Raw genomic sequence first — 136,244 nt, 5'->3', positions numbered from 1 at the left:
GACCTATTTCAAAAACAGTCTCGTTCTTGAAAGTTGTAACAGTTAACCAACACCTTGATACAACCGTCAAAATATTCATTTCTCTAAGTCAACTACTTTCCAGTTGAACAATATGATGCCAAATGAATGAAATTGACAAGTTATTTTTGAAAAGTCTCAAAACAAACAGTATGATACGCCACCTCAAGCTATATTTAATTGAAGCTCTGTTCTTTTGCTTTTTGTGTTATTTGCTATGCATGTACTGACTTTGTTTGATGGATGGATATCCCATATCGCTACTTTTCTACAGAGTTTTCTGTCATGTATATATAGTTTACCGCCTTCAGTGTGTAAGGGATTGTGTTTGATTTTGATATGATGGAGACATAATCTTTCAATCAGTTTAATTGAGGCCTTGAGCCGGCATTTAAGTTATTTATGTATCATTGTCATTTTGCTTAGTTTCTCTGTTACCCATTCTGACATCGGACTCGTACACTTCTTTTAAGCTAAAATTTATTTTGCGTATTGCTGTGTGTTTGTTTATTCTATCATTGGCTAGAGGTATAGGGGAAGGGTTGAGATTTCACCAAACATGTTTAACCCTGCCGCATTTTTGCGTCTGTCATCAGTCAGAAGCCTTTGTTAGTCTTGTATGTTTTATAATTCTAGTAGATTTATATGTTTTGCAGTTGAGTGTGACGTCCATTTTCACTGAACTTTCTCAAAAGTTGCTAAGACAGGGCTATGAATCAATCAAATGAAGGTCATCACTCAAGAAATTTTACGGTCGCCATTATGATTGGCCATTATGACAAAAGTGTGTCAGAAATCATATCTGATATTCTTCCTCAGTCAAATAAGCTTCCATCTTTACCGAACTGAACAAAGAAATAACACAACGGGTGCCGTATACGGTGTAGGAAATGCTTACCCTTCCGGAGCACCTGATTGCACTCCCGGTTTTTAATGGAGTTCATGTTGTTTCTTATTTATTATTTGTAACTGTTGATGTAAATGTTTTTTGGTTTTATGAGTCTTTGTTTACTCCTTGGTTTTGCTTGTTATTGTCTAGTATATATTGTTGTATAGGCGCTAGCTGAAGCCCGCCTACGTGTGCAAGATTTTCTCGCTTTGTTGAAGACACATTGATGGCATGGGCTGAGGTATTTTTTCTTTGGTCGGGTTGTTGTCTTTTTGACACATTCTCTATTTCAATTCCGCTTCAAACTGAATGTCAAGAACATTTCAAATCGATTGATATGTGTTGCAAATCATAAACAGACACAACGACCCGGGTTTGTTTGTTTTTTTCTTCTGTTTTCTAAAAAATAACCTTAAATTTCAACTTGATCATAAATTATTAAAAGGGCCACAGTTTGATTCTAAATATGATCAATTTCAGCTGTTTTAATGCTATGTGAAACTTATCGGATCATACGAGTACATTAAATGATCACATAACATATTTTGGAGATTTTGGCTAAAATTATAGGGATAATGGACCAATCTGATGTTACAATAATGAATACTTTAGAGGTAAAACTTCTGTATTTATTATGTGATGGACCACAGAGAAGATATTTGTATGTTGTAGAAATAGTAATAGCACCACTATGGTTAAAAGTTGCTCGGTCTTTATAGTTTTCTATATATTGTTTTGTGTGCTGTTTACATCTGTTTGAATTTATCTTTTTAGCCATGGCATTTTCAGATTATCTTCGACTTACGAGTTTGAATGTCCTTCTGGTATCTTTCGCCTCCTTTTTGTAATATTTTGGACTGATTAACAAAACATTAAAATCTTCGGATGGATGTTTCGAGAAACTACTGCTTTTACGAATAAGACACGGACTATTATGTTATTGAATGAATAGCCCAGATGTTATGCTTAGCTAGAAAATTTTGTTCCAATTAAGAAAGCAATTATTTTTTAAGATGCATTTGTTCATTTTATTTTTCGGTATAACATTATAAAATAAGTGCATTAAAAGAATAATGTGTAGACATATTTTCTCTACCTGGAGCAGAACAAACAACATTATCGCTCAATCTGATTTTCAGATATTATTTTTTTTAAATATTGTATTCCAGGTCACTCTACTCTTATGCAGTGATTAAATCATTATTAGCGTATCAAAATTTCATAAATGTTTTCTCATTTTTTAAATTTGATTTGGTTATTTTTTAAAGTATAAATAATTATAAGGAAAATCCCTGTTCCCTGTAAATCAAATTTTCCTGACATGTTTGGTAAACTACGCATTGAAAATTTACTGTTTATCTACATGTACATAGCCGTCACAAAAACAATACACTAGTGATAACAATTTTGATTTGTTAGACCCATAAATAAACTGTTGAAGGACGGTCAATGAAAGAAAAATTCTTTTATAAGCCAAATAGAATATTACTACAAAGGGAGATGGTATATGCATTACAACCGACACAAGGCACCATGTTTCCTTCATTATGGCAGATTATTGTCTCATATGCAATAATTTCACATTTCCTTATATTCATCATTCTTATTTGAAATAATTGATGTCATTGCCAAGACAAATTTGTTTGGCCCTTGGTACCCTTAATTCGAAATACATCTTCTTCTTCTGTATATGCAGATAGAATACAAATGTGGAATAAATGAAATTACAAAATGGGGTTTGGGCATATTGCATTTGAACAAGAACAAAATCGCTATGTTTCCTCAAAAGTTTTTAACTGTTTAATAAATACCAGTTTGTCACTCAAATGTTCTTAAATGTTACCATTCTATAACAGCATTGTCAAACCTGACCAAAGTGATGCAATCAGTTTTGTTTTACTGAATGCTATATATTTATTCAATCATGTCTTGAGTATACATACGCTTTTCCATCTTTCGATAGAAATTTTCATATAAATAGATTGCTTTGTATGCTGATCAATATATAATTGGAAAGTTCGTGTATAGAAATATAGCAAATATTATCTTTTTGAAATATCTCCAATAAGTACGCCTTGGTCATGCAAGACTATCCAAAATATTTTACTTATTTTGAAATAAGGTGAGACTATTCATTTTGCATGTATACATATTCATAAATAAAACTAAATGATAAAAATCTTGTCTTAAGTTAAATATACATAAAGTGATAACTAATACATTGTGTCTTTTCCACATTGGACCTTGGAATTCCACAATGATTTGTTATCGGTGACATACATGTAGATACGAGTATATCAAATCTCACCGTCACCGATCCATTCGTTAGATATTTTATTTCATTGATTGAAATTTAATAATGTTAAATGACATTGTCGACAATTCTTGTTTAAACGAGGAAGTATAACGTAGACTATTTCCCGGTAAGTGAGTTCATTTCTTAAGTGGGAAGAATATATCTTATGTATGCCAACAGCAATGCGGAAGTGTAAGGGGAGGTTACTCTTTATAAGTTGTATGCGATCTTCCTACACAACTTATACGCAATAGCCCGATATATGTCTTGAGAATTTTCAGGAGCGAAATAATGCTTATTGGGAAATGTACATAATGAGTAACACATAGTTAGTTTTTTTTTAATAATGTATTAAAGGAAATTGCAAAGGAACTTCAATTTTAAATATTATACAAATTTCACATGGATTTGACATTCAAATAATGAAATATAATCCATTTTTAATAACCTTCTGAACACTTATAAGATTGACAGGTTCTAGTTTATAATACACTATTCTTTTAATTTATTTGATATAATGCAACATTTTCTTTATGCACCTCCTCTAAAAATAAAAGAAATTAAATGTTGTATTCTTCTTACATGTATATATTCATATCATATTACACGTACAATTAAATGTATCTACTTTTATAAGTTTAGATTAATACTTGTACTGACTATTTATTCATTTATGCAAAAATGACCACCTGTTCGTCGGTTAAACAAAAAAAGGTGATATTTACCACTGAACATGTTGTAACATGGAGTGACAGTATTATTGGGTGGGGGGGGGGGGGGGGGGTATGTTTTTTTTCTGCGAGAGACAAAAACGAGTTCCTATATATCAAAAATCGTTTTGATGTGAATTCTTGGGGATTGTTGTAGTACAGTGTACAGGCAAGGTTACGTACTCCTGTTTATGAGTAGACCGCATCTAGAAGGCCTATTTACTTCCAACCTCATCCTTATCTGACTCTTATCTCAAATATGTATGTTATATGTTGGAAACCAGTATTCACTATTTGTTCAGCATTGCACATGCTTATTGCTCACTTGAAAACTGAAGCCATTTATACAAGTCAATATTTTTACTGATGTGCACAGAGTATGGTTGCGAACTTTTTCAAGCATATACATGTACACAAATCGATACTCTTGGAAAAGACTTTCTTTTACTGTTCTTTTGATAAATAGCAAGAATATGCAAAGTATGCGAAGAACAAGGAAACACGAAATGGGCAAATAGCAAGGATATACAAAGAATCCGATAGAAAGGGAGCCTAGAAATATACACCTTTTAACATGTCAAAACTTTAGTTATTGTCATAGTAACTCGAGAAAAGGCAAATTTCTAAACTTCAATCGTATATATATATAATATTTAAATTCGATCCCGATTTAATCTGTCAAATTGGAAAACTTGTTATCACCGTTTGTTATTGAATTAAGCTACCGTAACAATCTAATAGAACAGGTATGGTTAATTGAATTTGAAATAAAATTCTTGTCTGCAAATGTATATTTATGGTCCATTAAATAACTTAAAGAATAGCTTCAGGGATTTATGTCATTTTACACTCAAAGTAAATTGTATACTGTTTCTACTTTCCAAAATAATAACAATTCATTTTACCCTTTTAACATTGTGTCCTTAAAATTCCAGACATTTAACAAACAGTCGGCGTATTCAAGATTTTATTATTACTACAATGTTCACTTTTTAGATGATCAGAACGACAGGAAAATAAAAAAAAAGAATGCTTGACTTTTTTACATATAATAGCTGTTCATATCTCATGTCTCTTTCTGATATTGTAGATAACCAACATGAGAAACCGAAAATTGGATAGTAAAACAACACAAAAGAACCCGCAAACAAAGAATTCACCCTTAAAAAATGGAAAGATACAAAAAGACTTCAGACAAGATTCAACACCAGTATTTACTATAATTATAATTGTTCTATTTTTATCCGTTTTATTTGGTGCTTTGTATGTATTTCAATCAATGTCAGCGTCAGAAGAAAGTGGCGAAACGAACTTTGTGACGGATCCATCAAAAATGCAGAAAAGATCTGATAAACAGTCAGATACGTTGGCAAATAAAACACCAAAAAGTGAGAAACTAACTCAAACAATATCTGATAATACTCAACACATGGATAAAAGTTTTCCAACTGACAATGTTCCAAAGCATGACAATTCAAAAAGTGTTTCGCCACCTGAAAAGGTGAAACCTCAGCCTAGACAAGGAATTGATCCAAAAATTGAAGAAGAAATGAATAAGTTTAAAAGTACTTTGCAGACAGGAATGTCACCCAAAAAGATATTTGCAGACGGCAGAAGATTGCCGCCAGTAGAATTACTGCCTCAGAAGCCTAATAACAGTTCTGTAAAGTAAGTTTTCTCTCTTCATTTTCATTATGAATGTTCTTATTTATAGAAGATGCGGTATGAGTGCCAATGAAACAACTCTTCAGTCAAGTCAATTTGTAAAAGTAAACCATTATATGTCAAAGTACGGTCTTCAACAAGGAGCATAGGCTCACACCGAACAGCAAGCTATAAAGGGCCTCAAATGTTTTTTTATTTGTACGACATATATCAAAAGCACCACAGATTAACCATGAGTACACAATATACTTTAATAATTGAACATGCATGCACACCTAGTATAATGCCTTGGAATATGGAAACAATTTTTTAAAAACAAAACATTTTGGGTTTTAGTATCTCATATTTTAAACAGTTCCGTCTTTTAAGCTGGGGTCACACATTTACGATTTTTACTGCCGTCGTTGTTATGAGCTTCCCGGTAATAGTTTGTTAAAAATCTGTTCATGATCTTGTAAATTGTAGTTGGAAATTCAAACTTTATTAAAATTTTGGAAACATTAATTTAATCAAAGCAACAATCAGATATTGTTCAGGTAGCGTCCGAACTCAATATCCCGTTCTCAGTCCGATTCTAAACCGATTTGCATCTTTCCACGGTTAAAAACGACCGAATATATCCCGAAAGCGTCCCGACTCTGCCGAATGCGATCTGACAGACATCAGACAGTGAACTGACGCAGACGGAAGATATCCGTTAGAAAACTGTCGCCATATTTGGGATGATCAGGTACTGTCGGATCGCAATCCTGTCTCAATCTACTTGATTGCATTACAAACGGCTTTTTCTGGACTCAGTCGTATCGTGTTCTGTAAATGTCGGGACTCAGACGAGGGTATTATTGCCGAATTACGTATTAATAACGGGACTGTTCCGGGACGGTTTCGTCAAAGACGGTTCGCATTCGGGATGCAATCTGGACTCAATCGGCAAAAAACAGCAATGACAAATCTCTCCAGATCATGCCCATTCCTCAGAACACCATCCAGAAAACACAGAACATTGTTATGAGATTTTGATCCGATACAGCAGAATCTGTTACGACATAATCACGATTGTAATCCGACTAGACAAAATCGGATGAGTTTTCCCGAATGTTACGGGACGCACCTAACTGTCGGCGTGCTTTTCCGACCTCTCCTATCCGTAGGACTATGTTACGAACGTATACTACAGCGTTCAGGCAATAATAAAAATAGGACATTCCAGATCATTGAAGATATAGTAATCCGACTTTTTTTACTTTTCGTGTCTTAAGGCTGTCTGATCTCAAACGGGAGCAATAATCGGCACTGTGTGAACGATGCATTATGAAACTGTGTGGTAACTTTAGTTATTTTTTTTTTTATTGTCAATCTTCGAACGTATCCGATATAAAAATAAGGAGATGTGGTATGATTGCCATTGAGACAAATATATATACCAAAGTTCAAATGAAGGGGATGTTAGAAATTATATGCAACCGCATGGTCTTCAACAAGGAGAAACACATATACTGTAAAGTCGGCCATTAAAGGCATTAAACTAACCGCTTGATTTATAACAAAAAGCAATTTAGCAGACATTAACCAACGTCAACCACTGAACTGCCTACTCGCACACTATTCTGTAATTCTTGTAATTAGGAAGGAAAAAAGACTCTATCAGTTTAAGTCTAAATTAAATTTTGAAAACTTATAAAAAGAAGATGTGGTATAATTGCCAGTGAGACAACTCTCCACAAAAGACCAAATGACACAGAAATTAACAACTATAGCTATAGGTCACCGTACGGCCTTCAACAATGAACCAACCCCATACCGCATTGTCAGCTATAAAAGGCCCCGACGGCCTTCAACAATGAACCAACCCCATACCGCATTGTCAGCTATAAAAGGCCCCGAACTATAAATGTATAAAATGTTTATTTTAGAGTATACCTGTATGATGAGTTTTTGTCAGAGGCGGAATGTGACGGGTTGATGAAAGCACACAACAGACACGTGACAGAAATATCGAAAAAAGATCCAATCGTATGTTTTGACACTGTCAACACATTACGTCAACATTTAAAAGCAGCTGGAGTCAACCGCAAAGTATCTCCTAACGACTTTATGCCAGGTAACTAAGCATTTTGTTTGCATAAGTTTACGACAAACAAGCGAAGCATCTCCGGTTGTACTCTTGTTTGTTATCTAGCAATCTTAAGATTTGTGTGTACTATAATTTTTTTAGTATTATCACTATACTATACCGGTATTTGTTTTGTAGTTTATTTTTACGTTTAACTACTTTTTCCATGATGTTACTTGTTCTTTGACGAAGGAGCCTTGACTGAGAAATGTTCCTGTTTCTTGATATCAGTTTAGGAACCTCGGTGACTAAGATGTCTGGGTATTCCAACTACTGTATCACTAAGGTTGTGAGTTCGAATCCCGCACGTTGCAGGTGCATTCGACTCCAATCTTAAATGACTATATAATTGTCAGTTTCCCAACTGAAGAACAGTTGTTCTCTTCGGGCAATCCGGCTTTCTCTTCCAAAGAAAAAAGGACAGCCACGAAAAATCCATGAATGCTAAAAGTGGTGTTAAACATCAACCAATCAATAGTATCTGGGTTTTTTATAATTGCGTTTTTTATTAACTATATACAATTTTTACTAAATTTTGTACACACACAAATGGACCAGAAGCGTATCTGTAATATTTATAGTCGTATACACATATGTTTACATACATTAAACACGTTTTAAAGCAATATTACTTAAACGTAGTACAGACATGTCAATTTTGATTTTGTTTATTTGTGTTTATTTCCTTTTGCAGGTACAACATGCTTGGATAAAACATTTTCTTCCGAATTTAAAGACCATATACATTCTAACTGGAGTTATAGTACAGCATTTTACCGTGGAGAAAGTAGGTTCTCTAACGTGTTCGAGTATCGAGTAAAAGAAGCTACAGCATTAAAACCGGAAAATGGCGGAAAATTTCAAATCACATCATATCCTTTAAATGTTGGTAAGAACACTAGTGTATGTTTCTTCGTGTTTTATACAGGTTTAAGTGATGAATTAACTACAAAAGTCTAATATTGGTTGTAGCTAATTAACCATCAAAGAGACCAACCATACAAAAAAAAAAACACAGACGCACACACACAACTATGGTGGCCGGATGCGGCCATTTCGCCTTTTCGCGTTTTCGCGTTTTCGCGTTTTCTCCTTTCACTTTCACGCGAAATCGAGAAATCGAGAAATCGGGAAATCGAGAAATCGAGAAAGCGAAATCGAGAAATCGGGAAATCGGGAAATCGGGAAATCGAGAAATTGAGAAAGCGAAAACGCGAAATCGAGAAATCAAGAAACCAAAACGCGAAAACGCAAAAGCGAAAACGGGAAATGAAATAGATTTCTCGATTTCGCGTTTTCGCTTTCCCGATTTCCCGATTTCTCGATTTCCCGATTTACCGATTTCTCGATTTCTCGATTTCGCGTGAAAGTGAAAGGAGAAAACGCGAAAAGGCGAAATGGCCGCATCCGGCCACCATACACAACAGCATTTTCACATCAGACTTTATAAATAAGACTGTGTGGTATTTGACCATATATTCATCAGCTGCCAGCTTGAGTCTAGATATTCATCATTGAGTTGCATCATTTTTATAGAGATAATAGCATTATACATGATGTATGATATGGACAATATTTGGAAAATAGTAAAATACAATGAAATTGGGTTTATTTACGAATAAATTAATTATACAACTGTGAATATATGTAGGGCATTTATGCCATTTGTAATTTTTGTCTTTTTTACAAAGTGTTTTGTAGTTCCGTTGTGAAGTCTTAAAAATCGTGTCTTATGACAGGATATTCCAAAAAATATCAGTTTACTTATTATAGTTTAAGTGTTACAAAGACCTTAGATGGAATTTACTATGTTTTAGGTCCTTTTTGGTATAATTGCTTTTCAACTGTTTCAATTTTTTTTTACATCCTAGGGTTTTAATAATTGGGCTTTGATCGTTGCTTATGATGGGAAACCAAGAATAACGCTTTGGACGCATAAAAGTGAAAAAGAGTTGTTTTCAATTTTGTTCACCTTTTTTTTAGCATATGAGATCCCTTATGTGTAAACTGCTATATAGACAACTAAGTGAGTGTGAAATTGTAGCAAGAAAGCAAACATACAACAAAAACATTGATTTGAGTAAAATATCTATTTAGCTAAGCTGTTGTTCATATTTAATTTTGAATCGAATGTGCGCTTATAAAAACACATAAGGGCATTAAAGGTGAATTATGTATATTCAAGGTCAAATGTTCTGCGTTTTAAAAGGGTCATTATCTATACGTTAACTGTTCTGAAATCGATTTTTTTTCCCTTCATTCCAAATAATGAATATATCATTTCAGGTTATAAGTTACATACCGACTGTATAGAAGACAACGAAGATAAAAGGGACAGAGTAGCTACAATTTTAGTTTATCTACAAGACGTTGAAGAAGGAGGTGAAACACAATTCCCAGGTACTTCATACAAATACAAAATTTGATGGAAAGCAACTACAGCCAAATTAAAGATTTTTTAAAAGGGTTACGTATTTGTCTTTTGTTTATATTTGTACATAAGTTAGGCCGTAAGTTTTCTCGTATGAAATGTTTTACATTGTCATTTCGGGGCCTTTTGTAGCTGACTATGCGGTATGGGCATTGCTCATTGTTGAAGGTCGTACGGTGACCTATAGTTGTTAATTTCTGTGTCATTTTGTCTCTTGTGGAGATTTGTTACATTGGCAATCAATTCACACCACATTTTCTTTTTTATATAAACATGATATTTGAAAACAAATGATAAAAAGGTAGAAAAAAGTAGAATATGTTTTGCTGTTTGCTTACGATAAGCTTCAATCAATAAACATTTAACAGAAGGATATTAATGATATTTAACAGAACTTGGAATATGGGTGAAGCCGAGAAAGGGGAGAGCTTTAGTATGGAACAATATGAACGAGAAAGGAAAATGTGAACATCTGTCAATACACCAAGCTGCCAAGGTCACTAAAGGTCATAAGTTTATACTACAAAGATGGTAAGTGTAGTAAGGAATTACTTGTATAAATGTAAAATACATAAAAAGGACAGATTGTTTTAAAGCATAACGTATAACAAAAAATGGTATATTATGAGGTAGAAGTTAACTATATGTAAGGAAGCCATAGCAATAAAAGTTAGGATGATAGATGTTTTATAGTACCGCCTAATGATATTTGTTACGAGAAACATTATATTAAAAGATGCTGGTTATGACTGAAAAGTATGGGGTATTTTTGTGTTAATGCAAGTCTGATACCTACAACATTGAAAAGCTGGAAAATGCGCAAACAAGCCAGATTGTACAACAAGAGGGACAACCAAAAAAGAATCTCTTTTGTCACGTATTTAATTTCAATTTTTCAGCTTGTACCAAAATTATGTCCAAGACTTAACAAACAGAAAAGCAATTTAAATAATTCAGTTTTGAACTGATTGAAAAAAACTGTATTGGGAAATTATTTTTTTTAGAACATTTAAGTTGAACACATTCATGTACCATACTAATGCACACAAGATAAAATCAAAATCGGATAATTTTGAATAGTTGGAGAATTTAAGATATTAATTGTAAGTGACACAAAATATTTTTTTTATTGATACAGGTATTATTATACAAGTTTTTATTCCCTTGGAAAAAGACCCCCAGAACCACACATACCCGTAATGGAGTCGGGTACACCTAGAGTGTCATGTGATGAGTATGCGCATGGCAGCTGTCGGTGGTACGACGAATGGAACTATGACCATATTATTGAATATCAGAAACAAAAAATTACACTTATTTAAATTTAAATAAATAATGTAGATCAATATAGTGTTGCTAGTGTTATTTACTTATTATGGCGACAAAGAGTTGGCGCCTACAAACTAGTTCGACTCCGCCACATTCTGTATTCATATGCACACAGTTCCTTGTGAGGTGCTGATCAAGTGTTGTTACTTAATTATCCAAGTGAGGGGTCTGTTAATTAGTTGCCTGGTTGTCGTTTGTTGCTGTATCATATATTTCCCGTTCATATTTTGTATTTTCTAGTTTGAATTGTTTAAAATTTGTAATTTCGGGGCCTTTGCGGCACGAGTTCTGCTCTTTGTTGGCGGCCTACAGTGATCTATTATAGTTGTTAAATTTGGTCTTTGGTGATTAGTTGTCCAATTGTAAATCATACCGCAACATTTTGTTTTGTTATATTTAGTAATGACAGTTAATGAGCACACACACAACAAACGGATTTTAAGACCTAAAAACCTTTCAACTTCCGACTGCATTTGGCATTGTAACTTTTTTCCATATTCGAGTGTTGAGTTTTTGTGTAGACAAAACGAGTGTTTCGAGTACACAATTCGAATCCTGGTATTTAAACTGTTTTTATTAGGAAACATGTAAAAAAAAAAACAAAAAAAAAAAACAGAAAACAAATGAAGTTCAGAGCCAAGAGTTCCAAGTGGCTAAAAGGCCAAGTGATCTATTCTTATCACTTGGCATCCGTCGTCGTCGTTGTCAACTTTTTACATTTTAAACTTCTTTTAGAGAACCACTGTATGGAATGAAACCAAACATGGCTTACATTTTCCTTGTGAGGTGCTTACCGTGTGTTAATACTTTGTAGCTGATCCATTATCCAAAATGGCAACCTGCAGGGGACTTCATTTGAAAGAGAACCCTATGGTCATTACATACAAATGTCTTCTTTTAGAGAACCACTGAATGGAATTATACGAAACATGGCATAAAAGTTCCTTGTGAGGTGCTGATCAAGTGGTGTTACTATGATGCCGATCAATCTCTCAAGATGGCCGCCAGAGAGGGACTTATAGTTTAATTTATAGATCGGCCTGTTTGAAAAAACATAAAATGTCTTCTTTTAGAGAACCACTGAATGAAACCAAACAGAACATGAATGTTCCTAATGAGGTACTAACTAAGTGTTGTCACTTTGTAGCAACTCCATCAATTAAGATGGCTGCCAATTGGGGGGGGGGGGGGGCTTAGTTTTAACAAAGGAACCTATGTTGGAATATGTACAAATGTCTTCTTCTAGAAAACCACTGAATGGAATGAAACCAAACATGGTATGAATGTTTCTTTTGGGTTACTGACCAAGTGTTGTTACTTTGTAGCTGATTTGTCATTATCCTTGTAAAGTCATTTTCTACAATTTCTGTTAACTTTACAATGGTCTTCTGCTTTTGATTAAATTACGGGGCCAATAATATTAAACCATTTTTTTTTTACCTTAATCATAATAAGAGAAGCTGCTATGATTTTAGTCTATTGTTACATCATTTCCAAAACCCAAGTAGAATCAGGTAGGCGAACACAGGCTCTTGAGGACCTCTAGTTTTTATTTTAATACAAACTTTTAATCATGAGTTATTTTTAGTGATTGTGCAATATGCTATCTATGAACAAGTGCCAAAACCGCAAAACAAGATCTAAATCTCACACGTCAAGCTTAATGAAAGAATTGAAAAGAGACAAAGGAAGATGAAATCAATTCTAGTCCAAATCGGCACAAGTGTGAAAAAGAAGAATCTCATGTGATATCCGGTAACATTATTCGGTTTTTACTATTTTCTAAATCATTACAAGTGTCTTTCAACACAAAATTTTGTAAAAAGAAAAGCTACCTAGCTTGCTTTTTTGGTGGTTCTTTATCCATGCCAATCTTGAAAATATTCTATAACATAATTACTAACTACCATGGGCACATATATCGATTCCCTGGACTCCCTTTGAAAATCCTTAGTCATAGTGGAACCCTTGTTTTTATGATGGTATCGTCATTTCCGTATTTTTTAAATTTGCTATGCCATATTTTATCTATGATTTCCTATTGTTTGTCCATTATTCTGAAATATGCTAACCCAACCCGAAACTCTTATACTAATGAAATATCCTTTGTGAATAGCTAAATGTAGTTCTTGAAGGTTTAAAATATTTTAGACTGACTATGCGTATAGATTGAATATATTTTACATGTACGTCCATATGAAGCCGAATATTCCCTCATTATTCATTTTCGAATGATTTCATGATACCAGTAGGTTAGATATATTAAAGTGAGTTACAATTTAGTCAGTGTAGTCGGAAACCAAAAACTTGTAGGTGCTTCACAGTCTATCTTCATGCAGCTATCACGATTAGGAGAGGTCTTGAGAGAATTATCTCCCGCTAAATTTTCAATGACTTATATATCGAAAACAAGCACACAAAACCCTTATATATTAGTTTAAACAATATTTATTCAGATCAATTCATCATGAAACGATATTAAGAAGAAGAAGAAGAAATAAAAATAAAAATAAACATAAACATGAACACGAACCCTTCCTTAAGAGTGTATGAATCCAATTCAAAAGTTTAGAAAGATGACAAAAAGGAGTTTAAAAAGGCTAAGATCAGCACCTGGCTAAAAATGAAACGAGGAAAAAATTAAATGAACTTTAACGAATCATATTGGCATTCTTCTGTGGTTAAATATTTCACTCGATTAAAATTTGATTTTCAATGAGGTTGTAGTGGATCCATATGGTTTGCAATGGTAAAAGGGACATAACTCTAAAATATTGAAGGTCTTAAAATAAATATCCATATAGCATATATAGTATGCCTTGGAAAATGTTAAAGGAAAAATGCCGAAGAGAAATAAAAAAAAATAAACAATATAACCGATGGTTTGCCAATGTTAAGGTACCAGTTTGAACGACTGGGTTCGATTGCCTTTTCAAAAAAGGTTGTATGTTGAAGGTTGTAGTATTGTAATTGACTATTTTACAGGCTTACATACTTCAAAAGAAATAAATATAGAAGAATACTTTCATGTATATATCACGTATGGAATCAATGTGATAGTGGGACTTTATGGAGGCTGGCGAAGGGGAAAAGTTGTGTAACGCCAACCTGAACGCCAACCTCAGGGATTTACCAAAAAATTAAACACTGGACTAAAGTTGGTAGTAATATTGTGTTGATGTTTTGTGGTGTTTTGGTGTCCCAACAATTGTAAAGCTCTATGGCACAATCTAGGGGGAGGCTCACGGTAGGAGGCCGGAATCAGCAACGAGAAAGAAAACCAAACTAGAATATCAAGAAACTCGCTATTAATTTAATAAAGAAAACATTAAGATAAATACAATATAATTTCAAAGTATACATTTTGAAGTCAAAGTAAGTTAAAACAATGATAAAATAGTACAACAATTCAGATTTCCTATTAAATAATAACAATAAAGATTACTGTTTAAATAAACCTCTGAATTAAAATATTAGTTACTTAGAAACTTTATTTATTTTTTCCAAAATAAAATTAAAAGAAAAATAGTTTTAAATTTAAATTATTTTCAAAATCAAGAGACTCACCTAGAATATCAAGAAACTCGCTATTGATTTCATAGCGGCTTGACACGTTTATATACTAAGTTTTGAATGTCCTAGCAAGTAACAAACAAAAGAATGTATGATTTATGAGTTATCGACAACATGTATAATACGCAAATAAAGTTGCAGACGTCGCTTGACCGTTGTCCGAACTTTTAAGATGCTCTTTATAACTTTACTAGACATTCATATAATTTGGTAACTGCTGCAGTCTCATTGTCCAGACAAATTGAATAGTTTATAAAAATGCTTGTTTGACATATTTGAAATATTCAACGCTTGAAAAATGTATAGAACATTTAAACAATAATTCTATGTAAAATAGTTTACAAAGTAGAACCCGCATACATTAACTAATAAACCATATGAAATAAAATAAACTACATTTTTCTATTACAATAATCGCTCTCCCTTTGAAAAAGAGATTGTTCCACCAATCAAAATATATAAACACAAAGAAAAACACTCAATAAAAACACCTTTTTTTTTCTTTTTTTTTTCAAGAATCATAAAATACACAATGAATAATAAAACATATATATAGTACAATTTAAATATTGGTATATATAAAAATGAATATCATATATCTAATGATCTAAAGGCCTTTAATTATTTACAGATGTACATAAAGATACTGATTCTAATGATTATTCTGAGATTATACACGTCGTAATGTAAATATCATTAAAATGCAGTAAACTTTTATTTACGTTAACGATTTTCCCACGGTACTTAATCTTCCTCAATGAACAGAAGTAGTGGGTCCTTTTTCATTAAAATTCTTTTATATTTTATAAATACATTACAATTAACCTTTGGCTATGAGCTAATACAAGTTTTTCGCGTTTATACGCGCACTTGAATCTAAGTTAGGCGATTTGGGGATTATCTGATAATATAAGAAGGAAGTCTAACTTGAATGGGTCATCTTTGGCAAAATTGTGGAAATTAAAATTTTATTAAATGATAAATAAATGGTAAATGTAAATTTTCTATTTAACGAAAATAGTTTCTGACTTGTCTCTGATAGGATTTTTGCAATCTTTCAAAATAATCGATATATAAACTAATAAAAGGGGGTAAATCATTATGTGGAATTTCTATTTCTGGATTGTTAAGAAGAGTATTTAAACAGGATGACTGTAGAGTTGAATAAGAAAAGGGATCAAACCCGTAGGAAAGTAAATAATTAATCGCATCTAAATAATCTATGTCATCATGATTATTTATTAATTTGTTCCATACTTGAGGTGGCGAAAGTTTAAATAGATCCATATCTGGTAACTCTGAGGAATAGAAAAGAACATATTAGTATAAAGTAGAAGGGTATACAATAGTCTTGCGTTTGTTTGTTTGTTCTGAGGTATCACTATTTGTCGCTAGCATGTTAACATTGTTAATTGGACATTTAATATTTTGATGAAGTAATATAATATAGGCAGAAAATGGTTGTTTAAGTATTGATCGTAGTGTGCATGCCTGAAAAATGTTTAGATCGATGATTTTAGGTACAGAAATGAATTGGGAAGTATTTTTGTTTCTAACTGTAAAATTTGGATACGAAATGTGTAATTTAGGCCGGAAGTAATTTACAACTGTTAAATTGTCAATAATGTTTGGATATTGAACATCCCAATATGTTGGGCATAAAGGCATTGAAAAAATTGGAATGCAAACACAATTGAACCCCGTTGTTATTTCTAAGCATAGTTTAGTATTCATATTTGTTCTTTTGAAGGATTTAATTACCAAAAAGATCGTCATTAAAAAGGAAATGAAAGCTAATGTAAAAACAGCATGATCCCAAGTTATATTGGAATTCAATACGTTAATCCAAGTAGAAGGTGCTTGAGTTGTTGCAGGCTGAAATTTAAAATTTGGGAGCGTAGTGGCAGACGATTGAACAGGTTGATATATAGCTATTGCGGCAGCAATGACTTTGAATTTATAGAATAACCAGATAAGAACAACTGTGTTCAGTGAAGTAATAATAATTGCTATTAATGATAGTATATCATTTGTAGTAGGCCAACTTTCGAAGTTTAGATCAATTTGTCCATCAACCATAGAATCGGCTAAAGTGGAATATATAGTATTCTGTTTCTTGACTCTGGTGACCAATTTTTTTAAATTGAGGTGATATTTTTCATCTTTTGCAAAAATATGACTCATTTTATTTTTGTATATCGTGAAATTCGGTAAAGAGATAGAAACTGGATTAGGCCTTGAAAAGTTGTATTAGCAAGGATGTTTGCAATTTTTGTATCATCAAAGAAGTGTTGTAAAATTGCTAAATTGACTGGATGAAGTTTAGTAAAATCATTTGTTCCATTTACACACAGTGATAATTTCGTTGCAAAGTGTGAAAGTTTAGAAAATAAAATACAGTGACAAGGGATTTTGAAAATACAAAAGGAACAACCTGCTACTGTTATGTTTTTATCATTACACATTAAGTTTAAATTATCATATTTATAAATTAGAACTGAATCATCTGATATTTGAACAATTTGAGGAGAAATGGCATTAGGCAAAAATTTAAAATCGCAAAAGGTTTTAATTTTCTGTTTGTCATTACTGAAAATATGAAAAGCACATTCTGTAGTATTGGAAGATTCAAATACAGGATTGAAATTACAATGTTTTGGAGTTATACCTTGGCACATATTCATTTGTTCAAAAGTAAGAGTTGTGAAAAATTTCCGATCATGTGTAATTAACATATATCTCGGTAAATCAAAAAGTTGAGTTGCATGAGAATTATGAGTAGTAACTGCAACCGGAAAAGATTTTATTTTATATACTTCAAATAGTTTTCCATGTGTTGTTAAAGGGAATTGAACAACTAAATACAATTTCGTATTATTTTGTAGAACAATATATTTAGCATAATTATAATAATAATGTGGATTTGAAGTTAAAATTTTGAATCCTGTGTAGTTAGCATTTAAAATAATTTGAATATCCGATACAGTTTGTTGGATTACATCCGGTTTTAGAAGAATAGGAGATAATTTTCCTTCTATTAAATTTATTATAGCTGTTTTCAAATCAATTATATAATTCTGTAGAGTAATAGAGTCTTGACTTTGATCAGTTAAAATTTGAAAATAGTCTGTATAATGGTCTTCTAAGTTTTTAAAATCTCTTTGAATAAGGGCATTTAAAAATATTAAACCCTGATAATTATTTTCAATACCTTGCATAGCATTATCAAGTCTTTTCTCTGTTTGCGAAACAAAAGACGCTAAACTACCGCCATATTGTTTTAACGCATTCGAGATCTTATTGTTTTCAGATGTTAAGGAATTAATATGGGTTACAATTTTTTTCATAGAATCCTCCGTTATAAGACCAAACAAACCCCCCATAATCGATCCTACAAAGGGAATCAGTGCTCTTTTAGATTTGCCAATTACGGTCCTATTTAGTTTCGGTACCAATTTGTCTATTAATGATTTTGTGTCTTGAATTTGCGCATTCATATATTCTTTCATGTAATTTACTTGTGCAACAATTTTGTCATACGATTGACATACACGACCTGCTCTCTGTGGACATTTAGTGACCAATTTATGTTGTAAGTTCAAATACATTGGTATTTCATAAATATGTGTCCAATAATCTGTAGCGAAGTCAATATTAGGCTGATTTTGGAATATAACTCCATAATTTATTCTCTGTTCATCTGCTTTTGACGTTGACAAAAGTAAGGCAAAAAGCAAAAACGGCAAAATCACAAATCCAAATCTTGTCATGCCTACAATATATAAAAAAAAAAAGGAATTAATTTGATTTCTGATGATCCAAAAGATTGGGATAATTTTTTTTTTTCAGAGGTCTAAATGAAGGACAATTTAGATATAGGTAATCAAGTAGAAGAATGTGATTGTCGTTTGCTTGCCACTCTTGTAAAATAGTTAAGTATTTATTAACGTCTTTTTTTTAATCTTTTGTGCGCTTTTTCTGAATGAAATGCTACCTTTAAAGCTTGACTAACATTTTCTTGCGGTTCCCATGTTGGGTTTGAGTTATCTTTCCATTGAACTAAATAATGTTTCTTTCCGGATATCCATTTTAATTTTAATAACTTAATAGCCTCGTACCATTGGTCATTTTTGTTTTGACCGTTATTTGATGTTGATTCATCAACATCACTTTGAGAGTTGTCTTCTTTATTTTCTGCTTGATTTAAATCTTCATTTAAATTATCAGGATTTGGTTGATTTATATTAGCAGGCTCATTAGGTAAAGCTTCCTTATCTGTTAAAAGATTCGGAGGTGGTCTAAAATCACTTGGATCTTTAAAAGCTTTAAGTCTGTTTGCATGAATGAATGATTTAACTGGCCTAAGGGTTTTTAAATTAAGAAGTTTATAAATTAAATCATGTCGATTTTCAAGTATAGAAAATGGTCCTGTCCATTTAGGTTCTAATTTCTTTTTCTTTCCTATTTGGACTTTTTCTTGTTTAAGTAAAACATGATCACCTACCTTAAAATTTGGTATTTTAGTAGATTTATCATAATATGTTTTGCTTTTAAGTTGAGCATCTTCCAAATTTGTTTTAGCTAGATCATGAATAATTTTAACTTTATTTATTAATTGATCTATATATTTTTCTGGAGATTGAGTAATTAATTCTTCAGGAATTAAGGCTATATCTATTGGTAAAGGCATTTCCCTTCCAAATATCATATAATAAGGTGAAAAACCCGTAGATTGCGTACACGGACTCATTCTAAAAGCCATCATAATACTCGGTAACACTTGCGGCCAATTTGTTTGTTGTTCAGAGCAATACGCTCTTAAAGATTGAGCTAGAGTAGAATTTGTTCTTTCACAAGCTACATTACTTTGCGGATGATATGAACTGGTGAAATGTTGGGTAACATTGAACATTTTGCATAAAAGATTGACAAGCTTGCCTAGATTACTTGCATGTCTATCAGATACCAAATATCGACAAGCTCCATATCTAGTAAAAATTTCAGAATATAAAATGTTTGCAATTTCTTCAGCTTCTTGCGTTTTCATTGGAAAACATTCACACCAGTGTGAGAATGAATCAGTTACTAACAAAATATATTTGTATTTTTCTTTTGAAGTCGGTAAACCCCCTAAAACATCCATGTGAAGCCGAACAAAAGGTCCTTGGACTGGTAGTGATTTTAAAGGTGCTTTTTTAGCAGTACTGTCTTTTTTCACAGTTTGACAAATTTGACAACTGGTGACATAATCATAAACATTTTGATACATTTTTGGCCAAAAATATCTTTGTTTTATAGCTTCATAAGTTCTTTGAACACCTAAATGTGAACCACCGGCTTTTTGATCATGGAATGATAATAAAATATCATTGCGCAATGGTTCTGGAATTGCTACTTGTTTGATCAATTGATTTTTTGATGTCCTAGTTTTCGTTCTTGGTTGAAAGAAGTGATACAGAGTATCATTCAGAAGTTCATATTGACCAGTTTCATACGGTATAGCTTGTGCTCTTTTCTTATCATCTGGTAAAATACCATTTTCCAAGAAGGTAATTATTGGTCCAAAATATGGGCATTGTTTTTGTAAAGATGAAATGTCTTCTAAAGAAAAAATTGGAATATCTTTTTCAGAGTTGCTAATTTTTTCTAAAGTTTCTCCTGGATAAATGAATGTAACTTCAGTTAATACCTTGGGTTGATCCGTTTGTTTTTCATAATTGCGTCTGGAAAGTGCATCACAGTGTTGATTTCGCGAACCCAAACGATGTATAACGTCAAAATTGTATTCTTGTAGTTTTAACGCCCACCTTATTAGTCTGGAATTGGTATGTTTAATAGTTTGTAACCATGTTAAAGCTTTGTGGTCTGTATAAATAGTAAATTTGTTTGTAGCAAGATACACGTGAAAATATGCTACCGCTGAGACAAGTGCTAACATTTCTTGTTCTGTAACCGTGTAATTTTTTTCTGTCGGCGTTAAAGCTCTGCCACCATAACCAATTACATGTTCTTTTTCATCATCACCAATTTGTGATAAAATATAACCTATTGCGGAACCCGAAGCATCACAAGATACTATAAACGGTTTATTAAAATTTGGAAAATTTAAAACTGGAGTGGATGTTAACGCTTCTTTTAATGTTTCAAAAGCATTTTGACAATCTGTTGTCCATTTAAAAGGAGTATCTTTAGTAAGAAGTCTATTTAGAGGTGATGCAATTTTGGCATAACTCTTAACAAATTTTCTATAATAATTACATAAACCTAAAAAACTTCGAACATCATGTTGATTGTTTGGAATTGGAAAAGTTTCAACAGCTTTTGTTTTGGAGGTGTCGACTTTAATACCTTCTTTAGATATGATGTGTCCTAAATAAAGAATTTCTGATTTAGCAAAATCACATTTGTTAGGTCTTAATTTCAAATTTGCCTGCTTTAACCTTTGAAAAATCAAATCTAAATGTTGTAAATGAGAATCAAAATCTTCAGACCAAATAATAACATCGTCAACGTACACCAAACAATGTTTCCAAGTTAAACCTCTCAAAACTTGTGTCATTAAAGACTGAAAACTTTGACAAGCATTATTCAAACCATATGGCATTCTCTTAAATTGATATAAATTATCATGCGTAATAAAGGCTGTTTTATGCTTTGAGTGTTCGTCCATTGGCATTTGATAATAAGCCATTGTCAAATCAAGTCGTGAATAAATTTTGGCATTTGATTGTCCTATAGCGTCAAAAACATCATCTAAACGAGGCAGTGGATGTTGTTGAAGAATTGATTGTTTGTTAAGTGAACGAAAGTCAATGCATAACCGCCAGGTATTATCTTTCTTTTTAACAAGGACGATTGGTGAACTATATTCGCTTTTGGATGGCTCTATTATATCATATTTAAGAAGTTCTTCAACTTGTTTTTGAATTTCTTGTTTAGCTGCTGGCGATGTCCTATATGGACGAGATTTTACGGGCGGGGCATTTCCAGTATTAATTTTATGTTTATAAACATCAGTTTTCCCTAACTCTTTTAAATTAGTTGCAAAGACATTCCTATTTTGGTTTAAAAATAGATTTAATTTTTGTTTCTGTTGATCTGTTAAATCAGCTTTTGATAAATCAAATTGAATATCTTTTTGATCTGAATTAGTTTGTTCCAAATTCATAGATTTAACTGTTTTGTCATTATCTAAAGTAAATATATTACCTGTATCCACATCATTCATAGTAGCTAAAATCAAACCTGACCTTAAAGTAATGACCTCATTTGTGGGATTTAAAATTTGAAGGTAACATTTGTTATTACAATTTCTGATTAAACATTTAGCTGTTAGAAAATTGTACTTTAAATTTTTGAGTGGTTCTAATAAGTAATTTCGCTGCGGCAGCGCGTGAGACAATCTAACACCAACATTCATCATTGTATTTGGAGGAATTAATGATTTCCTATAAACCCTAGCAAAACCTGGTGTTACTCTTATTACATTGATTGTAACAGAATTTTTTATTAAAGATAATTTATTAGTGTTCCAGTTTAAACATACACTTTTTTCTTTGCAAAAATCTGTTCCTAATATCATAGAATGTCGTAAAGCTGGTATAATATAAAATTTTTGAGAAAGGACTACGCCGTTTATTTCAAAATTTAAGTTAATTTGACCTTTTACTGGGTAAGTAGCTCCTCCTGCTCCAACTATTTGTTTAATATCTGAACGTAATAAACGATTATTTGCAAATTTTGTTTTGAAGAATGTTTTTTCATTGATCGCAGATATTGTTGAACCAGTGTCCAGAAGTGCTTTAATTTTAATACCACCAAAATATACTGGGATAAGACATTGATGCATATCTGTAACAAATTGTTTTGATTTTTGATTGGAATTTCCACGACCTGAACATTTGTTTGTAAGACTGTGTAACTTTGTATGCCTGCCCAAAGTAGAAATTCGAACAGGCCTGGATTGCTATTGTGTTTGCATTCTTCTTGAGGATAGACAAGCTTTAGAAAGGTGTCCCATTTTATGACAAAGATGGCAAATTACACCGTTTGCGGGACATTGGGCCCTATTATGAGAAAACCCATTGCAGTACAAACATCTACGAGATGACATTTGTAATTGGTTTTGATAACGAGACGGTTGTCGAAAATTTTGATAGTTTGAGTGGCGAGGATACATCCTATTGAAATTTGGACGTGGCGGTTGATTTTGTGGTGCCCTGTACCTATTTGAGGAATACATATCATGGTTTGGTGCTCTTGGGGTATAATAAACTGGCTGCTGTACATAAATAGGTTGTTCAGAAGGTTGATAAGACTGCTCTTGGTTAGTAACTGGAGTTGTACTATTCACATTAATAGATTGGATATGTTCCCTTAATGAATGAATTTCATCTAAAACAGTTTGATTCATGGAATTTACAGAATTTACATTCGAATCAATAGCTTTTTCTGCCAAATTTGCGGCATGCCTAAATTCTTCAATATTTTTAGGTTCTTTTGTCATAACAATAGTTTTTAAATCAGCCTTTAAACCATTCATTGCTACTGCTAGTAATATATCATCCGATATATTTCTGTTAGTAGCTAATTTTAACAACCTAGATAAGAAATCAAGTACAGACTCATTTCTCCCCTGATGTGTTTGTAAGATGGTAATGTCCAAAAGATGCTGTTTATCTTTAAAACGATCTTTGAAAGCAGCAATCAAAAAATCAAAATGCTGTTTCTTTGAATCTGAAACAGTGTCATACCAAATTTTGGCATGACCTTCCAAATGAAAGGGAAATGACTCTGCACTTTTTTTCTTGGACAAATCATAAAAACTACAATATTGATTAAAGTTAGTTAACCAAGTTTCAGCATTTTGAGTATTATCACCTTTAAATTTTTCAATTTTCAAAATTGAAGACATATTAAAAATGTTTGTAGGAGGTTGGACTGTCCTACCTGAAAAATTTGTTGATGGTAATATTGTTTGTCCTTTTGTTGCTCCTGGTCCTGCTCCTGTTCCTGACGTTGTTGTTGTTGTAACTGATTGTGTGGTTGTTGAGACACTCGACGCAGCAGTAGCGATAGCTGTTGTGGCAGTTGCGGTTGTAGTTAAACTTGGATATAACGCAGCAAAATGTTGTGGCGTCTGTAACCGGGAATTTCCTGCAACAGATATCCGTGTTTTAGAAAGCGTGGAAGGAATTATTGGCCGGTGTATGATAGATGGTCGTACTGGCGTGATACTTGATGGAAGAGTTGGCGGTCCTGTCCACGATGAAACAAAAGGATTAGATTTGATAGGCGAAGACTGCGAAAAAGGCTGGTCGTCTCCGTAAGGCATTGTGGTATCGTTGTCACACTCGGCAACTTGGTGTTTAATTGGATAGCTCTTCTTGAAACTAATAATATCGTCCTGCTGGTCTGCAAATATATCAAGGCCTTCAAATGCAGAGTCTAGTTTGTAATGAACCTGCTGTTTATAGTTATCAGGGGTCTTTCCAGGTTTCGCGGTTTTCTTTTCGTTGCTAAACATCCTCTACCATGCCCGGGTCCTCCACCATTATATTGTGTTGATGTTTTGTGGTGTTTTGGTGTCCCAACAATTGTAAAGCTCTATGGCACAATCTAGGGGGAGGCTCACGGTAGGAGGCCGGAATCAGCAACGAGAAAGAAAACCAAACTAGAATATCAAGAAACTCGCTATTAATTTAATAAAGAAAACATTAAGATAAATACAATATGATTTCAAAGTATACATTTTGAAGTCAAAGTAAGTTAAAACAATGATAAAATAGTACAACAATTCAGATTTCCTATTAAATAATAACAATAAAGATTACTGTTTAAATAAACCTCTGAATTAAAATATTAGTTACTTAGAAACTTTATTTATTTTTTCCAAAATAAAATTAAAAGAAAAATAGTTTTAAATTTAAATTATTTTCAAAATCAAGAGACTCACCTAGAATATCAAGAAACTCGCTATTGATTTCATAGCGGCTTGACACGTTTATATACTAAGTTTTGAATGTCCTAGCAAGTAACAAACAAAAGAATGTATGATTTATGAGTTATCGACAACATGTATAATACGCAAATAAAGTTGCAGACGTCGCTTGACCGTTGTCCGAACTTTTAAGATGCTCTTTATAACTTTACTAGACATTCATATAATTTGGTAACTGCTGCAGTCTCATTGTCCAGACAAATTGAATAGTTTATAAAAATGCTTGTTTGACATATTTGAAATATTCAACGCTTGAAAAATGTATAGAACATTTAAACAATAATTCTATGTAAAATAGTTTACAAAGTAGAACCCGCATACATTAACTAATAAACCATATGAAATAAAATAAACTACATTTTTCTATTACAATAGTAAACTCCGATTTTTTGTCTATTGAAATTGATTCCACTAGTCCACACACAAGATATCATTTCACGATTGTGACCTACCGAATTAAGACTTTTTACCGGATTTTTGATAACATAAACAACACGACGGGTGTCACATGTGGAGCATAATCTGCTTACCCTTCCGGAGCAACTGAGATCACACCCAGTTTTTGGTGGGGTTCGTGTTGCTTAGTCTTAACTTTTCTGTGTTGTGTCTTCGGTATTATTATTTGTCTGTTTGTCTTTTTCTTTCAGCCATGCATGGTGTTGTCAGTTTATTTACCATCTATTAGTTTGACTTTCCCTCTGGTATCTTTCGTCCCTGATGTATTGCTCCGAAAAAGATGTATTACATTCAGATAAATGTTTCCATATAACATTTGTTTAATCAAATAGAAATACAAATTCCGAAACCATTATTTTATTTCACTGCATAAGTTTGATGCACCGGAAACTTAAGTTGTACTAGTCTATAAGACTGGCACTTGAATAGGGTTAGAAAGATTGACCTGCAACAATATATCTACAGGCCTCTCAAAAAAGTTTTTGCAAATGGGTTTCTTGTTACCTAAAAAAATCCTTACACTCTCATTAAACGATGCATCGACTTAAGAGTCTCAATTCCTATACCAGGAGTGGTTACGTATTTACGCATCTTACATCTACTGAACCAATTAAAACACATGCTGTATACGTGTAGATGATATTTCTGTCCTCAATCATGTACTAGATTTTTAATGTGCGTACACTGTATCCATGCGCAAGTAAACAGCCGATTTATAATTGCATTGTATTTCCGACTTTTTTTTGGGAAAATCGGTCAACCAAAATCAACGAAAACATTAAATCGATTCAAGTCTTTTCAAAAGGGACGACTACACCAATATGAGTCAATAACGTAAATCCTGGGGGAAATACATGAACAGTGAACGTCAAGTGGTTGCATACTTTCAATAATTTTCACGTCATCTTTGGGTCATATAAGTTGGAAATAGGGATGAATCAACTTTTTAATTATTTGAGGACATAATAGTATTCAATAAGTCGAAACATGATGATAAAGTTTTATTTATGCTCTATCTTCACTTGTTTCATACAAAAAAAATCATTCTGAACCATAATTTCTCTTCTCTCCTTTATCCTTTACGTTTAAGGGTGAGTTTGTAAGTGATATCAGGATACGGTTCTGGACAACATTCGTAGAATATCTCATTCCGTGTTGAATCAACTTTCAGTACGTCAACAGCCGAATTCACCTCGTAGTTTGAAACGTCAGGGGGTCTAGAATTTGTTAGATTCACCTTCAAACCATTGTTAGTCCACGACCCGAATTTCCATTGGCAGGTTACGTCCCCTTGGTCATTCGGAGTACTGCTGTCGCAGTAGCTAACTATTCGAGACGGAATCACCAAGTAGACCATACCATGGTAATATACTGTTGCTCTGACTTTGCTTATTTGACCTTGTTCACTACCTCCACTGAAATAAAACCGAATTTAAGCCGTTTATCACTATGCTGAGTGTATCATTTTAGGTCATTAAATATCTGTTTAAAGAGTTGAATGCCTGCATGGTAAACTTTATTTTGCAATAAATCAAAACAGCGATCTGATCAAGTTTATACTAATATTTTGACTTGACATATACATACAGAACTATATTTATTTTAAACCTTGAATTATCTGGAATTAGTAACGATAAAACAAAAAAAATTTAAATATGAAAAAAACTTTTTTGTTTTTTATTTTAGTACAGATCAATGGGATTACGTTTTCAGCACATTTTACTTGAAATGAATGTTCTAAATTTTAAATATCAATTTCGGAGAAAACTACGTATACAGTTCAAATTTGATAATTTTTCATTGGTATCCAGCTTGAAAAAAGTAACCCTACCTTTTCATTGCTGGCCAGGGTTTTTTTTGGCATTTTCTGTGTGTAGTTGAGATTTTTTTCTAATCATTTAATACGTTTCTTCCGTGATAAAAATTTAACTGTATGTCAAGTTTAAGGATGAACTTAGGTGATCTAAGGTAAAATTAAATAAGAATTCAAAATTGATACGTTAAGCTGGAAGAGTATTAGTTAAGGTTCAAAATAAGCTAAAAAATGTTGATAGGTCTTGGAGCTCCTTTTCGAGATATTTGATTTATAAAATATGGCGGGAAAAGGCTGACTCGGACTTTTACCTTATATTTGCATTGGTGTTTTTTTGGTCTCAAATCAAAAGAAAGAAAATCAAGAATCTGCTTAAATTTTGTCAAATAACCATTTATGAGCTATTAAGTCATATGTTAAAAGATAAATAGGTGTTATGGGGCAAAATATTTGACCTTGTATCGTATGGAAAAACGCTGAGGAGTCCGAACATTTGACACTTATTCCAAAACCTCACCTAAGTACATCTTTAATTTAAAATCGGACTGGTTAACTTCATTTTGTAAGGTCGAGACAAACTATTCTGGTAAATGTGGGGACTGCAAATTAAGCATGTGTCTGCCTTGGCTTTTGTCGTATTCAGGAGACATCCGCACTCTAAGAAGTTCAATGATTGGTGGGAATATTACTCTTAAGATTTCAAACTGACATAAGCTAGAAAGAATGAATTAGAATGGAGAGCTCTTTGCCAACCACTGTGCAAATCACAATCTGGTCATCGTTGGAACAGTTTTCCCACACAAAAAATGTCATCTAGCAAAATGGGTATCTCCAGACATGAACACTGAACACCAAATAGATCATGTCTGCATCTCCAAGAAGTTTAGGAGAAGTTTACAAGATGTCCGAGTTAAAAGAGGACGCTGCCACTGATCACCACCTAGCTTATTGTAGCTAAATTCAAATTGAAGCTGAAGAAACACCAAAATATTGAATCAACAGGAAAACGATTTAACATATCAAGGTTGGAAAACAAAACAAAGAAATCATAATTCCAGATAGAGCTAAAAAATCGATTCGCAATATTTCAGAATGCAGCAGAGGAAATAATTTCAATAGAATACTGGCAAGAGATTAAAATTGCTTTCACAACAGCATGCGAAACATCAGTTGGTTTAAAAAATAGGAAGCACCAGGAATGTATAACGCCAGAAACACTTGTAAAAGTAGAAAAAAGGAAAAATATAATTTAAGCATTTGTGACAACTATAGAGGAATAATGCTACTATCAGTTCCAAGGAAAGTTTTAAATAGAGTTATGTTAAATCGACTCAAAAATGCAATAGATGAAATGCTTCGTGACAACCAATTTGGATTTAGACAAAACCGATCATGTGCAGACCAAATAACAACCTTACGTATCATCCTCGAACAATCACAAGAGTTCAATTCATCACTCTATTCCGTTTTTGTCGACTTTGCCAAAGCCTTTGACAGCTTAGATAGAGATGTGTTGTGGCAGTTGATGAGACAATATGGCATTCCTGAAAAATTTATTACCATCATCAGAAACACCTATACAGGAATGCAGAGTAAGGTTATACATGAAGGTCAACTAACAGAGGCCTTTGATATAACAACTTGGGTAAGACAAGGCTGTCTCCTTTCACCTATGCTTTTCCTCCTGGCAGTTGATTGGATCATGAAGCAAGCCACAGATGGCAGATGAAATGGCATCCAATGGACCATGTTGTTTACTCAGCTGGATGACCTAGACTTTTCCGATGACATCGATTGCTATCCAACAACCACCAACAAAAGCAGGACAAACTAGAGCAGAATGAAAAGAGAGCAGCAGAAACGGGGCTTTCCATCAATCATAACAAGACCAAAGTGTTAAAGTCCAACACAAAGTCCCAAGCAAGTCTGATGGTTAACACCCAAGCATTAGAAGAAGTGGAATCCTTTACATACCTTGGAAGCGTAGTGTATAATCTTGGCGGCTCAGATAAAGATGTAAAGATCAGAATTGGCAAAGCCAGAACTGCATTTAACATGATGGGGTCAATCTGGAAAGCACGAAATATCACGCTTAAGACCAAAATACGCTTGTTCAATTCAAACGTAAAAAACATACTCTTATATGGAGCTGAGACTTGGAAAACAACAAAAAACTAAACTTCAAGTCTTCATTAACAACTGCCTCAGGCGCATCCTTAACATCAGATGGCCTGAGAAGATATCGAACAAAGATCTTTGGGAAAAGACCAACCAATCCCAAGTTGATGAAGTGAAAAAATAGAGAAAATTGCGATGGATAGGACACACACTGAGGAAGGCAAATACTAACATAACAAGGCAAGCCTTACAGTGGAAACCACAAGGAAAGCGTAGCAGGGGCAGACCAAGATACACCTGTAGAAGGAATGTTGCAGCCGAGATGGAGAAAGAAGGGTACAAGTGGCACGATCTGGAGAGGCTAGCAAAGAACAGAACAAGGTGGAGAAATATCGTTAGTGGTCTATGCTCCACCAAGGGGCAACAGTATTAAGCAAGTAAGCAAGCTAGAAAGATCATTTGATTGTTTGCTTTTAAACTGATAGCTACCAGATTATTTTCTTTCTTTGTAACATACTTACTTGTTATAGAGAACTACGTCGGGTAACCACACGCTGTCTGCTGGAATACTGAGTGATTGTAACCCATGATAACTTCTTGGAGTCCATATTAGTCGAGGATCCTTCCAGTGTAATGCCTGCCATACTTCTGCTGTTAGTGTCTTTGGTCCCTAGCAATTAAAAAAATGAAGGTTATAAATACTTAAAATGGTATAAAAACAACTATTTATGCTAATCAATTTGTTTTAACAGAAAACCCCCTTTACAATTGTTTTACAATCGTTTCTCAACGGTTTGTGTCATTTGTTTTCCAATCCTTGTATTGTATTGATGTACGTGCTCTTATTTATTTGTTTCTATATAAAATTTTATTTACACTAAACGTTCATGTCTGTCAATAAATACATAATGATTATTTCCTAGAAACAAAAGTTACACTACATGTCTTTCAAACGTGTTGTTTTGAACAAGATACGCTATAAAATATTTAAGCTGTGAAAAAAATAAACTTATAAATTGGCTTCAACAAAAAGATGACATTCGGTTTATTATACTAATTCAGAATAGTTCGTCTCAGTAACGGGGTTTTATGTTTTTTAAATTCATGTAGCTTGTGTCTTTGTGGGTTTAAACGACGTGGAAGAGATCACCGCACGACCTTCAACAATGAGAAAACCCCACAACATATAGCCAACTGTCAAGTATTAAAGGCCTCGATAAGAAAAATTGGAAAATCTTCAAACGAGAAAACGTATACATCAATTTACGAACAAACAGACATAAACCACCGACAACCACTGACCAACAGCCTCCAGACTTTGGACATACACGAACAGAATCATGCTGGATTAAGTATGTTTGTGAGCTCTCAAATCTCCCGTAACCCGGAACAATGGTGTGACAGCACAACATAGGAACACAGTTGTAAATGACTCAACTCAATAGGGCACACACTTAAAAAAGCCCTACCTTCTGTGGCATTTTGTCTCTTGTGGAGAGTTATCTCATTGGCAATCATACCACATCTTCTTTTTCATATAACATACAAAAAAAATAGACTTAAAGCACCGATAAGAGTATTTGCAGTTATTGAAGTCTATAGTTCAGAGCAAATAACAAACAAATATATAAGTTTCTCTAAGACTACAGTATTTAGCATTACACTTCCAACAGATTTAGCATAAAAAGCTCATACACAGTTAGAGAAACATATGACCTTGAGTAATACCAAAATATTTTTAAGTACACAGTATCGACTCGATGTAGGATGAAATTCGTTGTAAACCTTGCAATTTATGCATTTCATATGAATCAGAAATAACATATGTCAACAATATAAAATAAGGAGATGTAGTACAATCAGAGGCGGATTTAGGGGGGGTAGGGGGCCCGGGCCCCCCTTTTTGGGAAAAAATTTGGTTGCTTATATAGGGAATCACTGAAGCGTGACTGGAGCGGGCCCCCTCTTAGGTCAGTCAGTGGGCCCCCAATTATGAAAATTTCTGGATCCGCCACTGGTACAATTGCCAATGAGGTATATATCCACCAAAGTTCAAATGAAGTGGATGTAAGCAATTATAGGCAACCGTAAGATCTTTAACAAAGAAAAAAGCATATACTAGTAATAAAAAAGTAAGCAGAATTGGTATACTTTAAGTGATATTTCTATTAACACTATAAATGAAATAAGTAATTAAACTCCTCAAAATGCCCATGCACAGTATATCTTAAAATAACCAAATCAAAGCAAGCTATGATTAAGTACATGTAACTACTTTAGTACGAATCATCGCATAATATTGATTATGTTATATTCAATATATGAAATAAACTGTTTTACTTATGAAAGTACAATAGCATTAAAGTCTGTACTTTCTGTTGTTCAAAATAATGTTATAACTTTTGAAGGCGTTCGACAAATTATGTGAATCGGGACTGTTTATGGTTTAAATTACAAACGTTTGGTGTTAACGGAAAAATCTTAAATGCTGTTAAGTCTTTGTATGACAACACAACATGTTCACGTTCGTGTTAACATCGTCTTTACGTCAATGTTTCCGGTTTCATGTGGTGTGAAACAAGGGTGTTTGATTTCTCCGACTTTTTTTGCTCTATATATTAATGATTAAGCTACAGAAATTAAGTCTTTTAATAAATAAGGGTATTGATATTGATAGTAAAAATGTAAGCATCTTACTATATGCAGACGATATTGTTTTACTAGGTGCAAGTGAGGATAGTTTACAATGCATGCTTGATTGTGTTAATGCATGGTGCCATAAATGGAGATTAAGTATTAATTGTAGTAAATCAAATGTCATACATTTTAGGCATAGCTCTGTTGAATGTTCTACTCTCATTTTTTTCTATGGAAGTCATAGTTTAATATATGTAAATTCATTCAAATATTTAGGTATTTAGTTCAGTGAACATGTAACATGGAATAAAGCCGTTAAAGAACTCTCTAAATCTGCCAGTCGAGCTTTGAGCTGCTTGACTGTGAAATTTTAAGCTTATGGTGGTATGACGTATCAAGTGTTCAATAACCTGTTTGGTACAACCAATATTGTTATATGGTGCGTCGATATGGGGACTTACTGAACATAGACTCATTAATAACGTTCAAAACAGGACTAGTAAAATATTCTTTGGAGTAACTAAATTGACTAGCAAAACTGCAGTACAGGGTGATTTGGATGACTGTCATGTCATGCTTATCAAAGACTGGAAGTTTTGAGATTCTTTTATAAACTTGAAAATTCAGATAATTCTCGTACTTTGTATAAGATATATTTATTGTCGATCCAAAAACGTAGATCCTGGAACTTTAATGTGATTAAGTTATTTCGCAACATGTCTGTAGAACACTTAATGCAGCCCGGAATTAGCAAAGAACTATTTTTTAAAGTGATTAAAAGTAAATTACGATTGTGGTTTACCAAACTTTGGAATGACAATTCGAATATGAATGGAAACAAGTTGAGATTATATAGACGTTATAAGAAGGACATTCAACCTGAACACTATGTTATTAACGCAATGCCACGCCACTTACGAAGTAATTTATGTAAACTTAGATGTGGAACTTTACCTTTTTTGTCTATCGAGACGAGTCGTTATACGAAACAACTAATACCGTTAAAAGAAAGCATTTGTCTATTTTGTAATAATGCTGTAGAAGATGAGATACACTTTTTGATTAATTGTGACATTTACAGTGACTTAATGTTTAATTTGTTTCACAGAGCTATGGTCATGGATAATTCTTTTTTTATAAAGTCAGATTTTGATCAATTTGTATTGCGAGTTATCTATCTTGGTGAATAATATGATAAGAAGACGTCGCGTACTGAAAAGCAATCTAAACTCTTGATTTTTTATTTCCGTAAAAGTCAAAGTTACAAAAAAATACATTTAATTTATTGTTTTTCTAATTCATTTCATTCATGTTCTATTTATTTACTATTTTACTGAGAGGTTTTTAATAAAACAACAAGATAATTTCATTTTATTCTTCGCAATCTGTTTATATAACCTCTTTAAAATATATTCTTTTTATCACATATTAAAATATATTCTTTTTTATCACATATTAAAATATATTCTTTTTATCACATATTAAAATATATTCTTTTTATCACATATTAAAATATATATTCTTTTTATCACATATTAAAATATATTCTTTTTATCACATATCATTTATTTTTACGTCATACTTAATTTTGTCATATCTATTTTTAAAAGTTATGTTTTTTTTATTACTTATTTTATTTTTTTTATGATGTGAAAAATCCGGATAATTTTAAACATTTTTGAAATTTTAATATGTTTTACAATTTGTATATATAGTGTCTCATAAGCCTATCAAGGCTGGGTATTTCTCTTATTTTATTATTGTGCAATGTATATTATATAATCTGTATAAAAATCTGTAGACAAGTATGTGACACTTTAATAAAATAAATTATTATTATTATTATTATTATTATTATTATTATTATTATTATTATTATTATTATTATTCTATTCATTTATAATTTTTTAAATTAGTTTAAATATGTTCAGAAGAATTAATTTTGATTTCTAATTATTAAACATACATAATTATAATGCATTTGTTTAACATTCATTATTATTAAATCCGTCATTCAGAACAGTCAGCATGGGTCCATATCAATTTTGCTTAAGGTCGAAGGCCGTGCAGTTACCTATAGTTGTTAACTTCTATGTTAGTTAATTTTGGTCTCTGGTGGAGATTTGTCTCGTTGCCAACAATACTATACATCTTCTTAATTTTTTGTGTAACTAATCACTGGGGTAAAGCTGATGACCGTAACTGCATTCACGGTCATCCCAAGATGTCGGATGAAAAATTAGGTCAGTTTCTGTATTGTCTGTTTAAGTGTTTCTAGATCATTTTCTTTACAAATCATACATTGAAACGATGAAAATTAATAAAAGAATCACTCGGAAATCACTAATTACTTCCGAGAAATGTGCACGAAACGGGAATTTCGATTTGAAAAAATCGTGAAGATGACCGTAAATCACAATCGAGATGACCGTCACAGAAACAGCGATTCATAACAAGGCTGACCGTAATTGGTTTTAAGATGACCGTAATTTGTAAATGATGACCGTAACTTTTAAAGGATGACCCTCAATTCTAAGAAATATCCGTATTTATATAACTACCTTTTTGTATCAAATGATAAATCGTGTTGGTATAAACATATTAATATGAGAGTATTATCCTATAGGTAGAAGAAAATAAGACGTGCTTCAAATTGCAAAGTTTACCATATGTATCTTTTTTAAGGTAGAGGGTTTAATTTTTAAAATGAATTTGCAAAAAGACATGCAAATAAACAGGTAGGGAAAACATGCTACAAAAGCGCAATAAAATGACACCTTACATGTATAATGAAAAAAATGCGGTGCACAGCCTCCAACTGCACGACAAAAGATTTTTGTTGATTTCTGGGATTCCTTTTAATGCATTATAATAAATACACATTTTTAAAAATGCCAATGCATGTACACCCATTGATATTATATCGTCTTCCATTTTGTCGTGCAAATAAAATCACAGAAAATATTTTGAAAATATCATACGACTAGTGAAGGTGAGCTCCAGCAAAGTAGATCCTTAAAATAGTTTTGTACGAATAGCGTATCACAAGGCGGAACGTTGTCAATTTGTATATACACAGAAATGTTATTCATACAGTCAGGATTATACTTTGTCAAAATTATCTCCCCATCACGCCAGTTCATGCTCATAACAATCGTAGAAAATGAAGCCATTGTAGGGATGACGCTCTGCCAATTTTGCTCTTGAAAACTGACAAATTTATCCACATAGCACCATTATGATCCGTTATATGTCAGTTGTATTCTAAAAGATAAATGTATCTACTAGCAATTGAGCATAAGTTAATGATCTTGTCTACTTAAAAATATTGTCTGATCGGATGTCAGGTGGAATTTTCGAAAATTCTTAAGCATTTAAAAAAAAATTCTAATCAAATATTTCGTGGAAGGGCAGACTTAATATTTTCAGTGGTTGAAGATTATAAACCCTAGTTATCACACACAGGACAATCATATTTTTTTGAAGATATTCATTTTCATCATCCAAATTAAAAGACTGTCGTCAAGAACTTTTAGAAAAATACAATAGCTATTCGAACACACCTACTGTTTTTGTGATTCATTAGATAGGTATTTCACTTGACCCATATATTCAATTTTCATCTTTTGTCATTTTTTTTACGTTATAAAGTCAACCTGTAGCTTTGATATATAAAAATGATAGAATCTGAAGCGAGATGCTATATCAAATACTCTTGCTTTTTACGTTTTAAAGACAAAATATACACCTCAAACATGCCCCAACATAAAAAGGTGCACTCGATTTTCTCTTTTCGATACAATCGTTATCTATTTTTGGGAATATTTTCTTGATTCACATAATGGAAGGGCAGACACGAAAATTTCTGAACTAAAAGATTTATATGTTCTCCGTCCCTCGTTAAAAAAAATCATCGGAGGTTAAGCATTTTCTACATCCAACTTATAGATACCCATGTCGTCGACTTGATATCTTATTGTTTTGCATTACTATGTAATAGATAAATTGAAAACTTATGCAAATGGTGTTTTTAAAATAAAACACTTCGTAATTGAGAAGAAAATTGTCGTTGTATTTGTTTCTATTAACTTTTAAAAATTTTGTCACTACAGTTAACATTACAGTAAACATTTATCGCCTTCTCTAACAAAGAGCTTCGATTCTTTTGTTCTATTTCAAGAGTGTTTCCGCCTGCATATATCAAGACAAATTAAGATTTTAATCTGCTTGCTCTGGAACCATACACATGGGCTCGATTACCGAATATCCATATGTATTATTAATGCTTTTTATGCTCCATTAATTGGCATTATGTTTTTCTGGTCTGTGCGTACGTTCGTCCGTTCGTCTATTTGTTTGTCCGTTTGTCCAGCTTCAAGTTAAATCAACTTGAAACTTAGTACACATTTTCCCTATGGTATGATCTTTTTAATTCTAATGCCAAATAACAGTTTTATCCCATTTTCATAGTCCACTATACATAGAAAATGATAGTGTAGATGAGGCATCCATGTACCAGGGACACATTCATGTTTCTTCAAATTTTCGTCGTATCGTTGTCAATTTGTGTTAAATTTTAACGTCGTTATCAATAAATATTTCATTGTTTACGAAAAATATGCAATTTACTATCATTGTCATAAATCCCAAATACGGCCAATTATATTATAGTTTAATAAAAGAAATTTATTAAACATATTTATATTCGCCAACCGAGCCCCTATTGAGATCGACAAACTCAACAAAAAGCTTTCAATACAAATACGGATATTCCATAGAATTGACGGTCATCCTATAAAAGTTACGGTCGTCCTATATAAATTACAGTCAGTCTTTACAAATTACGGTCATCTTTTACAAGTTACGGTCATCTTTTTACCAATCACGGTCATCCTTGTTTTATGTTACGGTCATCTTGAAAATATTTTGATTATGATTTACGGTCATCTTCACTATTTTTTCAAATCGAATTTCCCGTTTCATGCACATTTCTTGGAAGTAATTAGTGATTTCCGAGTGATTCTTTTATTAATTTTCATCGTTTCAATGTATGATTTGTAAAGAAAATGATCTAGAAACACTTAAACAGACAACACAGAAACTGACCTAATTTTTCATCCGACATCTTGGGATGACCGTGAATGCAGTTACGGTCATCAGCTTTACCCCAGTGACTAATGTCTATTTTATCCAGCTCAAATAACCCCGGGTATTTATTTTCTGGAACGAATCGTATGCTGATCCTCGATGACCATCTTCAATAGGTTTGTCATGTGTGTTTGTGTTATGTTATATGACTTTTGATGAACTTCTTCGTACCATTGTATCTTTATGGTGTTTAAGAAATAAAGAATCTTGAATCTTGGAAAGTGATTTATTTTGACTGGTCTGTATTTGTTGCGGAAGAACATTGCTAAGATATTTTAGAACTGCAAACCGCGGTAATTGATGTCGGACAGTGACCTTTCAGTCTAAAAAGAATACCAAATTAATGTTTAAGTATTTGCTGAAGGTTCATTTTAATAAACTCATCTTAGATACCAGGATTGAAATTTTATATTTGAGACAGAGGCGCATTTCGTTTACAAAAGACTCATCAGTGACGCTCGAATAAAAAAATGATAAAAAGGACAAATAAGTACGAAAATGAAGAGCATTGAAGGGCTAAGCTCAAGTTATCCTGACTTGATTGGTTTACATAGGCAACAATTTTGTTAAAAGTCGGTAAATGGCCATTTTGACCGTTCCGTGAAGTTGTGAATCTATATTTGTAAAGAATTTATCATGATTACAGACGCCAATAGAGCATTAGGTATATATGGCTTTTTATTATGCTTCTAAAAGAGAGGATTGCTTGTTGTTTTATGTTTGATTGTTTAAATGATGGTTATGGCATATTTATAACCTGTCTGTTCAATCCTGCACTGAAAATCCTGTTCGGATAGTTTATAGCACTACTTCAACCAACTGTGGTTTTTACAAATTATAATCCATTTTAGTGCATAAGGTAATATATATATGACGGCAATATCAAATACAATAAAATATCTTATCATATTAATGTAAGAAATATAGATAGCAATTTATATAATTAGAAAAGAATTAAAAGTATACCGTATAAAAAGTGTAAGCACATACCAAGAGACAATAACAATCCATCTACAAGTCGAAAAAGTAACACACATTTCTTTTAAGACGGTATGGGTGTATCTTTCGCCACCTTGGATTGTAAATAAAAGGGAACATTCAACCTAAGATATAGGTTTTTCAATCAATTTAGCGAAATTTGAAGATGAATGTAGATAACGTATCTAAACTTTCTTTTAAAAGAATAAATTTATAAGATTTTAACTTATAAATATAAATATTTTTACAAGCTTTATTCTCAAAGCATTTTCTAAAAGCTATATTCTCGTATATAATTTTACAATTATATCACTTAATCTAGCATCTAATCACATAATGATGTTTTTTCCTGTATAATCCATACAACATGTGTCATTTTGTCACACCCTGTAGCTTGAGAAAATGCCCGGTGACCTATCATTTTTATCACATTTTTTAGCAAATTACAATATTAACTACATTTTGACAAAGTGTGAACAAATTTTATCATTTTTAATTTAGACTCTTATACAACCTTAACCACGTAAGTTAACGCAGACTTGTAGCTGAGTATGCGGTATGGGTTTTTATGCCCCACCTACGATAGTAGAGGGGCATTATGTTTTCTGGTCTGTGCCTCCGTTCGTCCGTTCGTCCGTTCGTTCGTCCGTCCCGCTTCAGGTTAAAGTTTTTGGTCGAGGTAGTTTTTGATGAAGTTGAAGTCCAATCAATTTGAAACTTAGTACACTATGATATGATCTTTCTAATTTTAATGTCAAATTAAAGTATTGGCCCCAATTTCATGGTCCACTGAACAAAGAAGAAGATAGTGTGAAGCTCAGGTTAAAGTTTTTGGTCAAGGTAGTTTTTGATGAAGTTGAAGTCCAATCAACTTGAAACTTAGTACACATTTTAACTATGATATAATCTTTCTAATTTTAATGCCAAATTAAAGTATTGACCCCAATTTCACGGTCCAGTGAACATGTAAAATGATAGTGCGAGTGGGGCATCCGTGTACTATGGACACATTCTTGTTGCTGATGTTTTAAGGCAGTATATTGACCGATAACAGATTGTTTTCTTCTATTTCATTTGGTCTCTAGTGGAGAGTTGTCAAAGTGGCTAGCATACCACATCTTTTTATTCTTATATTCATGAGCATAGCTGAATAAGAACGCTACTAGATTCTAACGTATTAGAGAAGGCTTTCAGATAATAAAAACAAGTTTAATGTAATAATTCAATTTAAATTTTTGGCTGTTATTTACCAATTAAATATCAAAAACCCAGGTTTACAATATACTTACAAATTCTACAATTCTGAGGAGTGATAATGTATGATCTACTATGACTGTAGGTGTGGTAACTGTTCCTGGTCGGGCTTTATCATTATAGTTCCCTAAAATCAACTTTAATATTTCTTCCTCTGGAACCGTAGCTTGTCCTGGAATACAAAATTATAACTTTGTCAGTATCATATACTGCTCAATGATGGGATTCCTCAAACGCCTAGCTATGACTTTTTATTAAATATAGCAAAAGGTTTTATTACATTTGAGAGTGCCGTGCTATTTCAATGGTCAAGTGCGTATTGCTTTTATAAATATAAAAAAAAATGTGGTATGATTGCCAATGAGACAACTGTCTACAAGAGACCAACATGACAGACATAAACAACTATAGGTCACCGTACGACCTTCAACAATGAGCAAAGGCCATACCGCATAGTCAGATAAAGGTCGTTATAAAAATCGGCGAATGTCATTCAATTGTGGTTGGTTTTTTTAATCAATGTGTTTTCCCATTTTTGTGAAAAATTTATTCACAATATAAAAAAAAGGAAATCGAACTAAATTATCGAGTTGCGAATCTATAGGATTTTTATTATTATGGGTAAACTGAATTTTTTTCTGTAAACCCTAATTCTCATCAAGTATATATATCATAACTGGATTAAACTAACTATTATCCATGCTTAAAGCTGTCAAAAAGTTTTTTAGCGCAAAATGTAGTTGTTCGAGTTTATTTTACACGAATAACCTAAATTATTTAGTTAGTTTAATCCAGTTATCTACTTAATTATATATAAAACTCCACTCGGACGTTATTAAATGTTTTTATACATAAATAATTCCGTAGATAAATGTGTATAACAGAAAAAAAAGTTAAGATCAATTGTTAAATATAATATGTGCTATCACTAAAAAAAGTGTAACGGTATATGTGAACTAAAGTGTTATATTAAGACAAGTTTCCAATAAAAGAAGTAGCCGCTGGATTCAGGAGAAAAACAAGGATATTTTAAACATGAAAAAATTAGGGAAAAAAAAGGAAAAACTAATATCTAAACTCTAAAACTTGAATATCAAAATGCATGCTTCAGGTACACAGGCAAATTTTGTTCACGTGAAATTCACGTGAGCAAAATTTGGCTGTGTAGGACATTAAAAACATAAAACGATAAGTTAAATATTTACCAAACGCCAAACTTAAAGTTGTCAACGAAGTCCAAAATAACACTTGTAATAGACACACTATATTCATTGCGTACCGTTTGATTTCCTATCGCATTATGTGCATCCAAAACGTACTAAAAGAGTGTCGCTGACATCTTAGTTAGCATCAAAACAGATAAATTACAGAAATAAACAGACCTTTGACCTCTAAAACAACAACCTTTTTATATAAAATTTGGTGCAAACACTTAACAGAAAGGTTATTGACGGAATTCACAGCTTGAACACTCTGATATAGACGGATGTTATGTTTCCTTGTGCATTAAACCAAATTGAAATATTAAAACTTATAATTACTACATATTTACATTAATAAGTGCTGCTGGTTTTAATCTAATATTTTGGTTTTTACATTTAAGATTATCGTTAATGGAATGAAATGGAAGTCGATGTTTTTGTTTATGAGTACAGTAACAACATTCAGGTTTAATATCTTGCTTTACTTAAAATGTGGTACGATTGCCAATAAGCTTCCTTCCACCAGAGACCTAATGACGTAGAAGTTACTATCGGTCAGTGCACGGCCTTCAACTATGATCAAAACCCAAAGCGCATATTGAGTTATATCAGGCGTCAAACTGATAAAGGTAAAACAATGCAAACGAGAAAACCAACGGCCTGATTTATGAACAAAACAATAAACGAAAAACAAATATGATATACAGCAACAAATGACAACTCCTGAATTACAGGCTACTGACTTGGGACAGGAACATACAGAATGTGGTAGGGTTAAAAAAAAAACATTTTTCGCTGACGCCAAACCCTCCTTCTAACCTTGGGCAGTTGCATTTGCTTTTTGTCTGACGCCTGGCTTTAATCAAATATCTAATTTATTTCCAAAGTAAGCTGACTAGATATTAAAGAATAAACATAAAATACACCTCATACGTAAACCAGTGAGCATCATAAACACTAGTTGTACAGAAGGGTGACCGGTCTAGATTAGGTTTACAGAATAGAGACTAATGGACCAATACTACAGAATAATGTACTAAAACAAAAAAAATAATCATTCAGTTCCGAAAAAAAATCTTTTGATGTTATAAAGTATTGCTATAATATAGTATAATAGTATACTGAGTCAGGGATGATATAAGGCAAATTAAATAGTGTATTCTTTTAACACCAAACTGACTTTCATAAGGGTACAGATTTAGTCATGTAAAACTTGGTTTTACTTTAGCAATCTATAAAAAGAACTGGAATTCATTTGTACAAGTATAGTTACAAAAGCAACAATTATAGATGCTCCCAAAAACATCTTTCGCTGCATTTCCATTCTGAGAAACTTCAAAAGCTTGCATTCAGTATATAAATTGAAAATGGTTTGGGTTAGTGTTAAAACTAAATGTTAAAATTTGTTTGTACATATTATATAAAAAAGATGTGGTAAGAAGCCAATGAGACAACTCTGCCCAAGAGACCAATTGACACATAAGTTAACAGCTATATAGGGAGACCAATTGACACATAAGTTAACAGCTATATAGGTCATCGTATGGCCTTCAACAATGAGAAAAGCCCATACCGTATAGTTAGCTGATTTTAAAACAATTGCGTGTTTTTCTACAAAAAAAAAACGCACTTATTATGCTGTAGAATGTATTACATAGAGATCATTTTTGTAAATCGGTTGAAATATAAAAGGAATACTACGTTTAATTCGAAATGAATAAGTATAAAATTCAAATGCCATCCTTTATTGAATTATTAAAATTTTCCTCAATAAGTTGAATATGAAGCATACCTCCATGTTAAAAACTTGTATGCTATTCACAATTGGCTTCACGTTTGAATAAAAGTGAAAGGGACGATGGTTGAATGTTTCTCGTCAAATTCACATCATACCCATTTGATAGGGTCCTTTAATTTAAATTAAACATGAAAGAGGTAGGACTGAGGGTCATCAACGCGTGTTCCTTTATTTGTTGGTCGTTGTTTACTAATTTATGTATCATTTGATCTTTGCCAAATGAATTTATCTTTGTTGCTAAGGATAAAATATTCATAAATTGTATAAGATTCGGAATATAAGAAAATTAGTTCAAGATTTTTGTGGTATAATAATATAGATCTCATTTAATCTGGAAAAATGGAAAGTTCAATCAGTGTAATCTTAAATAAACTGCAATGTCACGATACTGCCTTATATATATATATATATCACACTATCAATTGCTTAAATGCTGGAGAGATGTCAATGACCTCCAAATGATAAACAGTTGTTTATGAAATGGTTCGTTTGTATCGAGTCCTTCCAGTTTTGTTGCGTATTGTTTTCTTCTAAAATATTTTTAATCATTATTTTTCTTTAACCAATTAATTTCTAAGGTTTGTGATTAGTTGGTTATTTTTTGTCTAGCTTCACTAAAACAGTGATTGATTGCTTGCTTAAATTTCAGTGACAATTATCTCATGCTTATTAAGGATGACCAGGTTGAAGGGGTGACAATTTTGACTGTGACTGAAGAATGAGATTATGGATTCGAGCAAATATGTTACAAAACTACCCCTATCCCAATCTGAAGTGGTTGTATATTTATGCTGCCAACAGCTCGGGTTTTATTGCGTGACGAGCAAAGTCAAGTTGACTGAAGTTCTACATAGAATTCATTCAACAATTATGACTGCACTTGCTTGTCGTAACAACGTCATGACCTAGCATAGAATCAGAAACGAGAAGGCCTCGGTCAACGCTTTTTCACCCCCCAAAAAAAAACATACTAAAGAAGCATGAACAGAATCGGATGAAACTTCCACATAATGTAATATTATTGTAATGGACAAAATTTAAATTACATAAGAATACAAGCAGTAATCTTCTTTTGTTTCTTTCCGTTGATAATATTTACACAAATTGTGTTAAAAACATGCAGGGGAACACATTTTTTAATGTTTGCATAAACAGGGTTGTGTATTTGTATAAAAGTACATGTATTATAAATGTATTTTACGTCAAGACCTCAGTCTGACGTGGGCGCTGATCACATGTCACCTTATCATGATTTAGAAGTTAGTTTAAACTTGTCCTGTGAAAACATATGTCAGATGCAAGCAAGGGGTAAAAAGACATGTTTGTTCTTTAATGTCAGTTTGACCTTATATTCTAGATATTGTTTAACTCTATGCACTGGATAAACAGCCATAAATATGACATAAATTAAATATTCAGTTTAAATAAGGTTTAAATTGGTTTACCCCCCAAACCTTACAAAGTTTAAAGACCTGCAAATGCCAAATGACCACAACATGATTCTTACTTCATAAATTTAGTAGAAATTTTGATTGAAATCCAACATGAAATGGTCACTATTTTTTTTAAATGGAAAACCGCAGATTTGCATGAAATATTTAAAAACAACAAATTGTAGGTGACAAATCCGTTTAGTGAATATCCCACATCTTCTTTCGTACATAAAACACAATACGTATACCTCACATTTTCTTTTTTTCTGAAGAGAACATGGTGTATACCCGTATCTCCTTTTATTCACAGAATGTGTTTAAAGGCTTTCATGGAAGGCAATATTGCAACACGCCAATCATTGCCAATAGTACACGACACGACAATCAGCCTTGATAATCACAAAAATAAATGGTTTGTTCTGTGGTAGTTTGAAAATAAATTACCTGACTGCAATGTATTGAAAATAAATAACTCTGCAGGTCTAATTGAAAGTATGAGATGGCACCAGATTCTACATAAATTCATCTTTTTCCACAAAAAAAAATCGGGAAACACTTCCCAAATCTTTTAATAATAAAATTATTCATATTATTTAAATATACTTGAAATGTCTGAAAATTGGTTTTATTTAACTGGAAGTATATATTCTCATAAAATTGAGAAAGGAAACTTTCATGTACACTTACCTCACTTTTATTTAACAGGGCCGTAACTACATTGAGGCAAATGCCTCAAGTAGGAAATTTCAAAACCAAACGCTTGTCTCCATATCAAATTGTGTTCACGGCGAGGGCCTTGCAAGAAGCAAGTTCTGTTCTCCCTCACAAGTAGCCCCTGCTTTTCGTGATTAATGTTTCTTATTTATTTGTCTTTTGTTCATTGATTGCCCTTCTGTATTCTGTTAACATATAGTGTTGCATTCCTTTTGAAATTTAGTAATGTTGTTATTAATTTGATCATGAGTTTAAAAAAAAAAAAGAAAAACAGAAGCCACAGACTTAACTTTGTGAATTACATTTTTGCTTTATCATGAATATTGGTCTTTTGGTGTTGTCCCTAGAAACTTAAGTCTTACACTGAATTTATACATTTTGCTTTGAGACCAAAATATTGTCAAAAAAATATTAAAACAGAACTTGCATTCTCAGATTAAGAAAGGGTCTAACCCCCAGAAGGCATGCTTTTGCATCATTTGTTCTATGGCTTCTTGGTCCTTCAGAGGTTCCAAAATTTTGCCTCGCTCCGCTCAGCGAAACATGTTTGCCAATACTTTTAGAAAAGGCTAGATACAACCAAACATTAATACTGTGTATGTATGCAATACATGTATATACAGTTCGGAATATAGAAGATTCATTTCTGCAGAGGATGACGATTAGTTCTGATTAAATGGTACATAATGACTTGAATATGACATATATTATTTATAATAAACAAATAATTTAAAAATTGTATGTTTTCGAATATTATAAAAATATTTGTGAAAATAAATAATCAGTCCCTTCCTTTAATGAAAATGAAAAATTTTGCTTCAATAGTGCAGAAAATATATGACATGTCCTCTTAGTTTACAAAAATATATAACCGATCCAAAACAAATCCTCCTGCCCGACCCCCCCCCCCCCCCCAGAATATCAAATGGTCGTCCCCTAATGTACAAGTCAATTGAAATGAGTTTAACCGCTCATTTATTTTCTTTTCGTCTTGTTTCAAATAAATGTTACATTTTCCAACAATCTACTTACATTGTTTATATATCATCTGTACACGAGTCGTTCTACGTTCGTGCAGCAAGCCTAGATGCGTTCGTAGTGACCGCACATCGTTCAGGAATGGTCTCATGATTCGACTGAAACGATACAAATCAATTTGAATCAAAGAAAAGAAGAACTGAACATCGGTTTATTTCACCGTTCGTATTGTTAACTCTTCGTTACAGCTTGGCATGTAATACATCAGGCAATGTGAATAAACTCACATATGGGACATTCGTAAATGAGACAGCAACTGAACGACAAAAATAACATCTAGAGAGCACCAGACCAGCATACAGTCTTCAAAAACATGTGTATATACTATATATAAAGCTGTCTATAAACGAGAAGCGAAAGATACCAAAGGGTGAAACGAAGAAATTAAAGACAAACACCAGTCAACACAACATAGATAACAACTAAAGATTAAGCTCGTTCCGTACCTTCACGAAAACGTATACTCCGGAATGGAAAGCAGATCGTCATGTTGCTCGTGTTAGAACAAAACGTTGGTCTAAAAAAGTTGTGAATAACAGAAAAGTTCAAAGATCTGCAATTACAACCTCTTAAATGAGATTAACGAAGAAAAGTACAATCGACTATAAATTAAACCTATTTTATAAAACCTTGTTGGTCGTGTTGTCTAACACGCTGCGAGGTTAAGTTTGATATTCCACAATGTCACAGATTGAAAAACATTGAAGAGAATGTCAAATTTTGCTTATCATTCATTATTGGGTTCAAATTCAATTTCCACTTATTTTTTGCCTGAAAAAAAGAAGGCGATTGCTCTAACATGCGAACACCCATTTATAATGAAAGATTTCTAATATCAAACCTATTATTAGAGTTTGCCCAACATATGTTTAAAGTACATATTTCGTAATCCAAAAGAACTTAAACCCTCCCCATTTAGGAAATGTATGTAGGTAGGTTGGTGCAGTAATTTATGGTTGTAGTTTATTGATTAAATAATAAATTTAATAATCCAAAGTGACAAATTTTCATCGGTGAAGAAGGTTATTTTAAATGGAAAATGGATTGATATAAATGTCTCTGTACCAGCTTAATGTGTAAGTTATAGGGATGCAATTCGTAATTTGAACTTTAAATTTCTTAGTGCAGTTGCAAGAAATTGTATTTTTCGGGTTGAACTAAAGTGTTGTATATGTTACATTTATAAAAATGATAAAAAAAAATAAATATTTACAGTTGATTTTCTTATGCTTGCAACGTAAAACTTTGCTTGTTTTGTTTGTACAATTGTTCATATATGCCTTGTGTACAATTTGGAGTTTAGTATGGTGTTCATTATCACTGAACCAGTATATATTTGTTTAGGGGCCAACTGAAGGACGCCTCCGGGTGCGAGAATTTCTCGTTGCATTGAAGACCTGTTGGTGACCTTCTGCTGTTGTCTGCTCTATGGTAGGGTTGTTGTCTCTTTGGCACATTCCCCATTTCCATCCTCAATTTTATTTGTATAGATAAGATTGACATCTTCAAACAATACATCAAGGCATAGTTTAACCTGAATATATTATATTTGAATTTAATTGGGTGTTATCCTAATAAGATTGTACAATATACAAACAAAGCAAGCAAGCTAACCAAAGTTTAGCTCTACATGCATTAGGAAATTAGCTGTAATACAGTTCTAATTCAAAATTGTAGACAAGCATAAGCCTTTCAAAAAGGACTAGTCGACTCTTAGCTGATGAAATGGAAAGTGCTCTCGCTTTGTAGATTTATTCATTTACTAGAATAGCCACGTGCATCAATCAACAAATTTTACCACACACGTGAGGTCACACGTTATGAAGTAGTATATATCGTTTAACGTTGTTGTTTACGAAACTCCAGAAGATTCGACTATTTATAGATAAAAGTTACCTGTGTACCAATATCTTGAATATGCATGATTAATGACCAGGCAAAATCTAATTGCTAAAATAGAGATGACAAATCCGATACTCTACGGGATTGAAGGACATTTACTAGGTTTGGATTGTCCTAACAAATCAATAAACTTGAATTATTCACGTCTCGTAATATCTTCCAATCAGGTAGCAAAAAAAATTCACGCACTGACTGTCCATCGTTTAATTCTTAATATCGACTCCTAGTCGATAACTAGGAGTCGATAATAAAACACTTAGGAAACTGATGACATTTATTGCATTCTCATTTTCGTCAACATATTCCCGCCGAAATGAAATCACAGTATTGCAACCATACCACTTCTCCTTATATTTATATCTATGCGAAGCCTGTAACTGTTAAAAAATGAGTTGATATAAGAACCCTACAAAACAGACCAACATTCGTCTTTTATTAAAAAAAAAAACTGCATTTGTATGTTCCAAAATCAATCAACGTCATATGCATGTATGGACGAACACTTGCATAAGGCCGATTTCTATGACATTTCTTCAGTTTTCTCTCACCTTCAGTTATATCTTTACTGCACCAATTAATTATAGTTTTCTCAAAAAGATTTTTATTTATTCTTCCATTATTAGACCTAAAATCGAAATACTATTGATGAAACAAAAATAAAGACAGAAGAATTTTTTTGAAAACTGCATGCAAATTTTAATTTATTTACAGGAAACTCAAAATCGCCATTTTTGGTTGATTTGCATTCCAACAGAAAAAAAGAAATGCGCAATAATTAAAATGATACACATGTGATGGGATGACACACTTCTGGGATGCAAGATATATGGGGTAAAAAAGAAGCGTGGACGTAATATACTTGGAAAAGGGGGGGGGGTAAAAAGGAAAAATATTGGATATACGGGATAAAAAGGTATGATCTAGAGTAGAGGAGGGAAAAGTGGTATTTTGAAGAAGGATCAATCCTGTGTCACCAACCTCACATTATTTTAGAAAGTGATTTCATCATAAACGTATCTGGTCTGAAGCCTATACTATAAAAATTCTGAGCAATTGATTTTCAAAAACATTCAATATATATATCAAGATCGGTACTATAATTCTGGGTTAATGTGGCTTCTATTTTGCTGAATTAGTAAACATTGTTGTTTTTAAAAGACCAGCTGAAGCCAGTCTCTGGGTGTGTGATTTTCTCGCTGCGTTGAAGACCCATTGGTGTTTGGTCAGGTTGTTGTCTCTTTGACACATTTTCCGCTTCCATTCTCAATTCTTTTTTGACAAAACCTTGTTATTCTACCTTTTACAGGTCAGTCCCACCTTTTTTGTTCTACAAAGAAAAGTAAAAAATAAACATCAGCCAAGTTTTATCGAGTGATTTATTTTGTTTCAAACAAATCCTTTATACACTCGTTTGAACAACTTTTTCATACTGTTACCGTTAAGTTAGCATAAAACTATATGTCGTACAAGCTATAAAACACAAAAAGAATGGTCGTTATGATCTAGTTTATAGTTAAACGGTTTGTTGTAAATACATGTTCAAATGTCAAGAAATTATAAAAAGAAAAGCGTTAGTACATTGTGTAAAATGTGGTATTATTCCTTTTTTACGAGCAACATTTGAACTATTTGTATACAAATAAATAAGTAGCGAATCAATAAAAGAAAATGAGTGATGAAGAGATTTGTATCAAACAGTTATATATCAGATTTAAACAACGACGTCACATGTTTTCTTTTTAAAACTGAAAAATTCACAAGTGAGACATATCTGATTCGAACAGATTTGAATATATAAATTGTAAATTAATTCGTGGGGTACAATCAGACTTGCATAAATCTCTTTTATTTGATTCGACGATGCGAGTGAAGCATTGTGGGATGGCATTTCATGAAAAATCACTTTATTGAAGTTTCGTTTTATTTATTGTCAATACAAGGTGTGGATAAGACCCAATATAGATGGAATAATACGTATTGTGAATATTTAAATTGAATTACCACAAATTAAATTATTGTGTTTTCATTAGAATTCGATTTTTTTTAATTACATTTTTATATAACCACAACTTTTCTGTATATCGTTCAAGGCTTATCTCGGACAGTAGTAAAAAAAAATAATAGAAAGAAGACAAAAAATGTACATTTGAGAGGAAATTAAACATATACAGTGGATTTTCAGCTTTACATATATAGTTGCAGAGAACAGGAACTCTCATTTTAATTGGAAAGGATTTCTTTATTCGATGCCGGTAAGTTTATATATTATACTTTTGCTATTTTCTAAAAGCATATACACATGCAGACTGGACCATACAACGTAATAGACATTAAACAAATGCGCTAATACGAGTTTTTCGGTTACATTATAAAACGTCCCATCTAAACTATGCTCTCGCTCAGATGGCTCACGTACAACCTATTGAAAGCGATCACATGCACTTCAGTATTTTTCTTCTATTTAGCTGGAAATTACTTATACAATATAACATAAAAGGATTTTTACATAGAAAACGTTGGTTGTGTGAAACTAGTCAGTGCTTTAAGGGACTTATCATGTACGTGTTTGTAAAAATAATTAGTGAGTTGCTCAGGGGACATGCATTGGAAAATCACTTGTACATTAATTACAATTATACATTCAAACAGACGTGTACTGATTATTTTAGACAATTTATTGTTTCCCTATAAACAATAATCCGTATTATAGGTAAGACATTTCTACAAATTATTATTTCGTTGACAATATTATCAGAATCAATTATTAGTGATTTTTACAATTATTATTTTCCCGTATACATACAGCTTCTTGTCTATTTGTTAACCACTTTTAAAGATTATTTACATATCATTTTCTTCTCTTTGCTTATATATATATGTATTAAGTGGAAAATAAATAAAGAATATTGTCATATGAAAAAGAAATATAAATATATGCTGTAGTTAGCAATATAGGAGTAATTTATAGGGTTACTTTCGTGATTTTTTCAAAGCGTGCACATTTGTTGGCACAGATCGTCCTTTCACAACGTGATTAATATTTTTGGAAGATTCTGTACTATTATGGGACGTTCCGTTAAGCTTTTCTATTCATGTAAAAATCAGGAGATGTTAGCAAACGATCTATTAAAATTCACAAGTCAAGGAGAAACCAAGAAAATTATGGCAAAAAACAACGATAATCGACAAAAAGGGCATGTACAGCACCCTACTTATTGTGCTTCGGAAGGTTAAGCACAACCTGATCTAAATGAAGCATCCGTTGAAATGTCAAGGTAGCAATACCCAGTTATGGAATTTAAAAAAAAAATGACACACATATTTTTTTTTAACTTCCCTCGTTTCCTTGCTTTATCACAAATCATATATATAGAAACAAAATTCATATTCCGCAGATTTGATTTCCAATAGTCAATAATAAAATACTTATATTTTTGTTTGTGTAACCATAGCAACAGTCTGCATTTATTTGATACAAAATATTTCAAAAAAAAGGGGGTGATACTGTTACATACGTCCACAAATTTTCTAATCATATTCAGTATATTAATAATAACTAATTCTAAGAATTAGGACCCAGGATAGATATTAAATAATTGTTTAAAGACTTCTGATTTGAAAGCTTAGTTAGTTTAATTCCCACCCACTCATCTTTAGAGAAGATGTATGCATACTATGAAAACACATTAGATTATCTTCAAATATATTAAAGGTACTCGTGTAGGTTTCTTACATTTTTATACAAATAATATCTAATCCGTTTGTCATTTTTGAACAATCAAATATGTTTAAACTACATTTTCATACAAAAAACTAATAAAAAATAATAAGAATTGAAATCGAATCAAAATAATTTGTTATGGCCACTAAAATTGGAAAAGATAGCTATCTCAACACAAAACAATATAAATTATGTAATATATCGTTTGTATAATGCTAAATACTAACAACAACTGGTTTAAATTACTAAACACGTCACGTATGTTATCAAATATGGGAGGTTTAGAGGTGTAGTAATATCGTTTCACTCTTTATCTCATTTTCCCAACTTTACATTACTACAACACGCACATCAGTGCAGCGTTTTAAAAACAAATATACCCAGTGGTATTTTAAAACGTGGAGTAGTAATTGCTAAAAATAGATATCATAACTTCCATGTTTTTTTTTAAACTTTAACATGCATTTTCTTTATTATGTGTACAGTGCATGTGTGTGATAAGTATATACTATAAGGTGAATGTACATACATACGTATGCATGTAACAAAGTACCTGCAAGCTACAATAGATTGTTAGTCCATCACAAATCATTCCTGATTTATTACATTATGACTTTGATTTGCACAAGTAACACAATTGTATAAAACAAAGATGTGTGACTCAGCAACAAGACAGTCAAGCCCAGCTTTATTGATATTGAAAAAAACGTAATTCATTCATTAATTTCCATTTTTAACATATGAACTATAGGACCCTCGTTCTGTGTTATTTTTTTAGTATTTTTCTTTACCCCCCCTTTTTTTAAAACATTTTGTGGCCTCTCTGGATCCCCTCTTTTTGAAAATTCTGAAACCGACACTGACTTTTGTTCGATTTGTTTATTGAAAATAATTGCATATTTCGAAAGAAAAATTTAAGGTTAAATTCGATATTGCTTTTGAAATTATTTATAACACTCCTGTTTAATCATTGAATTGTATATTATCTGATTAATAATGTTAATTTTGATTGAGAAGATTTTCCATATTGCTGCGTCGGAGGCATGTCCCTTTTAATGTCTTGCAGGATGTAACTATTACATATCACCGCAATTATATGATAAAGATCAATAAAGTCAAAAAATGGGGCGGGACACTTTGGGAAGCCGCAATAAATTTTCACCTCGTTGAATTCGGTATTGTAAGTTTATGGAAAGTTTTACGACACAAAGGCGCAAATCCTTTTTAAATTATTTTAAAAATCTATGCGTAAATGTAAATAAGTTTTTACATTTATTTACCATATTCGTTGCCGTTCAGCGTTCGTTTCTTACACTAGATATAGGAAGATGTGGTATGAGTGTCAATGAGACAACTCTCCATCCAAACTAGGTCTTCTATAGCAAGTTTTTTTCTGCTTACTTTTTTATTCGTATATTTTTACCTTCAAGACTTGTTTATATATCTGTATAGTACCTGAGTAAGCAAGATCGATACTTTGGTGTCTTAAGTCTTTTTATTTGTTGTTGTTCCTTAATTTGTTGATTTAATTAGTCGATACTTTTTCAACTGGTGAGTATAGTGTATGCATGTGTTGTGCTATTACACTACAGTAACTTTCCCATGTTAGGGAAGATATCTAATGCTATTTAATGGTTTGTCGTTTGTTCATGTATATCATATGATATTTTGTTTTAGTAATTTTCAAATAAATAAAGACCGGTTAAATAAAGCGTTAGTTTTTTTTGTTTGAATTATTTTACATTTGCCCCCCCCCCCTTTTTTTCGAAATCAGCTTCTGCATGTCATTATTTATTTTCATATACATCCCTTGCAATTGCTCCTTTTTACTTATATTTGACATGTGATATAGATTGTAAATGATTTATTTGTTATGCATATTGTGCTTAACTGTCAGGTGGTAAAATTACGTATTCAAATACACAACAGCCGTGTTACAAAATCTTACAACACTGAAACATCTGACAAACAATCGATTCAATGTAACAATATGATTTTGTTAGTACTGAAGAGATACAAACAAATACTTTTGTTTTTCTTGAATTTTGAGATAGACTACATATCTAGATTAATGGTAAGTTTCTGTTTTCGCCTGCATACTTACTATGGGTCTGGGTGTGTGTTCCTTCATCTCATTAGATCAACTAATTAGAATTAGATGTTTGCTATTCATTTTCCGCCCTATTTTCTCTTTTAGTTTATGATTAATTTACCAGCCCATTATTATTTATTTTTTATTATATTTGCCCATTATTTTCTATTTTGAAAAACCGTCCAGAACGAGGGGGTGTCCAGCAGAGGCGGATTTAATGGGGCAGGGGGAAATTGTGTTGATTATATAGGGAATCACTGAAGCATGACCAGAGCAAGCCCCTTCTTCGGCAGTCAGTGGGCCCCAACTTATGAAAATTTCTGGATCCGCCAATGTCCAGTCATCCCATAAAAGGTAGGGGTTTCCTACCAAATGTCCCCAATTAAAAGAATTGATCGCCGAAAGGGGGGTTTCAACCCCGGAACCCCCACCCCTGGATCCGCCCCTGCCAGGACCTGCATTAATAATTGCATGCATTATTTTCTCTTTCGAATTATTAATGATATATTTTGTTATGTGGTGACCTCGTTTTAAAACTTATTATAAAGTATTGCTCATTATTGAAAGCTGTTTTGCATGAGGTTTTGTTTTAATTATCTTTTTCATTATTTTTTTATCCTATGCCTTTTCATATTGACCTTTGAATGGCAGACCTTTTATGTATTTCTTTTTGCAGGGTCTGGATTGGTCCTGTCCTTTTTTTTTTTTTAACATTCTTTAAATTTTATTGGCATATTTTTGTTTTATCTTTTAAATTAGCGCTTATTCTATTGTGCACCCAATTGTTTTCATTTTTTTTTTTTTTTTATATTTTCCTTATTTTTCTCTCTTTATCATTCATGATTTTTAGCCATAATTATCTATTCTGTAAACCCCATACACCTTATCGCTATTTGTCCGCCATTGCTGGATATCACACAGATTCCCGTAATATTTTGACGTCATAAAACAAAATATCTAACGCCACAATGGAAAAGTGATTGTTGTATGCGTCAAAAGTTCAAACGGCCGGGTCAGCCGGGATTAGCGATAAGGTGTATTCAGACCCTCGACCATGACTCAATCGATTGTGATGCGGGCCGTGATACTCCCAAATCGAAAACATTTTTTTATTCGAATTTATTGCTTGCAAAAATATTGGCCATTGTACGATTATTTTTCAATAAAGAAGAACATAGTCAACACTTTTTTCTTACATGACGTAGCTGAAAACGTCAAATCTCAGGGTTAATCATGACGTCACACGTAATTTCTAATGGCCGAACTTCCTGCGTAAACAATGCACTTAAATAAAACCAGCACAGTACTTGCTGAGGACATCTTTGCTTGATAATGTCAAAGATGTTGTTCTAGCAAAAATTCCTATGAATTTAACCAATTGTACCGGAGGGCAATGTGGCCTTAATATCAACTTGAATATTCCTCGCTATGATCATTCAGCACAACACGAGTCTGCTGTCATTCTTTTCATAACCGTATCATTAGCGGTTGGTGGTAAGCAATAATAATATATGTATTTTATGCTTTTATTTCAGACTATGGAATATCAACTAATAGTTAAATGAAAAAATACTAGCAGAATGGAACTATAACATTTAAATATCTGAATGGAATAAAAGTGCACCATGGTGAATTTGACAACTGTCCCTCCGAATACAACGGAAGTCGCTAAGCATCATGTTGAGGAAAAACAATCGGCAATTTTATTTTTCATATTTTGTTGTTGTGCCGTTGGAGGTAAGACATATCCAGTGCTAACATGTCAGGCCTTCTTTAACTTCAGGGGTCCCTTAGTATATTTAATTAATTTATGGTCCATATATATTTATATGGTCATTGGTAAGGACTCGGGGAAAGAGGGGGGTGCACTGTCTATATAAAAGGTGATAGGACGTGCGGCTTGTGAATAGTGAATAGATCAGACAAAACTATGAGAAATATATGATTAGGTCAATAAAGTCCCCATAACTTCTTCAAACCCATTTTTCTCTTTTCACTTTGGCACTTTGGTATTACACTGATATATTACAGACAGAACAATATGGGAAAAGGTAACATTTTTATCTACGAAATAATATATGAAAAGGTATATATATTATTAAAATCTAAATGATATGAAAAGGGCGGGGTAACACTAACAGAACCGTAGCAGCACCCCTATCAATTAATACCCTAGTCCCACTAGGCCACGATCGCACTACGATCTGTGAAAAAAATGCAAATTTTGATGTTCGTGGTACTATCGTGTAGATCGCAGTAAGGTCGTACCACGGTCGTGGTGAGGTCTTCAAGATCGTGAAGAGCGTGGCCAACTTTGAACATGTTCAAAACAATCGTGGTGCGGTCGTGGCGAAATTAGGTCGTAGTAGAAGCGTAGTGAGAGCGCACTAAGATCGTAGTAAGATCGCAAAGGTCGCTGTACAATCGTAGAGAGAGCGTAGCGAAAGCGTAATTCTATTCGGAGAGACTGCGCTACGATCGCACAGCGACGTTATCACGACCTCACTACGACCATCACGTTCTCACCGCGACCCAACTACGCTTCCACTACGACTTTACCACGCTGTTCACGACCATAGTACGATTCTAGCACGCCCTTGCCGTCCTCATCACGCTCTTCTCACGACCTTACTACGTTCACACTACGACCATCATTTTATTGTCATTTTCACATAAAATATATTAAAAAAAACTCCCTAGATTTTGTTTGTCTGAATGTATTTATTCATTTGCTCTAACGGCTCAACCATGCTTCTCGTTTTTAAATAGATTAGACCGTTGGTTTTTCCCGTTTAAATGGTTTAACATTAGTATTTTTGTGGGCCCTTTATAGCGTGCTGTTCGGTGTGAGCCAAGGCTCCGTATTGAAGGCCGTACCTTGGCCTATAATGGTTTACTTTTATATATTTTACGTTGATGGAAAGTTGTCTCATTGGCACTTATACCACATCTTCCTATATATATTGACACATCTGTGTCATCTCTGCTGTCGTTCACTAAAATATCGTCATTTGAGCCTTATGGACCAGCAATAGGTTGTAATTCAGGTTTAATTGGTCGTTCCGACATCTCTTGATGACAAGTAATATACTACTTATGTGTATAGTATCAGTTTAATTGAAGTCTGGAGCTGGCATGTCAGTTAACTGCTAGTAGTCTGTTGTTATTTATGTATTATTGTCATTTTGTTTATTTTCTTTAGTCACATCTTCTGACATCCGACTCGGACTTCTCATGAACTGAATTTTAATGTGCGTATTCTTGTGCGTTTACTTTTCTTCATTGGCTAGAGGTATAGGGGGAGGGTTGAGATCTCACAAACATGTTTAACCCCACTATTTTTGCGCCTGTCCCAAGTCAGCAGCCTCTGGCCTTTGTTAGTCTTGTACTATTTTTAATTTTAGTTTCTTGTGTACTTTTTGGAGTTTAGTATGGCGTTCATACTTTGCTCCCTCTGCCTCTACATCAACCCCTACCACCACGCCGTCGTGTTCTATTATATTTTGGTGGCATGACTGTATTGCTTGCGTTAAATCGCCGTTTTAATCAGAAATAGAAGGAATGGAACTATATTGAAATGAAACACGATATTGACGGTATTGCTGAGAACGTAGTAAGATCGTGGTATGAACGTAGTATAATCGTGGTTAGAACGTGCTATAATCGCAGTAAGATCGTGTTGCAATCGGATAATTCGTGGTATGGTCGTAGTGAGAACGTGAAGAGCGTAGAAAGATCTTTATAAGCGTAGTGAGGTCGCAGAATAAGCGCAGTGAGAACGTGGTTTAATCGTAGCGGGATCGTTGTAGAAGCGTAATTAGGACGTAGTAGCATCGTGAAAGCAACGAAAATTAACATTTTCATGCCGCTCATACCGCGACCTCACCACGATCTAAATTTATTTTAGATCGCGGTGAGCGTGGTGTGATCGTGGTCTAGTGGGACTGGGGCTTAATCATAACACATATATTCAATAGAAAGAGCATTTGTATTGAAGTAGTCCCCCAGTTAGGACTAGCCTAGGAGAGGGGATGGGATGTTCTATGTTAGGATTAGGGCTAGTTTGAAGGTTAGGTTTAGGATTCAGAAATTGAATAGTTTGCCATTGCTCTATTTTGGTTGGGACCTCGACAGTAAAAGAAGGTCCCATGTTATATATCATATATGACCAGTGAAAATAAATTTACCTGAATATTTGTTGCAACTGACTTGCAGCTAGAACACTGTACTATATTTGCTGTAATGACCAATGTATGTAGTTATCAAAGTAGCCGAATGATTTTTTTAAAGTCTGTATACCTATAAACAAAATATTAATATGTCATTTATATGAAGCAATTTTCCAGACATGTGCAGCACTGATCTGTATACTCTGTCTTGGTCCTTGTCACTTGTGTAGAAATGTTCTTTTCTTGAAAAGAAAAACTCAAAACATATTTAAGGGTTCTTATCTTCAAGTTGTAAAATGTCTCTATAAAAGATATGGTCAAACAATGACAATTGACTCCAACGGTTTGTTCGTTGTTATCTAGATGCAGCCAAGGTTGCAATTCCATCGATCTCGAAAAAGCTAGTTGATCACACGTTAAAGCTCTCCGCACTCTGGGTATTGAACGTAAATATTGAAGTTTATCATAGAAAGAAGAGAAAAGAAATGTAGTATATATCAATCCACATCAAGACGAGTTAAACACTAGTAACTTTTACAACGGACTGGACATGTGCAATGTTTTCTGCCGTTGGGAAATTATACAAATAAGTTTGTAGGGAACTATTGAATTACTTTGCCATTGTATGACTGGAACACCATATCTAGGTGAAACTGACGTGCGGTGTTAAACTTGATAACCTTTTTGGATTATTCTTCGTCGTGCATAAAGGTTATGTTCTTTCCGTTTATATTATACGGTCTTTGTAAATAGTCAAGTGTTTGTGGATAATGATGATAAATTCGGATGGTTTTAATTCTAAATATAAAACATTTGGTGACATTTGTTTGATTTTTATTTGCACAAAATAACAATCCTAATCTTTTGGGTCAAATGAAAAATTGTAGGCTAATGTGTTTGTTTATCCGGCACTGTACCAATTATGAAATATTTTCGGTCTAAGGGTTAATCATTTGTTGAATAAGTTTCAATGAAAACATGTTTATGTTCCTTTTATTCGTCCTCTGATCGACATTAAAGAGAGCAAGGTTAAGATCGACAACGCCATGTGTCCAATTACGTGCCTGTCACAAGGCAAGAAGCTCGTCAGCAGTTGCCTTTTGTTTTTGTAGTTGATTTTAAAGTCTTTGTTAAACTTAACTTTTTACAACCGTTTGCGTCTCGGGTGATTTAGAGCTTTATCTTGTATTTATTGTATAAACACCCATGTCTATTGCTCAAGACTGTTTGTTGACCTGTAGCTGTTTGTACCAACTGTTTGTTGATCTGTAACTGTTTGGACCGACTGTTTGTTGATCTGTTGCTGTTTGGACCGACTATTTGTTGGCTCGACTGTTTGTAGACCTGTAGCTGTTTGGGCCGACTGTTTGTTGACCTGTAGCTGTTTGGACCAACTGTTTGTTGACCTGTACTTAGCTGTTTGGACCGACTGTTTGTTGACCTGTACTTAGCTGTTTGGACCGACAGTTTAATTGTTGACGTGTAGCTACTAAGACCGATTGTCCTGACCTGTAGATTTAATTTTTTTAATTGTGTCATTTATTTGCTATCTATATGGGCGTAAATGCATCCGTCGGATATTATAGTATGTATGGAGGAAAAAAGAATTATTTATTGCATTTGATCATTCGACTACTAATGCAGTGGTTTTACCCTAGTATTTCTAATGAAAGTGATATATACACTTTGAGAACCCAACTGGAAATATGCGAAAACCTTTCAGGGGTTAAGATTATTCTTGGAAGGATATCAACTTCGTTGAGAGTGACGTTATTTGTTTTTTTTTTAACTATACTTGTGTATTAGTTAAAAATGTTCCTTTTAATACTTGAACGGAGGAAACAAATATGGCTCTGTAACCTTGACTTTTTTAGTATATCATTAGCGGTAACAACGATCATTCACCATGCAGATGTACTTGTCAATATAAAAAAGATGTGGTATGATTGCCAATGTCAGAGACATCTGTCCACAAGAGACCAAAATGACACAGACATTAACAACTATAGGTCACCGTACGGCTTCAAGAATGAGAAAAGCCCATACCGCATAGTCAACTATAACACTATTTTATACATGTGAAAATACTAGTATGTCTCTTTAGTGATACTAGACGCCAAAATATTTGAAAATCCTGGCATCTAGTTCTATTTTTTTTTTTTTTCGATTTTGAAAAATTGCCCTTCCCACATAAACTGCCTCCTTTCATTACCCCTTTGCTTTGAGGGGAAACTTTTTGGCACAAACTACCTTCGGAAAGACTATGTCATCACTTACGACTCGCTGAATGCAATTGAATAGATAAAGTGGAAAGGGATCGATATAAGTTGCAACAACTTGTCGTTAGTTCCCAATCCACTCTAAATAAATATGTTTTTAAATAATAGATAAAGAAATAGTGCACACTTATGCGAGTCAAATACATGTAGTAACAGTCTTCCCGCAACACCACAGGCTCATCAGCCCAGGCTTGTAAAATTGCTCAAGGACCTGTAAGAATCCTCTCTGTGAGGCCAACAGAACTTGATACAACTTAAATTTTCGTAAAATTGAGTTTCGGGCCTTTCAGCGGACAACTGGAAACAATAGACTGCTGTATCTCCCCTTGAGCCCTCTCCTTACCACCCAAAAGGGACACATATATATGTCTTTGCCAACCTCTACTCAACAGCAAAACAAACATCGAATATATCTACAAAAACTAAATCGTATAAAAACGGATGATCGTTTGGTACTTCACATATTACACAGATTTAGTAAATATTTTTTATTCCGTGATTTTAAGACTACAAGAGCATAAAATTTTAGAATTTAATGTTATAGTTTTTTTTACGGAAATTTGTATGTAAAAGTATATATAGATGAAACCCAAGTTCGCTTCTTTCATGACAAAAAATAGATTGCAAATCAATTAATATACAATAAACTCATCATAGATACCAGGACTAAATGTAGTATATACGCCAGACGCACGTTTCGTCTACAAAAGACTCATCAGTGACGCTCGAATCCAAAAATGTTGAAAAGGCCAAATAAAGTACGAAGTTGAAGAGCATTGAGAACCAAAATTCCCAAAAGTTTTGCCAAATACAGCTAAGGTGATCTATGCCTGAGGTAGAAAAGCCTTAGTAATTAAAAAAATTCAAAAATTTGTAAACAGTAAATTTATAAATATAACCAGAGACATATTAATACGTCTCTGATATAAGCATATCAATGACAACAGTGGCGGATCCAGAAATTTTCATAAGTGGGGGCCCACTGACTGACCTAAGAGGGGGCCCGCTTCAGTGATTACCTATATAAGCAACCATTTTTTTCCCGGGCCCCCTGCCCCCGCCCCCCCCCCCCTAAATCCGCCTCTGGACAATATTCCGAGTGGCGTATTCAGTACGTCACGTTTATAAGGGGGGCTTCCGGAAAGGGTCTTTTTCAGTATAATTCAACAGTTAAGCAGTTACAAAATGTAGTGTTCAACTTCTTTTTTGTTTTCATTCTTATTTTTTGCCGATTTGCAATTAAGTATCTAGACTAAAACAGAATAATTAAACTAGTTTTCTGTTTCTGTCTCAGGACTTGTCTCCGAAAAATTTATTCCTATATGATAATATGGACCTTGATATAACACAGGTAATAGCCTTTACAGGATTTTATTTCTGAGACAAGTGCCGATGTGTTATTTGAGTATCCCTATTTACAGATACATCTTGATCCGCATAATGGCTGCATCCGGTTACGTATCAAATTTAGACACACAAAAACCGCGGGAAACTAGGACAGGGTTTGTCGAAGCAAGGATTTGTATAGTACTATACAAATCCTTGGTCGAAGTAATTTTGCCTGTCAGTCAGCTGTTAATTAGCATAACCAATGAGGTGTTTTTGTGTTTTAGAAAGAGTAAAAAAAAAATTGCTTTGGATCTTTGTTACTTCCTTTAGAAGTTGGTAAAATATGGTAAGCACTTTAGTTTTACTTGGTATGGACAAGTCTTAGCGGAACAATTTAAATCCCCTATTGTTATCAGATACATCTGTTTTCTCTCTTCTGGTACATGCCAATCAATACAGTTCACCTCAATCATTCTCTGTGGGGAAGTTCTTTAACATCTTTCCCAACTTGTAAAAAAAAAAATGAGAATAATCTGTCATATGCCATGCCTTTAAACTAATTCAGATTTTTACACACCCATTTTTAGCCAAAACCTTGAGCATGAATCTTAACACAAAAATATTTCCTGGCAAGAAAATGTATTTTTGTCTAAATTTGATTTTTCGAAAAAAATTGCCAAGTTCAATCTGAAATTCAAATGCTTTTCATATTTTCAAACTCCCAGTATTGATGAATAAACATAATAAAAGACTACTTTATTCCCCATTTTCAAATATTCTGGATCTTTGCCTTGTAAAAGTATGTTCCCGTGTGGAACTGCTTGCCTTACTACAAAACAACAAACTCCATTGTATAAATATACTGTAAGTCATTTGTGTGTTTGAAAGCAACAAAATATTAAACATTACTGAAAACAATCTGAGATTTAAGAATAAAACGTGAAGGCACCATGAAATGAGTCATGAAATCTGAAGAACTAAACTATAAATTTGGAGTGGCCTTAGAAGGACATTTGTTCATGTAAATTATTTCAACAGCAGGACATGCAAGAAGAAAGCATACATAATTAAACAAACTTATAATAATGTTTATAATTCAATTATGACATATTAATCCCAATTATTACATGTATGTACATGTACTGTGAAATTGAATGGCTGCTGTTACAGACATTATACATGTACATTACATGTACTTTGAGTAACTGCTGTAAATTAATATAAAGTGAAATAAAGACTAATGAATACATAAGAAAGTAATTACATGTACTTTTGTAGTACATGGTACAGGTTGATTGTAGTTGTTAACTTAAATAAATTGTTACTACATACACATGTAACTAATAATACAAAAGTCTATATCCAGTAACTGATTAAGATATAAAAATCTGCAACATCTTGTGTCAATGAAACCTGTGTAATATCATTAATTTATTGGGAGATGATTATAAACTTGTTAATAACTCTTTCAAAGAATTTCTTTGATCATAGGTGAGACACCAATCAATTAGTTTAAATCTTTTACAAAAGACGTGCAAATGGAAAGCCTTCGAAAGCATTAAACAAATAAACATGTAAACACAATAATTAATTATATATAAGATGGCCTTCAATGTATGTCGTACAAGAGCCAAGCAGTATTTCTATAGCATTTCTCAAGTTAAGTTCTGTATACAATTTAAATGTTACTTTCAAGTTTTACTTCACATATATATACTGCCTCAATTCTGCACTGACAGATTGAGGGCCCAGACTGAGGCCTGGGTCCCCCTTCTAGAGCTACATTTATGGTTAATGGCGACTTTTACCTGTTCCATTCCTATTTACATTCATTACGAGTTACATTCCTAAGTTCGGGGCCCTCCGCCATCTTTTTCAAAATCTATGATCTCCAATATATAGAATGAAATTTCAGTAATCAAAATAAAAAGACAAACAAAAGTCTGTTTTACACCCTGGATATGGAAATTGTAATGTGGTAGTCTTTAATTTTCACAATGTCAAAGTTGTTCATACACTGAAATCCAAATAGAATTAATGAAATAGTAAACCAAACTTTTATTGAGATGTAAAAAACTTAAGTTTGTTAAACATGTTAAAAATCAAAGTATTGTCAAACTCTGTCCAAATAAGTCAAACAGTTTATGCATGATCATACTGTATATATATGCATCATGTACAAATAAAGACAATTTAAATAACATCATCCCAAACTACAATTGTCAATAGCTTTAATTACTAATCAGTGTGCTAATCCTGGATTCATGCAATGAAAAGCCAAATAGTTAACCAATAACTTTACACAATATACAACTCCTTAGCATTAACATACTCATTGTTGCCATATATGCTTTGTGTGTGTTAGATTATCTATATAAAAACTGTTGAAGGATAAAAGAAATAAATTATGCATTTTCTTTTTCAGCTTTAGTGAGAAGACTCCTTAAAGGATTTAAGATCCGTTTGCCATACACAGTTGTTCTTCTTGTACTTGGGATTTTATTTGGACTACTTTCCGGACAGTATGACGAGATCCATATTTATGCCAAAGTGGTCGACTCAGATCCACATCTTATACTCCACATCTTTTTGCCAGTCCTTATTTTTGAATCAGCCTTTGCCATGGATTTTCATACCTTTGTTAAAACATTTGTACAAGTTGTTGTCCTGGCTATTCCTGGTCTTGGTGAGTAATTATAAATAGATGAATAATATAAAGACCTTAATAATGCGTGAATTTTTCAAATGCTTCAATTTGTATAATAAAAAAATGTACTGTAGGTTGGGCAAAAACTTGAAGGGTCTGTAAAGGTGAACTTGTCTGTCAGACTTAAAAGATTTCACCAGCTGTGAATACTGTAAATACTTCTTTGTCTTTAATAATATTTTAACAATGAGATTAGCAATATTTTTTTGGACAACTTCCATTTTGACTGAAACTGTTTATACATTCATAAAATCCTTAAGTTAACATCCATTGGTGTAACTGAATTATATTAAGCTAAGAAAAAAAAGTACCAAAAAATCATTTTCGTTCAATTTGAAATAGAAAGAATATGGAAATAATGTTTTTTTTATTAAAGGTTACAACTTTGTCCTATTTTCATTATAATGGGGAAAGAGATATCTGTTTACATATGGATGTCTTTTTTTCAGCTTTGGCATCAGTTATTACCTGTTCATTGGCCAGATATATCTGTCTACATATGAATGTCTTTGTTTCAGCTTTTGCATCAGGTTTTACCTGTTTGTTGGCCAGATATCTGTTTACATATGGATGTCTTTTTTTTCAGCTTTTGCTTCAGGTTTTACATGTTTGTTGGCCAGATATCTGATTACATATGGATGTCTTTTTTTCAGCTTTGGCATCAGGTTTTACCTGTTTGTTGGCCAGATATCTGTTTACATATGAATGTCTTTTTTCAGCTTTTGCATCAGTTGTTACCTGTTTGTTAGCCAGATATCTGTTTACATATGAATGTCTTTTTTCAGCTTTTGCATCAGTTTTTACCTGCTTGTTGGCCAGATATCTGTTTACATATGAATGTCTTTTTTTCATCTTTGGCATCAGTTTTTACCTGTTCGTTGGCCAGATATATTTGTCTACATATGGATGTCTTTTTTTCAGCTTTTGCATCAGGTTTTACAAGTTTGTTGGCCAGATATCTGTTTACATATGGATGTCTTTTTTTCAGCTTTTGCATCAGGTTTTACCTGTTTGTTGGCCAGATATCTGATTACATATGGATGTCTTTTTTTCAGCTTTGGCATCAGTTTTTACCTGTTTGTTGGCCAGATATCTGTTTACACATGGATATCTTTTTTTCAGCTTTTGCATCAGTTTTTACCTGTTTGTTGGCCAGATATCTGTTTACATATGGATGTCTTTTTTTCAGCTTTTGCATCAGGTTTTACCTGTTTGTTGGCCAGATATCTGATTACATATGGATGTCTTTTTTTCAGCTTTGGCATCAGTTTTTACCTGTTTGTTGGCCAGATATCTGTTTACACATGGATATCTTTTTTCAGCTTTTGCATCAGTTTTTACCTGTTTGTTGGCCAGATATCTGATTACATATGGATGTCTTTTTTTCAGCTTTGGCATCAGGTTTTACCTGTTTGTTGGCCAGATATCTGTCTACATATGAATGTCTTTTTTTCAGCTTTTGCATCAGGTTTTACCTGTTTGTTGGCCAGATATCTGTTTACATATGGATGTCTTTTTTGTCAAGCCTTCGACTTTAGTCGAAAAAGCGAGACTAAGCGATCCTACATTCCGTCGTCGTCGTCGTTGTCGGCGTCCACAAATATTCACTCTGTGGTTAAAGTTTTTGAAATTTTAATAACTTTCTTAAACTATACTAAATTTCTACCAAACTTGGACAGAAGCTTGTTTATGATCATAAGAAAGTATCCAGAAGTAAATTTTGTAAAAATAAAATTCCATTTTTTCCGTATTTTACTTATAAATTGACTTAGTTTTTCTGCGAGGAAACATTACATTCACTCTGTGGTTAAAGTTTTTAAAATTTTAATAACTTTCATAAACTATCCTTGATTTGTATCAAACTTGGACAGAAGCTTGTTTATGATCATAAGATAGTATCAAGAAGAAAATTTTGTAAAAATAAATTTCCACTTTTTCCGTATTTTACTTATAAATGGACTTAGTTTTTAAAGGCAGTGCTTTAAGGCCTGACTTTCAAGTCATGAGGTTCATTTTTCCTTACGCAAATCTTTGCTGGGGGTCATTTTGCAAGAAATAGATCCGGAAATTATTAATTTTCTTCTCTACTTTTTGTGGTATGGAATGGTTTTTGTTCCCTTCATTTACATTGGGAAATAAAGAAACGATCAGTGTGTATTGTTCGTTTAAAAAATCTGTTTATTAATGTGTCTTTTGCATTATAAGCAGTCAATCTGATTACAAACTATCATTATTTGAATTCCGTGTGGAAAGAGGTCCGTTCAATTTCGAGTACTATTTGCGATCTAAAGATATTTTAAAATCATTTCACTTGTTGATATAACATGATATTACAATTAAAAGTAGACTGACCGTGAATTATATTGCATAATATACAATTTAAAGTATTTCTGTACGTGAAGCCGTATGACGTTATAGTTATTTCGGTCTCAGTTATGTAAAGTATGAAATTATCGTTCCTGAATAGGGTTCCACTAATTAAAGACAAAAAGCGTCAAAAAGTGATTAGAAGCGACAATAAAATTAATATAGCGATAAGAAGCGACAATACAATTAATTTAGCGAGAAGAAGCGTCAAGAAGACTATAAAGCGACTATACATAAATAAAAAAAATATCATTGCAACAACTTATTCCCAATAGATATTAAAAAAAAACATGCATTATTTTTTTATTATAGGGGCGGTTATAAAACATTTTTTATATTACTGTACATTGATAGATAAAAATATGTTTTTATTAAGAAGAAAGGGATTGTCTAGTTTTTATTAGATATAAAAAAAAATATGTTTTATGCACACGCTAAAATTGGCAATCAAAACAAAAATAATCCAATTTCCTTTTAAAGAATTTATTGAATCAAAACCATGCAATATCATTTCCTTTCTAACAGTGAAATTCTTCTTTTTCATAGGGACATATTTGATAGGTGTAGCTTCACCCTATCACATCAAATGAGAATAGCCTCGTGAGAGAATTACGATTCGCTTGTCCCTTGTTAGTTATTGTCGCTTCGTCACTAAATTAATCTTCTTGTCGCTGTTTGTCTCTAAAATTCTTCTTGTCTCTCATTAGTGAGACCAGTCAGTTCCGTCCTTAACTTCCGTTTTTACACTGCAAAACAACCACACAATTAACGATGCCTAGTCCTTGTTGGTGTGTACCTGAGTGTCATTTAAGAGGAGGACATGCATTTCTAAATGACTTAATAAGAAGGAAAAGTTGGATCAACGCCATGGCTCAACGTGCGATGCAGTCGTAGAGCCCATATCAATCAGCTGTTGTTTGCAAGGCACATTTTACTGACAACGACTACGTTCAGGAAACTATTCATGGTAAAACTTTATTTTCTTTAAGAAATATATACTGTTATTTATATAATCGCCATGCAATAAACCAAAGTCTGTTTGCAACTGCAATTATCGTTTTAGAATAAAAAGGGGGGTGAATTCAAGACGTCATAATTTTTGGGATGTACGATTTCCTACAAGAGATACATGTATATCATCTGTTTGACATTTTTTGGTTAATACTACAATTGTATATGGTTTTTCTACAAGAGATATATTATACTGATAATTATTTTAGCAGTAATTATGTTAATTTAGGTTGTAATGACAAGAATTCATGAGCTAATGCCTCCAGCTCTCTTGAAAAATATCAATGACAATGTAAACAGGAACAAAGCATTGACATGAATGATGCTTTCCACCTATGTTATAGTTATTTAGGTATGTGTGTTGCACAAGTCTTTCACCAGTTTCAAAAAAGCTAATGTTATAAAACTTTTTTCAGGGCACAAACCCCCTTTAAAGAGACTTGTCTACTGCCATTCCCATCCTATTTTCATGCACCATTTGTAAGCAAGAGACTGAATGGTTTGCAAAATTAAAAATCAGGACGGTGTCCCGTTAAACCAAAAGAACTAAACTGGATGAATATTGTAGGAGAAAGCTAGAGGAAAGTTTTGATTTGTGAAATTGGTTTTCCTGAACAGACATTCATCCTGCAGGAAACATTTATAACTGTCCACCACCAACTGACAAGCTAATGTTGAGCTTCACAGATGGAATTACTCAAACACCATCAATGCCTATGTTTTCAGCACAGATTTCACAAATCATGACACACTGAGCTGTGCATTTTTTTATACCTAACAGAGTCGAAACTCAATTTTATTTTTATATAAATAAACATATACTGTATTGTGTCATTTTAGAACTTGTATTTTGCCAAAGGATGCATGAATGAAAGTAGTGAAATTCATTTTGCTTTGATAATATATAGATTTGAATTACAATTGTTCATGTTATTGTAATGCATAAAATAAGGAGATGTGGCACAATGTAAATATATGATATTCTGTGAGTTTATCAAACTAAAGGGAATAAGAAATGGGTATAAGCAGTAACAGGTACTACTGTACAATCTCCAACAATGAGAAAAACTAAAAAAGAGAATTTCATATTTACAAGACGAAGTAATATAAAAAAAGAAGATGTGGTATGATTGCCAATGAGACAACTATCGACAAAAGACCAAAATGACACAAACATTAACAATTATAGGTCACCGTACGGCCTTCAACAATGAGCAAAGCCCATACCGCATATAGTCAGCTATAAAAGGCCCCAATAAGACAATGTAAAACAATTCATGCGAGAAAACTAACGGCCTTATTTATGTAAAAAAATGAACGAAAAACAAATATGTAACACATAAACAAACGACAACCACTTAATTACAGGCTCCTGACTTGGGACAGGCACATACATGTACATAAATAATGTGGCGGAGTTAAACATGTTAGCGGGATCCCATCCCTCCCCCTAACCTGGGACAGTGGTATAACAGTACAACATAAGAACGAACTATAAAAATTAGTTGAAAAAGGCTTGACTTATCAGATAGACAAAAAATACAAGTTTTGTTTTTGCATTGAATAATTTTCTTCTATTGTCTTAAAAGCAAAAATGGAAAGTGGTTAAAATGCTAATGAGACAGCTATTATGGCCACCAGTTGTCATTGTTACCTTGATTAAAAACTCCTTTTTAGCTCACCTGACCTGAATCATCACTTGGTTTCGTCGTCCATAAACTTTTACAAAAAAATCTTCTCTGAAACTACTGTGCCAAATTTAACCAAACTTAGCCAAAATCATCATTGCCATATCTAATTTAAAAAATATGTGGTTTGACCCGGTCAACCAACCAAGATGGCCACCATGGCTTAAAATAGAACATACGGGTAAATTGTAGATTTTGACTCTGAAACCAAAGCATTTAGAGCAAATCTGAGATAGGGTGAAATTGTCTCTTCAGTGAAGATCTATCTGCCCAGGAATTTTCAGACAAATCTGACAACCCGGGCCAAAATAAAAAGATTGTATGTTTGCCCAAACGCGACCGACCCAAAATAAACCCGCCGACTCAAATTCTTTTTTTGACGTTTTTTGGAAGAATTTTTTTTTCAGATTTTTTTTGGGTCCGCTCCGTCATCGTACAAAACTTAATGTTTGTCGTCTTTGCGTTTGAAAGTAATTGTGAATAAGATTAAAAGAAAGCATGTAAGAAACGCAGTTAATCGATATTCGATGTTCTCTGTATTTATCTTCTGATTTAACGAACGTAAAGAAGTAAAACAAGTGAAGTGGCACAGTTTTTTTACGCTGTAGTTGTTTGTACTACCAAACCCTTACCTATATGCTCAATGTTAATTTCATCGTGTTATCGAATGTCTGATAAGAATATTCAGGTAGATTTGTTCAAAACCATTTGCAATCGAATATTTTCAATGTTATTCTGACAGGAAATGGATCCGGAAGTTGCGAATTTACAATCTTGCAAGAAGATTTTGTTTTTACTGAATAAAAAGGAATTATTTCTTGATAAATTGTTGTCTTTAATTATAATCTTCCTTTATCATGTAAATTAGATGTCCTTTTATTCAAATAGTTCAAATTTACAAGTCTCATTAGACAGTCAGTACGTTGCTGTTTGGGAGAATTTGATAAAACTATAATTGCTCACAGAATCAGAAATATAATCTTAACTGAATGTAACTCCTTCTGAATAATTTATTGCAATATAAATATAAATCCCTTTTGACAAGAGAAATCTGACTTTTGTCAGAAATATTTTTTCACATGTGCAAAAGTAAAAACATGTTATGGACGCCATATTGGATTTTTATACAATTTGTGAGGAAGCCCCTAGAACCATGACCTAAAAATAAAGTCTTCAGAAAACGTTAACTTTATGCAATTACATTTTATCAATAATGATTATTTTCAAAAATTTAAACTTGATTGTTTAAAGAAATAAAATTATAAAAATACGTTTTTAGTTTGGAGATTCTACAGAACATGCTTTGATCTATTTATAGCCAAATTAGTTTACCTGTGTGATAATGTAAAATATAAATTTGTTTTCAAAACATAAAAAAGACACAAACTAAGGATGGTAGATAATAATTCATATAAATATTTTAGGACATTTAATCTATTTTAATAGAAATAGGATTTAAAAACTGCAAACTAATTTAATCATTACATCATCAGCTTAATTTTTTTTTACACCAACATCGTGTTGATGGAACTGTTGAAAATCACTTAACAAATCCAACAGCCCTTTCACACAGTTAGCAATTGTCAGGGTTATAAACATCTCAGGAAACAAATCATATAGTAGACTAATTTATTTATAGAGGTTTTAAATTCATGGCTATTGGTTGTCTCTACAAAGGTTTGACAGAGAAAAAAAAAGATATACTGTTTTAAGATCTTTTAATATTTTCATGCAAATTCGGATAAAAAAAAAAAAAGAATTTGCCTACCTACCTACCCACACCCAGTCATCATGGGTCGGGTTTGGGCAAACTGAAATATTTTTAATTGTGGCCCCGTTGATGTATTGCTGCCCCCAAATTAGTAATTTGAAGGAAATTTTGCAGAGTTTGGTTATTATTTCAAATATTATTATAGATAGAGATAAACTGTAAACAGCAATAATGTTCTGTAAAGTAAGATCTACAAATAAGTCAACATGACCAAAATTGTAAGTTGGCCCCTTAAAGAGTTATTGCCCTTTATAGTCAATTTTTAACAATTTTCATAAATATTTGTATTTTTTGTTAATTTTTGAAAAATATTTTCAACTGTAAATACTGGGCCATGTTTATTATAGATAGAGATAATTGTAGCACCAAGAATGTTCACTAAAGAAAGATCTACAAACACATCCCCATCACCAAAAACACAATTTTGTCATTTTATATGTGTCCATTGTTTAATATGCACATAGACCGTCCAAGGTGAGCGACACATGCTCTTGAGAGTCTCTAGGTCATTAATACCGGTAGATTACTTTATCATGTTTATACTGAAAAATAATTTTGCTTGGAGGGAGAATTTAAAAAAAGTTCTGTCTTCAAAAGAGTTGACATGTTACTAAGTACATTTACCATTATGTTACTTGATGTTCTTGCAATACACACAGTACGGGACTTGTCAATCTTTGTGAATTATTTTTCATAGGATAGGAGTAATTGAATATGTGTATATAATCAATAATTAAAAATAGTTTTATTTACATTAAAAAGGAAAAGTTCTTATGTCTTAAAAATGCATTTCATGACTAGGTACAGAAAATGTACTGTAAACAGTAGACTATATATATAGGTGAACTAGGTACAAGAGAACTCTAAATCTTAAATACTACAAACCACCTCTGTTCTATGGAAGATAATGATATAACTGGACTAGAAAAACACACAACCTGTAATTAACTGCCTTTACAGCGCTTTCGCGCTTTGATTCTTCCAGTTAACATCGATTACATACAGTCTGCAGTTAAAGTTTATAAAACATTTATTAGATTCATAAACTATCCTGGATTTTTTACCAAACTTGGAAGCTTCTTTCAATCAAAAGACGGTATCGAGAGGGAAATTTTTATTGATGTTTTTCCTCATTTTTGTTGAGTCTGCGATTAACAGCAAAAGTAGGCGAGACACTGGGTTCCGTGGAACCCTTACGAATTTTTTCAGCTTTTGCATCAGGTTTTACCTGTTTGTTGGCCAGATATCTGATTACATATGGATGTCTTTTTTTCATCTTTGGCATCAGGTTTTACCTGTTTGTTGGCCAGATATCTGTTTACATATGAATGTCTTTTTTCAGCTTTTGCATCAGTTGTTACCTGTTTGTTGGCCAGATATCTGTTTACATATGAATGTCTTTTTTTCAGCTTTTGCATCAGTTTTTACCTGCTTGTTGGCCAGATATCTGTTTACATATGAATGTCTTTTTTTCATCTTTGGCATCAGTTTTTACCTGTTCGTTGGCCAGATATATTTGCCTACATATGGATGTCTTTTTTTCAGCTTTTGCATCAGGTTTTACCTGTTTGTTGGCCAGATATCTGTTTACATATGGATGGTTTTTTTTTCAGCTCTTTTTTTCAGCTTTGGCATCAGGTTTTACCTGCTTGTTGGTCAGATATCTGATTACATATAGATGTCTTTTTTTCATCTTTGGCATCAGTTTTTACCTGTTTGTTGGCCAGATATCTGTTTACATATGGATGTCTTTTTTTCAGCTTTGGCATCATGTTTTACCTGTTTGTTGGCCAGATATCTGTTTACATATGGATGTCTTTTTTTCAGCTTTGGCATCAGTTTTTACCTGCTTGTTGGCCAGATATCTGTTTACATATGGATGGAACTGGAATGAAGGAATGATGTTTGGTTCTATACTAAGTGCCACTGATCCTGTGGCAGTTGTGGCATTACTTAGTGATCTAGGTATAGTGACGTATAGCAAAATTTTAAATTCCTGTACATTTTCTTGAAGATATTTTTACCGCCCATTATTACTATTATGATATTGATACAATCTTCAGTAGTGTTATTGAAATCAGTTCCTCTTCTGTGATTGTGTGTAAGGGGAGTCACCTGACAGATATTTTTTCATAGTCATGATAGGGAACTAATAAAGCAGGAAAATGTTCTATCATTTGCAGCCATTTTAATCTTGAGTATATTAGAACCCTATGAAAAAATATCGGCTGGGTAAATTACTTATTGAGTTCAGATATTATCATGATATCTCATTTCTTCCATAATTCAATAGATTGGGGCATTTGTTTTCGCAAACACATCTTTTTGTAAACTATGGTGAAATAATTCCCAGTATTTATTATTCATGATCAGGTTATTTGCTGTGCAAGTTGAAAAAAAAATGAAAAAAAGAGTACCTTTAATCTGACCCTTATTAGCATGTGCGTCTGAATATTCATTGATTATATAACTATATTTATAATTACAAGATGTAGTAGAATTGTATAAATGTCATCTGTTAAATATTTCAGTAATAGTTTCATTTCATGCATATTTTTTACTCATCAATGAATTCACATTCATTTTTGGTGAAACATTAAAAAACTATGGAGTTTTAATCCTAATCCACTAGACTTAAGTCTGTCACTATATATCATTCTTATTTTAAGCATTCTCTAATAGTTCGGTTGTTTGCATAACATAGATGAATTAGGTTATATAAAGTTATATTTTCACAGGAAAATGAATTGAACATGATATTTTACATGTAAATTAAGACGGAAAGGATTAATTCAAAAAAGTGCATGTGGCTTAATTTTTTTTACACATGGATAAAATCTGTTGATGGTTATTTTGATATAAGTGCCAGCATGCCTGTATATTTAGAAAGATGATTAAAGTTGTTATTCTTTTTGACCAAAAGATACATTAACAGATTAAAATCATGTATTTTTTGATAAAATACATATTTTAAGAGTTTTACCGACGAACATCCTGAACTGAAAATTTATTTCTCACGTACTTTAAGAATTAAAGTTTTATGAAATTCAAAATAAAATGATAATACAAGTATTTTGATATGTCACATTTGTAAAGAAAACATGATATTAGAAAGTTTAAGTTGTACAGAAGAGTTGAAAAGTTTATAATCTTTTACACAAATTAGCATAGATGAATTTACATTATTACATCTGTTACACTTGATAAATATTATTATAACTCTAAATACAAATTTATATTATCATTATTATATATTGTTATTATTATGGTTTGATAAGAAGAGAGACTTCAAATTTTATTAAAATTGGCACTCTAGGCTAAAACAGGGTCAACTGTAATTAATAGAATCTACTATTCTAATAGATAGAGACACATGCTTAACTATCTGTTCTGTCTTTATAAGATAGACTTGGTAAAATTAAATTCTTGTATGTTTTAGATGTTCCTTTAGACTTTAAATTCAAAATATAAGGTCATCATCAGGACGATCCTGTCAATTTGTTTTTAACTAAGATTTCTATTTGGTTTTAATCTTGGCTATTCCATTAAAACATACATGGTACCCGGGAAGGCACTTTAAGAATTAGGATATCTTTACTACTAAAGAAAGAGACTGATTTTATTGAGTGGCAACTTCTCTGAAACCATACAAAGTCAGATATATTTGGAATATGCCCTATAAATATATTGTTTTGTACTCCTTAAATTTGTCTTTGAAACAATCTTTTTTCCACAGAAAAAAGCCAATTTTAGAGAAATTATCAAAATTCAGGGACAGTTATTGATCTGTGTCTTGTACACTTTCTCACTGTGCAAAAACATTGATGAGATTTTAATGTACCTTCCCTGTGTCCCATGTATGTCTCTATAGAACAGCCCTTTATAATAAGACATGTTAGATGGACTTCCTTGTCCAGCAACCAATCAATTTTATATGATCAGTTTGACAAAATGATGTGCATATTCAAAGAGTATTATATATAGAATTAAACCTAACTTAACAAGAATGTAATGCAATGTAATGGGTGGTCAGAAATTGAATTAATGATAGTTATAATGTAAAAGCTATGATGTAAAGATTTAAAACGTAATTGATGACTTATATGATCAGGTGCCTCAAAGAAACTTGCAATGGTGATTGAGGGGGAGTCACTTCTCAATGATGGTGCAGCAATTGTGTTCTTTAATGTGTTTCTCAAGCTGACCACAGAAGATTCTGGAATCTCAGGTAAACAATATGATGTATATGTTATTCTTAAAAGTTAATATCATATTAGAGATTAAAGTTCATGAAATAAGAGATATTATAAAAGAACACGTATATGGATCTTTAGAAACATCAAATCATGATTTCACCAGATTAACAAATGTTTTTTAATGCAATTTTTTGTGATATCAACATTTGAACATTTCATTCAAAATTTGAAAGTAAGAAATTTTTTTTTTTTTTATTTTTTGTTAAATGTATATAAGTCAATAGTAATTTTATAGGCTATCAATGATAGATTTCAATGTGTAATTGTTGGCCCTTTGTCTGCAGGAGACCTGTTACTGTGTAAAAAATTACTGTATCAAAAATAAGATAAAATCTCAAGAGCATGATACCAGAAGTAATTGATTATAAGGGCTAAATGAATCTAATGAATTTAAGAAATTTTACAATTATTATAATGAAAAGAAGTCTTATTTTGATAAATAGCTGAATTGATATTGCTTGCATTCAGTAGTTATAATAAGATATTATTATCACAAATTTAAACTTACTATCTGTTCAGCTTTTGCCATGTTTCTGTGTTACACTCCCCTCCTTGTTTAGCTTTTTACTTGCTTTTACATTTATATGACTTTTATATAATATATAATCTTAAGTGCCTTATTTGGTCTATATCTCAATGATTTGGTTTGTAACCATGGTAACACCATTGCCAAATGGATTATCAATACCCAGGATTTGTACTGAAAAGTTCTGCAAATTTAACAATACCTCAAGGCTTACAATACTTGGCAAAGCAATTTGGCAAAGGCAACTTGGCAAAGCAAGTTACAATGTTACTCATTATCTTCACTTAAATGGTTCTCAAAATTATTTAGTTATTGTTAGAAAAATTTTCATACATTTTTAATATCTTTGCAAAGATATTATTTGTGTGGTGATATTAAAATGATTTTTTCATTTCACACAATTTTGTTAATTTTGGTTTTAATAGCAAATTATACATTGTTGAAAGAATGCGTCATTTTATGCTTGAAGGTAAAATTGATTGAAAAAAATAACATAATGGTGCTTTATCATCTTAAAAACATTATAGATTAAAAGTTATAACAATTTCTTTTTGATTTTAACCAAAGAAATGTTATCACAGATAAGGATCTAATTTTGTTACAAAAAAAGGGTTGTTAATCTTTCTTGACCATGTTGTCTTGACCTTGATGACATTTTAATGGGAGGTTCAAGCTGTTTTAAATGTATTTCTGTATCACTATGTTATATAAAGGGCAAACCAATTTACCCTTCTCTGTCCATACATCTAATATCCTTTGAAGTTTGTCCATACATTAATTAATTCACAATATTATACAGTTTGGGCTAATACAAGTTATATATTTATTTCCAATTCAGATTAAATATGTTTAGGGAAAAAACTGGACAGCTCAAATTCAAATTTGATAGATATTTGAACAATTGTGACTTCATATTAGGAAATTATTTATTTATTTCTTTGATAAATTTCTAGATTAATGCAAACTTGCTTTGAACACTATACAAAGTTCTATTATATTACATTATATTATATTATATAAATAAAAAAAAGTTTATATGACTTTTAGATATAAAGCAGAAAGCAGGTTATATGTATTTTGAAAGAGATTTAACAGATTTTCAAATCTAATATCTTTGATCTACCATATATACATATCTTTTCTTTGTCATCTTTTACAGATATACATTCAAAAGGTATAAACAGTTTGACAGTTTTGTTTAAATTTCTGTTGAAAATGATAGTTATGTTTCTATTAATGTTTAAAAATTTTGTGTTTTATGCCCTGCCTACAATAGTAAAGGGGCATTATGTGTGTCATGTCTGTGTGTCCATCTGTTAATCCTGTTTCAGGTTAAAGATTTGGTTCAAGGTATTTTGTGAACACATCAACTTTAAAACTTACTACACATGTTTGATATTATATAAACTGTTTGATATATATGCCAAATAAGGGTTTTAAACAACATTTCCCTGGGCAAATGTGCTTATAAAATGTTTGATAAATCTGTCAATGATAACTAACTGTAAAAAGAGATATTTGATAAATGATGAAGTCCCAAACTAATCTATATCCCCTCAGTAACTAGACCCAGGATTTTATATAATCTTGGTGCTTTCAATGTTTACATAGTATATAGATATAAGAAGATCTGGTATGAGTGCCAATAAGACAACTCTCCATCCAAGTCACAATTTGTAAAAGTAAACCAGCAAACTAGTAAGTCAAAGTACGGTCTTCAACACTGAACCTTGGCTCACACTGAACAACAAGCTATAAAGGGCCCCAAAAATACTATTGTAAAACCATTCAAACAGGAAAATCTTTTCTTTATAAAAAAAAAATGAGAATCACTTTGAACCACATCAACAACCACTGAACCAAAGGTTCCTGACTTTGGACAGTTACAAACAAATTAAATGAAGTGGGTTATATAGGACTTAATTTGTAGATTTTCAGTTAGTTTAAACAATATTTATTCAAAAAAATGCATGAAATATAAATATACAATATAAATACAGGGATTCGGAAACAAGAAAAACTTATATAAATCCGTCTCCCTTAAGAAAAAATGACAAAATTAGGAACATAGTATATAAGAAACTCGTATAATCTAATTTACAATTCACATTTAACATGTTTATTCTGTGGTTTGCCAGTTTCTCAGAAGTCAGTTTGATCGAAAAATGGGATCAACTCTTTTTATTATAATTATGGTTCATGTATCTGAGAAATGTGTAAATGTTCCGAAAAAAAGGTAACATTAAATCAAAGTTTCAACATCTAAATCGACATCGACATAAAGATAATTGTTATGGACCAAATCTCCCTGTTTCTAAAATAAATCTTTGTACAACTTTAAAAATATTTTCGTTTTCCTCATCACTGATGAGTTCACTACCTGATACTAATGTTTGTACATTATATATTGATAGTGTAGAAATGGTTTGTGCCCTAATGAGTAGATTTTCAGTTGTCCAGTCCTTGTTCTGTCTGTTCCTTTCTGTTATCTCCACATATCTATATTTTTAGCACTGATGTTTATTATTTATATTCTTAAAACTTTTACTTAAATAGAAATAGGTAAGATTTTATTCTTTGAGATTTTAGCTGAAAATTTGCTTGCTTATTTGATGGGTAGAATGTTTTTTTTTGGGTAGATATCAAGCATTAGCATTGGAAAATAGCTGGGTTTTAAGAAAGATTTTTTTATAACCGGAAAGCTATTTGTTTGCTCGATAGCATTATTCTTATAGAATTGCTTGTAATAATGTATGAAAATGGCTGAGGGTTGTAGTTCAGACTTCGGGATTGAATTGCAATCTCTTTGCTTGTAAGTTTGAATCTGCAAATTAGCTAATGCATGACTTTTCCTTGATTAAAAAATGCACTAATGTAAAGCATGATGCATCAATTTACTTAGACGTAATAATTATCTTTATGCTGTACAGCAAGTCTTTTTATTTGATTTTTAAACATTGTAGGAGGTAACATAATATTATTTTAAAAAGGTTTCTCTTAAAAGGTCAGTTTTGAAAACATGATTTATTTCTCCAATAATCCTTTTAAAAATTCAATACATATGCAGAATATTTTACGTATGCATGGTATGATTTGTTTTTACAGTTTTTGTATAATGATCAGGGATTAATTTTTGTTTTTATATTGTAATACATAAATACAAGATTTTGTGCAGTCAAACATTCTATGATGCATAAATCTGTTTATTTCCTTACACAACTTGCAGGCATTAATACAGTTTAAAAAGATTGTATAAATTCTTCAAAAGTCCAAGCTGTGAAAATTGATTTTGTATTTACTACAGATATAGTGAAGAGCTCCCAGTATAATTACTACGATTAACTTGCATCTGTCGAATAGTTTTCCGTGACCTAAAATGAAATTTTATAGTTATATTATTTTTGCATGTTTTGCATGAATAAGCAAATCTATAATTAGTGCAGCGACAAGGTGATCTGTGAATGCATAATTTATTAGGGTAGTTTTGTGCATTGCATGTTTGTAAAAATTTGATTAACTTTTTAATTCTATTCTTTACATACTTATAAAATACTATTACTCGAGACTCATTAAAGAAAAATGTGTTGCATGTAAAAAAATTGTTTATTAATGTTGTTATTTTGTCTATGAAGTGATAAAATTGTCTCATTTAAAGGATATATAATGTACTATTGTTTGGTTAATCTGTTTATGTCCTGCAGCAAATATTTCATACATATTCAGGACAAAATGATATCTAAAAATACATTATTTCACTGAATGACTAATATTTAATAGTAAATTCATGATTCTTTCAAATCTGATAAAATAGCATATCTTTTAATGATTGAAAATGTAAATTAAATAATAATAATTGATTTTGATTGTTGATTGGATAATGTGAAGTGTTATTAATAATACAGATACCCAACAACACAGAGTTATCTATATATAGTGATATAATTAAGGTCAACTTTTGTGTAAATCGATATAGTCAAGGTCACCATATGCATTCATTGATTGTGTATTGAGTCTGCATTAAAGTTGAAAATAAATGAGAGGGATAACCAAAGATTTAACATAACACAAATTCTTTCTGGGATTTTCATACAGAAAAACAATAACTGTCATTGGACAGATACATTCAAAGTGGCTTACCTGATATGTATTTCTTATATGTAAACTGTATCAATTTTTAGAAATTGTAAAAAAACAAAAAACAATTTTTTAGCTGTTTACAACTTATAAAATTGACTACAGGGGTATTGACCTTCTACTTTATTATAGGTGGAGAAATAGTGCTGTACTTCTTACAAGTAGCTCTCTTAGGACCTCTATGGGGCTACGTCATGGCAAAATGTACTTTATTTTTCCTGTCCAGAGTTTTCAACGATGCTTTGATAGAAATCACAATCACACTAGCTTCAACATATTTGACGTACTATATTGGTAAGATAAATTTAGAATTTAGATAAAAGATGTGGGGTATTGTTTTTTTGCAATAGGAAAAAAAGAGATTGAGTTACCTTGAAATATATGGAGAAGAAATACATGAACAACTCATACATGACATTCAATCGATCTAAACTTGTTTGTTTGTTTGCAGTTTTGAAACAACCTGCTTGATGATCCGGTGACAATTGTTTCATGAGCACTGCCATTCAATTAACTTATATCAATATACTCATCAGTTATATTAATCATGCATGACTGCAAGGATTATGATTCTGGAAATGGCAAAATTGCTATTTATTTGGCATAATGTATTAGGAGATAAGCTAGGGCATCTGCCATCACATAAAAAAAAAACACTTTGAAAATTTAGCAGTATCCTGAGTATGTCATTATAAATTTGTATTTAGTGCCATTTTCTCTAAACAGCTCAATGGTTATGATGGTACTGGTATTTTTAGTAACTCATGTATGAGAGTGATAAGAATTATCAAATGTTTCAATTGAATGGTGTGGTTTTCCTCAGTTCATTTGATGAATTAGTGTTTTATGCTGAGAGCGAAATTCTCCTTAATATGTAATAATTGAGATAAATGAAGAAAAACCGAGTGACACCAAAATCTGACATTTTAATCAGCCTTGATATTTCTTGTATTTATTTTATTTTAGGAGAAGAATTTTTGAAAGTGTCTGGAGTGTTGGCAGTTGTGGTACTTGGCGTCAGAATGTCTGCAGAGAAAACAATGATCAGTCCAGAGGTGGAGAAATTCTTACACAGGTGAAAATACCAGATATATCACCCTGCATATATTGCAAAACATGCAAAATGCTTGAAACTTAAAATAAAATATCACTTTTCGTGTCATGTAAAGAAAATAATCACACATGCCATGTAAACATGCTGTCCTTGAACCCTAAATCAGTATAACCTTTCCATCAAAGAGTTTTGTTCTTTTTAGAAATTGATTATTTTGGACAGGTTTGGTATTTTATGTAATTAAGGTTCTTTATGAATAAAAGCTGGCAAGGAGTCTGTTTCACATGTCAGTAATTTCAAAAATTTAATTAGAATGATTAAAACTAAATTAAATGTAGGTGAATATTTTAGATTTGCTTTGATTCTTTTTAAATTTTTGGAAAGATTGCATATTGTATTAAGTGATTTTTGAATTCAATATCATGAAACAAATTTTGAACTTCTATCTATGTTAATTCAAGACTGCTAATCATGAAACATTATTCTACACATTAAGTTTTCAAAATATTTGTTTTTATTAAGTTTACCTTTTGGTCAATTTATATCCAAATAAAAGAGGGAAATCGGGATGCAAATTTTTATGCCCCACCTACGATAGTAGAGGGGCATTATGTTTTCTGGTCTGTGCGTCCGTTCGTTCGTTCGTCCGTCCGTCTGTTCGTTCGTTCGTTCATCTGTTCGTTCGTCCGTCTGTCCCGCTTCAGGTTAAAGTTTTTGGTCAAGGTAGTTTTTGATGAAGTTGAAGTCCAATCAACTTGAAACTTAGTACACATGTTCCTTATGATATGATCTTTCTAATTTTAAAGCCAAATTAAACTTTTGACCCCAATTTCACGGTCCACTGAACATAGAAAATGAAAGTGCATGTTTCAGGTTAAAGTTTTTGGTCAAGGTAGTTTTTGATGAAGTTGAAGTCCAATCAACTTGAAACTTAGTACACATGTTCCTTATGATATGATCTTTCTAATTTTAAAGCCAAATTAAACTTTTGACCCCAATTTCACGGTCCACTGAACATAGAAAATGAAAGTGCATGTTTCAGGTTAAAGTTTTTGGTCAAGGTAGTTTTTGATGAAGTTGAAGTCCAATCAACTTGAAACTTAGTACAAATGTTCCCTATGATATTATCTTTCTAATTTTAATGCCTAATTATATTTTTTATCCAATTTCACGGTCCATTGAACATGGAAAATGATAGTGGGAGTGGGGCATCCGTGTACTTTGGACACATTCTTGTTATAATATCTATTTAACAGTTGTAAATGATAATATAAATAAGTTTTCAAACCAGAAATAGGTTGATAAATCAGTTGGAAAAAAAACTTCACATTTAATATCAAATTTACTTTTTGGTTGATTCTATCCTTAAAGAGTGGAAAATTGAGATGCCAGCATTCCTTTAATATCATTTTTCAATAATTTATGATGAAATGAAAACACTTTTTAAACTGGAAAAGATTGATTAATCAGTTGGAAAAGAAATTTGAATATCAAACAAATGATTTTATGGATTTTATGGTAAATTTTGTTAAATAAAGATCCAAGCATTCCCAAATTATATTATTACATTCATTGGGAGATAACCATTTATGATGTCTCCAAAAAGAGACATGCAATTTCTAAGCTACAGAGTAAACTTCACTTCAAAGCAGAAAAAAAGCATTTTCAAAGTGATCATTCCCTTCCAGGGAAATGGATGGACAAAAGTCTGTGAAACTTGCCGAAGAATTTTATTTTATTCTGGTTTTCTCATAATTTCCTGGGCACTACCTAGAACCTTTTTTATTGAAGGGAGAGGAGATTTTGCAAAGCCAGAAGACCTTAGCTGAAATTAGCATGATTTTGACAAAATTGCACTTTCAGTCATTCTTTTGATAGGTCCATATCTAATTAAAATAAGTTTAAAACATTTTTAATTTGTATATTTCAGATTTTGGGAAACCTTAGCCTATATAGCTAACACCTTGATTTTCATCATTGTTGGCATGGTGATATCAGAGAAGGCCATATTTGAAATTCATGGATTAGATTGGTTTTACATGTTCTCCCTGTATTTTGGAATTTTTGTTATCAGGTAATATTAATTTGAAATATAAGAACAGGTAGAAATTAAAGACTCATGTCCTGTCTATGACAGTGTGGCAGAAATGAGACTTGAATGTCTTGTGGATTTAATAGTGGTTCAACAATTTGTAAAGTTTTTGATTAGGTCAGTGTAAGGGAAACAACTTATGATACTAATTGTCTATGATATATTGTATGAAGTTACTTTAACGTTGATGGATCTCATTTCCATCATTTCAACTTTTGCATTATACAATCAAACTATCAAAATTAAATACAAGCCAGGCATGTATCTGTATGTTGTTAGTTATTGCATTGTAGAACTACAAGCATTGCTGTCAATATGTGTATACACTTCCTAAATCCAAGAAAATGATTGTCATATCCATTTTCAAAACTAGCAATATTGGAGCCTGAATGCCTATTATTAAGCTGTCAATAAAATGTTTATAAAATTGCAGTCAAAAAAATAAAAATAAATTTAATGTATCATTCAAAGCTCTTTTCTGGATTTACCTTCATCAGGGACACTTAAAGCCTTATGAATATTTGAAAGCCAAGGATTTACAACAACCAAATTGAAATTATACAATTCTGAGGTGTGATAACCTATTCTTTTTATTTTGCAGAGGTCTAGTAATAGCTATATTTAGTCCTATATTACACCATACTGGATATGGTATGTCGTGGAAGGAAGGCATAGTGATGACTTTTGTCTTTTTATATTTCAGAGGTCTAGTGATAGCTATATTAAGTCCTATATTACACCATACTGGATATGGTATGTTGTGGAAGGAAGTTATAGGGATGACTTTTGTCTTTTTACATTTCAGAGGTCTAGTGATAGCTATATTTAGTCCTATATTACGCCATACTGGATATGGTATGTTGTGGAAGGAAGGTATAGTGATGACTTTTGTCTTTTTTACATTCCAGAGGTCTAGTGATAGCTATATTAAGTCCTATATTACGCCATACTGGGTATGGTATGTTGTGGAAGGAAGGTATAGTGATGACTTTTGTCTTTTTATATTTCAGAGGTCTAGTGATAGCTATATTTAGTCCTATATTACACCATACTGGATATGGTATGTCGTGGAAGGAAGGTTTAGTGATGACTTTTGTCTTTTTACGTTTCAGAGGTCTAGTGATAGCTATATTTAGTCCTATATTACGCCATACTGGATATGGTATGTCGTGGAAAGAAGGTTTAGTGATGACTTTTGTCTTTTTACATTTCAGAGGTCTAGTGATAGCTATATTTAGTCCTATATTACACCATACTGGATATGGTATGTCGTGGAAGGAAGGTATAGTGATGACTTTTGTCTTTTTACATTTCAGAGGTCTAGTGATAGCTATATTTAGTCCTATATTACGCCATACTGGGTATGGTATGTCGTGGAAGGAAGGCATAGTGATGACTTTTTTCTTTTTACATTTCAGAGGTCTAGTGATAGCTATATTTAGTCCTATATTACGCCATACTGGATATGGTATGTCGTGGAAGGAAGGCATAGTGATGACTTTTGTCTTTTTACATTTCAGAGGTCTAGTGATAGCTATATTTAGTCCTATATTACGCCATACTGGGTATGGTATGTTGTGGAAGGAAGGTATAGTGATGACTTTTGTCTTTTTACATTTCAGAGGTCTAGTGATAGCTATATTTAGTCCTATATTACGCCATACTGGGTATGGTATGTCGTGGAAGGAAGGTATAGTGATGACTTGGGGAGGATTACGTGGTGCTGTAAGTCTGGCGCTGGCATTACAAGTGGCACACCATGATACTATTGACCAGGAGAGAGTAGGAGTCAGGGTAAAATATTTCAAAATCAGTTTTATATTCATAACTAAAGTAACAGCTGTGGTTTATTTCGAGCAGTTATGGGTTAATTTTGTGTTATTTATGGCCCCCATTGATCGACTGATAGAAAGCCTCAAGTAACCAGTTTGTTCAGCCTTGTATCAGTCCTATATATATTCCTTTCTTCTCTTTAATTTTCAAACCCCCTTGACTTTGGTATCAAAAGTTGACATTATTATTCACCTCTACCAAAAATTGTGCTGAGTATACAAGGAGGAAAAACCTACAGTTAGTGGCAAGGTCAATAACTTAGTTCAACTTCGTCTATCATGTGTGTATGTAGAATAAATGCTACTCTCTAACTTTCAAACCTTGAGAGTTTTAGTAATGAGACTTATGATTATATACAATGTACCACTTTTTGGAGGTGTTGCATGTACAAATAAGAAACCCTACAGTGAAGGTCAAGGTCAATAACGTTGATCAACTTTAATACTCAAACCTTAGATAAAAAATATGTCTCTTGGAGCAGGAGTTATGTAACTTGGCATGATAATTCACCCCTCCTTAAAATTTTGTTTGATATAAGCAATACTGAAAAAGAAGTAAACAGCAACGTAACCATTATGTTTGATATAAGCAATACTCAAAAAGTAGTGAACAGCAATGTAACCATTGCTGTGTATAATACAAAAATTGTTCAGCTTGTCAACCATTTGCACATTGAATTAAATGATACATCTGAAAATTTCAACAGATACAATCTGTCTATAAATCGAAAAAAAAACCTTCGCAATTTACTAATTTGTTAATTAGAGAGGAGCTTGTGTGATGAATCTAATCACTACCCTCTGGTTTACTGCAAAGACAGTAAGTAGGTTAAGCTCATAATATTTCAATGGTTATAAATGAATTATTTCAATTAAAAATGTGTTCTTTTACAGAAAAAAAAACATGACTGAAAGAGAGAGAAATACCCCCTAAAAAACAAATTAACATAAATCCTTTTATATTTTTAGGTATTAGTACATGTATCAGGCATTGTGTTTCTAACTTTACTGATAAATTCTACAACAGTTGTTGGACTACTCAAGTTGTTAGGTAAGTTTTACAGCTGATAATGTTATTTGACAATTGGTGTTTAAATTTTGAATTACATAAATTTGAAATTTCATAATTTAAAGCATTCAAGGAAGAATGTCTGAAAGCTAGTAACAAAACATTGTGATTGATTAACAGTGTTATATTTTACTTGTTTTCCTCCAATGGTATACAATTATTTTCTGTTTGGTGTATGAACATATAATTAACTTACAATTCTTTCTATAGTTTTCATGCTCAAAACTTTTATTACATAATGCTATTTTATTGACATATATCAAAGGTGACAGTATTATCAGGAAGTAGATCATTTACGATTTTTTCGACATCATAGTTATTTCTTATGAAAATTTAGCATATATTGCCCATGAAACATATCTATACCCAAATATATAAAGAGAAGTCTTACAGACACATTTTAAATATATAATAACCATACCAATGTTTGTTCTTCATCTGTGTTGATGTAATGCTAGGATGCATGGTTCAATTCATGTTATCAGAGTGTAGATATTATATCACTATGCTGAAACAGTGATATTGTTTGCCTTAAATTAGTGGAGAATAAAGGCTTTTTCCCCTGTAGAAGTATCCCAATTTGAAAAAAAAAATGGCTCAAAATTATTCCCAAAAAGACAACTTTTTTCCCAAACAGTGCAGTCTCAGTAGGAATTGTGCATGAATACAAACTGAAAAACACTCATTTAAACAATTTACATGTCTAAAATAACTATATGTGCACATATTTGAGGGCCTATTTATGTTTCATCACTGACAAAATGGGGTCCTATTTTAAAGCAGGGTTTGACTCTTGAAAATTGGTCTGTAAATTGAAGTTTCAGTCAAATTCATGGTTTATTTTAAATTTCCCAATTTGAGGAAAATGACGCATAATTTCCCGATAAAAAAGGGAAAAGGTAGTTTTGAAAAAAGCCAACAATATCACTGTGAAAAAGAGAGAATTTGTGGCTAAAAGGTTCAACATTTTTTAGAAGTATTGTGAAAAGATGTGGTATGATTGCCAATGAGATGTCTTTTCACCAGATACAAAATGATGTAAAAACTTAGAAACTCTTGGTCAATGTATGACTTTTATGATTATCTTGCTTTATGGCATACAAAATTCTTACAAGATACATGCTAAAACCTCATAATGTGTGAAGAGATGTCGAATGTATAAAAAACAATTGTATTTATGCTAATGTCTACATTGAGAATGACATGTCGCCAGAAACGAGGAACTTTCAAAGTACCGTTAGAACCGTTCTCAAAGAAATGGGCAAGGAAAAGAATTTCAAGTTCTAAGGAAAACAACTGTTACCTAAAGAAACATAGGACATACTGCGGCTTGGTGTATGGAATTGCAGGGGATGGTCCACCAAAACGAATGACAACTCAATATTCCGCGAGAAACTGCTAAATTATTCGAATTGTGATATTTTATGTATATGTGAAACATTTTTACGTATAGATGAGTTTTTAACTGTTGATGGTTTTAGATTTTATGGTAGTAATAGGAAATATTGCTAAATTATTCGAATTGTCATATTTTATGTATATTTGAAACATTTTTACGTGTAGATGAGTTTTTAACTGTTGATGGTTTTAGATTTTATGGTAGTAATAGGAAATATATACACAAAAAAGCAACCCGAGGGTCAGCAGGGGTTGGTGCTTTCGTGAAAGAAGAATTATTGAATTCATTTAATATTGGTATTATAGATGATACTACGGAAGGAATAATGTGGTTGGAATTTTCAGATAAGTTTCCAAAAATGCTTCTACGTTGTGGCATGTTATTAACCCCCTGCTGACACATGTAGGCCAATGGATGCCGATGTTTATTTTCAAAATTTTTTAAACCAAATATATTCATACCAACATAAAGGAAAAATATTTATATGCGGATATGCGGTGACATGAACGCACGTGTAGGTGTAAATTCTGATTTTATAGAAGGCGTCGATTTAGTGAAACCACGAAATGTTATAGATCATGTAGAAAATCACCATGGAGATGTTTTCGTGAATTTTTTAAGTGATGTCAATTTTGGAATGTAAAATGGACGATATAAGGATAACAAATTTACATGTATATCAACAAACGGTAAATCAGTAGTAGATTACATATGTGTTCCCTACGAGGGTATGGAATTTATCAGTGATTTCAAAATAGTATCGTTGTCAGAAATTTCTTATGATATTACATATATTCCTGATAGTTGACCGGATCACTCATTGCTTTATTGTGATTTTAAATTATCTGTCGATTTAAAACTGAATTCACAGCATGCACCAATCAGTAATACACCTATAAAATATCATTATGGAGCAGTTCCTAGTAATTTCTTATTGAATCAGGAAATTCAGGGGAAATTAATTGAAACAATTGAGAAAATTGAAAATTATATAGAAATATCAAATGACGTGCAAAATGCATACAATGAGTTTCAGGATTTAGTTAATTGTGAAATCAATAACAAATTACCAACTTGTAACAATGCTGCTGGTTGTGATAAACGTAAGAAAATGTGTTATAAACCGTATTGGAATGAAAATCTTTCAGCCCAATGGAAAAGCGTATGCAAATCTGAGAAGAAATGGTTATGGTTCACCCGTTCGAACTATACAAAACGTAAACTGAAGGAAGAATATTGTATTATATAGATATAAAAACTTTTGATCGCTTAAACAGAAAATTTAAAAGACAATTTCAACATCAAGAGCGACAGAAACTTGAAGTCAAACTCGATGAGACTAATCAACGCAACTTTTGGAAGTCAATAGGAAAGTTAGGCATCGCTAGTAACCGTTAACGTTGTATACCATTAGCTATAGTGGATGAGGATGGAAACGAGGCAACGGATAAAAATGTTGTACTTAACAAATGGAAAAACGATTTTCAGACTTTATTCCATCAAAATGGTAACTGACTCAGATCTTGATGAATCTACCTTTAATACTGATTCAAGTCCAAGTTTTTGCCGTTAAATGAACCTTTCTCCAGAGAGGAAGTTTTACAGGCAGTATTACGTGCAAAGTTGCGTAAGGCAGCTGGAATAGACGATATTCCAGCTCAAGTTTTGAAAAATGACACCCCAGTAAATCTTTTATTCCAAATTATAAGTGGGTGTTTCAACATTGGTAGAGTTCCAACTCAGTGGACTAGTGGAAGATATGATGAAAGACAACCATTGAATTACAGGGGGATAACTTTAATTTCAGTGACTTGTAAAATTTATTGCAATATTCTCAATCACCTTCTAAGTACCTGGCTTGAGAAAAACAACGTTTTATGTGACGAACAAAATGGGTTCAGGAGAGGTCAAAGCTGTGAAGAACATATCCATTCTCTATATTCCTTCTTAAGCGATCATAAAATTTCTAGAAAATCGACATATATGTGTTTTGTAGACATGCACAAAGCTTTTGACACCGTACAACAAAACTTATTATGGTATAAACTTCAGAAAATTGGTGTGCGTTGAAATTTTTTAGCAGTAATTTTCCATTATTTATAATCTTGTTCAGTTAATTAAACTTTCTATATAACAATTTTCAGGAATGAGTGACACATCACCTGCCAAAAGAATGGCCATGGCAAACTCACTGAGATTTCTACAAGATGTTAGAGATAAAACCCTGAATATGTTGAAAACAGACAGGTAAATTATGAAAACTCACTAAGATATCTAAAAGATATGTGAAAGATAACTCAGTTTATTAAAACAGAACAGTTTGGCATACTCACTTCTTCTGTAAGATCTTAGTATAATGTAAAAACAGAAAGGTATACATGGCAAAAAAATTAAGAAATGACCTAATGAGAGATAAAAGTTTTGATATAAAACAGACTGAAATGTTCTAGAATTGCTAACTGATTCAGTTATAAGATAAAATGTATACAGTGTGAAAACTTATAAACAATGAATTTAGAAATATTGATATGGAGTGCTGTTAAAACTACCAAAAAAGAGAACTAAGCAAACAAACATATGAGATATTTTTAGAAATAAGAATGACACCCAATAGGTATTTTTGGTGGAAAAGAAAATCACATTGAAAATAAATTCATAGTGTTATTTCTCATAGCAAATATCTATCTTATCTTTTCTCCATTTAGATTTTTAGCTGATGCTGACTGGGATACAGTTGAGAAGTCCAGTGAAATAGTAGATCCTTATAAAACAACAGATGAAGAGGTATCTTATGAAAAGTGTCTTGATCTTATCTAAATGACCCTTTAAAAATCACAATCAGGGGTGATACTTTAATAAGGCAAGATCTATGCTTTATACTTGGTTTCTTCTGTGAAAATCAAATAAAACAAATAAGTGAGTAAATGCATAGCTAAATCTAAAAGTGTCTAGTTTAAGTTCAATTACAAACAAATTTGATTAAACAGGATTGTAAGTTCGATGAAATACATTTAACCAAGGTTTTTAGGAAAGGGGATGTAATTGCGTGTGATAGTATTGTCTCTCAAAACAAAGCAAGTTTACAATTTTAACACTTTTATCCATGCTTTCATTTAATGTCTTCATTTTGGTTATTATGTAAGAAGAAATATTGAAGATAATATTACTGCAGTCTCAGTTGCATTTTATTGACATGAGTTTAATGAAATATATTTGACCTATCTGCACTAGTAGATCCAGGGTTTTAGGAAATTGGAAGTAATTGCACGTAATAGTATTCCCCCAAAGCATGAAATTTTAACAATTTATCAATATCATTCATTTAATGTATTCTTTAGGATAATTATGTAACAAGAAATATAGAAAAATACATCATTATTGCAGTTTCAGTTGCATTTTATTAACATGAAGTCAATGACATATATTTGCAGATCCACGGTTTTAGTAAAAGGGAAGTAATTGCGTGTAATAAGATTGTCTTTCAAAGCGGGGCTGGTTAAAATTTTAACACTTTTATCAATGTCTTTCATTAAATGGATTCTTTATAGTTATTATGTAACAAGAAATATAAAAGATAACATTATGATTGCAGTTTGACTGTTTGAGTTGCATTTTATAAACATTCAGTGAAATATACCTGACAGATCTGCACTGGCAGATCCAGGGTTTTAGGAAAGGGGGTGTAATAAGATTGTCCTTCAAAGTAAGGCAGGTTGAAATTTTAATACTTTAATTTATCAATGTCTTTCATATAATTCATATAATGGATTGTAAATGGTTATTATGTAACAAGAAATATAGATTAACACATTATTGTTGCAGTTTGAATTTTATTAAAATGATCAAATATGGTTTACAAAATATATATTGGTATTAAATGCAATCTCTTTATTTTGCTAAGAAGTACAGAGGTACTGTTTTTTTGTGCTTTTCTTATGATACCAGGCTTCTATTTGATTCTGCTGTCCCGAAGTCTGTCCATTTATCTGTAAGACAATTAAAAATTCAGCGCTTCCTCTGAAACAGTCAGGCAAATTGAAACCAAACATATTTTGGGAAAAAGTTATATGTTGGAGTTAATCAGTTTGTTACTATTTGATGAAAAAAGAAAGCTGCCTTTCGAAAAAGAAAATCTCAATCTTACAATGTGATATGAAAGTACAAGACAAATATTTTGAAAGCCATCTCCAAAAAAAACCGCTTCAATGTTGATGGGGTGGCATACACTGTGGTATTGGTGGCACACAGTTCCCATCGATATCCAAAGGAGAAATAAAATTCCATCATCTTCTTTAAAACTAATGCATAGTAAAATGCAATGATATGGATGATTGCACTAAAAAAAAGGGTGCCTTTTAATTCCCCTAACCCCCATATACTTTTTTACTGGAATAGCCCTTACACTACATATATATTTCCAGGCACAAATAGATGATTCTTTAGACATTCGACCTAACGCCATATGTCCCGACTGTGATTGTAAGTTACCCTGCATGTATACTAGGAAGGAAATGAAAGATATGACAGACGAAGCCGTACTTAGAATGCTGAAGGCGGAAAAAGTAAGTTATTATCATTCTTTGACATGAAATTGATTGATTTTATAACAGATTATATATAACTTAATACTGTGGATTCAGTATTATTCGTGGGATACCAATTTATGTTCATTTTTGGGGTATTTGTGAACCACCAATTCAAATGTCTAATGAAGTACAAATTTTCCATAATCTTGTATGTAGATTTTGGCCAAACCTTGAAATCAAATATACACAAAAATACCATTTTTCCTCGAAGGAATTGGAAGATATAACTAACGCAGCTATACTTAGAATGCTGACAGCAGAAAAAGTAAGTTATTCCTTTTCTTTGGAATAAAGTTTTTGAACGTTAAAAGATTTAATTTAACCAATTACTGTAGATTCATTAATATTCGTGGACTACCAATTTATGTTGATTATGTGGGTATATATTAACCACTCAATTTAAATTTCAAATGGAGTATTAACCACTTAATTTAAATTTCAAATGGAGTATTAACCACTTAATTTAAATTTCAAATGAAGTACAAATTTTTGATAAATGTGATTGTAGACTTTGGCCAATAATGAAATCAAATACTGTGGATTCATTATTATTCCTTGAAAACTGTTTTTTATGGTTTTCTTTGGTACTGGTGAACCACAGATTCAAATGTATTTATAAATTTTCTATCCAGACTGGTTGTATTCAGACATAACAACCAAATCAAATATCCATGAAAATGTAAGTTTTCTGTAATCAACTTAAATTGGTACCCACAGAAAATAATGAATCCACAGTTTCCACAGAATTTTTTTTCCCCTTCAATCCACAAGGTAAATGAATCTTCAGTATTCTCCTACAATAGTAGGGGAATTAGGATTTCCAGTTTGTGCATGTGTCTGGCCTTCTCTTTTGTATCAGGTTAAAGTTTTTGGTTCAAGGTAGTTGAATATTAATTTGTGATTAGAACATTTAAAAATAAATGTTATATTAGGATTATTTAGATTCCAGTTCACTGTAAAAGGGCAAGGAGGGCATGGTGCTTATGGACATGTATTATTGTTTTATACTTTATTATACCTATGCCCCAAAAGAAGGTGGGGTAAACTGGTTTATCCTGCTCCAAAGGAGAAAGGGATATACTGGTTCATCCCTGTTTTTAAAACATTTTGGAACAGTTTAATCAATTTTAAAGCTTTTAATAATAGCTTCATTATCTATTGCACTAAAAAGCTCTCGGGTTTTGCCAAGCTAAATGTGAGACTTGTTTCAGTGCCTTCAATTTTTTTATTTAAAACTTAGTTATCTATAAAATATCATTACACATATATGACATTTTTATTGCATTTTCAGCAAATAATAGATGCAGCATATGAATTGAATTAAGGCTGTGCTATGCTATACCCTATAAGATGTTTTCAATATTTCTTTATTCTTTTTCCAGTTTGTATAAGGCTTATATTTGAAAATAAGAAGATAAGACATGGTATGATTTTTTGCCAATGTTTATTTGTAAAATAGAGTCAACAACACTGAACAGGATTATAACTTATGAACAATAGTTTAAAGTTCATTTTGTTTCTCCTGCAGAGTTTGTCAAAGTTAACATTCAAAACTTAATTTTGAGAACGAAAAGTGAAATTCATTCCTGAAATGATTGTTCTTTGTAAAGTCATTGCTGGAAAATTTGTGTTTCAAGTCATGACTTTTAATAAAATCTTTAACATCATTTATTTGTTTCAACCAAAAATTCTCATGAATTTAGGAGTTTAACTTCCCAGGATTGAAGGTTCTCTCTCAGAGCACTCACTCTCAGGCTTCCAGCATTAATAAAATTAAACATCCAAGAAATAGCACAATAGTGCTGAAAAGAAAGTCAATCAATCAATTACTAAGAGTTAAATGTTTTGACCAATATAATTAATCAATGAATGATAGTCTGTGCAAGGAGAAATTTCAGGGGTCTTATATGCATTGAATAATATCTCTACAGAGGACAATACCTATAGGATTTTACAATAGGACAGGTTAACTTGCAAACATATAAATAGCCTGATAAAGAAATACTCATTTTATAGAAAGGTTTCATTTTTCCTGCAATAAAATGAATAACTGATCCAGCATCTTCAAACTGTTTTCATTAGCAAGACTGCACAGATTTTGAATATCTTTCTAGATGGAATCTTTTTTATGCCCCACCTACGATAGAAGAGGGGCATTATGTTTTCTGGTCTGTCTGTTCGTCCGTCTGTTCATCCGTCTGTCCGTTCGATCGTTCGTTCGTTCGTCCGTCTGTCCCGCTTCAGGTTAAAGTTTTTGGTCAAGGTAGTTTTTGATGAAGCTAAAGTCCAATCAACTTGAAACTTAGTACATATGTTCCTTATGATATGATCTTTCTAATTTTAAAGACAAATTAAACTTTTGACCCCTATTTCACGGTCCACTGAATATAGAAAATGAAAGTGCGAGTTTCAGGTTAAAGTTTTTGGTCAAGGTAGTTTTTGATGAAGTTGAAGTCCAATCAACTTGAAACTTAGTACAAATGTTCCCTATGATATGATCTTTTTAATTTTAATGCCTAATTATATTTTTTACCCATTTTCACGGTCCATTGAACATGGAAAATGATAGTGCGAGTGGGGCATCCCTGTACTTTGGACACATTCTTGTTTGGCTAGAATATAAATGGCATTCCATGTGTCACAATATTATTCATGTATTTGTAGAACAAAATATTTTCCTGGCTTTAAATATAAACCTATAAATTTTGAAATTCAAAATGCTTTTTATTCAATAGATGAGTTATTGGAGACAGTTTGAACAAGGAATGATATCCAGAGAAGGTGTTAGAAAATTACAGGAATGTACCGACATAGCTGCTGATAAAAAGGGCAGGTAAATACCCCGTTTTAATTATAGTTCCTGCTTTTATATATACCCCAGCTTTTAAAAAAGTGGGGTATACTGTTTTACCTATGTTTGTCCATACATCCATCCGTCAGTCCATCCATCTATCTGTCTTTTAATCTGTCCCATGAATATTTTTCAGCACATTTTTCTCAGGAACTACAATACAAGGATTTCTGAAATTTAGTTTCAGGGCTTATATAAGTCAGCTATACAGTGTGATAATTTTCAGATTCATCACTGTTTACTGAAATTTACATATTTTTACAATATTGAAATTATCCACTTGCTGTGGGGTATCATTATTCTTTATTACTTGACCTTTACAGTTCATATGTGTCATTAATATAAATTTTAATAGTAAACAAGTAAACAGACAGAGAATGTTTATGTTATATTGTCTCTGATTTTAAATGCAGTAAAAATGTATTTTCTTAAATTGGTTAACTGTTTGATGTTCTATAAACTTAAAAGTTCAAAAAATGTAAGCACACTTGGTCTAGACCAGTAAATATTTCTTTAGGAGTATTAAGTGAGCAGTAGCTCACAGTTTCACTTGTTTCAATTTTATTTGTTAAGAACAACCAAGGAAACAATAGGAATTTAATCATGTCAATGTTGAAGTTAATGATTAAGAAAAGACAGTACCAGTTCTTAGGAAATGATGAGGTTCATTTATTTCATTATTTTATGTTTAATATATGCTATTTTAAATTTTTTTCAGGTTTGTTGATGTTGAAGATGTGAAGAAAAGCTGGGAAATACCCAAAATCTACATAAAATTGGTGAATAATATTACCTTGTCTAATTTTAATTTGTAAATTGATTTGTCTTGCTTGAAAAAAACTTTTGGGGAACAAAGAATGCATAAAGCCATTGTACAGAAAAAGTGCAAAAATATACATTTGTACTCTGAAACCAGTTTCTTTCAAAAGCCTAAATATTTGGAACTTAATAGATTTAAAAGAAATTCAAATGAAGATTATTGTGCATATCAATTTCATTAAATTCCTTAAATAATCCTACTGAAGTATAAGTATATGTATATCTTTTTCTTTTTTCAGAAAAAGTTCTTTAAAAGATTTGTAGTAGAACTGATACCTGAACCACCAAAGTCAACATGTCTTACAGTTCTGTACAAAATCTTCAAACACGCAGCATTCAGTATATTTCTGTACTGTGTAATTGCCTTGGACATGGCTAATGTGACATTGTCTGTTATTAGCGAGTATTTAGACGCCATTCATGATCATAAGGAGATCTTCAGGTCATTAAATGTTGTATTTGTGTCGTTTTATATAGTGGAAGCAGTAGCTAAGGTAAGATAACATATTTACTTGCAAATACTGTAAACCAAATCATTTTCACGACTTTTGCAAGAGGAAAATTATTGCAAATATAAATCGCTGTGAATATTAGGTAAAACTTGGATCTCTCCTATTTATCTACTTCAAATGTTATTGTAAATTATGAAATTAGATAGCTGTGAAGTGGCCTAGAAAGGAGCTGTGAAGTGGCCTAGAAAGGAGCTGTGAAGTGGCCTAGAAAGGGCAAAATGCAAAATAAAGTATCTGCAAAAATAAGTTGTCTTATAGGACTAGAGCAATAAAATCATCTCGTTGAGAAAACCCACAATAATCTATTGGCAGAAGTGAGAATTTAGGATTAAATAAGCAATGATAATCTGTTTATCGCTATTTTACCTATGACGACGTTGTCAATTTCATGTCAATTTCGTTAGCAACGCCACGTGCCTGCTTAGTTTCTAGCAATCATTTTCCATCTCAAGCAAGTAGCATGATATGAAAAATATCACAAAAAAAGATCAAAGGAAAAATGAACAAAATAGCGATAATAGTCTTTATGATGAAATCTAAGATAGACAGTAAAGCACAAGGAAGCATAGGGACATCAATATTTGGTTGTTAAATAAAAGTGTTCTATTACCTGTTAACTTATGATTAAAACCAAATCAATAAATTTATCTGAAAAACCTAAAATTGACATACTGCGTAAACAAATCTGCTCATCTAAAAAAAAACAAACAAATGAGCATTTATACTTCAAATTTTTATGAAATTATTTAGTATTTGTAAGAATAATATTTTATAGAATAATTTGTACAAGACAATCACCAATCAGTCAAAATAAATAATACAATATTTTTTTTCTTTTTCTAGATAGTCCTTGTAAAGAAGTATTACTTCACAGTATGTTGGAACAATTTGTGTTTGGCAATCATATTTATTGGGATTGTGGACGTATGCCTCAGTTTCTCATTACCATCTGTCTATGGAAATAATCATCACATTGTACACATTGTACTGGTGGTCTTCATCTTACTGAGAGTCATCAGATTGTTCAGGCTACTAGAGGTTTGTATAGGCACTTGTATACAGATTGTATAGGCACTTGTTGGTTTATTTTATATGAACCCGAAAATGGAATGGAGGTATGATTAATATTTTGAAAAAACTTATTGTCGCTAATAAAATATTTTGATTAAACAACAACTATTATTCAAGGACACAGATTGATATAAGCATGTGTTGCTTGTTTCTGAATCCTAATTGTGAATGTGTTTATAAAATATACTTGTATTTATCATAATAAAATATTGTTTACACCAACAACTACTATTATTAAGAAAAATTAACTCCTATTTGTACTGAACATTGTTTTATCATAACAATTTGAGTTGTCAAACACATTTTAATGACCTGACTGAATTTCTTTATTGTTGTCAATCGATTTCACTATGCAAAAAAAAAAAGAAAAACATTTCATAGAGACAAAAACTTTATTTCATGTATTTAGCAGGACAAAAAATTAAATGCCTAGTAACACAAGTCATATCTTCTATTGTGAAATTCCTTTGGAATTTATTCTTCTGCAAAAATTTTAACTTTTCGATTTATTTTGAAAAACACCACTGAAATTTAAAATTGTATTATTTGTGCCTTATGTGTTTTTAAAGTTATATGGATTATTTCAGCCATTGGTGCCATTATTTCTTGGTCTGATGAAGTTATTGATAAGTCAACAGCTGAGTTATGGGTATGATGTTGGGCGTGGTTATGTAGCTGGGGAGGAAGAAGTCAGAAAGTTAATAGATCACATGGTTGATCAGAGGGAAATTGCTAAATCATTAAAACAAGCCAGTGACAATGGCAGACTTGATGTTATCAGATGTCTAGGTAGGTATTAACATATTGTATTAACAATTGTCTAATGTTGAGGACTAACTGTATTTTGTTTCTAGATAAACTTTTGGTTGGTTGTTTTTTTTTCATTGATGTTTACTCCATGTCTTCTGGTACGCATATTAACTTTTGCATGTAAAATCTTAAATTAGAAAGTATTTAACCTGACTGAAATGTATTCTAACTGCAGTTGTTAAATATTTTTTGAACATTTTTCTTTTTAAACATATGAATAAAGAGAGATGTGGGGTATATGTCAATAAGAAGGCAACCCAACAACACAAAATAAACCATCTAGATGTCAACATATAGTCATGTGTAACATTATGTACCACCAATGTCTTAAGCAGATCTAGAGGAATTGAAATTACAGTTTAATGATTTTGATGGTACTCTCACTGTAAAAACTAATTCCCACGTAACATTAATAAAAAAAAGAAGCAGAAAATGAAATAATTTTAAATTATATATTGTAGGTATGTTACAGAAACAACATCCAGATATTGCTTTATCCATAAAAACAAGACAAGCTATTAGAAGTGTTCTAAATAGTTTACGTGATGGCATACATGAACTATTAATGGATGGTATTCTGGAAGAAGCTGATGGCCACAAGTTAGAAAAGGTAAGAGGAATCTTTGCAGGTATATGTGGCTGATGAATTTAGTGTTAATTTAAATTGTTAGTTGTAGTACAAGCAGTTTTGCAGTATGGTGCCAGATTTAGAAAAATGTTAAAAGCTATAATTGGGGCCACACCGATTAATTGACGCAATGCGAAAGAAGCTATCAGCTTGTATGCCCATCACAAGTTGTTTCCACTCTCTGATATAAATACCCCTTGGATTTAGGCAAGGAAACTTGGCTTGATTATTCACCAGTTCTAGGAGATCTGTCAGGTAGAAGGAAGAAAACTCTACATTAAAAGTCATGGTCAAAAACTTAAAACACAAAATAATTTGGTAAGAAATTTGACAAGACTATCCTATACTGCTAGAAGGTGTGTCTTGTACATGGAAAAAAACTGTTTATTGAAAGTCCTGGTCAAAAACTTAAGTTGAACTTGATCAGTTTTATGTATATGTACAAAAATTGTTGACTCGAAGTTGGAGATGAATTAGTTTTTGCATCAGTAAATATTTGCTATTTGAGGGTAGAATTTAGGTTTAGTTTTTGAGATTAAATGTTTTATATTTTATGTTTGTAGATGGTTGAGATTTGATGTTTTATATTTTATGTTTGTAGATGGTTGAGGAGATGATGAAGAGACTAATAAATGCACCACCTAGTTTACCTATACCACCACCAGATAAAATGTTAAACAATGTCTTCTGGTTAAGACATGAACCTACTCTTATAGAATACATAAAGGTAGGAATATACCTCCAGATAAAATGTTAAACAATGTCTTCTGGTTAAGACATGAACCTACTCTTATAGAATACATAAAGGTAGGAATATACCTCCAGATAAAATGTTAAACAATGTCTTCTGGTTAAGACATGAACCTACTCTTATAGAATACATAAAGGTAGGAATATACCTCCAGATAAAATGTTAAACAATGTCTTCTGGTTAAGACATGAACCTACTCTTATAGAATACATAAAGGTAGGAATATACCTCCAGATAAAATGTTAAACAATGTCTTCTGGTTAAGACATGAACCTACTCTTATAGAATACATAAAGGTAGGAATATACCTCCAGATAAAATGTTAAACAATGTCTTCTGGTTAAGACATGAACCTACTCTTATAGAATACATAAAGGTAGGAATATACCTCCAGATAAAATGTTAAACAATGTCTTCTGGTTAAGACATGAACCTACTCTTATAGAATACATAAAGGTAGGAATATACCTCCAGATAAAATGTTAAACAATGTCTTCTGGTTAAGACATGAACCTACTCTTATAGAATACATAAAGGTAGGAATATACCTCCAGATAAAATGTTAAACAATGTCTTCTGGTTAAGACATGAACCTACTCTTATAGAATACATAAAGGTAGGAATATACCTCCAGATAAAATGTTAAACAATGTCTTCTGGTTAAGACATGAACCTACTCTTATAGAATACATAAAGGTAGGAATATACCTCCAGATAAAATGTTAAACAATGTCTTCTGGTTAAGACATGAACCTACTCTTATAGAATACATAAAGGTAGGAATATACCTCCAGATAAAATGTTAAACAATGTCTTCTGGTTAAGACATGAACCTACTCTTATAGAATACATAAAGGTAGGAATATACCTCCAGATAAAATGTTAAACAATGTCTTCTGGTTAAGACATGAACCTACTCTTATAGAATACATAAAGGTAGGAATATACCTCCAGATAAAATGTTAAACAATGTCTTCTGGTTAAGACATGAACCTACTCTTATAGAATACATAAAGGTAGGACTAAACCTGCCGATTGTTCTTAGTAAATAAAGAAAGTGTTATCTCCAAAAACCTAAATGATAACATATTCTCATGTGGAACAAATATTGTGTAAAAATGCAGACGGTCTTCCAAAATCATTTTCAGGTCAAATGTCATTATAGAATGATTTAACGTAGATCAGGCGTCTTTTTCTGAGCGTCTGTTCTGGCATGTTGCAAAAATACCTTTTGGTTTAACAAATATTTATCAAGTTTTATTCAATATACAACAGAAATATTTTTAAACTTTAAATTTATAGATTAAACTATCAAAAAAAGAAGTGTTGCTAAACGTGTTAAAAAAGTGTCAGAAAAAAATCCTTTTAAAATCAAGGGCAGATGATTATATTGAATTTGATAGGGCAATTGTGTTTTGGGGATTTCTAAAGTATATTAATTAGTCCTGTTTCCTCTATTTTATTTGGTATTTGGAAAGTATTTATAAAAAGCAATTCTGTCATTGAGTTTTAAACAATTCTATCAATTAATGTTTCCTCTCAAAGGAAAAATTAACTTTAATCTATATAATCCATATTTTTTTGAGTTTATAGGAATTCATTATTAAAAGGGTGTCATTTTTCAAGCATAATGGTTTTACAAAATGTAATGAGGTCAAGGGGGAAATATCTAAACCAATAACATTAAAAAAATCATCTTTTTGTTATTTAAACAGTGTTACAAGAAGTATAATAATGAAAAAAAAAGAAGATATCATCATAACTAAAAGGCTAAGAACCATGAAATTTATAATGTTTGATTTTAGTATACATATTTTAATACTTAATGTTGATATATTTGTTTACAGGAGAAGGCCAAATTAATCACCTACAACTATGAAGATGTGATTATACATGAAGGTGACCCACCTGGTGGAATTTATATCATTGTTTCTGGTATGGTTAGGGTAAGTACTGGCTAGTGTCTAAATGGTTATACATAAAGGTGACCCACCTGGTGGAATTTATATCATTGTTTCTGGGATGGTTAGGGTAAGTGGTATGGGGTTGGTTCATTATCATTCATGGTATTACAAAGAAGAAGATGTTGAATGATTGCCAATGAGGCAACTCTTCAAAAGAGACCAAATGACACAGAAATTAACAATCATAGGTCACTGTATGGCTTTTACTAATGGGCAAAGCCAATACCGTATAGTCAGCTTTGAAAGGCCCCGAAATGAAAAATGTAAAACAATTTAAACGAGAAAACTTAAACACTAATTTATGTAAAAAATAATCAATGAAAAACAAATATGTAACGCAGATTCAAATGACAACCACTGAATTATAGGCTTTTTTGTTATCCAAAAACAGTACAATGTATACAAATGTTACTACTATAAACATATGTAAATAAATCTTGATTTGATTTTTTTTTCAGTTGGAGTCTACTACTCAGCCAGGTAAACCCATCATACTGGAAGACAAACCTTCAGGATCACAGTTGACAATTAAGTCCCACTTGATTGATTTTCTCACCTCTGGTAACATTATAGGAGAAATGGGTCTGCTGACAAAAAACCCAAGATCAGCCACAGTCATTTGTGAAACTGCTGTCCAGGTAAATTGTATTATAATGTTGATTTATTCAATGTATTTTTTTCATTTATTAAACATAAAGTTCATATTGGTGACAATTATCTACTTCTAACAATAAACTAGATGATTTTAATCAATTTAATTAATATTGTTATCATTTTGCACTGGTAGTTTATCTTGTAAATTTTTCCATATGCATGCCTTGCCCTACATGAGTAAAACAGAAATTTAACCAGTAGAATCTGCATAATGAGATGCCAGTAACAGAAATGAAACCAGTAGAATCTGCATAATGAGATGTCAGTAACAGAAAAAGTCTAGCTCTATATGATAAGCTGTTTATTTTTTCTCTCATTGTAGTTGTTGTTTATCAGTCTAGATGATATGGAACATGCCATCCATCACTTCCAAGACATTGATCCACCCTTGGAGTACAGGTTATGGCATGTTTGTGCTAATAGAGTTGCTACAAATGTTCTTATGAAACAACCATCATACCAGGTAAGTTAAACTTGTTGAAGAAGTGGAATACAAGTAGGTATATCATTTGGTGAAAATACTCCTAATTTAATGAGTCATTTTAATATCTTTCAATATCTTAGACATATTCTAACTTTTTGTTATGTTGAGTTGGGGGTGATTTGAGGGCTTGTTCATTTAAGTTTTAGGATGTTTTTCATGGAAAAGATGAACCGAACCTAACAGCGATAAGTTTATAAATTTCAATTACAAAGCATTATCTGTAAACAAGAGAATATCATTTTGATAGTCGATTTCAGTGCTTATCTAGACGAAATCAAATTTAACTTCCTCTAAGCATTGGGTCTTGGCAGTTGTGCTTGTAATTTCATTTTAAATGTATATATATATTTAAACAGCTTCTTGTGAGTAAAAAGATTCATGTGCATTGTTTTTTTGTAACAAACATAGCTTTGATTGTTCCAAACAGTAGAGCATCTTAAGAACATATGTTTATTGTCAAAAAATAAATTTGGTATAATAAGAATGAATTAAGAGAAATCATGACCTGCATTCCATTTTCAATGGTTGACATTTAGGAATAAAGGTATAAACAAATATAACAACAGTTAAAAAAGACATGAAACATGTGTTCTTTAGAAAGGAAAACTCTACTGTTCAGTTGTTTTTGTAATTGTTGAAAAAAGTTCAATTGTTTCATGTTATGCTATTTATCTAATTGTTATCAACTTAGTTTTATCTTTATATTTTTTATTTAAGATTTTGTATAAGTTGTGTATTGGTAATATAATATTAATAAGGAAGCCATATGTAAAAACAAATACCTTTAAAAATCTCAATATAGAAGTTAGAATATTTTATACTATTTGTTGATGGTAGAACTCTGGTCTGGCACTATTTTAATTATCATTGCAATTCAATTACATCCTAAGCGAATAAAAATGAATAGTATTTATTATCTCAATGAAATTAATTTCATAGTGCACATTTATACTTTAAATAAGAAAAACAAAACTCTAACTTCAATTACTTGTCTGTGTTTTTAAACAGGGCAATAGTTTTGTATGCTATAACTAAGGAAAATCTTTTGCTATGCTATGAAGACTTTTGTATTTCTGTATCTTTATCTTTACCAGTTAGAATGTCCATTAACCCTTTCCTCCATTGAATTATTTTTTTTTTGCCCACTTGATTCGCATAGGTCTTTTCAATAAAATGCTGAAAATATGCTTTAAAGTATTAATGCATTGCGAATAACAACTATTTCATCTATTAAATTTAAGGCAGATATTCCTATGATATTCCTTTTCATATTGGATACAAATTTTATTAGGTCTACTGTAGCGCTTTGTAGTCAAATCGTTTCAACTGAGGTACTACGCAGGCGTCAAAAGGCGTCATTATGGAGTAAAGGGGTGGCGTCAAAAGGCGTCATTATGGAGTAAAGGGGTGGCGTCAAAAGGCGTCATTATGGAGGAAAGGGTTATTGGACAAATAGAAATGTTAAAATGGTGTTTTATATATATATATATATATATACTGTTACAGGGATGGACCAAAGAAAAGATAAAGATTCGAATAGAAAACTCTTATCTTCTCAGTAACCTTGACGACAACATGTTTACTGTTGACTCTTCTATGTGCGATGTTGTCTTAGTTAATGGTAAGTCTCATATAGTTAATGGTAAGTCACATATTGTATTTTGTAAATTCAGCAAACTTTTGAATTTGGCCATGGCTCAGAACACTTAAGCTTAGTACAGAAAATTTTCATCTTATTTTCATACTGTAAAAATGAACAATCATTTTTTTAGCTCACCTGGCCCAAAGGGCCAAGTGAGCTTTTCTCATCACTTGGCGTCCGGTGTCCGCCTAGTCGTCGCCGTTGTCAGTAACTTTTTACATTTTGAACTTTTTCTAGAGAACCACAGAATGGAATGAAACCAAACATGGCATGAATGTTCCTTATGAGGTGCTGACCAAGTGTTGTTACTTTGTAGCCGATCCATCATCCAAGAAGGCCACCAGCGTGGGACTTAGTTTAACATAGGACCCTATGGGAAATACATACAAATGTCTTCTTTTAGTGAACCACAGAATGGAATGAAACCAAACATAGCATGAATGTTCCTAATGAGATGCTAACCAAGTGTTGTTACTTTGTTGTCATTGCAACATCCAAGATGGCCGCCAGTGGGGGGACTTAGTTTAACATAGGACCCTATGGGAAATACATACAAAAGTCTTCTTCTAAAGAACCACTGAATTGAAATCAAACATAGCATGAATGTTCCTTTCCTTATGAGGTGCTGGCCAAGTGTTGTTACTTTTAGCCAAATTTTATATTTTTTTATATGATTTCAAAAACCCAAGTAGAATCAGGTGAGCGATACAGGCTCTTAAGAGCCTCTAGTTATGAATAGGCTTTTGCAGGACCTTTTTGTCCCCAATGAAGGCATTGCAGGGGACATAGAAATACCAGGCGTCTGTCTGTCTGTCAGGTCTTGTTAGCGCTCTCTTGTGTAAAGTTCTTGCCAGATTTTTTAAAGCCTCGCAACAAAGTTGTCTGGGCCATATAGTTTTACCCTTGTCGTCATTCAGTCATTCCCAATTTTTTTTCTAAACGCCTTCAGATATTGGGCTGATTTTTGGTATGTGAGTTAACCATGATGAGTTACAGATCAAGTTTAAGTTTTGCTCCGCTCTGCTAATATTTGCGGAAGTTACAGACTTTGGACTTTGATAAATTGTTGAAAATCACATTTATTCGGATTTTTTTTCTAAACGCCTTCAGATATTGGTCTGTTTTTGGTATGTGAGTTAACCATAATGAGTTACAGATCTCGAGTTTTTAGTTTTGTTCTGCTCTGCTGATTTTTGCCGAAATTACGGGTGTTGGACTTTGAAATTGTTGAAAATCACAGTTATACAGACTTTTTTTCTATACACCTTCAGATTTTGCGCTGCTTTTTGATATGTGAGTTTACCATGATGAGTTAAAGATCAAGTTTATGTTTCGTTCTGCTATGCTGATTTTCATGTCGTTTCAACACATCTTGTTAGATACGCAGTACATCCACTTCCTGTTTGCTGATAAGTTTGAATTTAACTACTCATTGATCAAGGAAATTTTCATCAAACAAGTATTGGTCTCGAGAGCTGGATACTATCCATGCATGTTTGTATCCAAATGTGTTGTTGAAATTGCAGATTTTTCAACTTTTTGAGACAGGGCAATTGGGAACAACACATCTAGTTTAAAACTTATATCATAGGTTTAAATCAACAATGTCTTGGACGAGTTCGAAAATCAGTGCTGATCAATTATTTTTAAAAGAGTTATGCCCCTTGGAAACAGTTATATAAAAATTTGCATTGTTATCGATCTCATGTGTACAATTCTTGCTAGAATATTATGAAACTTGTATCATGGGTTTTTATCAGCAATATATCTTAGACACTTTCAAAAAATTAGTGTGGATAAAAACATTTAACTAGTTATGCCCCTTGAACAAAATAATTAAAATGGAAATCTCATTGCATTTGCTCTGAAGCCTTCATTTCTCTAAGATATTTATAAATTGTTTTAAAGAAAAAAAAGTGTATTCTTTATTTTTTGCTTTTGAATAGATAAAAATATGTTCAACATTGGGGACATTGGAACTCTGTTCTTGGTTATAAATTGAAAAATAAATTTTAATGAAGATAAAAGGGGACATGATGTAAACCTCAATAAGCAGGCAATCCATCAACACATGTTAACATGTTAATAGGGAAAAAAACAGATGTAGGTCACCAATGTTCTTCATTGATGAACATTTGCCCATTATAAATATTACAAACTCTGACATCTTTCCTAGTTTTTAATGAATGAAACAAAGATCAGCTAAAGTTTTGTGGTTATATTAGCTTGTAAATAGACAGAAATTAGAATCAAAGGCTGACAAAGACTGACCTGATACCTTATGTTTCATTGTTTCTGTCTGTCATATGTCCATTGTCTTTGACCTCATTTCACTGGTTCAGTGACTACTTGAAAAAAATCACTCTTTTATTTTTGGGTGAATTACTCTCTTATTATGAGTTATAGGATAACTGTATATGGTATATGGATTCCTTGCAAGGTCTACATGTTTGTCAGTTAGTGTTCACCTGACCTCGACTTCATTTCCTGGATCCGTGATCAAGATTAAAGTTACGTGGTAAAGTCCATATCTCAGATACTTTAAGCCCTAGTTCAACTTTATTTGGTGTATGGAATGATTGTGTACATGTCTGACTAGGAGGTTTCATATGTCTTTGACCTCATTTTCATGATTCAATGAACAACATTTAGTTTTTGTGGTTTGGTCTATTTCTCAGATACTCAATAGGTCAAATGTATTTGATGTATGGAATAATTGAAAGGTGTACATGTCTGTCTGGCAGTCATATTACCTTGACCTGATTTTCATGGTTCATAAGTCATTGATAAGTTTTTGTGATTATGTCAGTTTATCAGTTACTATAAACAATAGCTCAACTTTATTTGATGTATGGAATAATCGTAAGGTGTACACGTCTGTCTGGCAGGATTCATATAACCTTGACCTCATTTTCTTGGTTCATTGGTCAATGTTAAGATTTTTTGGTTTGATCTGTTACTCGGGTACTATAAGTAATTGGACAACTATATTTGGTGTATAGAATGATTGTTAAGTGTACATGTCTGTCTGGCGTGGTTCATAGGACTGTGCCTTCCTTTTCATGGATCATTGGTAATGTTAAGTTTATGTGATACTTGTAGTAAAAACCTTCACATTAACTACTTTCAACATGAATTCAATCAAAAGTAAGACAGGTGAGACATTTCAGTGTGTCCACTCTTGTAATTATTGGATGACAGAATATTAACAAACTATACTTTTATGCATTTGAAAATAACTTGTTTTAATCATCCGAGTTTATACTATTTCAGGCTTTGCACAGAATGCTTTTACCAGAGAACAGTTTATTGGTCCTTGTTATATACCATGGACAGTACTTAAGCTGCAGTTGATGGTCAGTATACAAAATTAACATACCCAAGAATTTGTACATTGGTTTACAACTGGGCTATTTTAGTTTGCACTTTGTGCATACAATTTATGTTTGCTATTTGTTAGTAAGCCATGAATACTAGTTAGCTATTGTCGATATAGAAACAATAATTTGAATGTATGATAACCACTGAGACAACTATCAAACAGAGTCCAAATGACATGGCTTTAAGCAATTATTGGTCACTGCACATCCTTCAACAATGGGTAAAACTCATCCTGTATTGTATGCTAGAAAAGGTCCTGAAATGACGCAATGTAAAACATTTCAAATGAAAATCTAATGGCCTAATTGATGATAACAATAGACAAAAGACAAATATGAAAGACAGCAACCAACATCAAACACAACTACATGGTTCTGCCTTTGGACAGGGACAAGAAGAATTTGTCTTTTCACACACTCAGGTATTATTATTTGCTGTCAAATATAAAGTAAGTGGTATGATTGCCAATGAGACAACTTTCCAACAGAGTCCAAATGAAGCAGATTTAAGCAACTGTTGGTTATCCTACAGCCTTCAACAGTAGGCAAACCCCATACCCAAGAGATGGAAAATAGTCAACAATCAAAGATAATCAGTTTTGTATAAATACTCATTTACATATTTTTCTTAAATGAAATGCTTTATTTTACAGCCAGAGAAAGGTCCAAAACCAGTGCTACTGGTAGTACCATCAGAGGCTGGTCAACCTGCACACGCTGCCCACAAATCAGGACATGACCTTAGACATGGTCACGGAGCATTCAGTAATTCCATCAGCCAACTCTGTCTCAATCATGCATCAAAACATCGGCAATCAGTTGAATCAAAATGGAAGGTATGTACAAAAAGTACTAGCTAGGGGGGTGGATATATAGTTCCTTGGTCAGAATTCATCTTCATTCATGCTTTTTGCTTGAAATTAAGTTATAACATGTGGTTAATATTGTTTAAGGACAATTAAGCATAACCAAAGAAAGAACTTACACCTGTTATCAAACGTAATAACTAAAGCATTTTTAATACATAGATTATCACTTAATTTATTTTCAGATTGTTTATTTGTGCCTGTATACTCAAATTTTTCATTCCCAATTTCCAAAATAAGATTTATGACCTTCAGGCTGAATTATCTACTTTGACCTTCCTTGAGAAATATGTCAACTACCAGTTGAAATATTGAAATTGATAGTATTCATATGATCTAAATATATATATATATATATATACAAGTCTAAATTGAAAACGATGTTCAAACCTATGATTGTGTTAAATAAAAACTGCAATTTTTATACATGCATGCAAAACAAATTTCTTGGTAGAGGGGGGTCTAAAAACAGCAAAAACAGCATTTTCCAAAAGACCAAAAAAGTGAAAAAGTAGATTTTAACAAAACACATTTTACTAGCAGGTCGAACAACCAATGTTCTTAAACCCTGCTGACTGCCATTGGTGATTGCCAAATAAACGGATCACCAGATGTAACAAAATGGATCTTAATTAATAATTTATTAATAAACAGAAAACAATAAACTTGCGGAAAAGATGGTATACCGCAAACAAAAGGTGCAAAAATTAGTACAACATATCCGGATTTCGATAATTAATGTCTCTTCAGTGATGTTAGGAATTGAAACAGTATTTGGAAGGCCATATAGTTTACCTCAATTTTGGATAGACTTGAATTTTGACGAGTCGAAAAAGGATGAACAGTTCATAAAAACCTGAAGGCAAATATAATACAAGCCCAAACGAAAAAAATATACACAAGTCTAAATTGAAAACAAAGTTCAAACCTATGATTGTGTTGGATAAAATCCGCAATTTTTATATGTGTGCATGCAAAACAAATTTCTTGGTAGAGGGGTGTAAATACAGCACAAACAACATTTTCCAAATGACCTCATTGGCATTCTCAAAGTAAATTCTCTGACAAGAATACCTAGAATTTAAGGCTACCAGACCCAACAAGAAAGACTTAATGATTTCCACTATTTTCAATTCATTTCTTTTCGTATATGTAACCATTAAATACAAACAATATGTGTATGTTTTTACCCAAGAAAAGACTGAAATATCTCTTGTCAGCCTTAACTATAAAGATAGTAAAAGAAACTAAACTACATCATGTACATGTTAGTTGCCCTTAAAAATGTTTCTGTGAATTTATATGATTACAGAACATACCTTAGTATCCAGTTTTAATTTGTTTTTGCTTCTTTTTATTTTAATTATAAAAAGTGTGAGCCAGAATAGAAGATTTCATTATATTTACAGGTATGTGTGTCAGAAAAACAATTCCCCAACCTTTAACCTTATTAGGATATCAGGAAATGAGGAATGATATACTTTCATTCCTGATTATTTCTTAAAATGATAGATATTTGTATACAACATAAATATGAATACAAGACTAATGACTCTAATTTAAAGTAAACTATGCTAATATCTGCACATCACTTTAAATACTGGTTAATAAGATTTTGTCATTAATTCTTACAGAAAAAACGACAAAAGAAAACAAATTTAGGTTTTATTGCTGATGTAAGCTATTTCTGATTTGAATTGAATTTATGTTTAATTGTTTAATTGTTCTGTTTGTTAAAGTTTGTGAAAAGGTTTTAGGTGAAATACCACCAAAAATGTTCTATTTATAAAATCAATCATTTTCAAAAAATTATTACCAGTGTAGCTAAAGTCTCTCCCTTTATGCATGAATTCTTACCCCACCTGGAACCCCTGTAAAAACTTAACTAACATTTCATTGCATGAACGAAATTATTAACTTTTCAGTTGTGGGGCAAAAGTAGTCTCTTCATTTCAAGTGTTATTAATTGATCAGAAATCCAATAAATATAAAAAGAATAACGTGTCTTTGTCGGAAATATCATCTGTTTATGTATAACAATTTTTTTGCAATGAAATGTAGGATCTTTTTTTACACAAAACTGCATGTGTAGTAATTGTTGTTAAACATACAACCACTAGCAACATCAGTGTTTTTGAAGTATTACACATGTAGTGGAGGCTAAGTCTTCACTTAACTACCACCATTCTCTTTCTTTTTACGACTTCTTGACAATATTGTAAAAGAAACATATAGAATCAGTGTTATGTTGTATATTTCTCCTATAATTAGTTTACAAATAAGGGTTTCTCATATAAAAAGTGTTTTTCCCCCCAAGACTTCCTAATATGTCACACATCTCTCTTGTACAATGTACTACATAATAGATCAATTCCATATTTGGTTAGTAGCTTGACAGTGATGAGTTGTAATGTGTGAATGTTTTTATACCCCCAACTTTAAAAAAAAATGGGGGGTATACTGTTTTACCTCTTGTCTGTCCATCCTGCTGTCAATCTGTCCGTCCGTCCCATGAATATTTTTCGTCGCATTTTTCTCAGGAACTACAATACAAGGATTTCAAAAATTTAGTTTCAGGGATTATGTAAGTCAGCTTTACGGTGTGATGCATTTTCAGATTCAGCACTCAACAACTTCCTGTTTACCGAACACTTGTATAATTTTACACATGATAGCCAAGTTAAAAATTTTCGTCACATTTTTCTCAGGAACTACAATACAAGGATTTCTGAAATTTGGTTTCAGGGTTTATATAAGTCAGCTATACTGTGTGATGCGTTTTCAGAGTCATCACTCGACAACTTGCTGTTTACCGAACACTTACATATTTTTACACTATTAATATTACCCACTTGCGGTGGGGGTATCATCAGTGAGCAGTAGCTGGCAGTTTCACTTGTTGGGATCTGTCAGACATGTCTTGCATGTTTTCTGATCATTTTAATTATGAGTCAGGATATGCTTGGTAGTATAATGTGTGCATACATGTTATAACTGCTTCTAAATAACATGCCCAACTACAAATGTTGTAATGTAAGTGTCTGATAATTTTTTTGATGGGTTGAAGCAAGAAAATTTGGTTTTAGGATTTTTTTTTTTAATAAAATAGAAGGTAAATCTGGATAGACATTTACAGGTTTGATAGGAAAATGCATATAAAAACAGGAACCATAACAAGCCAGTTGAAAAGCAGTCTCTTTATAAGATAATTAAAATTTTATTCTGTGTTTGTTTATTGTTTGTTTGTTTGTTTGAAATACTTTTTAGTTTACATTGCATGACATGTTTTTAAGCATATTTGGTTAAGTTATAGTTCCATAATTTAAAATTCATCCAAACCATTATAATTTAATTTTGGATGTAGCGCGTCTTCTGATTGGCTGAGGTTATTTTGTTATCAGCCCATAGACATAATTTAGTCATGTCACCGTGACGTCAACAACGTTTTTCATGGTTTTCTACGGTTTAAAATGGAATTTAGAATTAAATTATAAGAAATGACTGTAATATTTATTCTGTCTATTCGAAATAACATAAAAAATGTGGTGCACACTGTTAAATAACCCGATACGCACGTTATTCAGTGTGCACCAATTTTTTATGTTATTTCTTCATAGACAGAAAAAATATTAGTCATTCCTTAAATAAACCACACAATTTTTTGAAAGACCAGGCCTTGTGGTCATAAAACTTTCAAGCATGATTATCGTACTGAGACACAGAAATCAGCCAATTAAAATACTTTCAAGCAAAAATCTTGTACTCAGAGTACTGAGTCAAGTTCTATGACATATATCCTAGGAGCTTTGGTAAAATGTAAGTCAATGATTTTGGCTAACCTCCTGAAGATCATTCATCAACGAAAGGTATAAGGCCCTTGAATCTAAAAACATACAGTATAATGTTTCAAATGACTTCCTTTATATCTTCAAAATCATGATTCATATTTTAGAATTTTGTCTTGCATATTTGCTTCAGGACTTCAATTTTTCTTGCATTTGAATATATGATGTTTTTTTTTTTGTGACATCTTTGCTGAGCAAAATTTTTATTAGTATTTCCTGTCTGATCATATGACATAAAGATTATGTTGAAGAAAATATAAATGATAAAAAAAATGTAATATAAAAAATGGTCTGATTAAAACCAGTCCCCACTATCCACTTGCGTTTACAAACGCAAGTGGATAGTGGGGGCTGGTTTTAATTGGACTGCGTTAAAAACAACTCAAAATTATACCATGCAGTTTAACCTGTCTGAAACTTGAGAAATTGCTTATGGTTACTGATAAAAACAAGTATTAATCTTTATATTTCAAATTTTAGAAAGTACAGGCAGCAAGAAGCCTTGGAATTTTGTTATCAAAAGGTGCAAAAGTAGAAAATAGATCAACACCCAAACCAGAAATAATGAATGGAAACCTTAACAGGCAAGTTATCGAGGAAGAGATTACGGAAGATACTGTCATGTAGTGACTGTACAATTTTGATATTATTATTTATGCACGTTATAACTCTTTTTACTTGAATTAGGATAGAAATTTATTGTATTTAACTTCAAATTGGTTAAAGTAGTTTATAGGTGAGATATGCCACTGATTGCCATTTTTGAAGTTTTTTTATAACTTTTTGAAATCTGTTAAAAAAATTTTAGATCTTCATTTCATATCTAGATGAATTTCTATCCTTGTTTATTTCATTAAATAATTCTGGTTTTGTCCAAAATGGTTAGAATTTCACTAACTGAGGAGGCAATTCCAGAATTATTATCTTTTTTTTATATTAAATTATATCACATATGCACAGCTTAATTCTGTAAGTTTCTGAAGTTTGAATACAAAAGTCTGATTGTCAATTCTATACATGATTGACCCTGTAATTAAAGATGCATTTGAACAAGATGTTCCCCTTAGAAGGGACATAAGTTTTCATTACTATTGAAGAGCAAATGTTTCTAGGCTTTATGTTTGTTAGCTGAAAGGTTTTTCCAAATTTTTTATAAATGTTTAACTTTTTATTAAAGATTGGAAAAGAATACGTCAATATTTATATCTCAAGCTATACTTTGCATAGGCAATAACCAGTTTAGAACCAGTCTAAAAAATGCAAAGGGTAACAACAACTTTTACGAAATGTGTTTAATATCAAAATCAAATAAGGAATTGGCTAATAGACTATTAATAAAGTTTCGTTAAGGATACATCATACGGTGGAGGACATTTGAGTGTATTGATAGGACATTTGAGCGCAAAAAATAGGACGTTTGAGCACCAAAGTAGAACCAATTTGAGCGCCAGAATTTTAACCCATTTTAGCAAAAATTAAAATTGTCAAAGCCCATTTTTGCGAAATATTTTTAATCCTTTTTAGTAAATAAATAATATATAATAAATTAAAAAAGTTTTATAGACTCAAGACATGTCCATTAAAATACAGAACTAAAAGTCTAAAAGGTTAAATCAAATGTTAAAAGTCTGTTCTAGCCTGGAATTTATAAGCTAGAGAATGTACGTAATTGGCTCTAGATATACCCCCTGTACAATACTGTTCATAGAATTAATTGCATTAGGAACTGCTCTTTCTCTTTATCTTTTCTCGATTGTGGTGCACATTCCTCTGTAAATACTTTGTCTATCCTATATCGGAATCCATCACAATTTTTTTTTTTTCCTTTGTTCGTTTCAACAACTTTTAGGAATTTTTGGTCCTCAATGCTCTTCAACTTTGTACTCTGTTTGGCCTTTGAGTCTCTATGATGAGTTTATTTGTATATCGATAAGGAAAACATATTCATCCAGGTAAATTTTTGCTAAAATGGGCTATCGATAATACAGGTGAGCGGATTAATCCGGCGCTCAAATGGGCTCTAATGTTGGCTCTCAAATGTCCCCTAGTAGTTTAAATTTTTTCACTCAAATGTCCTGCGCCCATATCATATAATAAAGGACTAAAAGAATATACTAGCAGGTAATCGTGTAATTAAATTTATATAAAAAAAAAGAAACTGTTTGTTTTTTTTTGTTTTTTTTATATACATTGTGACTAGGGATAGAGGAAATATTGAAAAAAAAATCAATAATAATGGTTTAAAATGAAATATTTCTTTTACATAACAATTTTGAACTTTGATTTTTAGATTTAATTTTTGTCTATATTACACTTTACAATCGTCTGACTGTTCCACTTTAACCACACACAATAATCGCTTGTGTCATTTGTATAACATGCACATTATTAATCAGCAACTTTTAAAAACAGATTCACAAAATTTAACCAAACTTGCACAGATTCTTCTACAGAATATATAGCTGTGCACATGCTATTTTGATTATTGATGGGAGTGAAATTTGGGCTTTCCCTAATAGAACATGGACTCGTGCTTGTATTATTGGGAGAAGGCATATAAGACACATCTTCATTTGAAGGCTCACATACTTTCATTTTCATGTATCTTTATCAAATTGACTGTTTTTTATTGCAACTTGTATGCAATTGTATATTTTTAGGACATTTATAATAAGTGAGAAAAAATAACATCAGACCTTGGTACCTTTGGAAGGAGATATAATGTTGAGGTACCCAAGTCATACAGATAATCTTGAAAGCCCACTTTCTACAACCTTCAATCTGGAATACTTGTGAGAACAAATTCTTTCTTATTTTTTATGAAATATAAAAAAAAACATGTCATTAAGGAAGTGCTTTCTTAGTACATTTTGTCTTTAATATTGTGAAATATTTACCACTAGACATGGTGCAAGCTACAATCAATCAATCTCTAAAACCTTCAAATACTGAAGCAAAAATTTGTTGTGCTAGCATTTAGTTATATACTGGAATTTAATTGTCTTTAAGAGATTTGGGTACCTGACATTATATATGTATTTAATTGTATATTCTATTTGTTTATGTCATACTATTCCTATCAAAACAAATCTTGAGAAAATTAGTGAAAATATTTTTGTATTACTGTTCTGCAACAGCTAATTTAAAATAACTTATCGTCACATAAAGTCTAATAAAAAATGAAAGGGTAGATAAAAAAAACAGCTGTCTTTCCAAGATAAGCATACATGTAAAAACTCTGAAACCAGGGTACCTATATGAAGTATTGCATGTTTTATTTGTAAACTGCATGTAATATTTACTGTTTATTTCATTTATATATAAACATTCATTATATTTTATTTTTGATTGATTTTTGATAATGACTTTTGTTTCATTTTTTTGCATGTGTGTTTATTTTTCCAATGTCATGTATGCTTTCATCAACTATTTATCTTGTGAAAGCTTATATTCACCAACTGTCTTGCTCTCAAAATTTACACTTTTTAGTTTCTTTCAAATCTTATTGGTGTTTAATTTTACTTTAAAGAACTTTAAACTGAATATATTTTGAGTAGTCCTGATTTACTATGTTTTGGGTTTCCTCAAAAATAGATTTTATTGAAAAGTAATCTTCCAGAGTGTTGTTCCATTATTAAACAAGTGATAACCACTGCACTGTCCAGCATTAACCTGTTATCTTGATCAGGCTGAAGGTCAAACAATAAAGGTCTTCACAGATCAACTCAAACTTGTGTGAAGGCATTATCTTCACTCTGCATTTAAGGTTTAAAAGGGCTTGCACTTCTCTGAATTTATATTAGTTATAATCACTTTTATATATGAAAATAGCTTTATATGATCTTATATACACTATACACAATATTATAAAACTTATTATTTGTATTTATTTTTTCATCTTTTTATAAAGCTTGTTGTATCTTATATGCATGGTTATTTCTACACTCTTACTTTTTTGGTGCACTGCAAATGCCTTGTACTATCTGAGTCTTGTACAGTGTACTACTTGAAATTTTTTTTTTTCTTGATGAATTTATAATTTAGCATTGAAATAATATCATTTCTTGAACCAGGCAACTCTTCCCATGTTAAATTGTTATCTGATATTTAGTTCAATTTAATTGTGTCAGAAATACAGATTTTTTTTCGCATGTGGAAAATTCACACATGTTTTTTAAATTCTTAATATAATATATAGTTTTTTACCATAATTATGCATGAAGTATGCACAGTGAAGGATGACAGATTTTTAAAGACCTTATTAGACATTTATTATTTTATTTTGTTTTGTATGAAATATTTTTAATTTTGACTTATGTTATGATATTTTATAGTTTTTATTAGTTATTTTGAAACATACTATGTTATATTTGTAGATTCTTTTTATTATTATCTTGCATGATATTATATTTGTTTATTTCCTTCTTTCTTACAAGATAAACCATCATTAAAGATGCAGAAGCCCCATAGATTTCTCTTTGTTTGTCACAATTTTTCTTCTAGCAAAATTTCAGCATGATTTTTATGTTCACCTGACCTTGACCTCATGTCAAGGATAAGTAATCCTAGGTGAAGTTTTGGTTATTATAAAGTCTGGATTACACATACAATAAGCAACAGGTCAACTATATTTGGTCTATAGAATGATTGCAAGGTATTCATGTCTGTCTTGCACCTGGTTCTTTTGAACCTCACAGTATTTATATCATTCATTGGTCAGTGCAAAGTTTTCATGATTAAGTGATAAGTCTGATTTTAGATTTTATATGCATTAGATTATGTATATGTAGTGTATGGAATGATTTCAGTACAGCAAGGTTCATATGGCCTTGAACTCATTTACATGGGTCTTTGATTGTTTTAAATCTAAAGGGTTGAATTAACATGAATTTATTCATGAATGGCAAAGCAAGCCAGACATTTCATTCTGAGTACTCTTTTCACAAATGTTTTGTATCTTATTTTTTGGTTAACTTAAAGATATTTGATATAATTTCTGGTTATAATTTGGACATTGCATACTTTTACAAATTTATAAGCTGATTTCCTGTTGCAACCTTGCAAAAGATGCATGTTATTGTCGTCCAAGACAACTGCTGTGGGGTGGTAACTAGTCATCATTTGACAGATCATGTAGATTGTGTGTTTGGTGTATATTTTCATGATTATCCATGCATCTCCACTGTATGCAGAATCCCTTCTACCTTTCTTAAAAAGTCTTAAAATTTCTGAGCTAGCTACTTTGTCAATCCTACTTTAGTAACTAATCATTTAAGTTTCAAGCCCTGCTTTTACAGGGTTCCTCTTTAAATTGCCTTGGAATTTTTAACATTCTTCAAATGTGATGATTTCTGATATGGAAGTGTTTTTTTAAAACTATGATAGATCAACTGATTCTTTGAACAACTAAAGAAATTATCATTTCAAAACTCAAATCTACAAAATAAGTCTAAGAGTTGTTGCCCCAAATCACAATTTTTGCTTATTATCTTGAAAATAAAAATGGCTAGACAAAACTATGTTCAGCAAAAATTATCAGTATAGCCTGATTTTGAAAGACCATTTGCATCCAACACAATAGTCTTGTTGCATTATATCAATTTTATGCACACAAAAAAAGCCAGGAGAGCATTACAGACTAAAGGAGTCATTCACAAGCAAAAGTTGAGTGAGACAAGCAAAAGCAAAAGTCAAGTGAGTCATGCACAATCAAAAGTCAAGTGAGTTATACACAAGCAAAAGCCAATTGAGTCATGCACAAGAAAAAGTCAAGGGAGTATGTCATGCACAAGCAAAAATTGAGTGAGTCGTGCACAAGTAAAAGTCAAGTGAGTTATGCACAAGCAAAGATTCAAAATTCAACAAATTGCTGATTTGAGTTCTGATGGATTGAGCAGAGGTATTTTTCTGTGAGCGGTTTTGTCTTGCCTGAGATAAGTCATAAAAACAAGACATAGGTACATTTCAGACTACAGTGTTAATTAACAATTGGCACATTACAAATATACCGTAAATGTACTCTGGTCATGCTGGTAGTCATGCCATCTAAATTTGATCTTGACCTCAATTGCTTGCTCCAGTGGTCTAGGTATGTTTTCCAAATGAAGCCTCCTCAATAAAGATTCATTTTAGTTCAATAATATTTGGTAAGTGGGAATGTTCTGAGACAGTGAGGTCTCTTCCTCAGTTAGTATAAACAATATTGGATTGGTAGCAAAGAGTATAAATGTTACAGCCTTGACCTCTTTTCCAATGGACTAATTTGTGCTCTGTGATTATGGGTAAACTAGACAATTTTGATAGTTACCCTCTTGAATTATACCCCACTTTATCGAAAACTGTGGATTTACTTATTTTCGTGGATTAAAGAAAACTTGCATCTTTGTTGTTTGTCGAAGTCTGCATACAAGCCTATATATAAAATATGTCATTTGTTGAACATTAAATTCATGGTTCACTTATACCCACAAAATCAATGAAAATTTGTTTCCAACAAATAATAATGAATTCATCTGTCATCTTGGACTACATGTGATACATCAAACAATTTGTATGTGACTTTTTAATTATGGTCAGATGAAATGACTTCAAGATCCTTATTCATTTTAAGATCACTATATTCAAGTATAGCTTTGTCACTAAAATTAGGCTAAAAAAGTACAGAAAATTATAATTCAATTTTTTTTTATGAGTTGCCCCTTTGAAGAATATGAAATAAACTACATAATTAATATATGGATGTTCATGTCCACTAGAAATTTTATCAGTTATTTTACAAAAAGATTACTTTAGTAAAAGTCTTTGACTTGTGAATCCAGTGAGATTTTGTTTGACCAGGGACAATGTTAGGGCTTGGGGTATGTGCACATTTTCAGAAAGGTTCTTTAATTTATATTGCCTTAGTATATCATGTTGCAACCTTTTCTACAAGGCAATTTGGCTGCATCCTGATTAAAAAGTCAAAAAATGGGGGTATCATACAATGCTGGAATAACTGTTTATTTGCTCAATATGAAAGATATCGAAATTTAGTGAAATTTTGATAAATAGGAAAAAAAGCATACCTTTACAGAATGATATCTTCTACAAATACAGTAATTCCATGCCTTATATCCTTCCAAATGAAGTGACTTTGATTATCATTATAAACTCTAATAGGAAAACAACTTCATCATATTAATTTGGGATGTGTGGGTTGTGGTCCGATCCATGATTCTGCTTATCAGGGTAATAATAACACTTGTAATTTCATAAGACCAACCAAACTTCTTTTCCCGTTTTCAATGCATATTTTAACTTTCAGTATTCATGATAACAGTAAATCGGCCAATCATGCATAATGCTAATACCCCAATGAGCCCCACATATACCACTATGATGTCGCTTGCTAGTTTTGAGTGTTTGATATTATCAATGTTTTAATTCTCGATTAATAAGGTTCTTTAACTTGTTTATGCTTCAATAATTAAAATTTCAAACTGCTGTATGTGAAACACAACACATGTGTTCAAACTTGAATTTCTTCTTTTTGGATAGGGACATCTGTGTTAGCCATAATCTTCAATTTAATCATGTGTTGAGCCTCAGATGCATATTTCCACTATATACTGGTAACTTTTTTTAAAGCTAAATATACAGTTCAATTCTGAGTTATAATGTTCTTGAATTCTTGATAGACTGTACGTTGCTTGTACAACGCTGATTGATTTAAAATGAAGTAGTGGAAAGGCAAGAAAAGGTTGATAATTTTACGGAAACCTTTTAAGTTGTATGTCAAATACTCAACAAATGAACTGATGGCAAGTTTTTTTTTATTCTTCATATTGCAGTCACAATTATTGGCTATTGTATTTGAGTGTCTCTAAATCTTCTCAAAGTTCTATATAACTTTTGCCAATACATGAACAATGAAAAACATTCAGAAATTGGAATCTTTTGTAAATTTTGTGATATTTTCTAATTTTTTTAGGGAAATGTTCAAGAATCCAATCTGTGGGGCCCTCTCCACACCAGGAATGTTAGAAGGTCGTGACAAGGTAAATTTTAAACCTGAAAAATCAATACAAGAAGAACCAGAAAGAGGCTCCTCTGTAGAAGGAAGTGGTAGCAGTATCTCACATTTATCATCTGTCATTTCATTGGATAAACTTAATGCACAGTTACATGCAAGGAAATATTCTGATGACGAAGATGACAAGGTGGAAGATGGAACTAGATTAAAAGTTAAAACACCAGTAGCCCAGACAGTTTCGGCTCCACATGATAAAAAGAATGCAAAGCATAACCTGAAGGTGACAATTTCTGACCCTCTTGGGGCCTCAAAGCCTTTGCCAAACAACTCTAACAACTCAATTTCAAAAGTTAACCATCAAGATTCAAAAATAGTTGATACCTCAGGACAGAATGTTTCTGATACAACACAGGACACAAGACTGTAAATTTGTTAATTTAATGTTTTATATTAAAATTAGTAATAAATAATATATAAACTTGCTATTTTTGTAATTTTTTGGTTTCAGTATTCAGAAAATTGCAAAAGGAAATGCTATATCCTTGAGAAAAAACTATTTATTGGGACATTGCATCAATGTTGTGGTAGCCCTTTAGCTTTCACTTTGTCTGTCAACAATTCATGTAAAGGCAACAAAAAATCAGTATGGGTAGGAGGATAATTGAAAATTTCCAGAAGCAGGAACAGGTTTAGAAACCATTCTATAGGTCAAAAACACTTAAAGATTGATTACCTTGTTTTAATCTCATGCCTATGTCCACTCTTTTCCTTCAAATAAGTCTATGTTGCACACATTTCAAACAGATTTGAATGACATTTTCTCAGGTTCTCCATTTTTGAATTTAAGTCATTTTGTTCACTGGAAGAGAAAGTGTCTAGGTATTGTCAACTCCACAGTTATTCAACATTGTTTAAATGTTGCTCAATAATTAAGCAAATAGATTGGTTAATTGTTTGTTGCTTAATGTCCAGTGGCAAATGTTTCATGCATGTTCAGGAGGATTGAACAAATAGGTGTGCATCTCCTACTTTTGAAACACATTTACATAATGTTTTCCGAAGTTTCTCATGTATTGAACTTAGTCATTTTTGTGTTGTGAGTTATAAAGAGGATAGTCTGTTTGTGTCATATGTTGGTCCAACAGTATTCCCACAATATCAATCAGACTGCATTTGAGACAAAATACATTGTAGAGGAAAAATCCCTATTTTTTAGCTCACCTGACCTGAAAGGTAAAGTGAGCTTTTCTCATCACTTGGCGTCCGGCATTTGTAAACTTTTTTTGGACGCCATTCGTAAACTTTTACAAAAATCTTCTCCTCTGAAACTACGTGGCCAAATTTAACCAAACTTGGCCACAATCATCCTTGGGGTATGGTAGTTTAAAAAATGTGTCCGATGACCTGGCCATCAAACCAAGATGGCCACCATGGCTAAAAATAGAACACAGGGGTAAAATGTATATTTTGGCTTATATCTTTAAAACCAAAGCATTTAGAGCAAATCTGACATGGGTTAAAATTGTTGATCAGGTCAGGATCTATCTGCCCTGAAATTTTCAGTCGAATCGGACAACCTGTTGTTAGGTTGCTGCCCCTGAATTGGTAATTTTAAGGAAATTTTGCAGTTTTTGGTTGTTATCTTGAATACTATTATAGATACAGACTGCCCTTTATAGTCAATATTGAACAACTTTTCGTCATTTTTTGTGACTTGTACTAAAATCTTCTTCTCTGAAACTACTGTGCCAAATTTAACCAAACTTGGCCACAATCATCATTGTGGTATAAAGTTTAAAAAATGTGTCCAATGACCCCGCCTACCAAACAAAATGGCCGACATGGCTAAAATTAGAACATAGTGGTCAAATGCAGTTTTTGCTTTATATCTTTGAAACTAAGACATTTAGGGCAAATATTTCAAGTGTCCATCAGAATAAGATCTATCCCCTAACAAATTTTCAGATGAATCTGACAACCTGTTGTTGGGTTGCTGCCCTAAAATTGGTAATTTTAAGGAAATTTTGCAGTTTTTGGTTATTATCTTGAATACTATTATAGATAGAGATAAACTGTAAACAGCAATAATGTTTAGCAAAGTCAGATCTACAAATAAGTCAAGATGACCAAAATTGTCAGAGGACCCCTTAAGGAGTTATTGCCCTTTGTAGTCAATATTGAACAACTTTTTGTCATTTTTGTAACTTTGTACAAAAATCTTCTTTTCTAAAACTATGGGCCAAATTTAACCAAACTTGGCCACAGTCATTATTAGGGTATCTATTTAAAAAAAAAGTGTCTAATGACCCCGCCTACCAACCAAGATGGCCGACATCAGTAAATACAGTAACAGGTGAGCGACACAGGCTCTTGAGAGCCTCTAGTTTTAATAATTTCGCAGACTTCACAATTGCACTGAAACTTTTTTGATGATTGAAGAATTATGGGGATCTGCTAGTTTTTTCATTGTATGATATTGAAGGAATTTGTGATATGGATGCCAATGCTCTCCATACAAGTCACAAGGAGTAAAAAAAGGTTATAGGTTAAAGTTCAATCTTGTTTTCTTAAGGCAGAGGTATAAACATCTGTGTATTGCATTTAACCTTAATTAATGGAACATTTAGCAAAATCCTACCTCATACAAATTATGAAATAGTTGTTATATCTTAGTACAAGTGCTATGAAGATATAGAACTATGTAAACGATTTACAGTTACCATTACAACTAGCATATTATATTAGCTGTGTATACCTATGACAATTAAAAAAATTCTTAAACTAGAGAATTTTACAATCTTCATGGCACTGAAAACAGAAAGCTGTGTGCAATGGTGTTCAACAAATTATAATGACTGATGTATAACTGTTAAGAAGCAGAGTTGTATTGCTAATTGAGAAAAATAGTTATTACATTGTATTGCCAAAATCAGTATCTCACCATTATAAATAATGAATCCACAGTATATAGTTTTTGTGCCTAAGGTCAATGTCAAAATTACTAAAAAATATTTGTACAAAAATGCGGTTTTCTGATGCTAAATCAAATTATTGAGGTGGTTGCAATCTTTCAATGTTGTAAGGTCACATATAATTAAAGAAATATCCCTATTGATTTTGAGGTCAAGGTCAATATTACTTAAAATAGACATCTACAATTTGAAATCATTCCATACACCAAATAAAGATGACCTTTTGCCTATAGTATTAAAGAAACACAAAAACTAAAAACCGAACATTGACCAATGAACCATGAAAATGAGGTCAAGGTCAAATGGTACTTGACAGACACATGTACAACTTACAATCATTCCATGCACGGTGCACCATATATAAATCCTATAACTTGTAATATCTAAGAAACAGGCATATCCAGGGGAAAAATTACTGACAATGAACCATGAAAATGAGGTAAGATGAAACCTGTCAGGCACACATGTAAACTCCTTCACCAAATAAAATTGACCTATTATAGTATCTGAAATGAGGACCAAACTACAGAAACTTTACATTGACCAATGAACCATGAGAATGATGTCAAGGACAGATGATACCTGTCAGACAGACATGTACACCAAATATAGTTGACTGATTGCTTATAGTATTTTAAAAACAGACCAAAACTCAAATATTAATATTGACACTAGAATCATGAAAATGTGGTTAACGTCAGATGAAACCTGCCAGACTGGCATGTACCCATAACAATCCTTCCATACACTACCTACGGCTAACCGAGAAACGGACATAATCACGTAAATTTAACCTTGATCACATGAGGTCGAGATAAGATATAAGCCCTGCCTGGCGGACAGGTAGAAGTTACAATTAACCCCTATACCAAATATAGTTATCTTATAATTCTAATGATATGTGAGAAATTCATATTAAAACTATACTTTGAATTTCTTAAGCAGTCGCTGTAACATGAACATGATGAAAATGAGTTCACAGACCATGGACAGTTGACTAGCGTAAACTTGGTAACATAAGGTATATCCATACAAGGTTTGAAGCTTCCAGGTCTTCTTCCTTCAGAAAAACAAAGCTTCATACAAATATATATCACCCTACAACTTTTCATTTTCGGTGTTATTTTATTGCTTATAAATAAATAAGCAACCATTTGATGATAATAAAGGTTCATATGTTTATGTTTCAACCTTATCATGCTAACTTTTGGAGAACATTTCTTACTTTCAAGTTTATCTATTGTATTGACCCATGTCCTACAATAACAATGATAAATAATAAACTCGTAAAGGAAGAAACTTTTTTGTAATTTCTATTGTTTTAAAATTATAATTGAAATGTTTTTTTTTATGCAAATAGGGACCCAGTGTAATCAATTCACAATCTACTTGTGTCATCCTCTGACATTTTTTTTAATCTTTCTTTAAGAACTGCTGCAGCAGTAAATGCAATTATCTGCAATAGTATAGTATAAAGTTGAAGAGGTACTATGCTAAACATGTCTCGGACTATATGATTTGAAATTATTCAAACTACTGTACTTATCTTTCCATCAGTGATTTCGATCACTTTGATTGTGCTTCTAGTCAATCTATTGGGTCAGCAATTTTAACCGAAATTACAGTTTGCAACAGTCTATCCTGGTTCCCGGTACTACGTTCCAGGTATTAGCTTTTAGCATACTCTCTCATACTTATTATTGCGATCGGGAACTAGTCTAGCAACAGTCTTATGTTGTGATGTTACACTACTGTCCCAGATTATGGACCCAGATTTAACACTGTCACATTATGTACGTGGTTGTCGTTAGTTGCTGTCTTCCATTTTTTTTTTTTTTTTTTTTTCATTGATTGCTTTATATAAAATAAGAAGACGTGGTATGATTTCCAATAAAAGAACTCTCTATTTATAGTATAGATCAGGCCGTTGGTGTTCTCTTTCATTTATTGTCGAGGCCTTTTATTGATATTCACAGTGCTTACTATACGGTATAGTGTACTATACAATTATGGTCAGTTGAAAAGGTGAATATACAAAATTGTCAACACGAGAAGATTATCTCGCAGAAAGCGCAGCCCGAAGTGAAATAACGTTAAAGGGTTGACAAGTTTAGATATCCATCGCTTCTAAGTGGCCACAATTGTTTTATTATACCGAACTAACAGTGAAAAGGCATTTTGAATCATTGTAAAAGCACTTGGCCTTATTTGATTCAGTAACATATAATTTGTGTCTTAAAATTCTCGTATGTACAAAAAAGGTAGATTCTTTCTGTAAAACATTGATGGCCCTGAAAAGAGCCGTTTCACTGATTCAAACAAAACATCTCTGATACTGGCATTATCAAGATGATTGTGCTTGTTTATGAATGACAACATGTTTGTTACATTTGAAGGACGTGTTTTTCAACAAACAATCGACATTCCAATTGGAACCAACTGTGCCCTATTCTTTCTGACTTTTTCCTTCATTCTTATGAGGCTTACCTCATACAGGAACTTCTTAGGAAGAAAGAAAAGCAGTATCTTTTAACTTTACTTTCCGCTAAATAGATGATGTTCTCTTACTAAATAATTAAAAATTTGGTGACTATGTTGTACCCATCTATCCAATTGAACTTGAGACAAAAGATACAACAGATGCAGTTAAGTCTGCCTCAGATCTTGACTTACATCTATAGAAATTGACAATGAAGATCGGTTGAAAACAAATTTTACGCCAAAAGAGATGATTTCAGCTTACCAATAGTGAATTTTCCAATTCTAAGTAGCAACATTCCAGCAGCACCTTCATACGGAGTATGTATCTCCCGATTAACACGATATTTTCGGGCTTGTATTTCCTAACATAATTTCCGTGATAGAGAGTTGCTGCTCAGTAGGAAGCTATTAAACCAAGAGTTCGAAATGGTGATGTTGAAATCATCCCTTCGTTAATTTTACGGACGCCATCACGAGTTGGTTGACCGTTATGTAATATCCGTTTCAGAGTGATAGCGGATGTTCCTGATGTCGTAATTACAATGCCGTCGTCCCCTTTCACGAATGTGACCTATCAATCTAATTAAAAACCGATCTCTCATCGCTCCCGTTTTCTGTCGCGTGGGAGATCGGTTTTTAATTAGATTGGTGACCTATCATCCGAATAAGACTTGTCACCGGGTTTGTACTAGCATGAGAAACACGTCGGGTGTCAGGTGTAGAGCAGGATCTGCCTATCCTTCCGGGGCACCACAGATCACCACTAGTTTTTCGTGTTGCTTATTCTTTAGTTGTCTATGTTGTGTTATGTGTACTATTGTTTGTCTGTTAGTCTTTTTCTTTTTCAGTCGTGGCATTGTCAGTTTATTTTCTATCCATGAGTTTGAATGTTCCTCTAGTATCTTTCATCCCTTCTTTGTTTTAGCCAGTAGGTTATTACCCTCAGTGCCGTTTGTTACTAAAAACAAAGCAGACGACTTAATGCCTTGACATTACGTTTTGAAGAAGTAGAGGAGAAAATTGTTGTTATAAAGTTTGTAGCTGTTGATTGGCAAAAATACCAGTCTGTGTTTATAGACGGTTTATAGCAGACGGCTTGTTCCTATATTGTTACGAATAAGTTTGTGGCTAAACTCAGCCAAGAACAACATAAATTCAATTCATAAACATGATATAACAATATCGTAGTTATGTGAACAATGAATCCATTGTAAGCTACCCCTAGGACAAATATTATCATGATTATGTGTCTTTCTTTTAAAAAAATGTAGTGGTGAATTTAATTTCATTTGCGGTACTTGAAATGTCAGATTTTGGAAAAAAAAACATAAAGAACAACTTATTATGGACTGAGATAGTATAAAAATTCAAATCTTTCCAAATTTTGTCTCACTGAAAAAAAAAAACATTATTTTTCTCATTTACATTTTTATTTTTATAAATTTTGATTAAAAATGGAGTAAAGCATTACCAAATATCAGTTTTTAACTATCTAATAGCTGACCTGAAGTGGCATATAAGTGGTCCTTTGTACACTAAGAAAATTGTACATACCGATTACAGGTCTCTATAGCCTGAGACTACTATAACACATGTGTTATAGTAGTCTCAGATATAGCCTACTTTTATATATTAATATATAGGCTAGCGTGATATAATTAATTTGATCAAAACTGATAAACTGACTTCGTGAAATTTTGTTTTTTTTACTTTTTCACAGACAGGCTTCCCGAAGGTTAAATCTCCGTCTGATTAATGACCACGCATATGGGTCTCTTTTTTTTTTACATCTGAGTGTCGGATCTAGAAAATTTTATAAGGGGGTGGGGGACTGACTGAATAGGAGCTAATCAACCATTTTTTTTCACAAAAGAGGAGACGGGAACTTGCCCCCTCTAAATCCGCCTTTGAGTCTATCTATGTCTATATCCAATAGTGTAATATTATATTTGTTCTCTTGAGTTTCCGATTTATACATCACGCCTGGTAAACCATCTAATCTCAACCAAATGTTGAGCCAGTAAAAAGTATTCTGGCACTTCCTGTTGAGCTTTTCTGGTTCAAAATATCCAAAATAAACACAGGGTAGGTCGACTTTTCGTCAATTTACTGAAAATGAATGATTTTTTTGTAAAAAAGGAGAATGTCATGCCATAGATAAATGATAATTGTAGCTAATAAGTCTCTTCTTGGTTCAAAATATCTGAAATTGAAGTCACAATCACTTTTTTCCTACGGATTATCATGTTTACTTTCTTTTAAACCGATAGAACTGCTATGATATTAATGATTTAGCAAGAAAATATGTCAATTATTTGAGGTTTTGTTTATGCATAAAACGATAACCACGTCTGTAAAATGCAAGAATATTTGTTTGTCAATCCTAGTCTTAGCACAGAAATGAAAAATTCTAAATGGTTGAGATAAAAAGGTATTGGTTGAGTCTTTCTGTCACAATGTTGAGACTTTCTGGTTACTTTGTGTAATGAAATATATTATTGATAAAAACATGGGCGCTCAGGATTAACTATGACTGGCAATCCAACACGCGTGCATTATTACTATATAAAGATAAAACTATCAAAATAGCTATGCTAGAGTTTATTTCAACTACTAGTAATTAAAATGTAATTTCTATTGTAAAAATATAGTTATTTCCCAAAATAAACAAAGAAACTTTATCAGTACGCGGTACTATTCGAGTTTACCTTTTTTGCGCGGTTAACTTGATTATTTTTTTATCAGTGTATACAGATACAATTTTAAGAATTGCCTGTAGAAAAATCCATACATTTCAAGTATAAATAAGATTATTTTATAATATATAAATATTAACATGATTTGGATGAATTCGATTCCACAGACATTATTCAATGCCGAAAATGCGTACCTTTATAACCTTCGATTTTTTTTGAAAAATTACTACGGACGGAGAACATATCAATCTATTAGTTTAGTAATTTTCTTGTCTGCCCTTCCATTAGGTGACACAAGAAAAAATTCCCCAAAAAGGGTAACAATTGTATCGAAAAGAGAAAATCGAGTTCACCTTTTTATGCTAGGCGTGTTTGAGTTGAATATTTTGTCTTGAAAACGTAGAAAGCAAGAATATTTGATACATCATCTCGCTTCATATTCCTATCATTTTTATATATCAAAGCTACAGGTTGACTTTATAACATAAAACATCACAATACTAAAGGATGAAATATATGGGTCTAGTGCTTGTTTCAGAAAAAAAAATCCTATATACCTTAATATAAGACAAATAACGGATACAAAACGGACACAGAACGGACGAGTATTGTAAAAAAAAACGGACGCTTACCGGACACTTCATCCGTTGAACGTCCGTTCAAAGTTTTGAACATGCTCAACTTTTTCCATCGGACAAAACGGACATCGACTGACAAAGCGGACAGTCTGACACTGAGCGAAATGAAACCGATATCGACCGACGTCTAACGGACATTCAAACATGACGTCCTTCAAACGCTTTGAGTACACACCCGTGGTAAAATATGAATATATTGGTTGGGCTGTTCTGATTGTACTCCCACGTCATATGATTGTTTATGGATGGAGTACACGACGTCATAGAATGATAACGTAATAGTTTAAGCATTTTTCGGGAAAATACACGCTTCTGATACCGAAAATCATCACCAGAATGAAACGTAAACAAACAATACTAAAATGTGGTATAAGCCCTTTTTTATATACATAGAAGATATATAAGTAAATTATCATTAAAATTCATCCAAATCTATCTAAATATATTATTGTAAATAGTTTGAGCATGTCACTAAATCTGTTTGCTCCGTTCTTTACCGCCAATCTTAAAGTGGGTTAATTTATGGGAACGGCAAATATTTGCCTCCATCTAGTGCGCTTTGAACCAAAACAATTGCTATATTTGTCTTATCAGAATCGAAATAATTCATGGGGGCTTGAATATATCGTTATTTTACCACGGGTTGTCCCTTTATGCCGATATTTTACCCTATCGCTCAGGGTAAAATATTTGTCATAAAGGGCCAACCCGTGGTAAAATAACGATATATTCAAGCCCCCATGAATTATTTCTTAAACAACGCGGCTTACGGACACGAACGAATGGAAAAAAGTTATCGGTTCAGCGTCCGTTTGCGCTATCAGGTAAGTTGTGACCGGAGTTTTAAGCACCGGTCATACCTTATTGGATAACGCAAACGGACGCCGAACGGATAACTTTTTTCAATCCGTTCATGTCCGTTAGACATCCCTTAGTTTTCGTTTCATGTCCGTTCAGCATCCGTTTTATTCATCAATGTCCCTTTTCTCCGGTGGAAAATTTTGAGCATGTTCAAAACTTTGAATTAAGGGACGTTCAACGGATGAAGTGCCCGTTGTACATCCTGTAGGTGTCCGTTTTTTACGGTACTTGTCCGTTCCGTTTCCGTTGCGTTTCCGTTTTTAATCCGTATCTTCAAAAACAATTTTGTCATCGGAAACCTTTTTCTTTTATCCGTTAGACGTCTGTTCGTGCTATCCGGTAAGGTGTGATAACAGCTTAAGTGAGAAGTAAACACTTCTAGGCCTAGATTTAGAATAATGTGTTCTTAAAAAGTGACAAATATTAATTGCAGGATAATACCTTGTGTATACTATAAATATATACATATAAAAGAAGATTCGGTATGATTGCCGATGAGACAACTCTCCACAAGCGACCAAAATGACAATATTATTGAAATAAACAACTATAGGTCACCGCATGGCCTTCAACCATGAGCAAAGCCCATACTGCATAGTAAGCTATAAAAGGCCATGAAATGACAATGTAAAACAATTGTAGCAAGAAAACTAACGGCCTAAACTATATAAAACTATAGGCTCTCAAGAGCCTGTGTCGCTCACCTTGTTCTATGTGCATATTAAACAATGGACACAGATAACTTCATGCCAAAATTGTGTTTTGGTGATGGTGATGTGTTTCGCAGATCTTACTTTACTGAACATTCTTGTTGCTACAATTATCTCTATCTATAATGAACTTGGCCCAGTAATTACAGTGGAAAGTATTTTCTAAAATTTTACAAAAATTTATGAAAAATGTTAAAAAAATGACTATAAAGAGCAATAACTCCTAAAGGGGTCAACTGACTATTACGGTCATTTGACTTATTTGTAAATCTTACTTTGCTGAACATTATTGCTGTTTACAGTTTATCTCTATCTATAATAATATTCAAGATAATAACCAAAAACAGCAAAATTTCCTTAAAATTACCAATTCAGGGGCAGCAACCAAACAACGGCTTGTCCGATGTATCTGAAAATTTCAGGGCAGATAGATCTTGACCTGATAAACAATTTTACTTCGTGTCAGATTTGCTCTAAATGCTTTGGGTTTTGAGTTTTAAGCCGAAAAATGCATTTTACCTCTATGTTCTATTTTTAGCCATGGCGGCCATCTTGGTTGGTTGGCCGTATCACCAGGCACATTTTTTAAACTAGATACCCAAATGATAATTGTTTGGTTTAATTTGGCCCAGTAGTTTCAGAGGAGAAGATTTTTGTAAAAGTTAACGACGGACGACGATGGACGACGACGACGGACGACGGACGCAAAGTGATGAGAAAAGCACACTTGGCCCTTAAGGCCAGTTGATTTAAAAATGAACGAAAAACAAATATGTAACACATAAACAAACGACAACCACTGAAATACATGGTCCTAACTTAGGACAGGCACATACATACATAATATGGCGGGCTTAAGCATGTTATTGCGGGATCCAAACCTTCCCCTAACCTAGGACAGTAGAATATCAGTTCGACATAAGAACGAATCGTAAAAATCGGTTGAAAAAGGCTTAACTCATCAGAAGGACACACATAAACGTGGACGGTGTGTCAATCTAGTGCAAAGGAGGGTTTATATTCATGCAACAGTTTCATGTACTCGTCTTGAATATGCATTTAGTTAGGCAATGGGCGTTAATGACTCATTCAAACATCAATGCTACAATCTGTACAGTTTTACTCCTGTGCATGTTGATTCTGAGGATGTCAGAATAAAGGTCTAGTGTTGAAGATTCACAGTTAAGCACTGATCATGTAAATATAGCGCAGGTGATGCAAATTGCCCGTGCTAACGATTTTTAAAACCGAGTTCTGTAGATAAAGTGTAGTGCTGATGTTAACACCAGCACTGCAAATGTAAAGTATAGCGATGTAGATATCAAAAAGCTAGCTATTGAGATGTCAAGATAAGCGTTGTAGGAATAAATTCTAGCCCTGGAGATGTCAATTACACCATTATTGACTCTATACCTTCTGTGCAAAACTGCATCTCAAACGCTAGACTATTTTAAAATATCCAGCGCTAGAACGCTGGGATTTTTATTGTGTTCATATTTTTTTCAGTACATTCCTCCAATAAAATATTTTTTTTCTTATGAGAAGGAAAGCCAAATTTTATTCCCTATAATGTGACACAGAAATACATTTTTTTTTCACAAAACCATAAAATTAACATAAAATTCATTTTATTTAATTGATGTAAAATGAAAAGTGCATGGCTCTGTCTATATCCTGACATTGGATTTTGCCTCTTTTGTTAGCCCACTTCCTATATTATCATATTCTCTGAGTCCGTCATACAGGTACTATAGTCCTTGAATTTAAATACTGCAATTGGAGTGGCCACCATTGCCATATGTAATGGTAAAGAGTGAGTAGCTCCAAATTATAAACATCCACTGTTTCCAACTATGATTATTGACATTCCATTGAAACAGAGGTATACAGAATGATACAAAGGAAAACACTACCGGTATACAAGTCTGTGTCATACACAATCAGTGCTACTTTAAAAGACTATTTATGATACCATATCTATTACTGTTATAAAATGACCATTTCATGTTTATGATAGTTGCAGTTTTAAGTATGATCTTAGTGTAGTAACATATAGGCAGGAAATTTGGAATGCTTTTAAATATTTCTGGATCAAACACTATTACAGGAACATACAAAAAGTAATAAGGTATAAATAGAAATATTAGCTTTATCTGTAGGATGGACAGATGTTTATAATCTGTTGTTTCACTGTCTCAACTGTTGTTAGTTTAACCATTCTAAAATTCAGCAGTGCAAAAAAAAAAAAACTTTCAAGCAGGTGACAGCATATATATTTTTTCAGCTACAGTGCAAAATATATTTTTTTTTTGTCAGCTAGGCCATCAAAATATTTAAAAAAAAAAAATCCCAGGCCCCTCCAGATAAGAAAATGGTTATTGCCAGGGCCGTAGCTAGAAAGAAATGATGTGCAAGCAACTATCGCCGAGCGGATCGAGGCGAAATTGTTTTGGGGACCCTTTTGTGCAGAAAAATGTTTTTTTCTTCGGTTCTCGGTCGTAGGACGGTTAAAAGAGGAGCTATATGTAGATAGGACTTATAAAAAATTTATGAATGTAAAACTATAAATAAATCTTATGAAAGAGGGACGAAAGATACCAAAGGGACAGTCAAACTCATAAATCTAAAACAAACTGACAACGCCATGGCTAAAAATGAAAAAGACAAACCAACAACAGCACACATGACACAACATAGAAAACTAAAGACTAAACAACCCGAACCCCAACAAAAAACTAGGGGTGATCCCTGGTGCTCCGGAAGGGTAAGCAGTTCCTGCTCCACATGTGGCACCCGTCGTATTGCTTGTGTTATAAAAAATCTGGTAAATAGTATAATTTGGTAGGTCACATTCATGAAAGGGAAGGGGATTGTAGTTACGACGTAAGGAACATATCCGATATCATTTGTGAAACGGTTATTCCATAACGGTCAACCAACTCGTGATGGCGTCCGTAAAATTTACGAAGGGATGATTTCAACTTCACCATTTGGAACTCTTGGTTTAATAGCTTCCTTGTGAGCAGCAACCCTCTATCAAGAAAATCATGATAGGAAATGCAAGCACGGGAATATCGTATCAATTGGGGGATATATACCCCGTATGCAGGTGCTGCTGGAATGTTGCTACTTAGAAATGGAAAGTTCACAATTGGAAAGCTGAAATCATCTCTTTTGTCGTAAAGTTTTGTTTTCAACCGACCCTCATTGTCAATTTCTAGATGTAAGTCAAGATATGAGGCCGACTTAACTGTATCTGTAGTATCCTTTATCTCTAGCTCGATGGGATAGATGAGTTCCACATAGTCACCAAATTTTGAATTATTTAGTGAAAGAACATCATCTATATAGCGGAACGTAGAGTTAAAGGATATTGCTAACTTCTTAATTTTTGTTACATCTCATTCCAAACTGATGAACCGTACACTGTAAAATGTGCCCCAAAAAAATACATGTCTAAAGCCTCGGTCACACCTTACCGGATAGCTCGAACGGACGCCTAACGGATAAAAAAAAAGTTATCCGTTGACAAAATTTTTATCCGTTGGGAGTCCGTTGGTTTACTAACGGACATGTAACGAATGCCTAACGGACACACAACGGACATTGAACGTACATGAAACGGATACGTACCGGACAGAACGGACGTCGAACGTACATCCAACGGACGAGTACCGGATAAAACGGACACCTAACGGAAGCGTAACGGATAAAACGGATAAACAAAATAATCTGAAAATTAAAGGCAATAAACCATCTAAAAATTTAAGGCAATAAACCATCTGAAAATTAAAAGCAATAAACCATCTGAAAATTAAAGGCAATAAACCACATACACGTGACCTTAAAATGATTGTATCTAGTACATGTATATATGTTATAATATTTGCTTCTGGGAAAGTGTGGTCAGTAGGACAGGTATCAAGGTCACACGTACCAAACAAATAGAACAATTTATCCGATTCTTTTTTACGTTTTTACACACGAGGGTCACTTTAGTTAACTGGTTTAGTTGATTTTATTTTGTATTGCGTCTTGTTTAGCATGATATGTGTGCAAATATAGAGCTACTCTGATTAAAAAAAAATCAAGGTAGAAGCAGTGTGGTAATTCAGTCTTATAGAGTTTAAGTTGATTTTCTGAATTTGTTTATATTATGTACCTCTGGTATGAAAACGGATAATGTGTTATACGGAACTCTTCATCCGTACTGCATGCTACGATATTTTGCTCCAGAAGCAAGGTGTCTAAGTGTAATTGCTAACTTGAGTCCTGGTTCCAGTGGATTTCTGTAAAAGGTATTCTGCTTGGCTATGCGAGGTCCAACTTGCAATATCTCGTCGAACATCTCTGTGGGCATTCGAAGGAAGTGTACAAAGGACTGCCGATCCTCCCACCTAAGTTCGGTCATGAGTTGGTCATATAGACCAAAACTGCATCGTCTTTCAGGACTAAGCCATGGTCGTGTCCACCATCTCCTTTGTCTTCTCCTTCTTCTCCTTTCGACAGCTATAAGGTTTATATTTGCTACATTTAAGTTGAGTCTGGCCTGAATAAGAGCTGTTTGGTAGCGAAGACGTGCTCTTACTCCAAGATCCATCACGAATAATAAATATTCATGACACTCAAGAAAATCTGACATACCAATTATTGGCATTTCTAACGCGAAATTTCAATTGGCATTTGTCCGTTTTACATCCGGTAGGCATCCGTTTTATCCGTTATCCTTCCGTTAATGTCCGTTTCACATCCGTTTTATCCGTTAGGCGTCCGTTAGGCGTCCGGTAGACGTCCGTTGGTGAATTGGTCTACCGGATCTCCAACGGATGCATAACGGACACGTAACGGATACAAAACGGACGAGTACCGTACAAAACGGACGCCTAACGGACGCCTAACGGACGTTCAACGGACATTTTATCCGTTGGACGTCCGTTCAAAGTTTTGAACATGCTCAAAATTTTCCACCGGACAGAACGGACGTCAACGGATAAAACGGACGCTTAACGGACATGCAACGGATATGGACGGACGCCTAACGGATAAGAACGGACGTCTAACGGACATGAACGGATTGAAAAAAAGTTATCCGTTAGGCGTCCGTTCGGGCTATCCGGTAAGGTGTGACCGAGGCTTTAGACTGAGTATTACAAATTCATGTCATCAAAAGATACAATGTTCTGTCCGATTTTGTCATAATCTCCAATAAAACTTTTATTTTGAAACCAAATGCCGTTATTTAATGATATTTTATCAATAAAAAAAGTGACAATATAGGTGTTTCCTTTAACTTAATTTTAAAATTTTTATTTTGCCATTTTTTTTTGCATGCCGAATCGATGTGAACGCAGCTGCGTATTAGCGTATAGGGAGCTACGCGCCTGATTGCCTTAGACTCTATTACAACCAAAGGAAGTGCCAGAATACTTTTTTCCGTCTCAACCATTTGGTTGAGATTAGATGGTTTACAAGGCGTGTACATGTTCATCATGTTCTACTGATGTATTATATATTCTTAAATCTAAAGTTTAATTTATACTGGGCTGATAAAAATGGAATTCGATTTTATATTACGCTACACTCAAACTCTGTATAAACAAGTTTTAGTAATCAGCCGAAACCAGCTTAATTCTTTTAGTTCAGGATTTTCGTCAGCTATGTGTGTAAGCTGAAACCAGTTAATTTGATATCTTGAAATACGATTTGGATTTTTTTTTATAGACTAAATTTCCTCCTTTTAATGTAAAACCGAATAATCAATGTAATACCTAAGTACTGTCACCATTTCAGACTCATCTTTATAGATCGTCTACCACATTCTAGATTTACTGACGATTTAACAGTATATAATCTTCAGATAATGAAGGTCTACTGAAAACCTAAAGAAGAAAGTAGAAGAAAGAAGAAGAAGAAGAAGAAGAAGAAGAAGAAGAAGAAGAAGAAGAAGAAGAAGAAGAAGAAGAAGAAGAAGAAGAAGAAGAAGAAGAAGAAGAAGAAGAAG

At 32.4% G+C, this 136,244-nt stretch overlaps 3 protein-coding genes and 1 long non-coding RNA gene across 9 annotated transcripts; 3 read left to right on the top strand and 1 right to left on the bottom strand.

The window, feature by feature from the left end:
* The first annotated feature begins 3,109 nt into the window (after positions 1 to 3,109).
* On the top strand, positions 3,110 to 11,468 carry LOC143083138 (uncharacterized). The gene is made up of 7 exons (XM_076259368.1): positions 3,110 to 3,330; positions 5,004 to 5,581; positions 7,492 to 7,679; positions 8,386 to 8,580; positions 9,978 to 10,091; positions 10,515 to 10,653; positions 11,261 to 11,468. Exons 2-7 carry the CDS (start codon positions 5,013 to 5,015, stop codon positions 11,442 to 11,444), a joined length of 1,389 nt encoding a protein of 462 aa, XP_076115483.1. The 5' UTR covers positions 3,110 to 3,330; positions 5,004 to 5,012; the 3' UTR covers positions 11,445 to 11,468.
* Positions 11,469 to 26,466: 14,998 nt separating this feature from the next.
* LOC143083136 (acetylcholine receptor subunit alpha-like 2) lies at positions 26,467 to 40,792 on the bottom strand. The gene is made up of 4 exons (XM_076259367.1): positions 40,634 to 40,792; positions 39,464 to 39,600; positions 29,933 to 30,081; positions 26,467 to 26,895 (listed from the first exon to the last, which is right to left on the bottom strand). Exons 1-4 carry the CDS (start codon positions 40,698 to 40,700, stop codon positions 26,553 to 26,555), a joined length of 696 nt encoding a protein of 231 aa, XP_076115482.1. The 5' UTR covers positions 40,701 to 40,792; the 3' UTR covers positions 26,467 to 26,552.
* An 8,698-nt stretch (positions 40,793 to 49,490) lies between these two features.
* LOC143083135 (sperm-specific sodium:proton exchanger-like) lies at positions 49,491 to 120,368 on the top strand. 6 transcript variants are annotated; one of them, XM_076259362.1, is made up of 31 exons: positions 49,491 to 49,767; positions 54,864 to 55,065; positions 63,531 to 63,791; positions 72,477 to 72,614; positions 74,761 to 74,877; positions 76,591 to 76,605; positions 79,698 to 79,859; positions 80,532 to 80,640; positions 82,550 to 82,693; positions 84,334 to 84,505; positions 85,513 to 85,594; positions 89,156 to 89,258; positions 89,717 to 89,795; positions 91,433 to 91,573; positions 91,809 to 91,862; positions 94,333 to 94,430; positions 95,167 to 95,227; positions 95,507 to 95,761; positions 96,623 to 96,817; positions 97,438 to 97,639; positions 98,122 to 98,270; positions 98,890 to 99,015; positions 100,887 to 100,985; positions 101,462 to 101,641; positions 101,980 to 102,120; positions 103,648 to 103,762; positions 107,057 to 107,139; positions 107,817 to 107,999; positions 109,664 to 109,705; positions 112,355 to 112,458; positions 119,844 to 120,368. In XM_076259362.1, exons 2-31 carry the CDS (start codon positions 54,954 to 54,956, stop codon positions 120,310 to 120,312), a joined length of 4,191 nt encoding a protein of 1,396 aa, XP_076115477.1. In that variant the 5' UTR covers positions 49,491 to 49,767; positions 54,864 to 54,953; the 3' UTR covers positions 120,313 to 120,368. The 6 variants fall into 6 exon arrangements, with proteins under 6 accessions (XP_076115477.1, XP_076115481.1, XP_076115476.1 ...); XM_076259361.1 differs by lacking the exons at positions 49,491 to 49,767; positions 54,864 to 55,065 and adding an exon at positions 54,569 to 54,822; XM_076259365.1 differs by lacking the exons at positions 49,491 to 49,767; positions 54,864 to 55,065 and adding an exon at positions 61,262 to 61,372.
* LOC143083134 (uncharacterized) lies at positions 65,333 to 68,019 on the top strand. The gene is made up of 2 exons (XR_012980560.1): positions 65,333 to 67,146; positions 67,607 to 68,019. It is a non-coding gene; the product is annotated as an uncharacterized LOC143083134 (long non-coding RNA).
* Positions 120,369 to 136,244: the final 15,876 nt, after the last annotated feature.

The sequence above is a fragment of the Mytilus galloprovincialis genome, chromosome 7 (genome assembly GCF_965363235.1).
Source record: "Mytilus galloprovincialis chromosome 7, xbMytGall1.hap1.1, whole genome shotgun sequence".
Lineage (NCBI taxonomy): Eukaryota > Metazoa > Mollusca > Bivalvia > Mytilida > Mytilidae > Mytilus > Mytilus galloprovincialis.
The sequence above is the reverse complement of the archived record's forward strand: the minus strand, read 5'-3'. Positions and strand labels throughout refer to the sequence as shown.

Bases quoted from the DNA above. Each gene is read 5' to 3' on its own strand.
- LOC143083138 (XM_076259368.1), top strand. From the start codon at position 5,013: ATGAGAAACCGAAAATTGGATAGTAAAACAACACAAAAGAACCCGCAA. The intron at 8,581-9,977 runs GTAAGAACACTA...ATATCATTTCAG, and splicing joins ATCATATCCTTTAAATGTTG to GTTATAAGTTACATACCGAC. The intron at 10,654-11,260 runs GTAAGTGTAGTA...TTATTGATACAG, and splicing joins AAGTTTATACTACAAAGATG to GTATTATTATACAAGTTTTT.
- LOC143083136 (XM_076259367.1), bottom strand. From the start codon at position 40,700: ATGAATATAGTGTGTCTATTACAAGTGTTATTTTGGACTTCGTTGACA. The intron at 39,601-40,633 runs GTAAATATTTAA...TTTGTATTCCAG, and splicing joins AACTTTAAGTTTGGCGTTTG to GACAAGCTACGGTTCCAGAG. The intron at 30,082-39,463 runs GTAAGTATATTG...TTTAATTGCTAG, and splicing joins TCCTCAGAATTGTAGAATTT to GGACCAAAGACACTAACAGC.
- LOC143083135 (XM_076259361.1), top strand. From the start codon at position 54,693: ATGAATTTAACCAATTGTACCGGAGGGCAATGTGGCCTTAATATCAAC. The intron at 72,615-74,760 runs GTATAGTGACGT...TTATATGATCAG, and splicing joins GGCATTACTTAGTGATCTAG to GTGCCTCAAAGAAACTTGCA. The intron at 82,694-84,333 runs GTAATATTAATT...TTTACATTTCAG, and splicing joins TTTGGAATTTTTGTTATCAG to AGGTCTAGTGATAGCTATAT.